Below are 144,179 nucleotides of genomic sequence, written 5' to 3'. Positions count from 1 at the left end.
TGACAAATTACATGTTATACTTGCTTTTGTGCAGTGTATTGCATAAAATTTGCCTGTACCATTTTTATGGAACTCAGTAGCACCACCTAAGGGTCACTGTTTGACAACAGAAATTTACATGGGAGTAATGCAGTGTTTATATAAAATCTCTTTTGACAAACATAAAATACACTATAGTGTTATTTGAAGTTTATTAAGCAATCTAAATCAATTAGCTATTGTGACTAAAAACATAGCAAAGCAAACTTTAGAATTTACATTCTCAAACAACACCCTTGTATTTTTGGAATGTTTCACTAAGTGGGTACCCTTGATATCCACCACAGCTGACCCAAAGCTCCTGACCTGAGAATCTATAGATTAACAAGTAACGCATCAAATAACAGGTGCTTTAAAAATTTGTTAGGATTCCATACTACATCAAGCTTTTCAATTTTTCTCTGTTTTAATGAATATACTGTTTTGATAACTATATTAAACATACAGCTTTGATCTTATGCTTGAAGTGTGTGCTTGTCATTCAGAATAATGGCTGGGGAAGCTTTTCTCTATGGAAATGAAAATACCCGAAGTCCTTGAATAGTCCCTTCAACAGCAGAGAGAATACCTTATAGTCTGATCTGCTGAAGTAAGAGTGTGATGGTGGAGTGGTTCTCTGTTCCTGTCTGAATTAGGCTATTCCTGAGCTGCTGTAAAGAAATACTGAGACTGGGAAATTCATAAAGAAAAGAGGTTTAATTGGTTCATAGTTCTGCAGGCTGTACAGGAAGCATGACAGCATCTGCTTCTGGAGAGGTCTCTGGAAGCTTACAATCACGGCAGAAGGTGAAACAAAAACTTTCATGTCACATACCAAGAGAAAGAGCAAGAGAGAAAAGGTGCCACATATTTTTAAACAGCCAGTTCTCATAAGAACTCACTCACTATTATGAGAACAGCACCAAGAGAATGATAATAAGCCACTGATGAGAAATGCATCCCCACCCATGATCCAATCACCTCCCACCAGGCTATAACTCCAACACTGGGGATTACGTCTCAACATGAGATTTGGGTGGGGTACAAATTCAAACTACATCATTCCCTAATATAGACTTTGGAACACCTGCCCTTTTACACACTGCATATTGATACTCTATTGCGTTTTGTCAAAATTCAAACTTTGGTCCTTAACTGATAAGCATTTTGAGCTATCACATGTCTGGGCATGTTTATTTAGCAGTGTTTGTGTAATCATCTGGATATTTCAATGACTTTTGCTCTGAATATTTTACAAAAATAAGTAGATTGTATAATAGGAGCTATAAAAGTGCTGGCCTCCACATTTAACAACACAGTTCCTATAAACTCAACTTAATTGAGATCATCATTAGATAAGCTGAAGCAGTGACTTTTTAGTCTTAATTAGATGCTTAATGAATTAAACAGGCTAACTATATTAATTATGAAGAAAAGGAACAAAATTAAAATTTAGAAATAAGTCACATTCTGGAAATATGTGTTGAAGATCATTTTCAAAAGGCAAGATGTTATTAAAACTTTTTAATGTTTTTGTTTCATGGGAATACCTCCTCAGACACACGTGTGCACACACTGACACAAAGTTCTTTGACTTTCAGCCACTTCTTGTATACATTTTAAGGACACATGATATAATAAAAATGAGAATCATTGCATACCTTCCTCTTTAAAAGGGAGTCTAAGAGTTACTACTTATTGGTGTGGTTGGTATAGGGCATTATTTGCATGACACCTTATAAATGAATAATGTCCCCACTAGTGTTTTTCCACATGCCAAGAGTGATATTCAATGTATTTAACCACTGATATAGGCATACCGGTGCTATTGGTCCTATTGAATTAGAGGAAAGAAATTCCTTGATAAATAAAATGATGATGTGTTAATATCTTAAAAATCTCCTTAAAGCAACAATATAATTTTTTACATTAAGCAAGTCCTCAATAAAGGGTGTAAGAGGATGCCAAGTTTCTTGTGGTTTGGTCTTCACCAGATGAGGATATTTCAAGTCAATTCTATACCACAGGAATTTGTAATCCTTAATCTTGTCTCTGTCAATGTAATTGTGGCTATAGACCTTGAAAAGATTCTCTTTCCTTAGTATAATTTGGCTTATTTGAAGCGTTAATGATACTGCAATTATTTCCTCTTTCTCTGGGGTCCTGAACTCTACCTCTTCTGCTTGTCTCTCCATTGACATAGACTTTTGCATATCTCAAAGTCCTGGGCTCTTAGTTCTTCCTAATTACAGTATTAATGCTGTTTGCTACACCAATTCTAATCATGAATCAGATTTACAGAGGGCTTTGCAATAGAAAAATTGTAACCATGGCATTGACTAGACTGAAGAGCTTAGTTACAAGAAGTCACTTATCAAATGCGAAGGCTAGCTGGGATAGTTAATTTTATGTGTCAATTTGACTGAGCCGTGGGGTGTCTGGATAGCTGGTCAAACATTATTCTAGGTATGTCCATGAGGGTGTTTGTGGATGAATTTAACATTTGAATATGTAGACTGAGTAAAGCAGATTGTCCTCTCTAATGTGCATGGGCCTCATCCAATCAGTGAAAGCCTGAATGGAACAAAAAAGCAGATCCACCCCTGAATAAGAGGGAATTTCCTCCTGACTGACTTTTATAAGCTGGAACACTGGTTGGTTTTTTACTTCCTTCGGACTGCAACTGAAATACCAGCTCTCTTGGGATTCCAGCTTACCCACTGCAAATCTTTGGACTTGCTAACGTTCATAATCACATGAGCCAATTCCTTATAATACATCTGCCACACCCAGTGTCAGGTTCTAGCCCAAGCTGAGGTCCAAGGGGAGTGGGTGGATAAGTGGCAGGTAGCTGGAAAAACACTCGAGGAATCATAGGCAGCTTTGACATGGCTTTACTTTCTCTCTCTGGGAGCAAGCCTGGGCATGAGCTGTGTGTACAATGTTAGCAGGGTAAGTATACCTTTCACAGACAATAGTGGTACCAAGCCAAGCATGAGCTCATGTGAGGGGTTACCTAATGTGTCTCATATGGCATGGTTACATAATGTGTGGATTGTGCACCTGTGCTCCAAACCTGCTGAGTCATGCTGTGCCAAAAGGCCACCTCGGCCTCCTCCTGACTAAAGTGCAGCTGTTTCCTTTACACTCCACCCCCTAGGCTGAGGGTGTCTTTTGGGTAGGAACCTGTGCCCATAGGGCAGAGCCCTGAATCCATAACCCACAACAACAATACAGAGAGCAACAGCTCACTGCTAGGATCTCAGCTATGCTACTTATGACTGTTAGGGCCCAGCATACTCAGAGCCCAGGGATGCTCACCATCTTTGCTGGGGATTGTCAGTAAGGCTTTTGACCTCCTTAATCTCCCATGAGACTCCTTGAAGGGCTGCTGTTATGTTTTGCCAATTGTCAGGAACAAAGGTTTTATGTTCTTAAAAGGCATAGATGCCTCCTTGGGCAGCAGTTACTAATGACTAAGGCCATCCGGTTTTGCAACACCACCTTTCTGATGTGATCAGTGGCATCTGTTAACAGGACGAGGGCCACTTGGGTATAATTCAGAGCCCAGACGGTGTGCTCTGCATGAGCAGTAACTTATGCTTCTACAGTTATGACACCCGCTCCAGGGATAGTCACTGCCAAGGGTTAGAACTGCCAGGGGGCTCATAACACTTGCACAAACTGAGAGCATAGCATCTCCCAGTTATGCATGCATCTGGGTAACATGGGGAGAACAATGGCCAGTACATAAGGCCACCCTCAGGTATAACGTCCAGTCCACTTTGCTGGTAGGTAAAGCTACTCTGTGTGCCCCCGCAGATCCATAAACTCCCAGGGGCACAAAGTCCATCAGGGCCTGACCTCGGCAGTGACATGTGTTATGTTTACACAGACTGTGATGGGTACCCATTTTACAGTGGTGTTATCCCAATGTTGCTCTATGCACTGGGCCGGGGGTACTACATGTTCCTCCACTGGCTAGCCAGCCCCATCATAAATGCTATGGGCCAGCCAGGAGATGGGTACACCATGGGTCTTGCAGCATCCTTTGCCCAAAGCTACCATGTTGCATTCCAGACATCAGCCATGGGACCCCCAAGTCTCCAAACATGTCCAGTTCTCTGCACAGGTGAGATGTATGTGCCAAGGCAAGCCATCCACAGCTGCTGCTGGCAGGCTGGTACAGATCCAACAGTTGGAAACATTGGTCACCCAGTGTAAGTGTGGGCCCAGTCCACAATGCAGTTGGAGTATGTTAAACTATGGTCAAAATGACAGAGCAGGCATGGGTACTAACAGAAGTAAATCACGTCACTCAGGAAAATATATAAGCTAACTTTTTATCCCTAGATAACAATGCACTTGCCAAGGGCTTCTGCTCTGGGCAATGGTACCACATCTTCTCAGCTCCCCATGGTTCCTTTGGGTACTGCCAAGGTCACAGGGGAGCTCATAATAGGCCACATAGATAGTATATATGTGCCCCAGAGGAGGATTCCTTCCCTGGTCATTCCCCTACCATCAACTATAGGGGCCATGTGTTGAACACCCAACATGCAAGTCATATTGTAGGCCCTCTCCCCAGGGAGCTACGATGGCCAACCACCAGCAGTGGGGGGTCTGGGAGGTTCATGGCCACAGCCAGGTTTTCTGTTCCCCTGTCTTCAGGGGCATTGGGACACACAACAACAGGTTAACATTTGTCCTCATACCTGGTCAAAGGAGGTCATCCTTGGCGTGTATCTGCAACTGAATGGGGATGGCAGCCCAGTGTAACAAAGCCTTCACTGGGGCCAGGCTGCCTTTCTGTGGCCATTCATTCAAGGTTTGGAGTACCAGGTCCAGCCTTGAACTCCAGCCTCACAAAGACAGGGGTGTGACATGCAAGCATAACCCATTTTTCAAAAGTCCATTATATTGCTCAGTCATATTTGTAGCTTGTGAGTTGAAGGCACATGGAATCCCCACTTTGTGTCCATTTCTGATGCCCATTGTTGTACCTGTTATCCAGTGAAATGTGTTCCCCTATCATTCAGTGGCCAGAGGGCAACCATATGGGGTACATAAATGTTGCTGGGCCCAGATGGTATATTGTTGGTTGGCCACCCTGCAAGGGTAGGCAAACAACAGGCCTGTGGCCATGTCCACAGCTTAGTGCGTGTATATTCCCTTGTGACTTTGGCAGTGACCTGATATAGTCTACTTGCTACCTGGTCAAGGGCACTCACCCTATTGTCACTTGTGTAACACTGGGCAGCTGCCTCCATTTGGCGTATGCTTAAACACATGCTGGGCATTTCTGACAAGCCTTGCAAATATCTTGTGTGTGCAGGGACAGACCCCGAATGCTTATTGACCTGCATGTCCCAGTTTCCTGTATAGCCACAAGCCATCTCGTGTAGGTGCCAACTCTAAGCATTGGATGTTGGCTATGGCATCTGCCTCATGGTTACCAGGGGTAGCCAAAGATATATGGCCTGAAACATGATAAACAGTTACAACTTTCCAATGACCCATTTTTTAGAGGTCTTGCCACATGGTTTGGCCTCAAATGGGTTGGTGCTGACTAGTCAATTCTGTATTTTCCAAGTAGTTAACCGTAAGGTTAAGCCTTGATAGGCTGCACAGCTATCAGTACAGATTACCATAGGTGTCTTCTTGGTAATCACCATCCATACTGCTTTAAGTTCAGCCTATTGGTTACTTTGCCCACATCCAGTTTCAAACCATATGGTTTCAGTACTAGGATGAACTGCAACAACCATCCAGGCAGTAGCAGCACCTTAGCTAGACCCATCTGTGTACCATGCCTCATTGGGAATGGAGGGACACTGTTCCTTAAACAGTGATGGCTCGGGGTCTAGGGGTGCATCAGACCCCATGTCCTTCTCTTGGATTAGGACTACAAGTCCCAAGACCTCTTGCAGTTCTGCTGTTAAGGGGCTTGTACTCAGAGTACTCCACTGCTCTAAGTAGGTGCCCCACTTTGCTAAAGTAGATGTCTGTGCCATTCCTGTCCAGGGGGTCATTACCCATGAATGCACCCATACTGCTATTGCACAATGACTGTAGCCCATCCTATCATACTCTCACAAACCTGAAGGGTGGCATTTACAGCTGCTAGCTGTTTTCTATCAAGGAATACTGAAACTCAGCGCTCTTCTATATTCGGGACCAAAAGCCTACTGTCCTTCTCAAGTGCTCTGTGTACAGATGCACATCTGTGGTCAGACACACATCCAGCTCAAATGGGTGTCCCTGGTCAACATAGGGCTTGTGCCTGCTGAAGAACCTGCTTGGCTGCCAGGAAAGTGGTCTCAGTGCATCATCCCAATCCCATGTAGCTTCCTTCTTTGTTAACCGATACAATGGTTTTATCATTTGAGCTAAATGGGGCACAAAGGCCCACCAGCATCCCAGGAGACCCACAAAAGTTTGCAGCTGCTTCACCGTGGTGGTGTGGTGGGCTGGGGATATGCCTGAATTTTGTCAGTGCTAGCCTCTGGGATGGCTTTTGTCTCACCTGACCAGATAACTCCCAAGAATTTGGCAGATAATCCAGGCCCTTAGACCTTCTATTTGTTGCCAGCCCAACCACATGTTGCCAAATGTTGCTTCAGGAATGCACCATCACTTCTACATTTGCAAGAGAATCAGAGGTTAACATAATATCATCAATATAATTGAATAGGCAGACCCCTTCTGGACATTAGTAGGTGGCTAAATCCATGGCAGTGAGACCATGACATATGGTGGGGCTATGCACATAGCCCTGCGACAACACTGTAAATCTCCATTGTCGCCTGTCCCAAGAGAAGGCGAACTGTTCCTGGCTCTCTGGAGCAATATCAACGGAGAAAAATGCACTGGCCAAGTCCGCTACATAGTGATATTAACCCAGTTCCATCGTCAAATGATCCATCAAATCCATGATTGACAGTATAGCTCCATACAAAGGGAGTGTTACTTTATTCATTTCCTGATAGTCAACCATCATCCACTAAGTTTCATCAGGCTTTCTAACTGGCCATAGTGGAGAATTGTAGGGGCTGTGGGCGCCATGCACCATCTGCACTTTATCCAGCTTTTTAATTGTCTCAGTTACTGCCATATGCCCGCCTGGCAAATGGTCATGATCATGGCAGGACCTGAGGCTGGTAATGCATATGTCCACGCAGCACCAGCTTCACCACACGTACTCGGAGTCTCAATTCCCCAGTATGGGAGAGACAGACACAGCATATAAATGGGAAGCCAAGCAGCTAACGCCGAGGTACAGAGATACAGGTTTCACTTTCACTGACCAGCCTTTATAACTGTCAATGTAGGCAGGTTTTCCTGGAAACTTGTCCAGATTCCCATAAACAAGGCTGCAATCTGTGCTAGTATCCACCAGCAGCAGCACCCACTGTACATTGTATCAGTAGACTGCCAACTACAGATGTTGCCTCCGGTCATCTCATGTCCCCCCAGGCTGGGCACTCCAGTCAATTCCCTAATCAAACAGAAAAGACTCTGCATTTCCACCTGGCTGCAGCAAGTAGTCTTTGAGCTGAAGCACCCAGGTGGGACCAGGTCACACGGCAACGTCTTCCTCCCCCTTGGGCATTTTCTGGATTGCTCTACAATGAGCATGAGCTCATGTGAGTGGTTACCTAACGTGCCTTATGTGGCATGATTACATAATATGCAGGGTTGTGCACCTGCCCTCCAAACCTGCTGAGTCATGCTGTACTGGAAGGCCACCTCAGCCTACTCCTGACTGAAGTGCAGCCATTTCCCTTACAACATCTTTCTTTCTCTCTCTCTCCTCTCCTTCTTTTTTTCCTCTCTCGTTTCTTTCTCTTTTTTCTCTCTCTCTCCTCTCCCTCTCCTCTCTGTGTTTCTTATTTGTATTGGTTCTATTTCTCTAGAGAATCCTAATACCCTAACATTGAGATTTTTTTTTTGGTCAGAAACTGTCCACAAATCCACAGGGCAGACAACTTGAAAATGATGGCAATCATTTTATTTGCATTAAAGGTTATTTTATTTTATTTTATTTTTGAGACATAGTTTCATTCTTGTTGCCTAGGCTGTAGTGCAAAGGCGTGATCTCTGCCTCCCAGGTTCAAGCGATTCTCCTGCCTCAGCCTCCCATGCCTGGCTGATTTTGTATTTTTAGTAGAGACAGGGTTTTCCTGTGTTGGTCAGGCTGGTCTCCAACTCCCGATCTCAGGTGATCCACCCTCCTCAGCCTCCAAAAGTGCTGGGAACACGGATGTGAGTAAAGATTACTTTTAAAGGGCTGATTGCACCTGTTATGCCAGCTACTAAGGAGGCCAAGGAGGGGACAATCACTTGAGGCCAGGATTTCAAGACCAGCCTGGGCAACATCTCTAAAAATACAATTTATTTTAAAAAGGTGTGTTTAGGCCAGGCACAGTGGTGGCTCACGCCCGTAAGCACAGCACTTTGGGAGGCTAAGGTGGGTGGATCATGAGGTCAGGAGTTCAAGACCAGCCTGGCCAATATGGTGAAACCCCATCTCTACTAAAAATACAAACATTAGCTGGGCATGGTGGCATGTGCCTATAATCCCAGCTACTCAGGTGGCTGAGGCTTGCTTGAACCAGGACCCAGAAGGTGGAGGCTGCAGTGAGTTGAAATCATGCCACTGCACTCCAGCATGGGCTACAGAGCAAGACTCTGTCTCCAAAAAAAAAAAAAAATTAGTTTCCCAGCCACTACAGACACTGCTCTGGGTTTGGCTACATGCCTCAATGTTTTATGCCACAAAAAGTAACTTATAAGCTTTCTACACATGCAGAAGTTCCATGCTTGTTTTATCATGATGTCACAGAGGGCAATGCAATACAGAAGGGTAGCTAAATTTAGTTGCTCTCATCTTTAAATCAGAAAGCCACATTCCTTGTCCTGATGGGTGAGTCTGCTGGGACTCACCTGGTTGGAGCTATCCTGGGAGTGATGATGAAATCCATCATGAATTTCTTTCTCTATACCTTGTAACCCTCAGCTGGTTGTCGTGACATTACTGCTACAGTTTTAGCAGAAAAGGAAGTTGGAAACATATGAGAGAGTCAAAGGTAGACTGCTGGAATTTTCAATGGGGAAAGATTGAATAGATCAAATTTTAAGGTTCTAAGATGAAGTTCACATTCTTCAAATGTGTTGGCCCTACTATTTATATTTCCAGCTGACCAACTTATACATTTGTGTAACTATTGTGAGAGAATATGTTACAGATTCACAAAACATATGATGCTGTATTCTTCTCTAGCTTTTTAGATCACAGTCATAAATACCTGCCCCCGTGTTTAAGCTCAGTTTGGAAATTTCAGCTTCATCTTTCATTCATCCTTTTAATCAATCCCTCGGATTATCAGTTCAATTATTTTGTGTTTTCTTCTAAACAACTCATGCAGGTATCCTCTACTCTATTTGACTAATGAGTAATGATGGTGAAGTGGCTTAAAAACATATCTGTATCAGCAGATCCTGAGGTTAGAGTGGTGAGGACAAAGACAATGTGTGTGTGTGTGTGCGTGTGTGTATGTCTGTGTGTGTGTGTGTTTCCTTGGTATCTCTCATACCACATCGATGGTTAATTATGCAATAAATACTTTCAAAAAATTATTTTAGGGACTTATTGAAATATCTAATAGACTCCTAATTATCTTAATGCTTTATGTAAGCATTAAACTCGGATATAACAGATCTGAAGTGAGGCCAGACTGATTCTGAAGCAGGTGGCCTAAAAGCTACATGAAGAAACACCTGGTACACCCTCTAATTTGTACAAATTAGGTACAATCGGGCTAAATATTTTACATCTATAGGTTAATGATAATAAGCAATGGTCACTTAAGGTCACAAAACACCTCTTAAGTAATTAAAAATGGATAGATTGTATTTAATAGAGTTTTAGATTTAATTTTATGTTTTATGAATTATAACTCTTAGGAAATTAGAAAACTACAGTTAGCTTGCATGGAATCACTCTAAAAAAGGAATATTCATGAATATCCCATTCTTAAAACTCTGGACACAAAGAGGTTTATTGCAATTGTTAAGTTTTTATGCTTATCTGGATCATCTAGATTCTTATTTATTAGTAAATAATAACAAAACTTAAAAAATTCTTATTTATTAGTAAATAAACAAAGTTCTGTTTTGCCTACACCATCAGGGGCAGGTGTTGTATCTCAGAGCTCATGGCTGGTCCCAGAGAGGTAAGACCGTCAGGCAGAGCAATTCACCTTCTGTGTGAGGGTGATGGGTGCTGGGAAAGCTGCCCTAGCATCCCAGGCTGCCAATAGAGGTAGCAGGTGACATTTACAAGTTGTCAGGCAGATTACATGAGAAGCATATCAGGAAGACAGAGACTGTCAAGAAAAGACAGGGTCTTATCTTGGAGTTGGGGAATCAAGCATATATTTGAAGAGGAAATAACTTGAGATTGGATGAAGAAACCCAATTATAGAACCAAGGCACACTGATGGGGGCCAGTGACATCCTCAACTGAGGCTCAGGTATGACTAGGGAGCTGCTAAAAACAGTTACCATCTGATGTGCAGTTACCATGTACTAGGTACAGTGCTAAGCATTTTATGCATATTAACCTCTCTAAACCTTGCAAAAAGCCTATTATGAAGATAAGTAAACTGAACTTCTGCATTCTTAGCCTACCTGCCTAACTGAGATCACATTAAGTAGATAACTTGAAGTTGAATCAAGAAGCTTATGCTTCCAGAGCTTTGCAGGAGAGTGAGATGTGAGTACACACGTGTTTGCAGGTGTGTGTAATTGCATGAGTGTGTGTGTTGGAGTGTGTGAGAATGTGTGTGAATGTGTGGACAGGGCAGAATGGGAAAGGAGCCCAGTATTGCCCCTCTGGTTGCTGTGGCACTGAAATTCAGGAACAGAGTGAGGATCCATTGGCTTCTTCTGCTCAGATCAGACTAAGGGCAAGAGTGGTCCAGTGCCCAGTGGATTGGTGTGATGAGGGGGAGCAGAGGACACAATTATGCTTTACATCCTGTTTTATGTCAGATGGAGGTGGGAAGTGAAGGATAGTGGACCTAGCTGGCAATAGCTACATCCAATCACATAGGCAGTTTCTCATTCTAGAATAACATAAATAGGAAGATTAAAAGATTATAGCTTTTAGACTAATAATCAATGCTGATTTTGTGTTTTACCAAGTCACCTTCATCTCTCAGGGTTTTCTGAAATCGTAAAAATAGAAATCTAAAAGTGAAATAAAATCAAACATAAAAATGCCATAATCTTATTTAAACACAAAGATTTCTAGGGACTGAAATCACATATGTCCAGTACAACATCAAGCACAGGGTGGGACACATTTAAGACTCGCTATAAACTCTCTTTGTGTGTGAAGGCTTATATTTACCCTGTTTTCAATTAAGAGTGATGTAGGTCTGAGATTTGGTGCTCATGATTTTATAGAACCCACTTCCAGGATTGATTTGTATTTTTTATGGAACTAAACTAAAAACATGAATATTCAACTGATTACAAAAAGAGACTGCTCACAAACAGTCCTTTGATGTAAATTAAAAATTTATTCTTAAATCATAAAAATGCCACTTGAGCTCTACATATGATTGCAATGAAGTCCAAAGCTCTAAGGCACTCAAAGGTAACTTATTAATATCTGAAACTGATAATGTGCCAAATATGCTGATTAATTAACCTGATTTTGCAAGCCAGGCATGGACTATGAGTGATTCTCTTTCACAATCTCTGTAAAGATTGCAAACGGAAGCCTAGCTTTGTGAGCTGCCCTGGGTCAGAAGAGATCCAGGTGAAACTTGTTTTAATTGTGGTAGTGTCCACTGTCCCCCTCCCACTGAATTCTTCAAATTTACTCAGACAGAAATGGAATTTAGAAATGTTCAGGATCTATACATTCTTTATTCTTATTCTTTCTCCTCTTGTTTGTACTTCAGATAATTCAAAACACTAAATTTAATTAAAAGTTTGACACAGGCTTGGTCATCATTAGACAATGCAAATATCAATCATATGGAAATGAAATCTTCTCTGATGAATAAATAAGGCTAATATTTAAGCACTTGATGATTTTACAAATTTCAGGGCTGGAGTTTTGCAGTGATCCATTCCCAAGTGGTACAAATTCAATATCTTCAATTAAATACTAAGATAATGTGTATGAAAACAAACAGAAGAACTAGAAATGGCTGATGGAATCATTTCTTTTGTCACCTATGTACTTTGAGAGACTTGTGGAAGCTACGGAGACCAGAGTGCTTTCTAAGCTGGTCGGAAGGAATTGCATACTTCATCTTAGCATAGAATCTGGCTATATTCCTGGAGTCTTCGAGGTGGAAGCATTACGTAATTAAAATACAGGATTTTACTTAGGTGGTGGTGATCCAAAAAGCAATTACATTAGCATTTTTCCTATCATTGCTCTCAATGGGACTCTGTTCATCAGTAATTACACCAGCATTATCAACTGCTCCATGAGTCCTGGGTTCCAGTGAATCTCTCTCTGAGAAGTTATATTAAACAACACTTATTTCTCCATAATAGCTATACATAAGGGCATACTAGGAAGCATTAAGCCCTCTGTTCTTCAATATCCCTCTGAGGTGAATTTTATGTTCTGCAGCTTTACTTACACTAAAAATGTGTGCACTTTTCAAGTTATCCAGAAAATGTACATAAACCATTCCATCTTCTTTGCCGTCTTTATTTCACAAATATAAGAGGAAGACTCTGATTGCAAAATACAAGGCAATGCATATTAGGTGAAGCATTCTTTTATGTTTTGCTACAAAAGAAACTGGAAAGATGATGTCAGGGGAAGCAGAAAACAGAATAGCAGAAAGTATCTTGGGGAGGGACAGTGGTGCTGGTTGGGTAGTTGTTAGAAACATGACTCCCTTAGGAATATAGAATTGTCCTTTATGGAAAGTAGGATATTTGCTAGCCGTGGTTCATGTCATCATGGATAGATGACTTGTCCTTTCTCTGAGTCATTGCTTTCACTAGGAGACTTGAGAAATGAGGGTGAAAGGAGGAGGAAGTAAGTGAATGCTCACTGGTAGCAAAGTTTGATGGTGAGTGCTCCACTCCTTCTCCTCCTCCATGTGATCTGGGATGCAGGATCCTGACAATTGAACTCATGGAAAGGAGGTAAACCTGTGATTCTTTTTTTTTAAGAAGAGGGTCATGGGTTAGAAAGAAAATAAGCAGGTTAATTATTAAGGTATAAACTCCCTATCTGGTTCATGGTGACTTAGGATAGAGAGAAAAAGGATTCTCTCCTCTTTGGGGATTATTTCTTGTCTGTTTCTGCCCTAGGAACGCTACCACCAGCCAACTGCATCATTGTTGATCCCACCCACCCCTTCTGGTGATGGAGAGAATTCGGTCTCCCAAGCCCACTAATTTCTAAAGTTTATTTTATAGTCATGTTATAGGATCACATAAAAGTCACTCCCCAAATCAGATTTTCAAAAAAGAACATAATTAAATCACTTGCCTCTTTGCAGTCTATGCATCAATAGAAGGCACAGGTTGTGGGAGGGTTGGCTGTGGCTGAGAATAACAAATGACATTAGAAAATTGGTACCACATACTAATGACCAGGAGGCAACATGCAAGTGGAGAGTAAAGCTGTGGGGTGTTCAAGGATTTCCATCTGTGCACTGTTCTCTGGAAATATCCAGGAGTTTAAAAATGAGAATAAGGTGTTTTCTCTAGTCTGCTAATTTCAAAATAAGAACTTAGAAAAAGGAAGGAAGGAAGGAGAGAAAAAAGAAAGGAAAAAAGAAGAGAGAGAACAGGAAAGATAGACAAAAGCAAATAAACAAAAGCTATTCTTTCTTTAGCTGGTATATATCATAGTCTCCAACCTTACACCTTTAGACAAAACCCCAAAGGGAAGTTAGAAACCACAGCTCCTCTGATGATAATCATTTCTCCATCTAAAATAAGAAGTAGTATTTCTCTATTTCCTACCAAACTCAACATATATTTGTACCATGCTGGTAGTGAGGATTACCCCCGCATCCCCAGCATCACACAGCAGGACCCATAATTCTGATGTGATGAGCAAGATCAGCTCATGGGAAGACTTTCTGGGGAGACATTTTTATATGCAAAAAAATCTTTCACAGTAGGGGCATGGGGCTTCTGGCCCAACAGCTATTTATGTAACAATCTTTAGTCAATCAACATTTATTTTGAGGCAGCATGACAGATTTAGGGGAAAACAATATTTTTGTGTGGTTGACCTTCATGGACGAGGAAGGTAGACAAGAGATGAGATTGTCAAGGGAGAAAAGGCAGGTAGTGCAGGCTCGTACATGCTGTGGTATGGAGGTTGGATATAATCTATAATCTTTCTTTCCACCTACCCATCCACACTTACTTCCATAAATTGCTTTCTGATACCCCATTACTGTGCCACCAAGATAACCTGGCTCACAGGTGGAGCTACTAAGGATTAAATCATGGAGTTGACAGGATCCTGTAGTGATTCACAAAATAATATTCTGGAAACAGTACAGTGATGAATAAGAGGAGGCAAAAATAGAATCAGCAATACTAAACAGCCAGCGGTGACAATGGCCAGATGGTCAAGAAGGGCCTGAAGGGAGTGGATAAAGTTTGCGTGGGGGTGGGGGAGAAGGGAGAGAGAGAGTTGGACATTTAGACTGAAGAAAAGAAAAAGTCAATAATAGTTCTGAAGTTTCTAATCTGAGAATGTTCTCTCAGAGTATTCCGTTTTCACCAAACATCTTCCTCAATATCACCCATCTACTGGCAAATAAAAGCAAATTTGAAGGCCATTTAAGACACCTTTGGACTCTCCTCACTCTTCCCCAACCTACTCTGGATCTAACCCCCTTCTTTCTGAACAGAAGGTCCTCTTGAGTGTGTGCCTTCATTCAGATGCTCCCTCCGGCCATCTGGACTAGGCCTTAAGACCTGGCAGACTGAGAACTGTCTCTCAGTCCTCCCTAAGGGCTGCAACTCCAGTATGCTTCCCATCCCACTCCACTTTAGGTGAATTCCTTGCTCCAGCTTGAGCTTCTTGGAACCCAATTAATACTCCAAGAGGGAGTTTGGTGCCCTCTCCCCAAAAAGGAGTTTGTGTAGAGAAAAGAGAAAGAACACTTGAAGGAAAGGTAACCACAAGTTTTGTTTAGGTCAGTTGGGTTTGACATGGTTTCTGGGCTACCTCACAGGAGAAAGAGTTGAACCAGGGACACCGACTTGGGAATAGTTGATACCTTGGGAGTAGATGAGGTCAGTCTGGAAGAATATGTGGCCTGAGAGGGGAAGCAGGCCCAGAAGGGAAGCTGGGGATGCAGACAGAAGAGGGAATAGTAAAGAGAGACAGGAGCAGCAACTGGAACACGAAAGGAAGCCAAGGGAGAAGGAAATTGTGAGAAGAGAGTAACAATAAAATCCTAAGCCCCCCACTGACTAAATGTACCCTGTCTTGACCAAGGGGACCCCAGAAAAACCTTAAAAACTGAATTCCCAGCTATGACAGGAAGGGGGCTTGGACACACCTTATTACACCTCCTCTTTTTTGGAGTTTAGGCACAACTGATCAGTATTAATGTTAAAATAGGGATCGTAAGACTAACAACATGGAATTTTTCTCACAGTAAAATACCAAATTATAAATAAACCCTAGGCCATGCCTGACAAGGGTTAAGTCACATACCCTTGCAGGTCACTCCGACCAGTGTGTTGCTTCACAGATTTCCTTATCTTAAAACCTTTTCTTCTGCTGACTCCAGATTTTTAGACAGAGCTTTACTTCTTTAACCAATTGCAAACTAAAGAATCTCTGAATCCACCTGTAACCTGTAAGTCCCTGCTTGAACATATCCCACCTTTTTGGGCCAAACAAAGGTATACCTTTGATGCATTGATTATATTGATTTATGTCTTTGCCTGTAATTTTTGTCTCCCCAAAATATATAAAACTAAACTTTGACTGCTATGGACACGTTTTCTCAGGAGCTCTTGAGACTGTTCCCTAGGCCATGTGGACTCACTGGCTCAGCATAAACCACTTTAAAATATTTTACTGAATCTGGTTTTTCCATTAACAGATCATTTGTGTTAAGTATCAAAGGAGTTCAGTGGGAAAAGACCAGATAAAGCCTTGTATTGGGTGTTTCACTCTAAAACAGATAAGCAGTGGTCCCTAGAGGAAATTTTAATATTCCTCCTTCTAAATCCAAATTCTGAATTGTCTCACCTTCCACAGCAAGCTCAAGCCAAAGATCAAATTAAATTGAAACAGAGGGATAGTGATGATGAACATGGCTTAGAGAAGCTGCCAGATGAATCTTAAACAAGACCACATGGTCCTCTCAGCTTTAAGGACAGGGTTTAAGAGCCAAAGGGAATTTTACTAAATGGCAGTATGACTGCAATTAAGCCAAGATCCAGCTACCAATTAGTATATTAACAGTCAACTTTCAGGTATTAACTTACTTTTAAATTCACCATTTATTAGAATTAATATGATATAAATATAACCCCCAACTAGGAAAAAGTAGTTTTAAGTAATCCATGAATTTTCATTCTTTTTGTGAGCATAACCAATCATAATTCCAAGGCTCATTCTGTAGCTGAACACAGGCTCAGGTGCTCACTGCTTACAAAATCAAATGAACTAAGATGAGATACAGTGAAAGGAGAGTGACTTTAATGGCAAAAGCTAGCAATTGAAAAAATGGCCAGGTTCATACCTTGAATAAACCATTTTGAATTTTGGGCTGAGTGTAGAGGTTTAGACAGGGAAACTTGGTGTGAGGGGCATGCAGGAGTGTCAAGGAGGTGCTGGTCTATGTGACTTGTTCTGATGACCATCTTAAGTTTTTGTTCCACCTGGTGAATAGGCTGGCAAAGTCTTGATTACAGCTGGGTTGTAAATTAACTCTAGCCTTGAGGTAATTTCTAGATAGGGGAGAAATCCATAATCATCTGGTATGTTTCAAGATTTAGTCCCTGGAGCTTCTAAGCTGTCACATAATCAGATAAAAAAGAAATAGGGTGAAAGGGAGTAACTGGTGGAAAGATAGGAGCAAAGGTTATTATGTTATTAAGAACAAAACAGGAAAGAAAAGAAAAGGACTTTAAATGGGGTGCTCAGTTGCAATTCTATCTACTAGCCTCTAAGGGTTTGATTGTGAGCATTTATTGTTTCGCTACCGTATGTTCAGATATAGGTTAATTTTTATTTTTTTCTGCTCAAGCCTTTACATGTTCCTTTAGTTTAAGTATTCATGTTTTCCCCTTAATTTTACATTTTTTGAAATAAACTGATTATGTCTTCGAATATCACCCTTGTTTCATTTTCTCTATTTTTTAACTTCTATTTTAAGTTCAGGGGTACATGCACAGGTTTGTTACATAGGTAAACTTGTGTCATGGGGGTTTGTTGTACAGATTATTTCATCACCCATTAGTTATTTTTCTTGAATCTCTCTCTCCTCCCATTCTTCACCTTCCAATATGCCCCAGTGTGTGTTGTTTCTATGTGTCCTTGTGTTCTCATCATTTAACTCCCACTTATAAGTGAGAATATGCCGTATTTGGTTTTCTGTTCTTATGTTAGTTTGCTAAGGATAATGGCTCCTAGCTCCATCTATGTTTTTGCAAAAGACATGGTCTCGGTTTTGTTTTGTTTTGTTTTGTTTTTTAATGGCTGCATAGTTTTCCATGGTGTATATGTACCACATTTTCTTTATTCAGTCTACCATTGATGGACATTTAGGAATGATTCCATGTCTTTGCTATTGTGAATAATGCTGCAGTGAACATATGGGTGCATGTGCCTTTACAGTAAGATGATTTATATTCGTTTGGGTATATGCCCAGTAATGGAATTGCTTGGTCGAATAGTATTTCTGTCTTTAGATCTTTGAGGAATCATCACCCTGTCTTTCACAATTGTTGCTCTTTTGAACAGTGTATAAGTGTTCCTTTTTTTCTGCAAACTCATCAGCATCTGTTTTTTGACTTTTTAATAACAACCACCCTGACTAGTGTGAGATGGTATCTCATTGTGGTTTTGATTTGCATTTCTCTAATAATCAGTGATCTTGAACTTATTTTCATGTGATTGTTGGCTGTATGTCATGTATGTTTTCTTTTGAAAAGTATCTGTTCATGTCTGATGCCCACTTTTAAAATGGGTTTCTTTTTCTTTTAAATTTGTTTAAGTTCTTTGTATTAGGTTGGTGCAAAAGTAGTTGCAGTTTTTTTAAAAAAAGTAATTACTTCTAATGGCAAAAATTACAATCATATTTGCACCAACCTAATAGACGCTGAATATTGGACCTTTATTACATGCATTGTTTGCAAAAATTTTCTCTCATTCTATAGGTCATCCATTTACTCTGTTGATAGTTTCTTTGGCTGTGCAGAAGCTCTTTAGTTTAATTAGGTGCCATTTGTCAATTTTTGCTTTTGTTGCCATTGCTTTTGACGTCTTTGTCATGAAATCTTTGCCCATGCCTACATCCTAAATAGTATCACCTAGGTCTCATTTTCTCTATTTTCTTCTTCAGTTACTCCAATATATACATGTGTGTGCTTTGTGTGTGCATGGTGGGAGTTGTACATGTGTGCATCTGAATAAAATTCAGATACACACACATACCTTATTATATTTTCTCAATTTTTAAACTCCTCTTTCATCTTTTCCATCTTTATCTTATGTTGGACTCATATTCTTCTTTAATTACTTCTCTGAATGGCATCACTGTAATTACCACTTGAGGGTTGTACTTTTTTATTTAAAAAACTTCTATTTTGTTATTTTTTTAATACTGCCTTCTCCTTTCATAGTACTTTTATTTCTTCCTTTGCCTGCTAGGACATTTCAAGTATTTGTATTTTAGTTTCTTTCACATAGTTTTACTATTTTCAGGTCTTGTGATATTGCAATATAATAAGAACTATATATTTAGTCTTCGTCTCTAGTTCCTGGCATAGAGCTCCTAAAACTCTTGGAATTTCCTGAGTGATTGAGGTGAGAGCAGCATTTTTTGTTATTTATAATAAGTCCCTTTCAAACACACTTGAGTTTATGCTGTGACTCTTGGAGGATGGGAACTGAGGTACCAACCATGTGATTAGAGGGTTGGAAATTTAAGCCCCATACTCTGACCTCTAGGGAAAGGAGAGGTGATAATGATGGAACTAATTATCAATGACTATTGATGTAATCAATCATGACTACATAATGAAATCTTCATAAAAATTATAAGGTATGGAGGATCCACCCTCTTATGCCTTGACTTATTCTTCTCTTCCATGTGGCTTTTCCTGAGTCATATCCTTGATAATAAACTGGTAAACGTGATTTTCTGAGTTCTGTGAGCTGTTCTAGCAAATTATTAAATCTGAGAAGGGGGTTGAGGAAACCCCTGAATTATAGGCAGTCATTCAAAGTACAAGTGGAATCCTGGGAGTTGGAATTGGCATCTGAAGTGAGGGAAGTCTTTTGGGACTGAGTCTTTAACACAAAGGGTCTTCCCTAACTCTGGGCAGTCAGTATCTGATTTGAGTTCAATCATGGTTGTCATCTGGAGAGCTGGACAATTGCTTAATGTGAGGGGAAAACCCACATATTTGTGTCAGAAATGTTCTGTTGAGAGTGTAGAGGAATAGTGGTTTTCTTGCATATGAGGTACAAATTCTGTATTACGATAGTTTATTTTTGTGCTTCATAACTTTTTAGTTTAATCTGTAATCTTCTGTTTAGACTGACTAACTTCTTTGGAGTTCTGGATTTGTAGGAGTGTGCTCAAAAAATGTTTTGGGTTTGCTTCAAACCCAGAGCCTATAGACTGTACCTGGCCTGGATCATGCTTTGATTTTGTATCATAAAAGGCATGTTAATTCATATTTCCTATTAATATATACTGATGCTATGAGTCAGGCCTAAGCAGAATGCATAAATTCATAAGCTTGCCTTTCAAAAGATATATTTTACAGTATCTTAGGGGTCATTATTTTTTCTAGCAGGACCCTGATCTGATAGCAAGTGTCTGAGCTCCTTTCTAGGCTGGCAAATAGCAGTCTTCTAAAATCCATTTCACGTATGAACCAGCCCTATAAAATTGCTGGACACGGATATTTCAGTTCCATGGCCCCACAAGCAAGGGATGCATGGCCCTCCTTGAGTAAGCATTAGAGTTGTTTAAGCCAAAATCCTTTGTTAGTGTTTCAGATTTTATGCTACTTACTTTTCTGGCTCTGAGTTTCTTCTTCATTTTGGGTACTTGCAAATTCTCCTTTTTTTTTTTTTGGTTATGACTTCAGTACTATATTTAAGTAGGGAATGGGTTACATTGTATTTAGAATTATTATATGTTTCCATATTGCTTCAGCTTCCCAAATTGACCAAAGTGTCCTCTAATGATAGAATCCTTAGATACTAAAACATTGAAAATAAAATTGATGGCTGCTTTTATTTACCCAAGAGGCCATCCACAATGTAGGTAGACTGATTTAGCATCTGAACCCTCATGGACCCTTCCTCCAATAATGTGCTTCCACTTGTCATCAGGGAAAAAATAACAGAAAGTACCTGCATATGAATAAAGAATCTGTGTTCCTTACATGATAGTCCATAAATTTCTTTACTTAATTTGAGTTACTTTCAAAACCATTATTTATTTGATTCTTAGAACAATCTGATCATGGAGATTGAGGGAGTAGTTTTACTCCCACCTGAATGGAAATTAAAATGAGACGGGTTTGGGGGGGCAGTGTGCAGAGTGAGAAAATATGGGTGGTGGAAATGAGGTACTGCCAACATTTACAGGATAAGAGAAGGACATCATGAGGATATTGAAGGAAGGCATGAACAGAACTGTCAGAGAACGGCTGCTTAGAATAACAGGGAGGAGAGTAGTCAATGAGGCCAATGACTGAAAGGGTAAAAAAAAAAAAGATAAAATATTAATTTTAGCCACTCTAAAGCCATTGGTGACTTTGGAAGAACAATTGTAGCAGAATATTGGGGTCTTTTCGAACAAAGTATGTTTAAGGATGAATGAAAATAAGAATGTATATCTAGTAAACACAGACAAAGACTATCATGGTAGGGATCATTTTGATAGTTCTTCACTACCTGGTGGCTCATGCCTATAATCCCAGCACCTTGGGTGGCTGAGGCAAGAGAATTGCTTGAGGCCAGGAGTTTGAGACCAGTATGGGCAACATAGGGAGACTCCTGTCCACACACACACAAAATTATCTGGGTGTGGTGGTGCACAACTGTAGTCTCACCTACTCAGGAAGCATGAAGATTGCTTGAACAAAAGCCTGTCTCAAATAAATGAAAGAAAAAAATAAAGAAAGACAGAAGAGACCTTGGTGTCGGTGTTTGTGGACAAAATAAAATTGTACTCTTTATTCTGTATTAGAGTTTTGAATTCATACTTGTGAATTGGACAAATGGAGGTCAGATTTCAGCTTCAGAATTGATAGTGCTGTTGTGGAATGTGCCTTTGATGAGTGACAATCATAGGCTTCATATTACTGAACACCTGATAAAACGACTTTACCACCATTTTCTGGGCAAGCCCTGTGTGTGCTCCGGGGCAGTTGCTTCCCAAATAAAGAAAGCACAGCTGAATGTCCTATTACTTTGTAATTTCAAAAATTAATTTGGTTGGAGAAAATAACCATACCATATTCAAAGCATATGTAATGTCTTATACTTTAAATATATTTGAAATATTTAGTTACTTTGTATTTCAATACATTAATATTTCTGAAAACATATTTGACTTTTAAAACCTCCACTTCTAAGCAGAGTAAACACACTTAAAACCACTTCTTTCTTCACATTCTCAATTTGAGTGCCAACAACAAGCAGATTACATTTGGAGAGGCTTTCTTTCTCTGCTTTAATTGAGGTTTTTTTTGTCCTGTTCACATAATTGAAAGAGAAGACTGATGAATCATGCCTTCTAATTAAGACCCATGTTGGAGATTGTTGCCCTAACCTTGCGAAAGTCTGTGTCTGTGTAAATTCAGAACTTAATAAAATAAAAATAAATGTAAAGCACTTTCTACAAAACAGAAAAGTTTAATGAAATTCTGCTTAATGAAATCTAGGATATCAGTCATCAAAAAGACAACTTCCAAATGCTTGATTTACAAACTTTTCTGCAAAGAATTTTAAGTACATTTTTCTTGTGGTAAGTAAAGAACATTAAAAATTCCCAGCTCTTTCTGGTGACACCAAGTATATAGAAAGCATATAACATTTCCTGATAAATGCTGATGTGAATGCGCTTTGAGACCATCTGCATCTCTCCCATGGAACCTAATGACATTAGCGCTTATAGCTTGAGAGTAAACAGAAAGGTCAATTTTCTTTTTTATAAAGCTCCCAGCTTCAGGTACATGGGATGGAGATTGATGGTAGGACTTGGCACCAGAATACCAACTGAACAGTGCTCAATGCTCATTTGGGAATCAGGTCTCCATAAGAAAAGCTGGGTTCTGATTTCACTTCTGACACCTTGTTAAGAAAAAACCATTTGGTTCAGTCCAAGCCCCAAATTCCCACTGCCAGCCTGAGTTAACAATTTAATATATATAGAAGATTCTATAATTAAAGAGTGATAAAGTTAATAATAAACATGTACTCAGTGACTATTATGTGCAAGCCACTGTTCTAGTGCTTTCCATTTATGAACTCAATTACTTCTCACAATGACCAAAGCCATGATTTAAAAACTACATAGCCACTAGAAAAACCATAGAATCCTAATACTTACAGTACACTGAATGCCTACCTTGTGGTTAGCTTACACTTTAGGTAACATGCTTTATACACACTATACCATTTAATCTTCACTGTATCAATCTAGTGTTTAGTTGCGAACTAAAGTATGTTAATTGCTAACTCTAATTGATTTATCAGAAAAGAAGGTAAATAAAAGGAGATCTACCTCTTTGGATAGAGCACAGAGGCATTTGGAAGGCTGGAGAATCAGGCCCAAGACTGTGCTACCTAGAATAATACCTATACTACATAAACTGGTCTGATGAGAAAAATGAACACTGCTGCCCCAAACTAGATTTTAGTGCATCACTGGCAACTTCTATGTTAAAAAATTAACTTTAAAGCAGCCATTTGCATCATTAATGTGACTGCCATTTCTGCTCCAAGAAATTTCATCCATTGCTACTACTGCTGCATTACTAGGTCCTGAGAGAATGGTGAAGTATTGGAGAGCTGATGTCTTTTGGCTCTACCTTCACATGTTTAGAGAAATAACTAGCATTTTCAGTTCTGACCTGGGAGAGAATTTTTTTCCCTACTAATTTCTTAAATCTGGAAAGGAGTTCAGAGGAATGACAAATTTCTCATCTGTGATTTTGTAAGAAAGGTTTCATTATTTCTATTGCAATGGTTGATGGGACTAAGATCCAGAGAGGCTAAATGTCTTAGACTGGGTTCCTGCAAACAAACTGTAAGATGGAAAATACTGTGCAGGTTTATTAAAGAGTGCTCTCAGGACATACATCTTTAGGAAATGACGAGAAAAGAACTGGGCAGAGGAAGAATCTAACCTTCAATGCCATCAGAACTGAGGCCTGAGACAATCCTATAAGGAGGCTCTCCTGACAAACTGACAACAGAATTGTCCCAAATTAAAGTAAGGGGACTAAGCCATTTTTGATCACAAGATGCCCTTTGAGTGTGCAAAACTTAGGATGAGGCAGTTTTCTGTAGTTGAAAGAGAATGAGTTCCTGTTGTTCTGCTTTGGTAATGGCAATGAATTAATCAATTTAATATAGATGAATTCCTACAGAAATGTTGATAGAATAGCAGTGGTATCCATCTCTCTTCCCATGATAGAATCTATATGAACCATATTTAAGTATTTTAAAAACATGACATTCAAAACTAAAGATGTACAACATCAAATGTTACTAAAGATTCAGTGAAATTGGAACCCTCACACATTGCTGGTGGGAATGTGCAATGATGCTGCTGCTTTGGAAAACAGTGTGGTAGTTTCTCCAGCTTGAATCCCGGTGGTGTCTCTGTCACCCTTTCTTTCTCATCTCCAATGATTTTGTATTATGTAAGTTCCTTTCTACCTAAAATATCTAGGGTGATTTTGGTTTCATGCACTGATACATGACTGATGTTACCTGTAATAACTAGAAGAAGGGTATTATTCCTTCTTCGCCTAGATCACTTCATTTAGTCCTGGGTTGAGGACTAAATTCCCACCAGCAATGTATGAGGGTTCTAATTTCACCAAATCCTTAGCAGCACTTAATGTTGTTCACCTTTAGTTTTAATGTCATATTTTAAAAATATTTAAATATGGTTTGTATAGATTCTACCATGGGAAGAAAGATGGATACCACTGCTAGTCTATCAACATTTCTGTGGGAATTAGTCTATATTAAATTGATGAATTCATTGCCATTACCAAAACAGAACTAAATGAAGTTATACATTGAGGAAAATAGATTACTGATCTACCCTGATAAGAGTGTAATCAAGGAGGTGAGAAACCTGAAACCATGAGAGTTGTGCAAAGATCAACATACCAGACAAAATTTATGAGGAACATAATGCTGCTTTTAAATATCTTAAGCACCCTATGTGAAAGGATGCAAGTACATAGGAGGAAGTAGGACAATTTTTAGGGACAAGTATGTGAAGAAAAGTTTTAGTGGTCAACTTGCCTTGTCAGGCATTAAGGTTCCCATCACAGGAGAAGCAGAATGTAGGTGGCCACCTAGTGAAAAAGTCACAGGAGAGATCCAAGGATTCTGAAGAGGGAAGTGTGCAAAAGTCGAGGGAGATGATCTTAAAATGGAAGTAGCAAATCAGCAGCTCATGGCCAAATATGGTCTACAAGATGCCATAACACAGATGGATTTAGTTATCAATATTTATGCACAAATACATTCACATAAACATCTGAAATTCCTTTTTTTCTCAGGGAAAAATATGAAAATATGGTAGCACTGCATTCCCTTTTGGCAACAATTGGTGATGCTAAAAGTAGATTGTCTCTTTTAAACAGATCAAGTAGACTACAGTTTACCAGTCCCAATATTCCCACCCATTTGGGCTGTACCTCACAGTTTTTATCTATGCTGTGAATCATGCCTTCTGATGAAGACCGATATTGGAGATTGTTGCCCTAACCTCAGGAAAGTCTGTGTCTGTGTAAATTCAGATCTTAATGAAACAAAAATAAATGTAAATCACTTTCTAGGAAACAGAAAAGTTTTGCTTAATTAAATATAGGATACTAAACATCTAAAAGATAACTTCCACAAACCACAGCTTTTATCTATGCTGTGAGATAGAGCCCAAATGCTACCTGTCTGGCATCTCAGTTTGCTACCTCTGATATCCCAAACCTAAGATTTTCTGATTCTTTGATGTTATGACTAGAAGTCCAGCTCAAATATTATCTCTCCTGGGAAGCTTTTCTTACTCATTCCAGCTAACTGTCCTTATTCTACTTCCTGAATACCTTTGGCACATAACACATTTACCACAACTTCTTTGAGCTTATTCTTGGAACTTTCCAATAAAATAGATGTTTGAGGTCTGGGGTCTCATACGGAATAGATGTCCTTTGATATTTCTGCAACAAATATTCCACATTGACTTTTAATGATCCTCTTTAACAAGCTGATTAATTTCACTGTAACTTAGAAATAGCTTTTTCTACATAAGGGAAAGGTTTACCTCATTTCACTTTGACTGCACAGTTTATTTTTGAAATTGAGTTCTATTTCCCCCTTGGAATTCAGGAATCTTAAAATAAGTATGAAGGAATAATTTAACTTTTAGACTATGCAACTTCCTAGTTTTCAGTCATTGTACTAGGCACCAGTCAGAATGCACATCTCTCATGTGAACCTATAAATTTCCTTCTTTCCTTCACTGAGAAATTAAGATGTAAGACTTACTCATTCCATGATGTCTAGAGTTTACATTTCAGTTGATAATTGCAAATTACTTTCATTATTATTGTTCTAGACATTATTTCTTCAAACCACAATAAATTTTATTTCAGACAGTCTGACTCTGTTGCCCAGGCTTGAGTATAGTGGCATGATCTTAGTTCACTGCAAACTCTCCTAGGTTCAAGTGATTCTCATGCCTCAGCCTCCAGAGCAGCTGAGATTGCAGGACCATTTCACCATGTCCAGCTAATTTTTGTATTTTTAGTAGACATTTCACCATGTCAAGCTAATTTTTGTATTTACCATGTTGACCAGGCTGGTCTCAAATTCCTGGCCTCAAGTGATCTACCCGCAAAGTGCTGGAATTACAGGTGTGAGGCACCATGTCCAGCCTGAAATCACAACCATTTTTGTTAGGGGTGGGCAGGTGAACAGTTTGCTACATTTGATCTAATCTGGACTATTGAGAATAATAGTATAATTTCATGCTTGGTAATTGTTTTTACATATAATTAATATAATAATTACATATTGCATATATCAGCTTTTTCTAAAATATATTCTATACAGCACTGTTCAAAATGGTTCCCCAATACCATATTTAATAAATAGGTTACAAACTTATTAGATATTATACCCAATATAGACTGAATCATGATATTTTGAAGATATAGATAGTTTCAAAAAAAGTTACAAGAACTTTGCTTCCAATATAGACTATCTCATTTACTCTGGAATAAATAAAACAATACATCATACCAATGCTTTCACAAACTGTTCCAGAAAATTGAAGAATAAAGATTTCCCAACTCATTCTCCAAGGCCAGCATTAGCCTGATAACAAAGCCAAACAAGGCATCACAAGAGACCCATATCACTGATTAATATAGGTTAAAAATATTTAACAAAATATTAGTAAGTTGAATACAGAAACATAATGAAAACATTATACTTGGGCTGGGCAAGGTGGCTTATGCCTGCAATCCCAGCACTTTGAAATGCTGAGGAGGGCAGATTGCTTGGGCCCAGGAGTTCCAAATGAATGTGGGTAACATGGCAAAACCCTATCTCTACTAAAAATACAAAAATTAGCTGGGCATTGTGGTGCATGCCTGTAGACCCAGCTATTTAGGAGGCTGAGGTGGGAGGATTGATTGAGCCTGGGAGGCAAAGGTTGCAATGAGCCAAGATTGCAATACTGCACTCCAACCTGGGCAACAGAGTGAGACCCTGCCTCAAAAAAAAAAAAAAAAAGAGAGAGAGGGATTATACTCCATGATTAATTATGATTTATTTCAAGAATGTGGGATTGGTTATTAGATATCTAATGCTGTATAGTAGTATTATTACAAATTTAGCAACTTAAAACAATATACAGTTATTATCCCACAGATTTTGTAGGTCAGGAATCAAGGCATAGCTTAATTGGGTCTTCAGTTTAGTATTGTACAAGGTTGCAATCAAGATGTCATTTGAGGCTGCACATTCATGTGAGGCTCAACTGAGGCTGGATCTTCCTGTAAACTGACTCAGGTTTTTGGCAGTTTCTTATGATTATAGGGCTAGAGTTTCACTTACTGGTTTTTGGCTAGAGGCTACCTTTACCTCCTAGAGGTTACCTGTATTTCCTTGCCACTTGAAATTCCTCAGCATGGGCAGTTGCTTCTTCAATGCCAGCAAGGGATAGAGAGACTCCAGCAAAACATCCTGCCAACATTTTTTCTTTTTAGATGGAGTTTTGCTGTGTTGCACAGGCTAGAGTGCAATGGCACCATCTCAGCTTGCTGCAACCTCTGCCTCCCGGGTTTAAGTGATTCCCCTACCTCAGCCTCCCGAGTAGCTGGGATTACAGGCACCCGCCACCATGGACCATGCCCAGAAAATTTTTGTATTTTTAGCAGAGGTGAGGTTTTACCATGTTGGCCAGGATGGTCTTGAAATCCTGACCTCAGGTGATCCACCTGCCTTGACCTCCAAAAGTGCTAGGATTACAGGTGAGTCACTGTGACCAGCCCAAAACATCCCTTTCAATCTTATATAGTGTAGTTGGGTAATCTTAGACATTGAGTCATATTTGCTGTGTTCATTTTATTAGAGCAAGTCACAGGTTCTGACCATTCTAAAAGGAAATCACACAATGGTATGATTGTGATATTGTTGAACATCAGGTTGTGGGGATCGTTAGGGTCACATTAAGATTTTGTCTACCAAAATTGGTTTAACATCTAAAAATCAATTAATGTAATACTCCATATTTATAGATCAATATGCCAGAATCAATTGTGTTTCTATTGATGAGAAATCCAAAATTGAAATTAAATATTCCATTCATTTTATCATCAAAAGAATACTTAGAAGTCAATTTAAACAAATATAAGTGTAACCCATGTACACCGTAAGCTATAAAATATCACTGATAGAAAAATAAACAGAGATATTCTGTGTTCATTCATTAGAAGACTCAATATTGTTAAGATGACAATTCTTCTTAAACTGATCCTTGGATACTGGATAACATAAGCTTGAAAAACAGAGGCTGAAATAAATTAGTTGTTTTGTTTGTCTCATATAATGAGAACAGAAGTGAGGAATCCAGTACTGGTATGGCAGCTCCATGACATCATCAGAACCAGCCTCATTCTGTCTTGGCTTTTAAGCAAACTTAATATCTGATTTAATTTCAAGGACACAAGATAGTTTATCTATAATCATTATCATGTTACAAGCCATGAAGGAAGAAGGGAAAAGGTCAAGGGCAAATATGTAGGCCACCTAAATCAGCCTACTCTTTAAGTAGGTTTCCCAGAAGTCCTGTCCAGTGACTACCACTTATTTCCCTTGGACAAAACTGGGCTACATGGTTATTCTAGCAACAAAGGAAGCTGGGAAATGTAGTTTCTAGATAGGATTATTGTCAACTAGAGTGTAATTGGGTTCTGTAAGAAAAGTGGAGAATAACTGTTGGGTGGGCAAATAGCAGTATTTCATTCAGGTTAAACAAATGTCAACTAGTGAGTCATACTGCAAATATTGAAAGCCAAAACGATTTTTTTTAGGACAAAATGAATCCACTGGTATTTCATTAATGGGACATGAAAATTATTGTTCTCTTTGTTTCTATTTGTTTAAATGAAATACTTGGCTTCAATTACAGTTTTAGAATGTGGGGCTTGAAATGCTTCAAATTAGCCAATTTAAAATTAATTCTGCTTTAGTAAAATTTCATAAAAATGATTATAAATCAGAACAAAAACCTGTAGGGTATAGCACAATTTCTTTACAAAATCAGAAATGCACCAGTAACCACAGAGCAATAAAGAAAAATTAGAGGGGTATATCACAAGGGAAGAAATAATGGAAACCATTAGAGACTCAAAGAGCGGAAAGGCACCAAGAGAAGATGGATGGCTCCATAAACTTTATCACAGTTTTCCAGAAAGATACAACAAACTGCCAGGTAGCGAAACCATTAAGTGAAATTATTGATATAGACCAATTATGTCCCCCAAGAAATGAGATAGATAGTCATTTCCCTCTTACTGAATAAAAAAAAAAAGCAGTGGGAACAGAGCCATATCCTGCCAATGAAAACTTTAAATGGTGATTATAAAATATTCTCCAGAATGGATTAATGAGTATAATGAAGGTTGTACACAACAAAATGAAACTGTATTGAGATTGCAGCTTTAGAAAATCACTACAGTCACTGTGACTATGGACATTCTCTGTACTTTGATTCAGTAAAAGTAGTCGATAGAGTGATGAATTGTTTCTTCAGATTCTCATAGGTAGATTTAGGGAGAGAAAATGACAATTAGTGCCAAGATTACAGAGATATTATTGGACAAATCTATAGGCTATCATCAGAAGCCCTCATGGTAAAGAGTGGAAGGCAGACTGAGTTATATTCTTTCTGTGTTTATAGACAAATATCCCAAACAGAATTCTGTGTTTATAGACAAATATCCCAAACAAAGAAATCCTAATCAGCAGATCCAATCTTGGGGTGAGGAGTATCATCAATGACCTTAGAGAAGTGCCGGTGAAGGGTAAGATGCAGAACTCTCCAGTTGCAAGACAGAGGATGTATTTCTGTGTCTCCATCAGACCAACCCATTTTCCTACTCACATTTCCTCTGCCTGGAACACATCTCCTCAGCCCATAGCTGACTAATGTGAAGTGTGGGCAGATGTTGTATGTGTTGGCATATTGCTTCTGGGTGGAAGTATTTACTTGCCAGTGTGAGAACTGTGACACTCTTTTTTCTTGCCAAGGTAATTGTGGAGTATGGAGGTACATCTCTCCCAGCCTGTTGTGGGTAACCACATGAGCAGAACTCCCAAGCTCACCCACAATGCCCAAGTAACATGAGAAACAAATCTTTTTTGGGTAGGGGGAGGGGGGCATTTGTTACTGCAGTATAACCTCCTAGCCTATTCAGACTGATATTTCATATCAAATTACCTTAATTACTTATTTATAGCACTGTTCATGATCCATACTGGCTTTATGTGTTTATATTTGTTTATTCTTTTTGTCTATTCTTGAAATATAAACTGTATGTGGGCAGGGAATTTGCCTCTCTTGTTCCCTGACATATTACCCAGAACTTAATGCAGAATCTGGAAAATAATAAATGGTCAGTAATATTTATTCAATAAATAGTCTTTAAGTAAGAATTACAATTCTCTTTAACCAAAAAACTAACCAATATTTCTTAAATGCCTTTCCTAGGTACATACCTGCTTCCAAATTTCTAACATTTATCAGCTGTGAGATCTTAGGGACATTACTTAATCTTTTTGTGTCTGATGCCTAAATTTCTTCACCTGCAAAAATGGAGACAATCATATAGAGTAAGGTTGTTGTGAGCATTGAATGAGTGATACAAATAACATAATAACACATAATAATATATATTTACTACTGACAGTGATACAAAACAGATATCCAGGACAATGTGCCTGAATGACAAACTATATTTTCTATCTTTCCTTGTGGCTACATAGGGTTATCATATTCTAACTAATGAGATATAAATTGAAATGTTGAGTAGGATATTTGGGAAGATGCCTTTCAAAGAAAGAAGCAAACCCTCTTCTTCCTGCTGGTTAGAGTGTGGATCTAATGGAGGATGTACTAGCCCCTATCACATGAGATGAAGTAGAGACTAGAAAACCATGCACGGTGGAATAAAAAATAGAAAAAGCCTAGGCTGCTGATGACTTGATGGAACTGCTATACTACCCATGAACAATTTGTCTTCAAACTGTATGTTCTTGGAAGAATAAACTTTAACTTGCTTATGCCACGAATTACTTGTAGGAAGCACAAACTGAGTTTCTAACTGATATGCTCCCATCACATGTCGATCATCTATTTGATTTGTTTCTCCCAATTAAGAGTCTATTTGTAGAGGTGTGTGTGTGTGTGCGTGTGTGTGTGTGCCTGCAAAAATGTGTGTGTGTGTGTGTGTGTATATATATGTGTGTGTGTGTGTGTGTGTGTGTGTGTGTCTACCTTCATGGTGACACTTTTACAATAACACCCTTTTTTTTACTATTGTGCCAAGTTATCTGGTGAATGAAATGACAATATGTCAGATGACTATGAGTAATGTAAACCTGGACATCTTCTTATTGTGTTCTTTAAATTTTCTCTATTTCAATAGGTTTTTGAGGAACAGGTGGTGTTTGCTTACATGAGTGAGTTCTTTAGTGGTGATTTCTCAGATTTTAGTGCACCCATCACCTGAGAAGTATACACTGTATGCAATGTGTTGTCTTTTATCTATCGCCACCTCCTACCCTTTCCCCTGAGTCCCCAAAATCCAATATATTATTCTTATGCCTCTGTGTCCTCATAGCTTAGCTCCCACATATGAGTAAGAATATATGATGCTTGATTTTCCATTCTGTGTTACTTAGAATAATACTCTTCAATTCCATCCAGGTTGCTGTGAATGCCATTACTTCATTCCTTTTTATGGCTGAGTAGTATCCCACGGTGTCTGTATATATATATATATATATATATATATATATATGCCACATTTTTTTATCCAACTTGTTGATTGATCAGCATTCAGACTTGTTCTATATTTTTGCAATTGCAATTTGTGCTGCTATAAACGTGTGTGTAAGTATCTTTTTCATATAATGACTTTTTCCTCTGGGTAGCTACCTAGTAGTGGGTTTCCTGGATCAAATGGTAAATCTAGTTTTCATTCGTTAAAGAATCTCTACATTGTTTTCCATTGTGGTTGACTAGTTTACATTCCATCCAACAGTGTAAAAATGTTTCCTTTTCATCACACCCAAGCCAACATCTATTATTTTTATATTTTTTTCATTATGGCCATTGTTGCAGGTGGTATAACATTGTGATTTTGCTTTGCATTTCCCTTATCATCGGTGATGTTGAGCAGTTTTCCATATGATTGTTGGCCATTTGCATATCTTCTTTTGAGAACTGTCTTTTCATGTCCTTAGCCCACTTTTTTGATGGGATTGTTTGTTTTGTTATGCTGATTTGTTTCAGTTCCTTGTAGATTCTGGACACTAGTCCTTTGTCAGATGTACAGGTTGTGAAGATTTCCTCCCACTCTGTGGGTTGCCTGCTAACTCTGCTGATTATTTCTTTTGCTGTGCAGAGCTTTTTAGTTCAATCAGATGCCATCTATTTATTTTTTTTGCATTTGCTTTTGGGTTCTTGGTCATGAAATCTTTACCTAAGCCAATGTCTAGAAGGGATTTTTCAATCATATCTTCTAGAATCTTTATGGTTTCAGGTAGCACTGGCATAAAAATAGGCACATAAACCAATGGAATAGAATAGATAATCCAAAAATAAACTCAGATACTTACAGTCGAACTAAACTTCGACAAAGCAAACAAAAACATAAAGTGAGGAAAGGATACCCTATTCAACAAATTGTGCTGGGATGATTAGCAAATCATATATGGAAGAATAAAACTGCATCCTCATCTCCCACTTTATTCAAAACTCAACTCAAGATGGATCAAAGACTTAAATCTAAGACCTCAAACCTCCCTATTTATTTATCATTCCTTATGTTTGTATTAGTGACTTAAATGAAAAACTCAGGCAAATCCAGGGATAGGTTAATATCCACTAGAGGGAACAACAATAAACACATTCATGAACTAACTGTTATGTACAAGTCAAACAAATAAGTTAGTTGTTTGTTAGCAAAAGAGATTATGAGTTTATTTTAGGCCATTAGCGTATATTACTCAGTTAAATTGTCTTTGTATTCTATAAATCTTTAAAATTTCACCAGAGGAAACAAATTCAGCCCATATTTGTACTGGAAACTCCCACAGAAATTTTTAATTTAAAATTAAGCATAAGCAGTAGATCAGTTAATGAATTATTTGACATTTAAAGCTTTGGTTGTTAGAATTAAGTCTTTAGTGATATAATGGGCTGGTTGGTTTGTTGGACTTTACAACTGTTTTTAAATAAAGAAGGTTTCCTTCCTCATCTTTTGGGTACTGTTTCTAGAGTCATAAGTAGGGTCCTATTCATTATACAAATATGAGATAAATAGGCTCTTCTTTCTAATACTCTTACTAAATTCTTGGGTAGGGAATAGGCAAACTGATATAGGTCCTTGAAACTTCCAGGAAGTTTTCTGAGAAATGCATTTTTTTTACTTTGGAAATATTTGAAATTTAATGTTAAAACAAACTCTCTGTAAAGTGTAGAAGCTGCTGATGAGGTTCAACAGCAGAAAAAGGTATCCTACAAAAAAAATTCTTCAGGGTGCTAGGGCTAAATTTGGCCTTGGTGTCTTGACTGATATTGCGATCACAGGAGACTTGGTTTTGACATTTGGTGACTGTACCTAACAGCCCTTCAGGCCTAGCCATTCTAGTACAGTGGCTGCCTTTGAGAAATGGATCGGAACATGTAAATGTAAACTAAAGAGTTAAAGTGGAGAGAGCCAATAAGAGCCCAGCTGTGGACAGGTATGGAATTACTAAAGTTTCATGACTAAGTTTTATGAGCAGCAACATCTGAAAGTGGTAGAAGTAAAAGCAACTGGAAATAGTAGACTGGTTAGATTATTTCCCTGAAGCATTTGGAAGGTGAAATAAAGATTAAGAAACTGTATTTTTCAGGATTCTCTAGCGGAATAGAATAGGATATATAGATAGATAGATGAAAGATAGACATATAGATAGGTAGATAGATAAGAGGAAATTGATTATGAATATGGCTCATGAAACACTGAAGGCCAAGAAGTCCCACTGTAGGCCATCTGCAATCTGGAGACCCTGGAAAGCTGGTGGTGTAATTCAGTCTGAGATCAAAGGACTGAGGACTGGGAGAGCCTATAGGATAAGTCCTTTTCAGAGGCCAAAGGCCCAAGAACCTGGAGTGAATGCTGGTATAAGTCCTGGAGTCTGAAAGACCAAGAACCAGGAGCTCTAATATTTGAGTGCAAGGAGTAGATGAATGTTCCAGCTCAAGAAGAGAATTTGCCCTTCTTCTGCCTTTTTGTTCTTCCTGGGTTCCCAAAAGATTGAATGACATCCACCTCCAATGGTGAAGGCATATCTTTTTTACTCAGTTTACTGATTTACATGGCAGTCTCTTCCAGGAACACCATCACAGACATATCTAGAAATGTTTTGCCAGCTATCTGAGCATCCCTTAGTTTTGTCAAGTTGACATGTAAAATTAATCATCACAGAGACCAAAGATTATGCACTGAATAGAAGGGTTTTTATTGTCGGGAGGGAGTCCAATCTAAGTGAATGGAAGATGAAGTTAGGGGAGGAATAATTGAGTAGATCTTTGAAAGACAAAAGATCATCAATCATCTTCCATATGGTTGGGTTCCCCAGAAAACAGACTCTGGATGAAGGTTTGTTTTCTAGTAGTTTACTGGGGAATGTACTCAGGGATAATGCCCATTAAGAAGTAAAGTTAACAGGAAGAGAGTGACCACCATAACTCTACTGCCTTTGGATCCATGGCTCCACTGGTCAGACACCCAAACATTTGATATATCTCTTTCTTACTATTTGGGAATGCTGGGAGACTTAATGTCATGCAGTGTCAAGATAATTCAGAAAGACTCAATGAATTGAGGAGATGCCTGTAAATTAGCTTTTGAGTCTTAAAGAATAGCCCTAAGCAGATCATAATTAATGTATAATATTTGATGTGACTGTTAATTTCCCAAGATACTCTTTCCTCATCAGTTCCATTATCTTGCCAGGCACTGAAGTCTAATTTACATGTTAGTAGTTTTATCTAATCAGTATCTCATAGCAACTTTTAAATATGTGTTCTGGGTTCCAATTTCATGACATTTCTTGGGTTTGCCTAGATATCTCTACTCTTCTATATTTCTCAGGCTACTTCATAGTTGACAAGATGCTTTTCTCAGATTGTAAATTTACTTACCACTTTCAAATATCCAAAGGAAGTATAGATTGTGTATTTTTCATAATTCACCTAATTATCTTAAGAAGTCTCCTCCTTATTGGGTAGCATAGGGGAGAGAACGCTAAATTTAGTCAAATTCAGTAAACTAGATTGAATCCTACAATTTAAATACCATCTGATGTGTAATTTAGTCTCTTGGATAAGCCTTTGTTTTTATGTTTCTTCCATTTCTGATTCTCTCCAATATCAATATGAGAATATGGGGAGGAGGCTTATGCGACCTCATGGTAGCAGGGAAGCGTAGCAGCCCCTGAGCTATGTGTCTATGTCTTTTGAGCATCTTATTGTCTCTTCTAGACCCAGGCAATGCCAATTTTCTTACAAATATACTCGGCTGTAACTGAGGTGTAAGAGGACATAGTTTGTTAGATGTAGGCCCAAATTTCGGGGAAAGAACTGGGAGGTAATTACACTACCAATAAGGTTAAAAGCCACTATTTATTATGTGTTGACTTTATGCCAAAAACTTTATGTAACTACCTTCACAGCAGCCCTAGAAAACAGATATTGCTACTTGTGGTTTACATATGAGAAAACAAGAGCCTGTCATTAACAATTTGATCCAAAGTCCTGAGTTTAATATGGGGCTGAGCTAGAGTTGTTGACTGCAAATTCTTTCCACTATACTATACTGCATTCATAGTAGTCTCCAAAAAGATACTGGCAGCCTACTTGTTTTTGAAAACTCTTTGCTGTGCTGTTTTAAAATGATCTTAGATGCCTTTTAAAGAAACATAGCAGGATATCTTCTTAAATTGTAAACTAACCAAGCCCACAATTTTTGTGACTATGCATGTCATCAGGCTTATTTGTTTAAGATTACATGCTGGCTAATGATTATATTGCTTTGCCAGTTTCCATTATTACAGAGAGATCTTTCATCTGGAACAGTGGAAGTGGCCTTTGATAGTGCAGAGGAGCAGAATAGACAACACAGTACATCACAATGCTAAGTGTGTGACCTGCCTCCACCCTGAGCTTCTGCAGAAGCAGCAGGACAATGAAAGGAGAGGAAAGGTAATTACCTATGTATGAGTGATGACTGCTGAAAACCATCCTCCCCACAGTGGTTAGACCCTGGGTTTTATGGCCTTAACATTAGCACAGCAGGACCTAATGCTGATAGCCTGGAGAAAGGAAAGCTACATCTTTCACTTTGGTGCTCTGCCTCTATGGTGTTTCTCATTGTCCTGCTGTGTTTCTTAAAGGTCTCAGGGCAGTCATCTATCAGGGGTGACATTGATCGTGCCCACTCATAACTTAGGCCTGTTACCTTAGTCACATTGCATTGCTTTTCTGAAAGCACATAAATCTTTTATCCCTTTTTCAGGAATTCTGTTCGCCTACTTCTGTGATTTCATATATGACAACACTTTGGTAAATGGTAGGATGCTCTTTCCTAAGGCTGAAGGTTCATGCCTGCCAAACCTGGGCTAGAAAGAAATTATGCCCTGTAAATCAAATCACTCTGTGCAGTGATTTGAAAATAATGATGTGACTCATTGGTATTCACAGGTAGAAAATGGAACCTGTTGTTTGTATTCAGTTATTAAAGCAGTGTCGATGTCTTCCTGCAAAAGAGGTGGAAGTGGCCTCTACAATGATCATTTTCAGGTGTAAAATTCCTGCACACTACATCCTTTCCTAATTAATGCCAGTTGTACATTCTGTAGTATGTTCCCCCAGCACTTCTGGGCCGTGGATGTATTTATTATCTTGAGAAGGAGGGCAGTGATTGACAACGATTCTCTTTACAAATCCCAAATGCTGCATAATTTGATTTTCTAATTGTCTGTGTTTGCGCAATCTGCTTCCTACTTCAGCTAGATTACTATGAGTTGAAAATGCTCATGAGTGTGGAATTACATTCCTCAATAAGATCTTGGGTCTGCTGTATGATTTGAATGAGGACAAAATTTGAACATTCTAAGTATTATGGGGCTCCCACATGTAACAACAGGTGATCAGAATGCATTATCATAGCTGCTACAGTAGATATGCCAACAGAGGGCAGTGGAGCACAGGTGCAAGCCAATAGAAGCTTCACTGAGAAAAGTTACAGTTGAGTTGGGTCCTGAAGGATGGATAGGAGATTGACAAGCAACAGGAATGAGAGAGAAAGATATTTTCAGCATCATAAATAGGAAAAACCTTGGAACAGCAAGGCCTACTTGAGAAATGGCGGTTACAGCAATTAAGTTATCTTTGTTATGCTATTCCCTCCCTACTTGAAGCCTTTTGTTTCTTGAGTTATATGGAATTTAATGTGTCTACTTAAACTGCAATGATAGATTCGTGGTACTTATGGTAGGGCGAGTACTAGGACAGAGGGAGACATGAGGCTTACAAAGAGCAAGAGGTTTGAGTTTTGGGAAGGCTTCTCTCCTTGCTCTGTGACTCAATTTCCTCATTTACAAAACAAAGACATCAACTGCCTCGGTCTAAAGGTACCTGATGCATGAAATATGACTGGTGTCCACAGTCAGTAGATGAATTCTCCTCCTTGGAGGCTCATGAAAGTTCCTGGTGGATAGGGAGGCAGACAGAAGTGACAATGGAGTTATCACCATGGCCCTTCTGAGATGTACAAGTTCAACATCACCAAATGTGCACTTTGGAGTTACACTCTCATGAATACCTCAATGCTTTGGGAAACTAAAATGTACCTCTCACAAAAATGTTGGGCATCCGCCCACATATGGAAAATGCTTCAAGTCTCTTGTTAGTCTAGGATATGATATTACCCTTTACATATACTATCAGAGGATTCCCTAACGTAAACTATCAGAAGATTTGGGGTGACTAATTTTAGGAAAAAACTATCAGGAAAATATACTCATAAGTCTTGAGAGCATCTTTCAAATTGATAATCCATAAGCTATTATAAGCCAATGTTATGTTCAAAAATAAAAGCGGTTCTCCAGAGGGGAAGAATAAATCCTCGCTGCAGTGGCAGAAGAGGAAGCTGAGCAGAAAGAACAAAACTGTGAAAACTTCTTTCCTGGGATCCAGCTGTGAGTTTAGATTTTCCCTGGATTTTCAATGACACTGGCATAGAGATTGACATTTTCCACCATGTTTTCCCTGCTGTAAGTAATTTAGGTATTCCAAAAGTTCTAACACGGTAACTCGTGGAGACCCATGGGTTCTCAACAATGCTCCTGGACATAGACTATAAGGAAGCAAGGAGCCTGAAGCCTCTTTATTAAAGCAGGCAGATAGGACAGAAAAGAATGCTTCCTTCTTCCCTTTTCCTTAAACACCACAAAATGCTGAGCTTTGCATGTCACACAAGAAGACAGCCTAAGACTCACTCTCAAAGGAAAGATTCATTTCTTTCTCTGGCTCCTGTGGTGCTGTGGACCATTCTCAACCTGGACAGAGGGAGGAATTGGGTGGGTTGAGCTTTTTGCCTTCCTCTCCTTTGCGCAGAGAAGGCAAGGCCTTTACTTTCGTCCTTGGATGAGAGGCAACATAAATTGATCATAAAACTATTGAAGGAGAAAAATAGTAAGAAAAAATAACTAATTTACCTGATTTATGAAGGTCATTAACAACCTACGAGGATGTTCTGATTCAGTTGAAACAGTAAATTTTATGTGACAAAGACGACAATTGAGAAAAAGTAACTGAGAGAATGCAAAGGAACAAACATTTTGTTTTCCCCTTGCCCTCACATTCCATCTTCCTTACTGCTTACTGTGAAAATTCTTGCTCTTTTCTATCACATATACCTGGGCTTGTTTCCAGATTGAACTGAAGTCATGCTATCTTGCCCTTCCTTTGGACTGATGGGCCTAACTCAGTGCTCTTGGTAGTCTTGTGGTTTGACTTTTCAATTTTCTCACTGTAGCTAATAGTCTTTTTTATAGGCTGGCCAAAGCATTGACTTTGAGATTCGATGGAAACTTCCAAATTGGAAGACAACTATCTACTTGGCATTGGCTCCTTTAACTGAAAATGAGAAAAATCGTGCAGATATTGAAAGACTAAAGGTTGTTCATCTCCATACTATAATTTATTTCTATTTATTTTTAGATACAGGATGATTAAGCCTGCAAATTGTAGGGGACCTCAGTGATCATCTATTTTAATGTTTCACATAGAGTACACAGTATGATTCTAGATTGTACATAAAAGAATTATTTTTAAATTTTAAAAATTAAAAATAAGCAAACATTTTCATATGCACTACAGAAAATGTTAAAGAGTATAAGAAAACTATTATTTCAAGGATATTATTGTACAGGGCGAATATACACACGGATATGGCAATAGTTATGAGTTTTATGGGTGACTAGCTGGGACAACTGAGACCCAGGAGACATGTGATTAGGTCAAGGTCACTCTGTGAATTCCTTGTAAACCTGGGGCTTAAACCAGGATTTGGGACTCTTAATTCATTCATCATTTTCTCTTTATTCACAAATGTGTAACATTGTTCTTTGATTACTCACATATTAACAATTTTTTACATTGCTAAATCATGTACCTAATTTCTATGTATTAGATATAAAAATTTAATTTGGGAAAAAGCATTTAACAGGATAGCTAATGAATACAGAAAAGTGGTTTGAAAGGTAGTACCTGTTGGGCTTGTCTGTAGAATCTGAGACTGTATATCAACTGTCAGACTTTCATGTCTGCAGCATGCAAAACATGCGCTAGCATGCCCGCCATTCTCTTTGGATTACATTCCATAGTTATGAAAGAGCAGGAAACTTTAAAGACCTAATTGAGATACCACAACGGGACCTGTGTTCTATAAAATCATATCTGTCATCCACTTTTCTGACTATTCTGTCTTTTTCTTCCATAACTGTTAAACTTATGTCCCTGCTACAATGGACCACTATATTAGTTCATTCTCACATTGCTACAAAGAACTACCTGAGAAAGGATAATTTATTAAGAAAAGAGATTTAAGTGACTCACAGTTCCATAGGCTGTATGGGAAGCATGTTTGGGAGGCTTCAGGAAACTTACAATCATGGCAGAAGGGTGAAGGGGAAGCAAATACCTTCTCTACATGGTGGAGCAGGTAGAAGGGAGACTGTGAAGGGGTAAGTGCTACATACTTGTAATCAACCAGATCTCATGAGAACTAGCTCACTATCATGAGAACAGCAAGGGGAAAATCCACCCCATGATCCAATCACCTCCTATCAAGTCCCTCTCCCAACACTGGGGATTAAAGTTCAACATGAGATTTGAGAAGGCACACAGAGCCAACCACATCAACCACTAACAACAGTAATCATAGCTACCACTCATTAAGTTCTCACCATTTGTAAAACACTATTCTAAGTACTTATTACTTATCTAAGCCTCATAACATTCCTATAAGGTAGGTGCTGTTATTATATCCAATTTAAAGATCAGAAAACTGAGGCACACAGAGGTTAAGGAAATTGTGCAATGTTAGATAATTAGTCAGAGTTTTATCCCAGGGAGTCTGTTCTAAGGTTGTCACAGCAATCTTGTCTCAAGTATTTTTAAGATTTCTCTATAAATTTTTATTAGCTTGTAGACTGTGATAGCATTGAAAACTCAATGTTGTGTGTGTATAATTGGATGATAAAACTTGTTTAAAAACAGCTTTATTTTTCTAATCTTCATGTTGTGTATAAAAATACTGTCACATATAATTTGACAAAGTCCCTTAAAGAGGATTATAGAGGGCTGGAAATTGGTAGGGTAATTAAAATGACTTTTGTGCAAATTAATTTGAAAATTAGAGAAAGCAGAATAGATGAGGTAAGGAAGTGCAATAAAAATGGTGATTCAGAATGACAATAACAATACTAGCATCAACACTGGTAATAATAATAATAGTATCAGCTACAATGTGTTGAGAACTTAATATATGCCTAATACTGTGTTACATACTTATTTGTATATTGTCTAAATTCTTATAACAACCTTTTGAGGTATTTATCATCATTCAAATTTTACAGGCGAAGAAACAGACTCAAAGAGGTTACATAATGTGTGGCTGTCATCGAGCAAGTGATAGCAGAGCTGTGGTTTAAACCCAGGCCCAGCTGAGACTTTCTACCCCTTTCCATTCCTGGGAGCTCTCAGAACTCATAGACCTGATATGTAATGCAATATTTTTTGTTCTATTTTTAGCTTGAGTCATGAATGAAGAACACACTGAATATTTTTCCTGCTTGGATGACCCTCCATTCTCCAAGTTAGTTAGCAGGGTTAAGGAGAACTTTGGGGGCCTCTCATCAAGAACGGCTTTCAGAAACCTCTTAAGTGGCTCCATCTCAAAATTTATAGTAACACTAAACTTTTTATTTTGACTTTCTGATCCCTCAGAAGTATTAATTTACCTCTATTAATCATATTATTCAAGAGAGAGATATGGGTCTGGATACCTGTTGGCCTATTCAAGAATCTAATATTGTGGATTTGCCATTGCAGAGGAGAAAATGGTCCATAGCCTGCTGCAAAGGCTCTTCTCAAAAGGGGTGTTCTAAAACCATCAAGGGCAGCCTCTATGGAATGAGTTATAACCTTCTAGGGTGACAATTTTGAAAGCAACTTACTAATTTGGATATCTGACTCATTTGATCAAAAAAAAATCCACAAATTTAATGTATGAAAACTTCATACACACAAACAGTAAAAAAAAAAAAAAAAAAAAGTTCAACTTTCCAAAAATAGCACCCCCGTTGGTTAAAAAAATTCCACCTTAGATTGAGTTGAGAGCTGTCTCTGTAATTCTGAAATTCCAGCCCACATATTCCAACATGTCCTTTCAGATCAATAAAGATCAAGTGTTTTTTCTTCCGCATGACAACCCCACACGTATTTGAAGACAGTTTTCTGGGGTTTTCCTTGAATTGGGTCTTCATGAAGTTAATCAGTTCCCTTAAAACTTCCCTCCTCCACGAAAGACTAATAAGAGGATCCTTCCTCTAGAGAGTTTTAGTGCCACAGATAAGCATAGCCTAGTTCATTTCTAGTTGGAAAAATGGGATACGTGCGATGAGAAAATGCCACTTGGCCTGTTTTCTTTTTGAAAGGAAGGCTTTAGGGTGATGATAAATATTTGTCTAAATTGTGCAGCTGAGCCATATGTAAATTTGCATAATGGCACTCCAGGTGATGTGCTGCATGGTAATTACTTGTTACTTGTAACTTGATAAAGCTGGATTTTAGAAACACACTTATGACTGAATGCACTGTCAACAACCCAAGAGTCCTCAGCTTGTCTCCTTGTCACCTTAAATGGTGTTAAGGAAGAGGGAAGAGGTGGTAAGAGCCAGTGGAAGACTGATTTGTTGGACTTCTCCAAGGTCACAAACAATTTCTAAGAATGGTACAAGATGTTTGTTAATAGTGCAAATGTTCTGATTTGATTGGTCTAAAATTTCAGTCTTTATCAAGACGGATTCAGCCAGATGGATGAGTGAATTAGAGAAACAATGGGTATTAAACACACATTATGTTTCATATCCTGCAGTGGTTGCATGAAAGAGGAATCCAGGCCACAGCAGTCATACCTCTTGCTCTTCTCAAGAGCATTTATCTCCCTGGATAAACACTTCCTCTTAGGCAAAGATCCTGCACTGTCCTATAAAGATGTAAGGAAGTCAATCAAGTCAAATCAACAGATTCAACAATTCAAGTAAAAAACACTGTATTAGGTGCTTGAAAAAAAGGAAATGAGTAATATATTCCTTGCTTTGCTTTTTTTAATAACTTTTTTTTGAGTTTGAAATGATTGCATTGCTATGATATAAATAAAAATTACTTAAAGCTAGGTGCTATGGCAATTGTTGATGACGCAGTGTCAAATATAACAAGAACAGATTACAAAGATTACTTTGTGAAGATGTGTGGTGCAGTGGGTGATAAAGCACAGCTTTAGAATCTGAATTCCTACCCCTCCTTGATACATTATATACCTTACCTGGTCTCAGGTCTCTTATCTTGGACATAGAAATGATGATGTATAGCTCTTACCTTATTACTAATGAGATAATAACTGTAACATGCTTTGGAGAATGCCTGGCCCATAGTTCAAGTTCAATAAATATCAGCTATTAATATATCTGTACTGTGCTAGAACATTGTGAAATTATGTAAACAGAGTGAAGTTAGAAAGGCCAATGGAGAATACATAGTGGATTAATCAATATGAGGGGATTTATGGACATGTCTTTTGATTTATCTTGAAAGAATCTTTGTATGACAAGAACAGATTCTAAAATAAAAACTAAAACTATTAAATGGAAGCAATCTTAAGCAGAAACAGAAGACTCAGTCTCTGCTATCAGACCTCATAGTCTAGTGGGAGACATAATTGTGGGAACAGACTTTAAGTGTTAACTAGTAAACGCTAGAATAAAGGAGGGGAAGACGAACCCTGTGAAGGTAAAAGCAAATGTTTAGAGATACTTCGTGGAGTCAGTAATACCCGAGAAGATGTTGAAAGAGGGTGCAACAATGGTAGCATAGTCAGTAGGACAGGAAAAGAGGGCAACTATTTGGTACAAATCTGCATGCCAGGTCCCAAAAAGGATAGTAGATACAGATTAGTATGATACATGTTGATGATGAATCACAGAGGGTCTTAAATACCAAGTAAAGAAGTTAGGCTTTGCTATTTATTCTGAGTTCATTGCCTAAACACTTTTCTTTTTATATGGCATGCGAATGCATTAGATCCTGCCATTTTCTTCCAATGATTAACTTTTCAGCAGATTAAAAAACTGAGAATGATAATGATATGGACAGGAGGCAGGAGGGCAGGGTCCCTGTCGAGGGCTCCAACCTCAAGCCTGGACCCAGAGCCCTAACTGAGAACAGGCATTCCTGTTTTTACACACAAATGCTGCCTTTTTAGTCCACTACACCCCTCTATCCTATGCCCATATAAGCGCCAAGTCCCAGGTTCCACAAGCAGAAGAATGGAAGAGTAGCAGAGCAGCAGGGCAGAAAAGGAGAGAAGAGAGGAAGTGTCTGAATGTTGAAAGGAGTCTGGCTGGAGGCAGTTGTGGTAGAGATTGGCCATGGGACGGACACACTCCAGGGGAAGATTATCTTCCTACTCCATCCCCTCTCCAGCTCCTCATCCCACTGAGAGCCACCTCCGTCACTCAATTAAATCCCTGCATTCACCATCCTTCAAGTCTGTATGACCTGATTCTTCCTGGATGCTCGACAAGAATTTGGACACACCAAAAAGGCTGTCACACATGCTATTCACTGAGCTGTTTAACACTTAAGCCATCCCTGGACAGCAGGGCTAAAAGAGCATCATAGCACCTCTAGACACTGCTGTGGAGCTGGAGCTGAACAGTGCTCATCCCAGCACACCTGCTCACCTGCATACTTTCCTTCTCTTAAGGGATTTGAGCACATGGTGGCCAAATAAATGAGCCACACCCTTGTTACATGTCTCACAAGGGGGTGGGGTCAGGAAACTCTCCTGTTTCAATAATGTTTTAACTGAGATGATTTGGGGATAAAAAGATAATAAAAAATATGCCACCCAGGAATGGTAGTGTCTGAGCCACTAAAAGACATGCTTTTTACCCATTTTATATGAATTATGGGAGTGAAAACAAGGAGCCATAATCTTCCTCAGCATCCCTTTCTACAGCATCCTCATGTTAAAATTGGCATAACTAGACAACTTTCAAGCTTCTGGATAAAGTTGAGAATAAATGTATGACATCTGAAAACAGAGTGAAGCTTCTGCCCCTGAAACAAATCAATCTACCTGTACTTATTGGTATAAAAATGGATTCAGGAGCCAAGTATAAGGAACCCTTGCTTTTTGAAATGATTGACCTGGCTATGAATCCTGGTTCTGCCATCACAGTTCTATGTTACATCAGGTGGAGTCGCTGAACTCCTTGAGCCTCAGCTTCACAGACATAAAAGAGGACTGAAATAATGCCTCCTCAACAAGGAAATTCTAGGAGACTGATGGAAAATTCCCCTGCTCCACACTTTTAGAGATGAAGCTGGGGTCATGCAGCGGGCCTGGACCCAATCTGCCTCTTCCAGAATCATGAATATTGTTTACACAGTGAACATCACATGAGAAGATTCTTCAGTTTTCCAAAGTAATATGCTTTCTTCTCCATGAAGCACACATAGGTTTCTCTTGGTTCATCTTTTATTTTACCATCAGAAGTGCATGATACTTACTCCATGCCAGATATTGCTTCAATCACTTTACATATATTAACCCATTTAATAAATCACAAAAAATTTTGAGTGGATTTTATCATTACTCCCATTTATAGAATGAGGTAACTAAGGCATAGAGAGATTAAGTATCTTCTTATGGTCATAAAACCAGTAAATGTTTGATTTGGAGTTTAAATTTAAGCAGTCACCTCCTGAATCAATGGGCATAACCACTGTATTATATTGACTCTCTTAGACAGTGATGGGGGTTCTTTCATTTACTATAATCAAAGCAATAGTATAAGCTTTAGTGTAAGTGTTGGAAAGTAATAGAGAGTAAGGGAAACTGGCAAACAAAAGAACACATGACTCATCTGAAGGTGACAGCTCTACTCACACCCAGCTATCATCTGCCATGGATGTCCCTGGACTGGTACTGCCAGCATAAATATTCTGATTTTTCAATAAAGGCTACAGTTCAGAATTTTAAAATGTATTCTGATTGCTAGTTGCTCCAGACTAATTACAAAATTTTAAGAACTCAACACAAGCCATCTGTGGTTCACAGGACAATAGTTTCTGGTATCAATTGAGCACATTAATAGCTTCATAGTTATAACAAAAGTCTCTGAAGCCAGACTTCTAATTCAAATGCCCATCCCATTAACAATGAGAAAGTCATTAACCTTTTTTGCCTTAGTTACCTTGTCTATAAAATGGGGCTCATGACATAAATGAGGATGCATCCTTCAAATTATTGGCGTAAGGATTAAATGAGTTAATATAAACAAGATTCCTGCACAGTGTCTAGCACATGGTAAGCATTATATTAGCACTTATTATAACTTCTTATAATTCTGCTCCCTGACGTGAAATCAATCATTCACAATGGATATAGAACTTGCATAGCTCTGGATGATAAGTGAAGTAGCTTTTCTTGGAAAAAAAAATCTTCTATACAGATATCAAATGATTGACATTGACAAATTGCTGATTTTATGGTAATATTTTCTCCATTTCATCCCCAGTCTAGATTCTACCTAAATTTCCATCAAGGGAGACCCAGAGAAAATTATTGCTTCATTAAAATAAGAAATGATTTCTCACTTTTATTTTTCCATCTTATTTGTAGTTGTTGTTTTTAGTAATATTTCCTATTATTCCTTTTTCTGGAAATAATATTAGCAGAAGAGGAAATAACACAACCCTATAACAACATTTATTGGGTTCCTACAGTGCACAAAGAGAAGTGCTTAATCCTATAGGGAGCAATAAAGAAACTAGAGGACTTTTGCTAAAAAGAAAAATAAAAAAAGGAAAAGAGAAAAAAAATTGATCAGTTTTTGAATATAGCAGTAATTAAACAACTCCTTTAAACATCTGCCAATAAAAATATTCTCTATAGATGGCATAATTATATGAATTTGAATCAGATGAGGTTCCAAGGATTTGTGCAATGTGATTAAGAATCACTTGGGGAGATTGTTAAAATGCAAGTTCCTGGATATTACTGTAGGGGGTCTGTTAATTTAGGTCTGAGGAGGGTCCAGGTATAAGTTTATGTTAATCAGAATAGTGGCACTATACATGGACGGTACTTGAGAAACAAGAGTTCAAAAGTAAGAGTTTAAAAGTAAGAGTTTAGAGGATTAGAAAATGGGATTACCTATTCAATAACCTCCTCTCCCCAACTGACTTTTTGACTAAAAGATTCTTAAATATTATGTATCATGGTTCTTCCCCAGTTCAAGGGAATGAATGTTGATTTGATCAAATCATTAACTGTAATGCCAATCACTTGACAGGCATTGGCAGGTGAAATTACACAGGCCAGTAAGAGAACATGATGAGTCTTTAAGGAAACTTTTTCACTCTGACTGAAAAAAGCAATGCACCAAACCATTGCTAATTTTTTTTCTTTGCCCCTTGATGCAGCTCTATGGGGAGACAGTGTCTAGAGCTAGAAAGCCATATCTTAGCATAAGCAGAGTAGTCAATACATTGAGGATGACAAAGAAGAACGAGGGAAGAAATATAGCTTCTTAATGACATTGCTAATGATTAAAATAACCTTTGAAATACCTTGCCACTAGACTTAAATACAGAAATAAGCCCTATATAATTTAAACTACTTTAAGTTAGATATTCTGCTATTTAAGCTTATAGCATCTTATGATACAGTTTTGTTACAGAATGCTGTAAGGAACAGACCATAAAAAGTTGAACTTGTAAAGGCAGTAGATAGAATGGAAGACAGTGGCAACTGGACCACTCCAGGCTGAGAAGCTGGAGATACTGTTATGCAGGTATTTGGTTCAATTGCCATTCATTTCTTGTGATGCGGATTACATTCTGATTTGGCTCTGGCTTAGAGGAAATGAGAGGAAAAATTCAGTGTATAAGGGATTTGTTGCTGTTTATAGATTCCTTCATAAGATTCTGCAAGAGACACATCCTCTGAATGTGGCCCGGGTGAGAACAAAGTGAAAGAAAACAAACTGCTAAGAGGGGTATTTTATACCCAGAGGCTGAAAACTCTGTTGACTGAGAATCTTTTAATTTGAAGACTTGCAGTGTTGAAAAAGCCTTGGGGTGTTAACTGCCTCCCAAGCTAAAGCTAGTTTATGAAGCAGCAGGGAAACAGAGACTTATCAGAAGATAAAATTAAGTAGTTTGGTGCCTCCGGCCTCTTGCAAATACCCCATTATTAATTACTTCTAAATGAAAGAGAGGCAAGTCTGTCTGTGAAGACTGAATAAAAATGGGCACTTTCTCAACAAAGGGCACACTTTTCAAAAGTCTTAAGGAAGAGGCCATTAAACCAATGTAGAGGGAGAAGGTCAAGATTCCAAGGTCAAAGGACAGACAGTGGGTAGGAAACAAGAATTTTGGAATTAGTGACCATGTCCAATCAAAAATTTTTGCTGTGTTTAGTAACCCATGAAATCGACTGGAAGTAAGTAGACTGGGTGTCTGCCAAGTTTGTGTGATTACTGTGTTGAAAAGAAACATGGATCCTGGCCCAGAACAGCTTATGAATGATAACCCCTGAAGCAAATTGCAGGCCTCTACACCTGAACCAATATGCAGAGGGTAGCTACTGCTGTGCCTCCTACAGGAATGCAGTCTCACATTGCTCATCTCAGAGGCAGCCAGAGAGGATCAGTGAACCAGAGAGCAGAACCAGGTTTATGGAGGACAGGACACAAAGGGAGATCTCCCTAGAGTGCAGAACCAGGTATTCCGAGGACTGTGGATAAAGGCAGTCTCCACCCAATGGCAAAACCAGGTCTCTACTGAGGAAAGGGGACAAGAGCCATCTTCTTCGAGGGCAGAACCTAGACTTCCAGGCTGGTTGTCCTGAGGGTTACTGCACTGCCTGGGCTTACAGTCCTCACGATTTCTGTCTAGCTGGGTAGGGATGAGTATGCACCAGAGCCTCTGCATTGTTTCTTATTCTATTGCTGTCCAAATGTAAGTTTTCCTGGCGGTGAAAACTGCCTTGTGGTTTTAACTGCCCCCAAGCTAAAGCTAGTTTATGAAGCAGCAGGGAAACAGAGACTTATCAGAAGATAAAATGAAGCAGTTTGGTGCCCAGAGCCTCCCACAGATACCCCACTGTTAATTGCTTCTGAATGAAAGAGGGGCAGGTCTGTCTGTGAAGACTGAATAAAGATGGGCACTTTCTCAACAAAGACCACACATTTTAAAGGGCTTAAGGAAGAGGACATTAAACCAATGGTGGGTTAGAAGGTCAGGATTCCAAGGTCAAAGGGCAAACACTGAGTGGGAAACAAAAATTTTGGTTTTAGCTTCTTCTGTTTCTCTCAGTATATATTTGTGTGTAATGGGTAGATTATTTGTCATTTATCCACAGGGTTGTATGTAGGGTATAAATGAAGAAAACTCTATATCACCCAGATGTCCAGAACTTGGAGGCAGATGCTCCCTTCAGGAAAGGAAAAAAATGAGTGTCATGTAAAATATAGACATGAATGGCCTGTCTGAGTATCATGCAGCCAAAGAAGTAGAAGGTGATAAATTATTGCTGAATACCCTAAGTCTCTTTCTGCCTCCTACCACTGTGGACTGCCATCTTAAAAGGTTTCCATTTTCTTCTGGTATTAGGAAATCATGTGCTTCATGGGGCCTCTCCCTAGCCTAGGGGTGAGAAAATTTGATAAGTCTAAGACAATCAAGGCAAAGTCATGATCAGCAACGTTCATTGTCTTAAGTATGGGCTGTGACTACACCTTGGCCATTTAGCAAAAGAACTTTCTGAGAGATTTTTGGAACAGGTGTTCCTTTCTGTAAAAAAGAGGTACGTGGGAAAACCCTCCCCATACCTCTGTCAGACGCTGTTAAAGGAAAGTCTCAGCTGCAGCAGTCATCTGGCAACTTCCTTGGAAATTGACCCATAATGACAGAGCAGAATGATGGCTGGAACCTGGGTCCCTGCTGACATGGTGCAGCCTCTGAATGAGCTTGGATCTGCTCGGCACCCGATTCCTTGTGAGATAATTGGATCCTGTTACTTGCAGCATCCTAAATGAGTGATATAGACAAGTCTCTCTTATATACTACATATAGGGTCTGTATAACATATTTTTTTAGCACTCAGGTTCTTGAGTCCAATGGTCATCTGTATTTGAAGTCAGACTCTGTCACTTAGCTGCTTAAGCAAGTTACTTCACCTTCTTAAGCTTCAGTTTCTAGGTCTATAAAAATGAAAATAATAGAAACCTACTTGATAAGATTACTGTGAGGCATGAGATAATGTACATGCAGTAAGCATTAAATAAATGTTAACTGCTTGTCATGATTACCATATTGATAAACAATATTTAATTTTTTACCCTGCAGTAGAAGCTATTGTTAGTGTAGCACGACAGTACTCTGATTTGAAGAGTGTTCTCCTTCATTTTAAGTAAAACAAAAATGTCACTTATTCCTGGCTTCACTGCGTCAGATTTAGGCTGCTAAAGAAAAACAGGAGCAAGTTTATTTTGCTGCAGTGGAACATTTCAGCCCTTTCTCTCTGAGTAGATTCACTGGGTTAAACAAGCATAGATGTATTCTACAATTATCCAGGTGTCTCAGTTGGAATGTGTGATTCTTGCTGATCTGGTAATTGATGGCAAGCAGGAGATGTCTGAACAGGTATACTAAATTACTTTCACCATGGGAATAGATTGTGTTGGCACTACTGTTGCTATATTTATTTAAACCACATAATCATTGTTGCCATTCTCTCTGCTCCTGGAAATTGGATGTGGCTATTTACCCAGGATGGTAATTCATATATTCATGGACCACACTGGAGATTCAAGTCTGATCCAGGACCAGTGATGAGATGAACATTACAGAATGGCCCAAGCTGAGATAAAAGGGAAGGGGTAACATTCTCACATAGTACACAATTTCTTAAAAATTAGATTATAAAATCACACAGTATATTTTTATGAGGAAGTTTCACATGAATTCAGTAGAAGTTAATTTGTTCAACATAGCTCTTTGAAACTTTCCTGTACCAGATCATGATGACATTTTATTTTAACCAGTACTTCCAGCCATGTTGCAAAGGTCAGCCTTCAACTAGCTTAGAATTACCAGCTTCTTATCATAGACCTATATTTAACACTGGAAACTACAAACCCAATTTCTGCTTCAACTTCCATTTCAACTATGACCTTAAGCTTAGAGGATGCATTTGTGGGGGTATTGGTGGTGGGAGAAGAGATAGAAAACTGATTTTAATCACAAAAATCTCAGGGGATTACTTTGGACAAGTTGTTTAATCTTGCTGAAATATTGTTTCTTCCTTGGTAAAATGGGGATATAGGTTCCCTTACCATGAGATTGTTGTTAGAATCAAAACTGCATATAGAAAATGAAGCTCTTGTCAACTGGTTTATTACCATATCATGTGTAACCAGTTAGGCAGATTATATTCAAAGATGAAGGGTATATTCAGAAAATGTGTCTTCCATGCATAAACTATATGGAATGTGTAAAATTCACATTGGAGAATCCAAGGAGTTGACTTCAAAGATATAGTTTTCTTTCAGAGTAGTTAAAACAGGTACACTGAAAGGCATTATACACAGACACACACACACACACACACACATATATATATAGGGAGAAAGCAGCCTAATCACTTCTTTCTGTCTACTCTGCTTAAACATATATTTTTAACAGAAGAAAAACAGGTGACAGAGGAAACAAGTGATTTCAAATAGGAATCCACATTGCATATCTCAAGGACAGATATTCTATTTCTGAGGTTCTATTTCTGGAACACCTATTCACTTAAAAAAACCTACTGTGAAACTTTCAAACATACACTAAAGAAGAATGTAATGAAACACCATATATCCATAATCCAAATTCAACAATGATAAAGATAAAAATTGTGCCGTATTTGCTTCATCTTTCCTCTTCTCTTTTTAATTTTTTTGCAAAGCCAAAATTTTATATTTTTTTACACTTAAACATTTTGAATGCATTTCTAAAAACAGGCCATATTCTTGTTTAACCATGGTGCCCTTGTCACATCTAACAAAACATAATCAACAAATTTTTTGTGTGTAATTATTACCTAGTCATCCAAATTTACCTGATTTTCTCAAATGTGAGCTTTTACAATTAATTTATTCCAATTAGGGGGAAAATATCCCACATATAATTTGGTTGTTATGGTTTTAATTTCCTCCCATCACCTCTTTTGTTTTATGTTGTCGTCTTATTGAATAACTAGGCTTATTTTCCTGGATATTGTCCCATAATTTGGACTTGTCTGTTTCCTTGCAGTGTCATTTAATTTGTTCCTTTAGCCCATATTTCTTAGAATTGGAAGTTAGCTCTAATAAGGTTCAGATTCAACTACATTTGGCAATAATATTTCACAGGTGGTTGTGTGTACTTCATGTTATATCATATCGGGAAGCACACCATGTCTGAATGTCCCACAGCAGCATTTTGTGCAGATACCATGCTTATTCAACTAGTTCTCTGTCGATAGATGTTTATGGGTTTCTTCCAATTGTTTATCACAAATAATGCCGCAATGAATAGACTTGTGCATAAGATATATTTTGCTGGCAGTGTATCTTTCATATGATTTCTGAGGAATGCGATTGTTACTTCTTTGATGGTCAACTGTATTTTTTTCATGGCTACTTAAAAGTTTTTTCTATTTTTGTTTCAGCAGTTTTACCATGATATGCTTTGATGTGTTTAATTTGCTTGTGTTGATACTGCTTGGGGATAGAAATGCTTCTTGAATTTGTGATTTGGTGGCTTTTGTTGGTTTGGAAAATTGTCAACATCACAATATTCAAATACTGCTTGCTTCTTCTCTCCTCTCTATCTGGGTCTCTAATTACCTTTATGTTTGACCTCACTATATCCCCTATATTTCTTATGCTTTTTTTTTTGCATTTTTATTCATCAATTTCTCTGTGGTTCATTCAGGATATTTACATCTGACCCATATTCTAGTTCATTAAATCTCTATTCAGCCATGTCTAATATCCTTTTAAATCCACCAATTGTGTTTTTAATTTTAGTTACTGCATTTTTTTAGTTTAAAAATTTCCAATGAATATTTTCTAATCATCTCTGGTTTGCTGTCCCAATTCTCAATTTTTCTCTCTCATTTCCTTGAATAGATTAAGGACAGTTGTTTTAAAATGATGCTCAGTAACTCTAAAATTTGGAGTTTCTGACGTGTTACTGTTATTTATCATTTCTCCTAGATTTTATTTACTATATCTTATCTCTGTGTGATTTTATATTTGATAAAGTACTATTCATTTTCCATGAAAACATAAAGACATATTTGAGGTTCTGGGTGACACCATTATATCAGTCCGTTTTCAGTCCGCTATAAAGATACTATCTGAGATGGGGTAATTTATAAACAAAAGAGGTTTAATTGACTCATAGTTCTGCATGTCTGGGGAGGCCTTAGGAAACTTACAATCATGGCGGAAGGGGAAGGGGAAGAAGGCACCTTCTTCACATGGCGGTAGGGGAGAGAGAGAGTGAGCAAGCAGAAAAGGAACTGCCAAACACTTTTAAAATCATCAGCTCTCATGAGAACTCACTGGTTCTCACAAGAACAGCATGGGGGAAACCCAATGATCCAGTCAACTCTCACCAGGCTCCTCCCTTGACACGTGAGGATTACAATTTGAGATGAGATTTGGGTGGGAATACAGATACAAACCACATCAATCATCTTTCTCTCTATAGGATATACATTTTCTTTGGTCAGGTAACTAGGGGTAGGTGTAAACTTGGATCACCTTAATATAATCTCAGGGCTTTGAGATGATTCAAAACCAGGTTTCAGTCACAACAGAAAATTATCTTTTTTTCTTACTCTGAGATAAAGCCCTTCTGGTCTAAATCTAAATCCTGAAAAATTTACTAGGATCCTTTCTACCTGCTGGACCGGTACTCCAAATTTACTGCATGCCACCTTTGACCATTATAAGTACTGCTTTGTTTTTCAGTCTCTCTGCTACTTCCCATAGAGCTGACAGCACCCTCAATTGTAGGTTTTCCTTCTCTATATTTCCTTATTTTCCTTAACCTTGCTACTGTCATTTTTGTCTACTTTGCTATTCTCATTTTGCCAATAATTTAAAAATCTTTTCACCATGTATTTCAGTTGTTCTTGGTGATATGGTTGGTTTAGACTGCCACTAAGGAGAACAGAAGTGCTCTCACTGACTTTTAAAAAAAGAAAATATTCTAATTTGTGAAATTCTAACTATAATTTTTATACCCATTTCTTAAATTTAAATTTTTGATTTTTTATATCTGCCATCCCTATAGTGAAACTGTCCACCTCTCATAGAAGTCTCGTGGAAGACCTTCTCATCACATCTTTCTAAATGGCTGTGTGAGTTAAAAGCATTGCTGTTTTCCTGAGGAGATGTTGGTTGGAAATCCTTTCTAGGTCTGTATTTGAAGACATATTTTAAGAATCGAGTGCCAAGCTACACAGGTAAAATTTTTCTACCACTGTAAATGAAGCTTCTCATAAGTATCTTACTGAAATTTTCTTATTTTAAACAAATGCAGATGAACCTCTCACTGTGACATTATACTTGATTAATAGCTTTATGAAGTTTTAGACATTCTCATACATACCAAAGTTACCCCAAAGAACGTACTCATTACACTACCTGTACATCTGTGAGTGGAACCATGCCCTACTTTATCAGGTATTCTATTATCATGTAGGTAGCCATTTTTTTCTATTTTTGTGTTATGCCTAAGCTAATTATTGTTTTTATGCTTGAGAAATATTGTTTGGGGCCATGCATTCTTTCAACACAAGAGAATGAAATTGCTCAAGGCAAAGGGTAGAGAAATGCCAAGCCCCTCAGACTGTATCCTGGCAAGGCTGTGGCTGGAGTTGGCTTCCAAGGTCGGACTGCTATCCTAAGCATTTCTGCTCTCTCTCTTCTGTCTCTTCCAAGGTTGGATTGCTAACCTAAGCATCCCTGCTTTCTCCATTCTCTCTCTCTCTCTCTCTTTTAATGTCCATTAATGTCTAGTGAAGATTTTATGGCTTGGAATGAGAATGGCATAAACTCCCAACTCCACTTCCAGCCAACTGAAGATGGCATTGACTAAATCAGTTGTAAAGGCTGTGGTGCTCCAAAGGCAGAGCATGATATCTCATCAATGGTTCATCTGCTTATGCAGAGCTCTGCTGATATGCCCGTTTCCATTTGAACAGAAAAAAACGACTTGGAGAAAGTTGGCAAGCAGGGAGAAAGAGTATCACCGGGGCAATCTGCTCACTCACCATTTGTGTGTATATAGGGTACCTAGAAAAGAGCCTTTTTGTCAATAGCCTATCCAAGAGAGCTGACCTTGGGGCAAGAAGTCCCCAACAGCCAAAGGCTGATGATTTCACTCTAGTGGTATCAAGAGAGAAAATTAGGAGTTTTGGAAGAGGTTAGGTTGGAGTTAACTCTTCCACTTCTCTCTATATAGCGGAGAGGTCTGCTGAAGGGACTCTTTTTCCACATACACGCCTTCCCTAGTCATGCCATTGGGTTGTCTGCCACCTACAGGACATCAATAGCCAGTGCAGGAGAGGAAAGATTCCTTTTCTCACTTGTCACTAGGTTCATGGCAAGAGAAACAAGAGCAAAACATAAAAAATTCATTTCATGTAAGTTTTATGTGATATGGAAGCCTTCAGAATTGAAGACCCAAAAAAAAAAAAACAAGGAAGGCTATGGATTTTTTATAGTCATGCAGAGTATGATTGGAAGGCAGAAGATTATGACTTAATGATAAACTGGGAAGAACTTGGTAATGTGTATTTTTGTTTTCAGATGCTTTTTAGCATTTCTGTACATTAATTCCTTTCCTCAGGTATAGGGAGGATCCCTCTGGAATGGAAGTTTCACGATGTACTTTAGAGGAAGATCAGATAATTCTTTTATGGTCTATAACAGGGGAGAACATCAGGAAATGGTCAGTGGGATCTTCTTGTTTCTGCTGTTTTCTCATACACCAAGGTGCCAAATTGTAGGGCAGTGTACCTGAACCCTATCACCAGTCAGTGTGGACATAGAGGACAATATCAGTAGCTTGTGAAATAATGGACACATGCTCTATTATTTCCTCATCTTTAAAATTTTGCATGAGACCAGAAAGGAGCCCTGGTATGGATATTTTTTTAAAGATCTCTGCTGGTGCTAATGAGCAGCTAGAGTTGAAAACTCCAAAATCCTATAAAAAGGGGTGAAAGAGGTATTGCAGAAGCAGACCAAAATATTTTCAGTACTTCAAGAGGTGAACAGGGAGGAATATAGAACTAGGCCATGTCCCTTCACCCGGTCAGGTCCCTCAAACCACAGGTCTGGCCAAGTCAGGGAATATTTGAATCAGTCAAGTTTTAAGTTGAACCTAAAATGTATAAGATATTATTGGGAACTCTACCACCAAGCCAGGAAGAGGGATTCAACACAGTAATAGTGGGGACACTGATTAGAGAAAAATAAAATAGCTTCATGTTTGAATACCTGTGAGAACAAACCAGATACAGTAACCTAACCTCTAGCAGAGAGGAAAATTTCATAATAAAATGCTGACAAATTTTAATAGCGCAACTTGAAGAACTTATATGTCGTTCCCTCTGGAGTACCTTTCTCTCACCCTTGAAATATAAACTAATGAGTAACAGGAAAAACAACTCAGGGATCTTCTTACATTTTGCTTTGGGTATAATCTCTGTAATGAGATTTAGTTAAGATCTAATGATGTCAGATACCTCCTACGAATGGGGTTCATTAACTTTGCTGGAAGCCTTCCTTCACCTCCCAATGCCTCCTTTTACATTTGTAAAATATTTTCTACGTCACCTGCCTTCCCTGTTTCACTACCATTTTTCTTTGTTTTTTGCAGTCAGGTGAGGTCCTTACAGTTCACGAATGTCTTTCTTATGATAGGATAAGAACAAAACATTGGCCCCCAGAGATACTTTCATCAGCAGAAAACTTGGTACCCTTTGTCTAAAGAAAGCCTATCTTCTAAATGAGAAATGTGTAATTATTCTTGCTCTAAATCCTTCACTCATCTAAGATTACTTCTTAAACTTCAACTGTTTCAGCATGGTTATTCATATTCACAATGGACTTTATAACCTCTTGAGAATTTAAATTTCCTCTGCTAAACCTCAATTTTTGTAAGCAGGTCCTCAGCTTTTACATCATTGCCAGGTTCTGTCTAAGGGTAATACTTCATTTTAATAAACTTTAATTGCTACATTAATCCAGTTCATTATCCATGTGAATTGCCATTTACTGCTCTTTTAAAAATCTTTCCATCGGACTTTGTGTACACAGCCTGTAAACAAAGGCAGCTGCTGAATTTGTTCAGACTATTACCATTTGGGATGTGTCATCTACATTTTGTTCCCAAATTAATTAGGGAAGATGAAACTGCTTACTTCACAACTGACAGAACTGGCATCTTTAAAGGAGATGCCTTACAGAAAGCAGACCATTTACTCTCAGAATCACCAGTCTAACGCAACTTCCTGTGTTTTCCAGGCCTGGCCATGATCAATTTTTCAGAGCCAGTTGTTTCTAGGGGATGACAGATCAACTCTTGATGATATTGCTCACACTATAAATTCTCTTTCCCTTCCATATAGTAACTTTAATCAGACACTGGGGATGGGGAATGCCAGGCAATTCTACCTGATTTGAAACATCCAAACCGAAAGCAGCCACATATCTGCTTACTGAAGGGGATGGCAAATTTGTCCATTGAAAGTCATTAAGGACAACCAGCTCTCTGAAAGGGATTGTAAATTGTATTTTGGACAGTGATCCTTATGAGAATGAAAATATTCTGTTTAATGAAATTGATTAAAGATATACAGAAATAAAATCATGGAGAATAATAAAAGCTTCATAGGAACTTTTTTTTTCTTGAGACATATTTAAGGAATAGCCTTAATCAGAAATAATCAGAATCAATATTCAGAGAGCATTTTTCTTTTTAAAGACCAATAAACTCCTTAACCATCACAGTACTCTATTGTCACCCAGGTTTTGATAAGATGCCAGAGGATTCTAACCATGGTTCCTTAAGTTACAATGGTTAGCTCTTAAAATGTGTATGAAAATGTCATTTTACTGGCTTATAGCTTAGTTATAGAGATGAAATGCTAATCTCCTTTCTCTCTCTCCTATATTTTAAAAAAATCAGATCCAACCATGGCAGCTTGATGGACTGTAATAGAAGGAGGGCTCCAAGCACGTGGAGGGCCAGAAACAATAAAAAAAGCAGGATAAGGCTATTGAAAAGAAATAACTATTTTCCTATTTTTATGAGGTTGGCTGTATCATTCCAAAATCGAAACCTCTCTTGATGGAGAAGCACTAATGCATGATGATTCTAAAATTCTTTCACCCAGCCCCTGAAGAGGCAGCCTAATGCTCAACTGGTAATGTATAATCCTCTTGTTTTTTCTTTACGTTTTATTATCACAATTGACTTTCTTTCTCCCTTTCTCTTTCTGGTTGTAATATATTGTGCAATATCATCACCTAGCAATAAAGAACACCAAAGAAATCTAAGTGTTATATAACTGGCTGCTTGGCATTATGTTGTCAGAATTCAGCTTATTGTTACATATGGTAGAAGTTACACAGATTTTATCTGCAAAAAACATGAAGGAGGGATATTCAGTTTTTAATAAGTGCCAGGAATCCTGGGAAACCCATCAGCACTTGAAAACTGGGTAATAGCAAGAACAGACCTTGGACGAAAAAAGCAAAAACTCTTCACGGTAGCCCCATCCCAGGAGAAATGACTAATAGCTTGTTAGTTACTACCTATTTGGAATGTCAAAAAGGTTTTTCCCTCTCTTCTCTGTCCAGGTAGTTGGTCATGGCTGCCTGAGTGCTGTTTTAAGAAAAGTGCTTGGGGAAGTCAGGGCTTAGCAAGAAATACTACCATAATTGGTTAGTGGTGTTTGTGATTGGCATCTGAAGAGAAGTAAGGAGTGTGTGTCAAGTGACTACTATTAGTAGATATCATGGCCTTAGCTTTCTTTTGTTTACCCATTAATCAACTTTATAATTCTTAGTCCTAGTCCCTCCCGAGAGAAAAATGAATCCCTTATGTGTCTTAAGTCTCCCTGAAGCTCTACAAAGCATAAACATCCCACATACTGCAAAGGGAATATTCTACAACACTGGTAAGACTTGGAAGGCAGACCTAGGTTGAAAATCTTTTGGACATATGTAAACAGCTCACGGGAACAGTATAATTGCAAAACTTGGGAGATGCACTAAAATGTAAAGAACAGAACCAAGAAGGATAGGGTGTAGAAAAATGAAGTATAGATGTTGGAGAGAGGTGAAGAATTTTGCTTATGGTTGATGCTATGAAACATGGAAAGAAAGAGAAAAAATAAGGAAAAAATTCCATATTAAGTCTATTCTTTTTATGAGAACAAACAAGTGGACATATGTGAAAAAGTATTGGTTTATTAAAACTTCGTAGTACAGTGTCGGAAAATAAAATTTTATTGGTTAGGGGCAAAGCACATTTCTAATTGGAATCTGTCCACATCAAGTGTCATCTAAACCTTAAGAATCATTTGTTAAATTCCTGATAGCTTGCATGTATCACATTGTTCTATTATTACTCTAGAAGATGATGAAATTATGAGAGTCTATAATATTAAACAAATCAATTTTCAGTTTTTAAAACCTAATAATCTGAGAATTTGTTTTCCTCCCATATAGTTTTATACTTTTATATCTATATCTATTTGATTATACAAATAATAAGACCATTAAAGAAGAAAATAATGTGTTTCATCACAATCATTTGTCCAAGGTATAATTAAGTGGTTTTGAATAAAAAGTAAACTCTAATGCCTTAAGGTCACCACTGTATGTAGTACAATGCATCTTGAATGACACTCTTTTTGCTTACCTTTGCTATATAACAAACGACTTGAAAACTTAGTGGCTTAAGACATGTATTTCATCCATGAGTTTGCATTTGGCTAGTGCTCAGTAGAAACAGCTTGCTTCTGCTCTACTCAGTCAGGTAGGGTGGCACAAAGGGTGGAGAATGGAATAATCTTAAAGCCTCACATGCCTGGCACTTGATACTGGCTATCGGCGGGGATCTCAGCTGGGGCTGTGGCCAGGTACCTACACATTATCTTTTCACAAGGCTGCTTGGCTCTCTCACAGCATGGTGGTTGAGTTCCAAGGGCAAACTTCCATGAAGACCAAAAAGTGAACTGGAGAATGTTGAAGAATTTTTTAATGACTTAGCCTTGGGAGTCACATAGTGTCACTTCTGTTGTAGACACAGAGCCACCCAGATTCAAATGAAGGGAACATAAACCATCTCTCTCAATGGAGGAATGCCAGTGTCACATTGAAAGAAAAACTAGCTGGGTGGGATATATATATATAGATACCTCTATCTTTAGAAAATAAAATATGCTGTAGTACTAATTACATGCCACCTTTGGAAAGATGGCTAAAATAATCACTCAAAGAATTTTTTTTATTTTATGGCTCATATGAGGAATTCAAAATGAGAAAGGCTAAAACAAGTGATTTGGACATTGGCTAAAAGTGATAGCACAATGCCTAACACTCAGCAGGAACTCAATAGATTCCTCTCCTTCCAGTTAACTAAGTCCTTTCATGTCTATGGTGTTACCAAGAGTTTTGTGAAACAAAAGAACTGAAATTAAATTTTAGTTATGTTTTAGACTTACATTAGTTTCCTCAAAAATCTTTTTTAATGTGCTAACTTTATTATGTCTGGGAAATAGCTCATTTATCATAGAATCTGACCTTATGGAATATAAAGTAACATGTAGACATTAGCTTGTATTTTATAACTGATAAATCAAATGTCTTTTAGTGTATTAAGACATAGGTATTAGTTGGGAGCTAACAGGGAGAAAGAGCTGCATAGTAATTTTTAAAAAACCAAACATTTCCAAGTTCTCATAGTTTATCAAGCTGATAGAACTGAATCTATATGGCGCTTATAGTCAAAATCACCTAGATTCAAAACTTGACTGCCATTTTGTAGTTATGACATTAAAAATAATTACAATAGTAGTAATAATTTATTAGTACTAAATTTTGTTACTTTTATTACTAAAAGTTAACACTTGTAGAATGTTCATTCTTAGCTATTTTGCTAAGAATTTTGCATGTAAAATCTAATTTATTTCTTTTTGTAGTTCTAAGGTAGAAACTATGGTTATTCTCACTTATAGATATTAATAGTAAGTAATAGAACTGGCATTTGAACCTATTCTATTTCATACAAACTCTTACCTACTATGCAAGTTCCTCGAATTTCTTGAGCATCCTTATCTATACAGTAAGGATACCATTCTTAAAGAAATATAAATGAGATCATATATATGAAAATTGCAGTACAAAGTAGGCACTTTGCTGTTAACTTTATTTTCTCTTTAGGGACAAAGGAGTCAGTCATAGCCTGGGTGGCCTAGGTACTAATTCTAGCTACTTAATTTAGGTAATGTTTGTGTTTTATATAGTTAGAGATAGCCAGGGTTGAGAGAGGCTTTGGTATCAATTTTTACCACCTGTTTTGAAGCTGAAGAAACCTGAGGTTTAGAAGGTCAAACGAGTCACAAAGTCACAGAGCTAATACATGGCAGAGCTGAGATCTAACTCTAACATCAGTGCTCTGCTAGTATATTTTGCTGCCCTCTCATTTCTTTGACAAGTAATTGTATTATAAGAACACAAAAAATAAGCTAATAACAAGAGGCATGAAACTTGCCAATACTTTGTTTTATATTGATGCTTTTATAATTAAATTTAGTGTTTTATTAAATGCTTATTAGTAATGCATATTTATAAATATATCCAAATGCCTAAAACTGAAATTTTATGCCATTCTAAATGATTGTTAAGTTACCAGGCAGTAACTCACTCTGCTAGGGTTGATTATTATACCTAATAACACTCATCCTGGAAACTCCTGCTTAGACTAATTACTCTCATAAATCTCTTTAGAGAAGTGTAAAATTCTCATTACTTAAATGATAAAACAACTAATCTACTAATCTTTGCTCCTTGTCCCTTTGAGATAATAAGATTGCCAAGACTGCTACAGTTGAACGATGTTTTAAGGTAATTAAAAATGCTGAAAGAACCAAGGACCTAAAGAGCTCACAATGGTGTCTGGAAACTGAAGGAGGGAAGAAATTATGGAGATAAAAAAAAAAGGAATGTGCAAAGTTCACCTTTAAATTTATAAAGGGATTCGTTTTCATTTTAGCCTGAGTTTTAAACTTTTGTTGCAGAAGGAGGTCTTTGAACATGTGGTTAAATTTGCTGTCATCTAAAACTACACTAAGTGCTTTATGAATTTTTCATTCATTCATTTATCTATTCAACAAGTTCACACTGCAACTGAAGACAAAACTATCAACAGGACATCATCACTCACCTCACAGAGCTTGCAGTCCAGTAGACAGGTAAGTAAACAATTCAAATATTGTATGACTTGACTTGAAAGCCTTCTTTAAGGTAGTGTGACTGAATTTCACAGTGGCATTCTTAAGCCACGGCCACTGCTCGTGACTCACAAGTACCATATGGCTTAGCAGAATCACCCAGCTCAAAAAAATGAGTTACTAACCTTTGGAACATCCCATGTATCTATTTGTTCATTGAAACGACCATTTCAGAGGTACATCAATCTGGGTCCAAGCAGGAGACAGAAACCACACTTGTTATTTGAACAGAGAGAATTTAGTATAAAGAATGGATCTGGGCATCAGAGTAAGACCCTGTCTCTGCAAAAAGTTAAAAAAAACTTTAGCTGCACATGGTGGCATGTACTTTTAGTCCTAGGTACTCTAGAGGCTGAGGTGGGAGGACCTCTTGAGCTTAGGAGTTCCATGTGGCAATAAGCTCTGATTGCACCACTGTATTCTCCAGCCTGTATGTGTGTGTGTGAGAGAGAGAGAGAGAGAGAGAGGGAGGGAGGGAGGGAGGGAGAGAGAGAGAGAGAGAGAGAGAGAGAGAGAGAGAGAGAGGGAGAGAGAGAAAGAGACCCTGTATCAAAAAACAAACAACAAAAAAAGAATGATTAAGTAGGTATAAAGTGGTTAATACGTAACTAAAGTGGTGAAAAGTTGGGTGCTATGGAGATGGCTACTGCAGGAAGCAGCTATGCTACCACCCTTGGGGCTGAAAGAACACACAGGTAAAAGGCTGGAACTATGAAAACTTCTAAACTTGAAGGTGGGACACTGTGGGGTCCCAGATCTCCAAGGAGAGGGTATGGCTTGGTTGGTAATGATGTCTGGAGGTTTTAAGGGGAGGCATAATGAAGCTGGCTCTATAAGTGTTGGAAAAAGCAAACACCAATTCAGCTATTACTAGAAACTGTTGCTGCTGGGATGAAGAACATTCCTGAGGTTGGTACTCACTGTAACAGGAAGACCACAGAAAACTAGGAACACACAGAAAAGAACATGTTCTCTTTCCTTCTCCAGTCTTGTAGTCCTCCCCAATGCCCCTACTGGCAGAGCAGCAGGACCAACTAGCAAAAACAGAAATGGGGGTTTTCTGAGTCCCAGTGCTAGCATTGTGAAGGAGAATAGTAGTCCTGAATGAGTTTGGAACTGAAAGGTGATAATTTAATAACTAGGGCAAATGGGAAGCCAACAGAGTGGCCCTTAGACTCTGCTATCCTCACAACCTCTTATGCAATGCCTGAGAAATACTCCCTAAACTCCCTTCTGCGTAGTTCTGTGAGAATGGGTCCCCCTCCTATATGGAGGAAAAGGCCATTAGGAGGGAATCTATGTGTACATAGATTATCCCTTAGCCTTCATTATTCCCTATTACGGAATAGTACACACAATTATCTTAATATCTACGGAGACATCTAGGATATCCTTCCTTTCTGGCTTCTTGGCCAATATCTCTTCATGGGGAGATAATATTTGGAGGTGTTCCCAGACCCTACTGGCTCCTTTGGTTTTTCCAACAGCGTGGTAAGAGTTATTGCAGCTGATATGGTTTGAGTCTGTGTCCCTGCCTGCCCAAATCTCATGTTTAATTATAATCCCCAGTGTTGGAGGTGGAGCCTGATGGGAAGTGATTGGATCATGGGGGAGAGTTCTCACGAATGGTGTAACACTATCCCCTTGGTGCTGTTCTTGTGATAGTGAGTGAGTGAGTTACCATGAGATCTCACTGTTTTAAAAGTATGTAGCATCTCCCCCTACTTTTCTCCTGCTCCAGCCATGTGATGTGCTTGCTCTCCCTTCATCTTCTGCCATGATTGTAAGTTCCCTGAGGCCTCACCAGAAGCTAATACAGCAAGGCTTCCTGTACAGCCTGTGGAACCATAATCCAATTAAACATCTTTACTTTGTAAATTACCCAGTCTCAGGTATTTATTTATAGCAATGTGAGAATGGGCTAATACAGCAGGGATACATAGTACCTTTGCTTTCTACTAAGGGAGCCTCCAAAATGACTTTTTGCACAGCATGAACTGAGAAATTGGTCAGCCGATGGCTGTTTTCTTTGGGAGAGATACAGTTCGGGGAATTAACTGGGATAGCTAAGAATGTGAATTTTAGAAGGAAGCATGAAAATAATGAGTTAGGCTCAGAAAATGGCATAGAATGACCCTTTAGGAGAAAATACAAACATTATAGAGCAATGGTTTGCATTCATCTTAACTTTTATTTTTACATACTAAAATTTTGGTGTGTATGCTCAAGAGATCAAAATATTAAAGTACTCCAATACCACACATCAATAATCACAACTCTATAACTGCATAGCAGAATTTCAAAATGTTTACAGAAGCACCTGTAGTAAACCTGCTAGTCACGAGTTGGCCCCTCAGCACCATGTAACTGTTTAGGTAAAATTATTTACTGCCTCGAGCACACTCCATTATATTTTCCCGTGTGCTTCTGATAATTCGCTGCCTTCCCTTCGTGCCAGCTGGCGGCTGTGCCACTCCTCTAATCTCCTGGTCACGTTAGGTTGTACCTTGCTTTACCTGCACTGCAGGTAGCATTCAGGCTAATGCTCCCACTCACAGGCCTCACCATAAGAGCTGTTTCCTCAGTTGTAGCAAAAATACATTTTTACATATCAGTAAAAATTATAGTGCATTATTGTGTGCTTTCTCTCCCAATGTGAATATGGATAGGCAAGGCATTTGTTTTAGGATAGTGTCTCATCTTGTAAGTACTATATATGTGTTAGCTTAATAAAATACTGAGACAGTGAGTTATGGTTTAGGAAAAGACAATGGTAGTTGTAGTGTGTCAGGAAATGGAAGACGAGTAAGAATATACAACCCTCTTTCCAATTTGGTCACTTGGGCACAGTGGTTCAAAGATAAGTTGCTCTTATCAGCCAACATTTTCATTCAGAAGTGACTATACTAAAACAATTCTAATAAGTTTGGCTTTGTAATATTCATGACAAATACAACAAAAATGCACAATGATATCCTATTGGGATATTGATGATTAGAAATATGGCAATTGTACTGAATAATAACTATATTTTTTAAACGCTCGACGGCTAGCTACTTGGGAGACCGTTTAATAAATAAAAGTAGAAGCAATATATGGATTCTCTCTCAGTGTCATCTGTATTTGCTTTAGGTTTTCAATCGAATATATGAAAATAAACCAAATTTACATCGCTAACCTACACTGTCTAATACAGTAGACACCAGCCACATGTGACTATATAAATTTAAAAAAATTAAAAATGTAGTTCTTAATTGCACTTGCTACATTTCACGATGTCAACAGTCACATATGGTGGCTACCATGTTGGACAACACAGGTATTAGAACATTCCAACATTGCAAAAAAATCTATTGGATAGTGACAGACTGTACCTACAGTTAGGAACTCTATTTATTAGGGCTCAGTTTGGGGTTTAATTATATCTAGAATTCTTCTAACAGAGGCATGTGAGTGTTAAACCAAAAAAGATAGGAAACAGAGGCAGTAATTATTTATTTTCTTTCTCTATTGCCACATTTAAAAGTGATAAATTCTGCCATGAGCTGTTATCATTCTCCATTATCATTAGTTTTAGGTTGGTGGGGTGAGATGAGAAGGCTTATCCCAAATGCCTTTTGAATACATAGGACAGACTCCAAGAGATCACCCAGAAACATCTTTTCTGACATTTACATAACTTTAAAAAGTGGTATTGAGAGTGAGTTACAAAGGTTTAGCAGGACTGATGACCCCTTTATGTGTAGCATCTACTTGGGTAGCCTTCACTTTGCAGGAGGTTAATGCTTAGCAGGAATGTACTTGTTGGAGACAATAACCAGTGCTGCATCTCCAGGCAATGTGGAAACAGTTAACCTGACCTATAGATAACAGAAGAATTGGCAGTCACTTCTTTTGCCATGTCCACCACAGAAGGTTCTCAGCAGCTGGTTATTTGGTACTGGTGATGCCATTTGTGAGAGGAAGGCAACACTTATCTAACTAACATCTCAAATATCACCACAACATTTAAAACACAGTAAGAAAGGTAAGTAATCTCATTCCTACTTTACAGATGGGAAACTGAGGCTCATAAAGTTTAAGTAACATGGTCAGGGTCTCACAGGTAGAAAGTAATTGCAAAATTTGGGGAAAAAAGGTGGGGATATGTGTTGCAGTGCCTCATGCCTGTAATCCCAGGGCTTTGAGGGGCTGGGGCAGGAGGATTGTTTGAGGACAGGAGTTTAAGACTAGCCTGGGTAACATAGTAAGACCCCCTATCTACAAAATGTTTAAAAACTAGCTAGGCATAGTGATACACACCTGTAGTCCCAGATACAGACTGAGGCAGGAGGATCGCTTGAACCCAGCATGGAGGACACAACTGGACTCAGTCTCAAAAAAAAAAAAAAAGTAGGAAGGAGTAGGGGAGGCTCTTTTTCCCTCATACCATGCTGTCTCCCAGAGGGAGGAAAGGGCAGATCCTGGGCAATTTTTGGATTCAGACCTCCTTGTTCTGCCACCAGTTATGCTATTTTGGGGCATCTTGTGTCAATAGAGTGGGGATAAGCTCCTTCCACACATAAAAATGTTTTACTGCACCATCCTATCCCCTGTGGACGCTTAGCTCTAACTGGAGGAGGGTGCCGACCAAAGCAGCTGTGTCACTGTTGTTTGGCTTGTTCACAGACACCCGTGTTAACAAAAAGAACTTGGAGAAACATTGCTACTTCTCATTCCATCTGCCTTTCCTAGCCTACCTTTTCTTTTATTCATTATTTTCTTACGTTTTTAAAAAATGTTTAATTGACAAAGAATAATTATATATTTTTATGGTGTGCAATGTGATGTTTCAATACACGCACACATTGTGAAAAGATCAAATCAGGCTAGTGAGCATAATCCTCACCTTTTCTTCTCTACATTACAAATGAGTTGTCCAAGGTCAGTGCTCAGAGGCTTTCTGCCCTTCCTCGGAGGTCAAGTATCATATCTATGCCTGAGTTAGAGAAATGGCTAAGTAGGGCTGCACAAATCACAGACATGACAGAGGTGAACACACTGACCTCATTTATGATGCTCACAAGCTCCACAAATGCTCACATAGAGCAACCACTATAGACATCACAGGAACAGAGGCTGCCTCATCTTTGAAGCTTATTTTTTGAATCTCCTGTGGCAAGGATAATTTGACAGGCTTAACAGTAGGCACCAGCTCCTTTGTGTACTGTTCTATGCCTTTGTAGCACACATTCTACCTCCAGATACTGAAGTCATTTTTATCTAAACCAGAATAAGACACCAAACAGTTTTCAGTTACACACAAGGCTGTCATAAATGTAAAAATTATGTAAGATAAAGAGTCTTAGAATTGTTTTTACAAGCTTAATTTTTGTCTCCTAGAGTCTGAGCCCAGAAATCTAGATATGTATTTCATAAAACATGATTTTCCTTTCTGATTTGTGTTTGAAAGTTTGCCTTTAATGAACTCCTGTACAATTGCATGGTTCAGTATTACCCATGTGGCATGTGTTTGAAAAATTTCTATTGAGCTGTAACATGAGAAGATGTTGTATTATTCAGCAGCCACTTGTTATAATTCACGCAGCTTTGTATAGCAAAAAATAGGAAGAGAGAGAAGTAACGAAATGCATAAGTAAAACAATAAATTATAATCTATGCAAAAGCTAATTTGCTAATTTGCTATACAGTAAATGTAATATGTCTTGATCCTATTGAAGCATATTATGCAGTGTCTTGTGAAATCTTATTTGCAAAATTAATTTAAATGGTCTTGGAACAGAGATGACTGAAGGACTGTAAACAAGGGTAGCAATAAATGGCAAATCCATAAATAAGGAGCAGTGTTCAGCCAGTTGAGAGGGAAGGCTGTCAGTCCTGGCAGAGTGGAGAAGGTAGTGGGTAAGGAAATAGGCGGGAAGAGAGGGTTTGTGAGTTAACTGAAGGTCACCAAGAAGCCAAAGGTGAGATAGATTCTCAGCATTTCATTCTTCTCTATTCCCAAACACAACAGCCATCATTTTTGTTTCTTTTTAGAACAGAGAATAAAAACTCCTTCTCTCTCTGCCTTTCTCAAGCCTACTCTATGTAGGCTTTCTCTACCTTTCCTTCAGCCACTGGATCTCAGCCTTATCCAGAACTCAGTGTAGGGGTTTGGTACAGAATTCTTTTGGTAACCACACAGCCCTGCTAAGGACTTTTTTCCCTTAGGATTGGCATTGTGTTGGTTGTGATGTTTAATACTGAGTGTTAACTGGATTGGACTGAGGGATACAAAGTATTGATCCTGGGTATGTTTGTGTGGATGTTGCCAAAAAAGATTAATGTTTGAGTCAGTGGGCTGGGGAAGGCAGATCCACCCTTTATTTGGTGGGCACAATCTAATCAGCTTCTAGTGAATATAAAGCAGGCAAAAAAATGTGAAAAGGAGAGACGGACCTAGCCTTCCAGCTTACATCTTCCTCCCATGCTGGATGCTTCCTGCCCTCGAATATCAGGCTCCAAGTTCTTCAGTTTTGGGACTCTGACTGGCTCTCCTCTCCCCTCAGCTTGCAGACAGCCTACTGTGGGACTTTGTGATCATATAAGTTAATACTTGATAAACTAATAGAAAAAATATATATATATGTTCTGTGATGTATTATATATATATATATATATATATTTATATTATATTTTCTTTCTCTCTATATATATATATCCTATTAGTCCTGTCCCTCTAAGATAACCCTAATACAGGCATTAACTGGGACCTGGTTTTATGCTTTGATTTGACAAATATTTATGAGTACTTTCTATGTATTAGGCTCTGTCAAGAGTCTAGGTTTACAACTGTCAACATAACAGTGTTCCTGTCCCCAGTGTAGGGGGAATACAGCTGTTTACAATATACTCTAGGTTCCCTAGGCAAAGACAATCACTCTGGCCAGCCAGTCATCTTGCAAATTCATGCTTTCAGAATCAAAGGTGAAACTAAAAGTTTCAAGAGTCTTTTTTGTTGTGATTATGCCTCTGAGGGCAACAGGTAGCCCAAGGGTGATACTTGGGGCCACTGCCATCCTGAGTTAGGCATACCCAACATGACAGAATTAAGTAGAATAGAGTCTCTCTATTTAATAAGTGGAGACTTAGAAAATTGAGACATCTTCAAGACATGAAAATTAATAAAAATATTTATTTTGTATCCCAAGAGGTCTAGACCCCAAATGTCTTCTATCTGTCCTGACATGGTGGTCACATGTGTGACCTTCTTTCTCTACTGGATTGTTAAAGGGTGGCTGTGGTGCATTCTAGAGCTCTAGGAAGGGGAATGCACCAGAAATTCCAGACATCTAAGAAGCATGCAAGTTGAGAACACATTTGCATTAACAATTATTTAGCTTCATGAGCAAACACCTGTTTTAAGCACACTCTACTCCAGTCACTTTGTAGCCAGAGCAGGGACTCATGCCTTGTAAAAACATAACCCAAGAGACACAATCGCCTCAGGCAATATTTTGTATTAAATTACTAGAGGTCACACAGCTCTAATTTGTCATAAACCATATGCCCTCTGTGCAGGAATTTTACATGGTAGGATTTATGCCTATCATTTACAAAGAGAGTTTATGGATTTTTTAACCTAATTGACATATAGCTCAGCTGTACTGTATCTACACTTTAAGTTTTTGGAGTCAAAGCTAATGAACAGCTAAAATAGCCAAGGTTCATTCATGAACAATTGATAAATAAATAAATCCATCACTTTCTCAGCAAATGCTTAAATGAACCCAAGCTAAGTAGTGTACCGATGTGCTTCTGGCATCAGGGAGAGATCCCTTCAAAGATCTATCCAAGCAGTAGGACCATATTTTATTTTTTTGATTCATCACTGGTGTCTTAGAAGGTAAAAGGCTTTCATTAAGGTTCATGTAACAAGTTTATTCTCTAGTCTTCATCAGAGACCTTCTCAGCAGCTACTAATGCTTCAGCACTTCTGACTAGGTTCTCCTGAATGGAGAAGGTTGAGGTGGGCACAGACTAAAGCAGAATCTTCATAATTGTTCTCCTCACTTTGGTATCATCTCCTAAATCACCTTGACCTGTAATGACAACCCCAGAGAAACCTACACAAGCTGGATAACAGGCAACTGGATGGCGAATGTGTGGGCCGCTCTGCTCCTGGATTAGGGAAATGGGCAAGGAGGTGAGCTTGAAACTCTTCTATTCCTCACCTAATCTCTGAGGGAATGCTTCAGGTAGATGTATAAGAATTGTGGAGATAAGGGGGCTTTTGTACATAGTTGATGGGAATGTAAATTCATATAGCCATCATGGGAAACACTATGGCAGTTACTAAAAAATTAAAAACAGAACTACTCTATGATCTAGGAATCCTACTTCTGAGTGTTTACACAAAAGACTTAAAACTGATATGTCAAAAAATATCTGTGCTCCATGTTCACTGCAGCACTATGCATAATATCCAAGTTATGAAACAAACCTGTGTCCATCAACAGATGAATAGATAGAGAAAATGTGATATACATACAAGGAAATACTATTCAGCTTTAAAAGTGAAGGAAAATTTGTCATTTGTGACAACATAAACAGAATTGGAGAACATTATGCTAACTAAAATAAGCCAAGTCATAGAAAGACAAATACACTTTCTAATATATGGAATGTAAAACAATCGGACTCAAAGAAGCAGAGAGTAGAATGGTGGTTATAGAAGCTGAGGGGATGAGGGCAATGGGGAGATGATGATCAGAAGGTAAAAAGCCCCAGATAGAAAGGAGGAATCAGGTTTTTTTTTCTTTGTGACATATTACACAGCATGCTGAATGTAGTAAATAATAACGTACATTTCAAAATTACTAAGAAAAAGTTACAAATGCCCTCACCACAAGAAATAAATATTTGAGGGAACAGATATGTTAAGTAGCTTGATTTAATTATTCTACATTCTGTTCATAAATTGTAACACCACTTTATGTATCCCATAAATATATACAACTATAACTTGTCAATTTACAACTAAAAGTGAAAATTTTAAAAATTAAAAATTCCTGTTACTTTTTACAAAGTTTCTGTTACACAGATGAATAAGTTCTAGAGAACTAATGCACAGCATAGTGACTACAGTTAACAATACTGTATTTTATACTTGAAATATGCTAAGAGGGTAGAGCTTAAGAGTTCTCATCCCTACCTCCCCCCCCCACACAGAGAAACAAAGAAGATGGTAACCATGTGAGGTGATGGATACTGTAATTATCTTGACTGTGGTTTTGATTTCACAACGTATACATATACAAAACATTAAGTTGTATACCTTAAATACATACAATTTCTATTTGTCAATTATACCTCAATAAAACTGAAAAAAATATTATTCTTGCTCATGGAGTAAATAAAAAGACTCAGTGACACATCACTTTCATATCTGTTGTCTCCATCTCTAAATTTCTTGTCATTATAAAATAGAAGACTTTTTTAAAAGAAGGGACTGGGTGTGGTGGTTCACGCCTGTAATCCTAGCACTTTGGAAGGCCAAGGCATGTGGATCACTTGAGGTCAGGAGTTCATGACCAGCCTGGCCAGCATGGTGAAGCCCCATCTCTACTACAAATACAAAAATTAGCCAGACTCCTGTGCCTGTAGTCCCAGCTACTCATGACTCTGAGTCAGGAGAATTGCTTGAACCTGGGAGGTGGGGGTTGCAGTTAGCCAAAATCACGCCACTGCATTCCAGCCTGGGCATCAGAGTGAGACTCCACCTCAAAAAAAGATTAAAAGAAGGGAAAATCAGAACAAAATTTCCATCTGCTTAATAAGAAACTTTTTTTTGGGTCAAAAACATTTTCTCTATAGCAAATATTTCCTCTATTATGTCAATCTTATCCAATCTGTGATTATTTAGCATCGATCTTAGTGCTGGAAAGCCCCTACTAAAGACTTTTCAGACAGAAACTATAATACTGAACTATTAATAGGAAACTCAGCCTTACAGTTTTACTTCTAATTTGTAAAAGCCTTGGAAGTTGTATTAAAGAAAAATTATTCAGTGATATTTGTTAAAGCATATTAAAGAAGATTTTATTTAAGACCATTGAGATAGGTACAGGGGACACTGCAACAGGGTCTTGTGGTGGAAAGAGACTGGACTGACCTGTGAATACAGCATGGGCAAGTGGAAATTTACAGGCAGGGAGCAGGGTATGGACTAGTGGATGGAAATTACTAATAGGAAACATCTGTGATAAGGGGGACTTTGGCCAAACCAACTGAAAGTGTCCTTACAAGTTTAGCAAGAATTACACACCAGGTTCTGGGCAGAAATATAGTTATAATTAAGCATTAATCAGGCTGCACTTCAGCCCACTTCCTTGTAACTGAGTCATGTAGCACTAGACACTGACCACTTACATCCCCATTGTTTCTACAGATAGGAATTCTGATGTTAGAATCATAGGCTTTCATTTAAGAATTGCTTAAGATGTTCTTCAGATTCAGAATTCCAGTGGAATGGCTGATGTCAGCCAGTTTGAAGATCTCCACAGAGAAACTAAATCAGCATGCGAATGTAGCTTTTTCATCTCTCAACCCTTGACTTTACCCTGCACTCTGCAGCCAGATAATGATTCCCACACTTTGTCCTACCTAAAATTTCTATCCTGAATTTTTTTAGGGAGTTAGTTTTGAGGTTTCCTACTGTATCTTCATTTGGTTGCTTTATGATTTTTAAACTCTTTCTCTGCTGCAGTCTCCTTTGTCTCAGTATATTCACTTGCTGTGTATCAGGAAAATGAGCCTATTATATGAGCCAATAGGATTCTTGCTGAAGATAGCCAGGATGATCAGATATTGGGGTTGGGGAATTCTTGTTAAATTGACTTAGCAAGGATTGCTAAAAACTGGATTTTTACCAGGAAGTACACAGATGGGCAAAGGTCCAGGTGGCTGAGTAGAGTTTGGCCATCCAGGATTAAAGAATCTCTGTCAGTTGTTAATTCATCCTTACTACAAGAAAAAGCTAAACAAATTAAAAACAAATGAGTTTGCTTGGATGCATTAGAGAATTGAAGTTGCAAAGAAGACAGCCACCTTGAAATCTGTTGAGACAGGCATATTCAGAACATTACACGAGAGGTCTACTTACCTGGAGCAGAAGCAACTAGAAGTGAAAACAGGTGGATGCACATTAAATGGTAATTTTGGTGAATTGCTAAAGGCTGAGTGTGGATTGCCTTGAGAGTAAGAAACATTTAGAGGCTTCAGTCTCACTTTTATAGGCTTGCCCTTCAGGAAACCCACCAGGTTCTCCTAATAATGCAGAGTGAGGGGAAGAGTAACCTTTATGAAACAAGCCCAGAGTGTTCTTATAACAAAGTCCTACCCTCCAGGAGAAAGGACTTCAGTCAGATCTGTTTCTCTGTGATGATTCTCTGAGCTCTGCTCTTCTCAGTATATTGGCTTCAATCTCAAACCAGGTCTTCTCATAATGGCAAAGTAGCAGCTGCAGTTCCAGAATTCACATCCACATCCTGTGCAGACTAGAGGAAGAGTGTCTTCTCTACTAGCTTTCTCATTTTCTCCCTAATTAGCCCCCTGAAATGCTCCCTTATGTTTTATTGCAACAAATTGGGTCATAGTGCCATTTGAAACTAATCCTACTGCCTGAGGGAATGTCATACATTGAATGTCTTAGTTTGGGCTTCTGGGAGTTAGGCAAGAGTTGGGGGAATTACTTTCAAGGTGAGAGAAATAGTTTGAGCAAATGTTCAGAAGCTTGCTCAAACTATTTCCCTCATCTTGAAAGTAATTCCCCAACTCTTGCTGGGTACGGTGGCTCATGCCTGTAATCCTAGCACTTTGGGAGGCCGAGGCGGGTGGAATCACCTGATTTAAGTAGTTCAAGACCAGCCTGGCCAACATGGTGAAACTCCATCTCTACTAATAATACAAAAAAATTAGCCAGGCATGGTGGCAGGCACTTGCAATCTCAGCTACTGGGGAGGCTGAGGCAGGAGATTCGCTTGAACTAAGGAGGTGAAGGTTGCAATGAGATCACACTACTGCACTCCAACCTGGGCAAAAGAGGGAGATTCAGTGTCAAAAAAAAAAAAAAGAAAAATTCCCCAACTCTTTCACTCACCTCTTCTCTCCATCATCACATTCTTTTTCTTTTTTTTTTAGGTTTTTTTAAAAAATATGTAAAATGAGATTTGGAGTTTAATTAAAATCAGAACAGGGATACATTAAATCAACAAACAAATATTTTTCTGATTATCAATTTTTAAGACTCAAAGCATCCCCAAAACATTGGAGATCCAGCTTATTCCTGAGAGACACCAACTACCACAAAAGGTTTTCACTGTAAACTATTCATATTTTTGTAGTGGAACCAGAACAAAGTTCTGCAGACATCCTCTCTTCTTTCTAAAATGTGTTCACAATCCGGGTCTTTTCATAGCTTGAAAGAGAACCAGGTTTCTTTCTTGGCCAAATGGCCTGTTAATCTCACCCTGGAATCTGATTTCTTAATAAGAAAGTTCAGGGCACCAAATCCAACCAGAGATTTCCAGGACAGCGGTGGCTACTTAACTCTGAGGGGATGGATGCTTTAGTCTTTCTATGAGGGGGTCATGTGCCTGGGATTATTATGCCGGCCAATAGTCCCAGGAGAAGTAGGTGGGAAGGAGGGTGAATACAAAAACTAAAGGGTCAGAGAAAAGAATGAGGCCTTCATGAGCAATCCATAGCAAGGCAGAATGGTCCAGTTTTACAAACCATCCACTACAAACTCCAAACATGCATACCCCAAAACTAGAGGGGAAAGGGAAGAACCTCGGGGGTCTAGGGGAGACAAAAGTTTGTGACATAGAACAGCAGACTTGCCTATGAACTTTTCTCACCTTCCTAACACTGGAAGATGTTTAATTAAAAAGTTGCTGTTAAAAATTGTACTGAAAACATATCTAAAAATAGGTCTGCAGTCATCTTAAAAATAAAAGGTCACAGCTGTGTGTGGTGGCTCAAGCCTGTAGTCCCAGCACAGTGGGAGGCTAAGGTGGGTGGATTGCTCGAGGTCAGGAGTTCGAGACCAGCCTGGCCAACACGGTGAAACCCCATATCTACTAAAAACACAAAAATTAGCTGGGCATGATGGCAGGCGCCTGTAATCCCAGCTACTCGGGAGGCTGAGGCAGGAGAATGGTTTGAATCTGGGAGGTAGAGATTGCAGTGAGCTGACATTGCACCACTGTACTCCAGCCTGGGCAATAGGAATGAAACTCTGTTTCAAAAAACTAAAATGTCACTTCTCAGATAGGAGTGACAGATATTCTCAGATACCAACACTTGAGGTATCTTTGACGTAAATTGGAAAAATGGCCTGGTAGAGAAAAAGTAAGGTGAGAGGAAGACACTGAGAGGGGTAGGGAGGGAAATTCAGAGTATAATGGGAAAGGCAAGAAAACTGGGAGGAACACATTTTTTTAGGCCCATGCTTATCTATCCCAGCAGCCAAACAAAGCAGACCCACAAAGGAAAAACATGCAGTTCTTGTCTAAGAACATTCTGAAAATCAACTTCAAACTTAAAACATAAGGAACTACAATCTGAGAACAACTATCACAATGCTCACTGGACTTAAACACGTTACTGAGACCGGGTACACAAATGGGTCAATGTTCTTCAGAGGTCATTCTTAGGCATCACCTGACAGAATACCATGATCAGGCCTTACCATCAAGTGGAGGCTAAAGTGCCTCTATTACTTGGTATGGACTTGCTTTAAAAGCAGACAAAATCACTTCGTTTTCCTGAAGTGCATGAGGACTCTGCCCGCAATAAGATGCAAGCAGAGAGGAGTGGAAGAAGAGCAAAACTGGTCACCATGGGCTCTCTTCTGGTGTACAGAGTTAGAAATATCTCTACAAACGCTTTAAGTAAAAGAATGGGAAGATGCACTATAATACCAAAGGCAGAAGACATTCCTCCCAGAGGAAAGAAGGGAAGTGAACCTCAAAACAGTGTCACAGGGTAATGCTACCAGAGTTGCACAAACTGTGCCCCGGCCCCTGGGGACAAATACTTCAAGGTAAAAGGGAAAGCTGCTTTCTTTTTATCATGTCCCCCTGCTAGTTTTAAAGACTGCAAGCCCGGACTCTTGCAACATTGAACCATAGGTGGGATACGGTGGGGGGAGAGAAGGAGGGTAAGAAACATGAATGGTGTTAGGCCCACCTCAAGGTAAGGGAAAGCAGCTCTCTTTGCCCTTCCCCAGACTTCCCAGTCAGGCAGTTGTTGGTAGGCTATTTGATTTGGGACAAAATTGCAGAGTATGAGGGTGGCTCTCAAAAAAACAACTAGGAAAGCCAAAGTTTAACTGTTTTCCTCTAAGGGTTGCTTAGCTTTACAGAAATATACCAAGAGCCTTAAATCTAACCTGTTTAACTGGGAAGAGGAACAGGAGACAGTTAAAGGCTTAGCTCTAGAATCACCTCCTTCAGGAACATTTCCCCTAGACACAGATTGCTGTAGGTGCTCTTCTCCTTCCTGTTCCTCCATCACAGCACTTGGCAGAGTGTTACATGGTTGGTGGTTTGTGTGTCTCTTTTTCTCCTAGTTGCTGAGATTGTTTATGCTACTAAATCAGCAGCGTGTAGTGCAGCCACACTTAAGAAATGCTCCACATGTATGTGTTGAAGAGAATTGGTGAAATGAAATAACTTTAGCTTTAATGGTTGCAGCCTTGCTTGAGGCTTACTGTGGAATTACTGTGTCTGATTGGAAGCAGCCATTGACTCAGAATTGTTTTATATAAATCCTTCCCATTCCTCTCTTTTTCTTGCCTTCCACCTCCCCTTCCTCCTCTATTACACACAATGCATATTGAAAAATTCTAAGCACATCTGACTACTGACATTCAAGAGATTTAACCATAGAATTTTGGAAGTAAGTTGCTTCATTTTGGAGTCACATTGAATGTGAAAGCCTGAGAATGCTTATTTTTGGCCTGGCGCCTAATCATTAATAGTTGTGCCTTTTCTCAAGCAGTTGAGATTTCTGAATGAATACATGATTTATATATATTTGAATTGTAACTAGTGTAAAAGAACCTTATCTGCTTTGGTTCAGATTGCAGCTTTGACTCTCATCAGTTGTCTGAATTTGAGCTATTTACTTAACTTCTTAATGCTGTTTCTTCATCTGTAACAGAGTTGTAAAGATTTAATGAGATAATAAAAATAGAGCATTGGGAATGATGCTATGTGTAATAAGTGCTCAATAAACCTGAACTTTTAATTCTATTATTATAAAGTAAAATAACGAATTCCACGCTATACTCAAGGTGTCATGATTTTGAAGTGATGTTTGTATATTAATTTGTTATGTATCCTGAAACTTGAATCATTTATGCCTCAGGCTTTTTCAAATTCAGATCATTTTCATCGTGTTCTTGTCTTCATACATTCACCTATTAGATATTTTTAAATTTCATTCTTTCATTATTTATTCATCCATGGTAAGGCTGTATGCCAAAATATTCACTCTTAAATTTTCTGTAAGTCTCTCTCGCTCTCTGCTCTCTCACTGGTATCCTGGGGGCTGTTGGTCACTAGCACCTTCCCAGCTCCCACAAAAGAGAAAAAAAAAAAAAAGATTCAAAGAAGCCCTGGTTAAAAGAATAAGACAGAAAGATTTGGAGGCTTGCCAACAAAATTGGATACATATTAGCTCATTTGATCCATTCCATAGTCCTATGAATTAGACATTATTATTATCCTGAGTCAAAGAGCATTTAGGTAGTTTGACCAAAGCCAAACAGAAAGTGGAGGAGAGAGAAATGAAATTTAGGTTGTCTAGCTCCTCAGTTGTACAAAAATCACATCATCCTTGTCCTGAAATAACTCATTATTCAGTTCAAGAGAGAGGCAGAAAAATAGATATAGCATAGGTAAGTATTAAAAATATGGACTAATGAAAAATACTCAGAAAGCAGAGAGGAGGGAATGGCCAACTGTCAAGGACATCCAGTCTTATTCTGAAGGATAAATGGATTTTCCAGGTGGAGAGGGGTATGCAGACACTGTGGGCTACAGAAACAGAATGTGCGAAGACCAGGGGTAGAAGAGCCTGATTCAGTTTAAGGAATGCCAGCTGTTTGGATGTCTACACAGAAGGAGACATTGCAGACATGACAGTGGATACACACCCCAAATGATGGCACACTGGCATTTAAGAAAACAGCAGAATCAGGAAGGTCATCTCCACTTCCTCCTCACCCTTCTTTTCTGAAGTAGATCAGAAGACCATTATAGAGGTGCCCTCCTTAAACTTAGAATAAAGAAAGATTCTTATCTCCGAAGACACAGGGACGAAGAGAGGCTGAACTTGTCTTGCTAATGAAGAAGTCTTGCTAATGTTGGGACTCAGAATATAATATCTGAAAAGCTTGGTGCTTTGACATGCTGAATATTTTATTTATGTATTTATATATTTATTTTTGGGACAGAGTCTCACTCTGTTGCCCAGGCTGGAGAGCAGTGGCATGATATCAGCTCACCACAACCTCTGCCTCCTGGGTTCAAACAATTCTCATGTCTCAGCCTCCCAAATATCTGGGATTACAGGTGTGTGCCACCACACCTGGCTAATTTCTTGTATTTTTAGGAGAGATAGGGTTTCACCATGTTGGCCAGGCTAGTCTCGAACTCCTGACCTCAGGTGATCCACCTGCCTTGGTCTGCCAAAGTGTGGGATTACAGCTGTGAGCTACCATGCCCAGCCAACACGCTAAATATTTTAAGGTAAAATAGGAAGGCCATAAAAGTGGCCTTAGAGCCAAAAACTTTCTTTTATTTATTTATTTTTTTTGAGACGGAGTTTCCCTCTTGTTACCCAGGCTGGAGTGCAATGGCACGATCTCGGCTCACCGCAACCTCCACCTCCTGGGTTCAGGCAATTCTCCTGCCTCAGCCTCCTGAGTAGCTGGGATTACAGGCACGTGCCACCATGCCCAGCTAATTTTTGTATTTTTAGTAGAGACAGGGTTTCACCATGTTGACCAGGATGGTCTTGATCTCTTGACCTCGTGATCCACCGGCCTCGGCCTCCCAAAGTGCTGGGATTACAGGCGTGAGCCACCACGCCCAGCCGAGAACCAAAAACTTTCTAATCTTCTCTTGTTCTTCACCACTTCAGGCACAGAAAGGAAATTCCTCTGGAATTTCCTTATCTGACAATGGAAATTTCTTTCTAAAACAAAACAAACAAACAAAAAACAAAACAAAACAAAAAAGTAATTGTTTTAAGATTCCTTTCCTAGGAATTTTAATAAATAATCAGGAAAAGTTCAGCAGCAGAGAAAGATAAATGGATTTTCCTTCCATTTACAAAATAAAAGTCTGTCACCAAACCCAAGTAAAGATTTCTTCTATTCTTCTAAGGGTGGTTCTGAGAGAGATTACCTGGGAGACTTTTATCTGCATCATAAAACAACCTTTGTTCACAGTGAAGTTCTGCCCCTCACCTTATCATCCCCTTTCCCAGAGATCAGAGGAACTTTGTCCCAGGCCATTATTCCTTAGGCTTATTCATTTCCACTGAAAACCATTTGCTACCCCTTTCAATTGCCTACATCCCCATTTCCCTCTGCTTTATAGCGTATTTAAGCCTCAATAATCTGGCCTTTTCTTGAGTCTCATATTTTAAGTTCTCCTGTATACCTATGCACATTAATGCATTTATTATAGCTTTTTCCCTATTAAGTCATCAATTGTCAGTCATTTCAGTGAAACTTCATTGGGCAGAGTGAAAGCTTTTTACACTGTTACTCCCAGTTATTAACATTAGGTCATAGTTTCTTATCCAATCATTTTTCTTCATGACAATCCACTTTTTCATCAAACCCAGCACAACCATACACAGGTTTCTCGTATTTCTTCAGGTGTCCATTTTCAGAGGTTCCCCTGACACATAAAATGTATAAAATAAATTTTTATACTTTTCTCTTGTTAATCTGCCTTTTGTTACAAGGGCTTCAGCCTAATGATGGGTGATGAAAATATATTTCTTTTCCCTTACATCACCATGCTAAGGGCTTGAGATTTTATCATATAGGGAATGATGGCACAGTGGAAGAGCATGGGTGAATCATAATTATGTTTGTATTTTATAAAGAACTTTCTGGCACTACAGAAGGGTAAGGCATAAAAATTTAGATCATAGAAAGTGTGGAGAGAGATTAGTGATTATTGCAGTCATACAAATGAGGGATCTTGAGAATATGATTTAGGGATTGAGGGCAGTGGGAAATGGATTTGAAATGTCGTCTTGTTAATTGGGCCCCTAATACTGACTTAGCTTGAATCCTGATTTTGTCCTCTGAGATGCTGATAGAGGTCAACCACCTGCCATCTACAAACTTGATATGTACATCTCTCATAACTTCACCCAGGTTAATGATTAAAATATTTAACAAAAATGACAAGGTGATCTGTGCCTGGAAATAATCTTTTTTTTTTCTTTTTTTGTTACAGGGTCTTGTTCTGTTGCCCAGACTGGAGTACAGTGGTGTGATTTCGGCTCACTGCAAACTGTGCCTCCCAGGCTCAACTGATCTTCCTGCCTTAGCCTCCTGAGTAGTTGAGACTAAAGGCATGCACCATTATGCCTAGCTAAATTTTGTGTTTTGGAGATGGGGTTTTGTCACATTACCTCAGCTGGTCTTGAACTCCTGGACTCATGCCATCTGTCCATCTTGGCTTTGCAAAGTGCTGGAATTACAGGTGTGAGCCACTGGGCCCACCTAGAAATTATCTTTTAGTTTAACATCAAACTCTCTTCTTCTCTCCATCGAAATATTTTGAATGTAGACACAGAATTGATCAATCTTAGAGTTTCTAATCTTTCCTGAGATGTAGCTGCTTTTAGAAAGGGTTTAGAGTTTCTGACCATACAAACATGCCCAGTTTTTCTCTGAAATGTCTATAATCTCGCTCCCCACAGCCAAGTGTAAGAGTTGAGTGATGGCCAAGTTTCTTCTTCCTGATCTGGGATTCTTCAAAGAATGCTTCTGGTGATGGCACAGAGCAGGTCTACTATTACTCAGAGTCCTGATGTGCATTCTAAAGCAAGTAAATGTTGTCCCATTTTCACCTACTTTGGGTGTTAAAGACATCAGTAGGGACAAGAAAAAGTAATATATTTTCTTCACCCAGTGCAAGGTTTATGGTTGATACCACTATACCAAAAAGATTAATAAGAGAAAAGTGTAACACTTTTATTTAATAAAGTTTTATGTTCTTTAGAGATTTAACCCCCAAGGCCCAGGGGGAGCTGTGTACTTTTAAGCAAAGTCTGATGAAAGAAGTGATTAGTTGTGGAGAAATATGATTAAACAAAATGCCACCAAAACACCAGGGATTGGTCTAGGTCCCATTGCTTGATGTACAGAAACCTGATCACTGAGACAACACATATTGCCAGGGAATAATGTTTATTCAGATGTCATCAGCTGGAGAGATGAAACATCAGTTTCACATCTTGTCTTCCAACTAACTAAAATTAAGGATTTATATAGTGGGAAAAAAATGTAACAAAGTGTGGGAAAATGGAAATTATAGAGTGGTAAGGAAGCAATTGTGAGGGATGGGGAGTCTGTAGTCTCATTGCCTGGATGAGGTGATGTGATGAGTTTCAGTTCCTTGACTAAAGGTCAGTTTCCTGGGAAAGGAACTCATATAAGACAAATGTAAGTTTCAACTTTTAATACCAGGGAGGGTCAGTTTCTATCTTTATTTTAAAAAAGACTGTATACATCAGTTCTATGGAACAATTGGATTGAGCTTCAAAAAAAGAAATACGAGTAAGATCTGATAGTAATAAACATGGAGAATTACTCAAGGCCTGTGTTTTCAGATTTTTCCTTGCAACTCTGTATGGCATTTCATCCCCTTGGGTACAGAATAGGACACTGTTCACATGAGGACCTTCAGAGGGAAGAAGAGGAGGTCAGGGAGTGACTTTCCCAGATTCTGTGGCTTGTTTTTCAGGAGAAGAGTTCTATCTTCTACGATGGAAGTCCTTCAAAGAAAGAAATATGGGGGAAGACGAAAGAAGAGATGGAAAAGGTTGGAGAGAGCTTCTCGCCTCTAAGACCCTTCCAATCTCTTTCAGTTCAAAGTACTTAGCACACACACCAAGACACCATGCTTTAGAGTATAGTATGTGACAGCCCCACACGTCCGAGCTTTGTAAATTTGAAGATCATTTTTTCGGGAGGTAATACAAAAGTAAAATTGTAGTGAGTAATTCCCTTTGATCATTGAAAAAAAAAAAAACCAAGATAATTTTCTAACCATTTATTTCTTTCAAGACTTCCTGTTATCTTCTGAATTAGTCAAAGACTGTGTTGATTTGCAAGTGATAGAAACTCAACTTGACCTAGCTTAAGCTATTAGGGACATGGCTTACATCAGTGGTCCCTAATCTTTTTGGCATCAGGGACAGGTTTCATGCAAGACAATTTTTCCACAGACTTGGGGTGCGAGAGTGGTGGTTTCAAGATAAAACTGTTCATCAGACATTATATTCTCATAAGGAGCTCGAAAACTAAATCCTTTGATTGAACCATTCACAATAGGGTTTGTGCACACTTGAACAGATCCTTTTACAAGTGTAATGACTGTCTCCAAGGATTATTTAAATCCTGAAACAAACTATTTACAAGTTAATCTCTTTTTCTGGATCCATTCATTCTTCCTAGTAACTATTTATTGCTTTGTCCCTTAATAGAATTTCTCTTCTCCCTCCCATAACTTGTTTTACCAGAATCCAAGCCCTCATTTTTTTCTGTAACCTTGATATGGTGTATAATTTTATGTAACTCTCTAGGAAGTTGAAACTTCTTTCTGAAGGCTCCTATGTTTACATATTTAATAATTCATATGCCTTTTCTCCTATTAATCAATCTACTTCATGTCAGTGATTTTCAGTGAACGTTTAGCAGGCCAAGAGCCTATAGCTCCCATACTACTCATGTTTCTTCTAGGTTGAAAACAAATTTAAGCGTTCTCACAATCCTCCCTCAGACTTGATAATGTTAAAACCCAATGGATTCTTCTTGCCTGCTCTATATAGAAAGCCAATACGCCAATGGTGGTGTCACAGCAGAGAAAGAGTTTAATTATTGCAAGGTGATAGTGGGAGAATGGGAAATATTTCTCAAATCTGCCTCCTGAGAATTTGGATGCAAGGGGTTTTAAGGATAATTTGGCAGGCAGGAGGCTAGAGAATGGGTACTGAAGGCTGGTTGGGGAATGAAATCACAGGCATGTGGGAACTGTTATTGTGCACTGAATTCATTTTTGGGTGAAGCTTGCTGGTACAGGCAGTGCCAGTTGTTCCACTAGAATGCAAAGTCTGAAAAATATTTCAAACACTAGTCAGGTTTTATAATAGTGATATTATCTATAAGGACAATAAGGGAAGTTACAAATATTGTGACCACTAGCCAAGTGTCTCCTTAGCAGTAAGCAAGTCAGGAAACAATGATTAGTTATAATTTAACCAGGCACGGTGTCTCATGTCAGTAATCCTAGCACTTTGGGAAGCTGAGGCAGGAGGATTATTTGAGCTCAGGTCTTTGAGACCAGCCTGGGCAACACAGCAAGAACTTGTCTCTACTAAAAATTTAAAAACTTAGCCAGGTGTGGTGGCATGCACCTGCAGCACCAGCTACTCAGGAGGCTGAGATGGAAAGATCATTTGAGCCTAGGAGATCAAAGCTGCAATCAGCTGTGATTGTGCTACTACACTCCAGCCTGGGCAACAGAGTGAGACTTTGTGACCAACAAATAAAAATTACCATTAAAAATAAAAATGAAAAAATAGTTGTCATTTAACTATGTACAGGTACTAGCAGAATTCAGTCCCCTCCCGTAATTCTAATCCTGTGGCCTTTCAGTATTTTTACAAAGCTGGTTTTAATCCCCCAAATAGAGGGAGGTAGTTCTGGGAAACTATTATCATCCCTACTTTAAGTTTAAACTCTAAATTCCTCCCATAGTTAGCTTGGTCTATGCCCAGGAATTAGCAAGTTTAGCTTGTGAGATTAAGAGCCAGACAGAGGCAACTATGTTAGATTTCTCTCATTGTCATATATATACATATTTTTTTTTTTTTGCAAAAGTCGTTTCAATAATTTGCTAAGAGTGACTCTTAGAACTCAAAAAAAAGTGCTATACTTATGATTATTGGCTTATAATGATGGACACAGTGAACATCTGATGGAAAAATACTGAGGGCAAGGTCTGCGGGTAGGAAGTACAGAGCTTTTGTGCCCTCTCTGGATATATCACCCTCTCAGCATGTAATCACCTGATGAGTTCTTTTGCTCACTGTACAGACAAAATCAATTCACTGAGACTGCAGCACTACAGTAGAGAAAGAATTTAATGAGATGGCAGCCCACATGGGAAAATGGGAATTATCACTAAAATCAATCTCCCTGAAGGATTGGAGGTTAGGGATTTCATGCATAATTTGGTGGGCAAGGGATTAGGGAATGGGTACTGCTGAATGGTTTGGGATGAAATCATAGGGATATGGAAAAAGTCCTCATGAACTGACGCTGCCTCTGGGTGGGGCCACATGATCAGTTGAGTCATGAGTCATGAGTGTGGGTGGGGTTAGTCTGAAATATATCAATCTTAGGTCCTACAATAGTAATATTATCTGTGGGAAGTAAAAGTTCCTCTTCAAAATTTCCTTTCTTGTTAAAGAATAAATCATAAGTGTGTTAATAACTCTTTGTTAAGCCCTATCCTATGTAGCTGTTAATCATGCCATGCTTACAGGCACATAGTATATTCTATATCTTTGTGCTTTAACCCAAATATCTGTGCTAGACATGCTCACAGGCATGTCCCAGCTCACAGCATATGCCCTTTACCTGTTTAGAAAAGTTTTAAGTTGTTAGCCAATCAGGTTTTAAAGTGTGAGGTCTGGATCCAACCAATGGAGGCGATCAGACACAGCAGTAAGGACAACCCCAAATGCATAAGGGATAAATATGTCTGTTTTCTCTTTGTTCATTGTACTTTCATGGAAAGACGGCTAGTTAGAGTACCCTTCCTGCAGTCCAGGAAGTAAAAATTACTTGCTGAGAGATCCTTTGTCTCAGTGATAATTTTTCTTTGCGGCATTGAGCATCTGTTTCCAACATTATCTATGGGAACAATTGGGAAATTCACAAATGTTTTAGCCTCTGGCCCCATGACTCCTGAGCAGCAAAGGATTATAGAAACCACACCTATCTTATCAGAATTCAGGCCCCTCTCATAATTCTAACCTTGTCGCCTTTCATTAGTCTTACTAAGGTGGTTTAATTTGGGGAAGAGCTATTATCATCTTTGCTTTAAGGTTAAACTGTAAACTAAATTCATTCCAAACTTAGCTTGGTCAGCACTGAGGAATAACCAAGGACAGCTTGGAGGTCAGAAATGAGATGGAGTCAACTATGTCAGGTTTATTTTACTATAATAATTTTGAAAAAGTGGTTTTAAGCACATTGATGTGTTCACCAAACAGGAAATTCTCTAAGCCTCACTGTTCCAGGATTTTCATATGGGGTTTCATTACACTGGCATGATTGACTGAAGTCATTGGCCAGTCCCCTTCCCCTCCAAGTAGGTCTGGGAGTGGGGCTGGACATTCCAACTCTCTAATCATGTGATTGGTTGCTCTGGTGTCCAGCTTTCATGTTTAAGTTACCCAAGGCTTCTCTTTCCTCACCTCATGAGCATAGGCTCAGCAATGGTTAAAGGGGGTGCATTATGTGTAACAAAAGATGCTTCTATCACTCTGGAAATTTCAATAGTTTCAGGAGACCTGTGCCAAAAACCAGGTATAAACCCAAAATAAAATTTTAACCCCCACCAACTGACTGAATGGATTCCCTCTTGGCCAAGGGAATTCCAAAGAAGCCTAAAAAACTAGTTGGGGCCATGATGGGAAGGGGAGAATTGGACATGTCTCATTTTACCCTCTCTCTTTTGGAGTGTTGATACAACTGACCAGCATTAACATTAAAATAGGGATACTCAGGCTCACAGAATAAACTCTTTTTAGCAATAAGATACCAACTCCAACCTGACTCTGGTATAACATCACATAACAGATAACAGGCCCTAAAAGAAATCAAAGTATTTTACCCCAAAACATATTTCTGTGACACATTTTGGAATGGCTCTGCAAAACCATCACTTGTGGGAAAAACTTATATTCTGTAGAGAATCCCCTTTCCTTTCCAGGTCTTTTCCTGATCTAGGAGAGAGTTAAGTAAGAATCTGACACCTTTTAAGGTCTGATAAAAGACATTTATCAGGCTGGGCATGGTGGATCACACCTGTAATCCCAGCACTTTGGGAGGCTGAGGCAGTTGAATTCTTGAGATCGGAGTTGAGACCATTCTGGCCAACATGGTGAAACCCCATCTTTACTAAAAATGCAGAAATTAGTTGGCTGTGGTGGCCCCCGCCTGTAGTTCTAGCTACTTGGGAGACTGAGGCAGGAAAATCGCTTGAACCTGGGAGGCGGAGGTTGCAGCGAGCCAGTCATGCTACTGTACTGTAGCCTGGGCAACAGAGAGAGATTCCATTGCAAAAAAAAAAAAAAAAAAAAAGACATTTACTCTCTACTCTCTGAAGCCTAGAGACTTCATCTATATAACAAGAACTTTGGCTTCCCTCTATCTTAACCCCAAGCATTTCTTTTTGCTGATTTTAACTCTTTAGGCAAAACTTAACTCTTTCAAGCAACTGCAAATCAGGAAATATTTAAATCCACCTATGACCTGGAAGCTCCTGCTTTGAGATGTTCCAGCTTTCTGGGCCAAACCAATGTATTACTTACATTTATTGATGTATGTCTTTGCCTGTAACTTCTGTTTCCATAAAATGTATAAAATCAAGCCATAACCCAACCACCGCGGGTACATGTTCTCAGTACCTCCTGTGGCTGTGTCACAGGTCATGGCTGTTACATTTGGCTCAGAATAAACCTTTTCAAATATTTTACAGAGTTTGCCTTTTTTCATTGACAGCGGGGCAAAGACTAAATATACTTTATATTGTACCATGAGGCTATCAATCCTAATGAGTAATCTATTGTCTGAAGAGGGAGCTGGTCATGCAGTCTGTTGTTCAGATAAATGTATTTTAGGAAGTTTCTTTATCAGTCAATAACATTATTTGTAACTTAACCTCACTGGGTGAGAATTTCCTAAAATAGTAAAGTATGTTACTATAGATGTTTCTAATTCTTAATTCTATTAAGCTGTGTGGTTGATACAGGTTACTACGGGTAGAGTCCTTCCTACCAACAGATTTTTTTTTTTAACTAAGAAAATATATTTAAAGCATTAGCAAAAAGTAAAAATTTTAAAACAACAATGTAAATCTATATACGTTTTAAATAGGGAAAGGCAGAAATTAAGAAACAATTTAGTCCAGGTAAAATTTAGTACATTCAAGAACAAGGTTCATGGCAATGGGAATGGATAGCAAAGGCGTAGTCAAGTGTTGTTCAGAATATAAAACTTAAGGGACTTTATAGATTGAATGGGGAAAGTGAGGAGAGAGAAAGTGTGACCACCACAGCCAATTGGATGAATGATAAAGCTATTTACCAGGTACAGAATGGAGAAGATGAAGCAGATTTTGAGGAATGAACTTAATTTGGATACACTGCTGTTGTTTGAAGGGACAGAAATGAAAAGGTACTTTATGTTTTTTAAATTATAAAAAATTAAACATAGTCCTCGTTGTGAGGCATTTAATTGAGGGGGCAGTTGGAAACACATGTCTGGAGCTCAGGCAGTAGCAAAGCCTGGCAGTCAAAGCCAACTAAAGACCAATGCTATGGGCTCTGTGGATGGTAGCATCTGTCCTTGCCCTGACCTTGTAGTGTCTGTGTATTAAAGTTGCTAAAGCATTGAGACTTGTTCATTTTATTAATTCAATGAAACTAATCAGGCTTCACCATGGTTAATAACCCTCCTTGTAAACCGCAGCAGGAAAATTTCTGATTCCAGGCAGAACACAATGGCCATAAATTTGCACCATGAATTATAGAAGAATGCAGAAATCCTATGCCAGTCCTTAACTGAGCAACTGCAGGAGGCCTAATTGTCTGCAATCCTCTTACTTCCTCATGCTCAAGGTCTGGGAACTAATTTCAATTGCTGATTAAAATGGTCATTTCCTCCCCCCGTATTTTACTGTTCATAACCACATCCTTAGAATTCCACAAATTCCATCAAGTGTTAGGAGTGATGGAGCTGCATAGTCAGGATAAGGCTTTCACCCAGTACTAAGGACACACAGCTAAAAATGAATAGGAAAGGATGCAAGGGGCATGCTGAAAAGTTAGAGGTTTCGGTGGCTAGGCCAGTTTCACCATGTTGTAGTAACTGTTGGAGTTCAGAAAGTAATACCCCAAAGTATGATGCTATGGCATGCTGAACCCTTTGAACAACAGTGAATTATAAGAACTTAGAAGCAGCCCCAGAACCGAGGACTTTTCAACCTTCTCTATTTCCCCCCAAGTAGAAGGTGGGAATCTCTCTTTGAAGCTCCAATATCTGAAGTTTAGAATACAGTTGCCTTTAGTTCCCTCCCTGAAATTGTATTAACCAGAGAATATTAGATTCATAGAAAGGAAGATTGAGTAATGTCACCACACCTAGACACTTTGACACGGGCTATTGTTTTCCAGTCCCATTCAATTTCCAAAGAGAATCACTTACAAACTATCATTTACTATTTGGGCTCATCAACTCTCCTGAAAATAATTACTGCCATTCAAAATTGCTTATATTCCCCCATTGCCCTATCCCCTGTGAAGGGAGTATTTAAGCAACAACCATTTGGCCCTTCTTTGAGTATCATACTGTTACCTGGCCACGGGAGGACAGGGGCTCAGCTCCCTCCCCGTCCTCGCCAAAGATGTAACCTCACGCAGGGTCTCAGCTTACTGTTCAAGTAAATATTGGACCCAAAGAATTTAGTAGAAAGCAATTTATTAGGCAGAGAGAGAGAGCGAGAGCGAAAGAGAGAGTTCCCACGCTGTCATGGGAGGGGAATCCGAAGGGGATCTCCACACAGGTAGAGAGAGAGGGAGAGACAGCTCCCACCCTGTTGTGGGACGGGATCCCAGAGAGAGAAATCTGCACAGGTAAAGAGCAAGGGGTTTTAACCCCGGAGTTATTCCCTCTTCATTCATGTTCCTGTCCAATGAGAGGAGTTCTTGCAAACTTCCTCTGGAGTGATTGCTCTTTGACTCTGAACCCAGATTGGTTGCTTGGGCCCACACAGAGCCCATCCATGCAGGGCTTTTGGCGGGCTTTCTGAACAAAGAAGCTCACCTGGAATTTCTACTTACCCCGCGTGGGAAATCAGACAAATAACTTTACATTTGAAACCCCTGTGGTCCCCGGATGGGGTCATGGATGGAGGTACTGTGCTGGGAAATTCCTGCCTTTGAAACACAGGGAATTTTCCTTAATACAGTCCCTCACTACCTTGCTTGGCTCTTGCGCACACTTGCACATTCATACATTTATGTGTCCTTTCTCAGTTAATCTAATGTGAGTCTATTGCAGCAGACTTGAATGATAGGAAAATATTTTCCTTGCCTCTATATAACCAATATTCTAGTGAAGGCAAAAAAAAAAAATCTTCATTTTTCTTTAATGCTTACCTTAAGATAAAAGCCAGAAAGCTCCTAATACTTTTATAAACCTTTAGAATCAAGTAAAAGATCTTAAAGACTTTTGAAAAACTGAGGTTAAGTCCAGATGACTTACTTGACTCAGAGTCTTGAATAAAGCAGCTAGTGGCAACCTCCAAAATTCAGACTCTTCCTGAATACTCTTACACATCCAAGGTCAAAGCAAAGGGCTTTAGTATGGATTTTCATTTCTTTTTTTCTATAAAACTGGATTTGTTACCTGTGATCAAAGTTAAAGAGGTATTTACACTTGAAGGCCTAGAGGCCTTCTAAAAATATTGTCTGCAAAATTTTTATTTAACTCATTTTTAAACTTATTCATTATTGTTAAAATAGTAGAAAATGAATTAGAGTTGAAGGCAGATAAACTGAGTTCTAATTTTAGCATTTATTGATTCATCTAAGCAACATGTTTGCAGATCTGAGTGACATTGGGCAAGTGATAGAACTTCCATGTGTCTCAACTCTTCCTTCACAAATTAGTCAGTGAGATTAGATGATGTCTCAATTCATTCCAGCATCCATATTCTTTTATAAAATTAAAGATGAGTTCTATTGGGAAAAGAATAGTTCTACTCAATTGTATTTACCTCTTTAAAAAAACAAATGTCACATACATAAATAAAAAATGGTGTAATGATGAAACATTAATAAAGATACCAAGTCAGAAAGAACTGAGCTTGTCATTAAAACCTAAAAAGTGGCAGACACCATCCCTGTAATCCCTGCATTTTCAGAGGCTGAGATGGGTGGATCATCGGAAGACAGGAGTTCAAGACAAGCTTGGCCAACATGATGAAACCCCCTCTCTACTAAAAATAAAAAAAATCAGCCCAGCATGGCGGTGCTTATTTGTAATCCCAGCTACTTGGGAAGCTGAGGCAGGAGAATCACTTGAACCCAGGAGATGGAGGTTGCAGTGAGCTGAGATTGGACCACTGCACTCTAGTCTGGGGAACAGAGCAAGACTCTGTCTCAAAAAAAAAAAAAAAAAAAAGTATCAGATGCAAGGTAGTGCCATGAGAATTCCAAAGCTTTCAGTTTGAAAGATATTTAATTTATATGTCTTACAGTTGGAATTCTATTAGAAAAATAGTCAGGATTTTTGTATAGACTTTCTCACCCTACCAAATTCTTAATTCTTTGTAATAAAACAGAGGGGAAAATTAAAATAGAGCCAGAGCTGAATCGAACATCAGAAATATTGTTTTGCTTAATCATGTATTTCCTTTTCTCAATCATATTTCTACTCCACTGCACGTTGTATGATCATCTAGGTTATGACAATAACAAAAATTACAAACACTGTTTTAGCACAGCTATGTGCCAAACATATGTTATATGCTTTACACAGTTTCACACTGGATCTTCACAGAAATTCAATAAAATAACCATTACAATTACCCCCACTTAACAGAGGAGGAAATGGAGACTTTGAAGTCTTTATAAGTAACTTGCCTAGGTACACACTACTTAGCTACTAAGCATCAGAGTTAGAATTCAAATCCAAGCCTCTCTGTGCTTAAAGTCAGAGTTCTTGGTCTCTATGTCACATTTCCTACTTTCTTTCCCTTGTCTCTACACAACAGTAGATGTCATAAGGATTAGTGCTGACTCAAAGGGAAAAGAGAGCTGTTCTAGGTTTGACTTATAGGCACACGGCATCCTTAAGAGAACGTCGTAAATAGTTGTTGGCTGGTCCGTGTACGTTGACTTCACCACAGAACAACTCTGGAGATAAATTTACTGACTAAAATTTTACCAGTTATTTAATCCAATGTAAAATATAACATCATTTCACATAAAGAACAACACATGGGTAATGAGGTTCAGAACATACCACCCCAACATATGACTATAGGAGACCAGAATACACCACTCTAAAATATGCCTCTTTGGCATATTGATTATTTTGAGCTGGTTGTTTTGGAAAACTGCAGACACATAAGCTATGAAAGGCTATCCCTTTGTAAAGAAATGTACATTCATAGGGGAAATTTTCATTAGGAAGTTATCTGTGTCGGGAAGAGAGCTACTCTGAGACAACTTTTATCACTTGAGAGATTTTTAGCTGAATAACAAGGCAACTTTTATTCATGATACATTTCCCTCCTTTACCCTCCCCTAATTTGTCTCTATCAGTCCCTAGAAGCCACAAAATCCTTTTTTGCAGCTCAGAATGATATCTAAAAGTCATCTGGCTGCTTCTTTGAGTCTCATATTTTTGTGGAACTCCTGTGTGTACCTTTGCAATTAAAATTGTTTTTCTCCTGTTAATCTGTCTTTTGTCAACTTAATTTGTAGACCAGCCAAAGAACATCAAGGTCACATAGTGAGTCATTTGCAGAAACAAGGCAGAATCTGGTCCATCATTTGGCCTTATGGTCTTTTAAACCTATCATTGTTCTGGGAAAGTTAAAGGCGATTCATTTCTCACCATTATTTTTTTCTGTGTGATCCAGCCTTTCATGTGGAAATTAGGGGCTCCTTCTGCATGGCAAATAGGAGAGGGAAACAAACTGTTAAGATGTAAAGGATTAACTTCATGTGTGTCTCGCATGTTAGCTGTGTCTCCTGATCTGTAAGATTTGGATAACTTAAGCCACCATTTGAGAATATAATTCCATGCTTACCACTACTGAAAATTCTTGAGATACTCGTAGCCTCATGATCACCTGTAGCCCTGAATCTCAGCTTCCGGTGGCTCAGGGATGTTTATGGGTTTATCCCAACATTATGCTTCTCTGGCTTTGTTTTACACCTCATTGAACAAAAACATCAACTTCAGGCCTTTCTTCATGTTCAATTTAAAAAAGATCTTCTCACAAGGGCTTTATGTAAAGCAGATTATGCTCAAGTTTTGGACTGGGGCTGATGAGAGAGGAAGAAATTACATCTCAGCAACATAAGCAACCAAAAGTTAAACATTAGACATTCATGTCCATAAAATTTCATCAGTCACTTTGCTGCAGGGGATGTGAATTCACTGTTTTAAAATGCATAGTTCCTGCTTGGGTGGTTTCTCCATTTCTCCATTCCAGCTTTTTATCCTTCTCTCTTTTGATCCTGAAATCCCTATTCTTTTCTCATTTAAATACCATTGCAGTACATACAGTCCTGAACTCAACCATCGCACTTGTGTCTCTTTGCCTGAGCATTTTGTCTGGTCACCACGGTCAGCCCTAAGCATGTGATTTTGCATGTCTTAGGCCCAAATTACTGGATAATATCCCATCCTCAGATAATTCTCAACCAATGATTGATGGATACCCACACATAGATACCCCAGGTTCCTCATCCTTGGCTTAGGTGACTCTGAGCCTACATTCTAAAAGGAGTCTTACAATCCTTTGGCATGTTTAAGTTCTCAGTGCTAATACATGTTTGATTGGCTTTTTTCTCTTCTCAGTCCCTCACTCCTCTACCAGTGTTTTACAAGTTCACCTCCCAAATAAGGCAGTTTTCTCAGATCTTTGTTTCAGGGTCTGCTTCTAAGGGAATCAAAAATAAGACATGCTCACCTGAAAGATTTATGAGTTATTTCCCCAAACATCATTTGCTCCCTAAAAGGAATTATGATGAAAATTGTTAAGATAAAATATTTATTTTTCCCTTCTGCTATATGTATACTTTTCAGAAAGGTTTACTAATATAATCAACTTGCTATCTGGAGGGATAAGACAGCAATGACTCTGAAAGTGTGAGGTAACCAAGGCATACTAATTTATCCTGATCTTCCCATAAAAATGGCATTTTATTTAGAGCATCGGTACTTTTACGCTGGAGAATCACATGTCTGGCAAGAGGTATCAAGGCTTAAGTTGAAAATGCCAGTAGGAGTATACCTCATATGTGCTTCCCAAGGAAATTAATTTTAATTCCAAGGTGAAGTTTGAGAGTCATGATTCTTCTCAGCTTTATGATAATTTAGGAAATAGTAATTCAGCATTTACTATGTGTTCAACACCATGCTAGACCTAGGAAATATAGAGATGAAAGTACCTATTAGGTGCCCTGCAGGTGTTCATATTCTAATGGAGCAGACAGGTTTTAATAAGTTATGTTAATTCAGGATGGTAAGAGCTCTACTAGAAGGATGCATAAACACTATGTTAGCAGGGTATTATTCTTTGCATGAAACAAATACTTAACAATGGCTTGCTAGATAAATGGAAGAACAAAATGAAGTCTTTCTGGGTGAAGAATGGAATTTCTGTACTCTCTTACTTCTGAAATTGTCCTGGAAACTTTGTGTCAATGATCTTTGTGTACAGATATCAAAATTCAGGTTTCAACTTTAATCAAGGATGTTTTAGAGTGTCAGAACCAGGAATAACTTAGAGGTCATTTAATTCATTTAGTGAAAAAAATATAAAGGTTAATGGAATATTCCAAGGTCAAATAGAAAAACCATCCAGTTTCATCCTATTACATTTTACATAAAAGACTTCTTCATAACACACACATACACACACACACACACACACACACACACACAGACAGGCACACACAGAAAGTCATACTCCTCTACTCAAACAAGTGAAAATTTGAATTAGAAAAAATAAAGCACCACATTTAGCTAAAGTTTTCTCAATGTTTCCCAGGGAAAGGGAACATTAGTACAACTGAACCATTTCAAATATGGTAAGACCGGTATATGACACAATGGAATTGGATTTAGAATAATAGCCTAGGTTGCTTACAAAAGTCCATAGATGACTCTTTTGAGAACAACCTCAAGCTTGCCTTTATGTTGAAGAAGATCCTGGTTTATATCTTCAGTTTTTCAGGAAATGTACTGTTTATCTATTTTTCAGGGAATTTCCCATCATTGAATCTCTAAAAGAGAAAACAAACTCTTTTGGAATTTTATTTTGCTGTTAAAAGTGAGAGAAAGAGAATGCAGTAAAAATTTCAATTAAAACTGTAGCATTTGGAAGTGCATGGGTTAAGGTTACACTGCATTTATAGGAAATCTCTTTCTGGCTTTGAGGAAGGAGAAATAATTGCATTGCCAGATCCTTGTGAAGACATGTATTGACAGTAGTGGGTAATGCTCTTGATATAAATTGTCATCTACTTGAATAACTGGCATTTTGCTTAAAAAATGTGATGGAGAATTGACCAGAGAAATGCAGGAAGAAAAATGGAGCTAGAGAAATGATTTAATCGTGCTTTAAAACATGATTAGCCGGTTGAAGATGAAGCAAAAGTTTTTCTTCATTTATGCAGGAAGAAGACAAGAGTTAGAGCTCCTTAAGATGGCCCAAAAGTTTTTGTATTAAATTATTTGAATGATATTTGAATGATATACATAGTTCTAAAAAAGAATGCTCTTTTCAGAAGATTTACAAATGAAATCCAAATGAAATGGAAGTGACTGACCTGACGAGCATTAGGTGAAAGATGAATGTGTGAGTCTGACAGAAGAGAAGCCAGAGGGTTCATATACTAATGAAGTATTTGATTTTAGCAGAGAGGAGTGAGCATTTTTTTTTCTTTTTTGTCTAGAAGTAGTTGTCATTGATGGCTTAAAAGGTTTTGCTAGCTAGTTTGAGGTGATAGCAGTTTACTAAATTACACCTTGCCAAATCAGAATTATATTGAGCAATCAAATAGCAAATCTTGAGTTTGAAAGTTCATGCAACCAAGTAGAGGTCAATACATAGATGGAGAATGCAAATACCCAGAAAGTCAGAATCAGACCTTATTTATCCTTTTATTTTCACTGAGCTGGGCCTGTATAAGTAGACAATAGCCATTTTGCTAAATCTGTATCAAGTGCCAACCATGTGCTAGACTTTGTGCTGGGCTGAGAACACAAATGAGTTTATATTCTGGTAAAGGAAAACATTTAAGATGAACTAATAAATTAGATGCAGTGAAAAACTGCAGTATTGAGGTGCTGTGACTGGAGCAACTAGAAAGAATATTAGTAAAAGAATAATCTGAACAGGTGGATCAGAGAAGCCTACACAGGAAAGAAAATGATGGATTAATTCCTTGAAGAAACAGTAGGCAATCACAAGGTGAATGAGTAGTGTCAGGGCCAGCCAGGGAAGAAAACAGACTATGTAAAGACACAGAGGCATTATGTAGTATCTTATATTTGGAGAATTACAAGAAATTCTATATTGTTGAAGAGAAAGATACAAGGGCAGGAGAGTGGGTAGGGGAGTAATTTTGACAAGAGATATGGCTGGAAAGTTAGGCAGGAGGCTAGATCATGGAATTTTCTTGCTAGACAAAGTTTGTTGCTAATGTTTAACAAACTAACTTGCTTTGCTGCACTGTGAAAGTCTCAATACAATTTCTATGTCTGGCTGTGTTTTGATGAATAATTTTAAGAATTTGGAGCTATCAGTTTGTCTAGAAAACAATATTCAGACGGTGGAAATAAAGGAGTGATGAGATCTGGGCTACAGAGCTCTTGAAGGAGTTCTTCACACATAGTGAACTTATCTGAAGTCAAAAAATTGACCGTGAACTGTGCTTGACAGTATAAAACAGTGGGAAGTGATGTTAGGGCAGTAAGCATGTTTTGGTATGACACAATGTATATTTGTTTCTCTGGGTTACATGGGAGCTTTATCTTCAGAAGAAACTTCAAGGTGGTTGTAAAAGATTGAATGGTGTTCCCCCAAAATTCATGTCCATCTGGAAGCTCAGAATGTGACATCTGGAAATAGTTTTTGCTGGTATATTTAGTTAAGTTAAAATGAGTTCATTTTTGGGTTAGATAAATAGAAAAAAAAAAGATGAGATCACACAGGATTAGGGTGGACTTTAAATCCAATGATTGGTTTCTTTATAAAAAGTGGAGAGGACACACAGAGACATACAGGACTATATAAAGACAAAGGCGAAGATTGCAGTGAAGTAACACCAAGGAACACCAAATATTGCCAGAGTCACCATAAGCTAGAGGAGAGACATGGGACCAATTTTTCCCTTGGTATTTCTAGAAGGAACCAACCCTGCTGATGGCTTGATTTTTGATTTCTAGCCTCCTATTGGGATATAAATTTCTGTTGTTTTAAGCTAAGTTCATGAAAATTTATGACTAAAACTCTAGGAAACTAATACAATAGCAAAATATTTTGATAAATTGAGAAGTTAATAATTAGTTATCAGGCACTCTAACAGATTTGGCGTTTCATGAATTCTGCCCGAGATTTTGTCATGAAATCTAAACTATAATTAAAATTCCAGGCAATGATTTTGGGAAACAGACGGGCTTAGAAAAATGTTTAAAGTTTGAACCTGTCATGTTTAGGTTTCCTTGATATCTGTTTCTAGTGTATCACAGTCTGATATGCTAAACAACATACTCACTGACAACAACTAAAAATGAGTAACCTGTTAAAACTATGCATTAGTAAGCTAACAAGATGGTAAGGCATCCTGAGATTCCACTGCCGTGAACATGGGGCTCCAGAAAGGTGAGCCAGTTCTGATGTCAGCTTTGGCCCATCTACTGGTCCTTCATGACCTTCACTTCCTAGTTTGAAGGCTATGCGGAAACAGGGGAGCAAGAGACAACATATAGAGCCCAACCAAGGTGATGAATCTAAATACGACCCCCTCTTAACACTGGGACTCTGAAGGACCACAATTACCGTGCAAGGGTGAAAAATAAATTACTCACAGAAGGAAATATCAAAAAAACGTATCTGTCACCATCTTGGTCTTCTGTTACCACGTTGGTCTTGAGTAAAAGTGGGAAAAAAAATCTCCCTGAAATGTCTTAGCTATGAGCCTATTTTCTAGCCACTTTGTAGCCTAAGTTTATATTAATTGTGGAGGTTCAAAAAACTCAAGCCAAGGTTTAATTTTAAAGTGGCTCCAGGTTGAGACAAAGGCAAGTCCTCTCTTAATAAATTCACCTTCAATCAGGCCTTGAATAAATGGAACTGATAAGGTTTATCAGCATAACAAAGCCTGACAAACACACACAATACCAGAGAATAGGAGCAGATGTGAAGTATCTGCAGATACTGGAATTATCAACTGAAACATATAAACTTTCTATGTTTAACTTGTTACAATAAATACAATACAGTACTAACATAAGTCTAGATGAAAATAAAATATGATAAAAATGCTTGAAAATGAATCAAACAGAACTTCTAGATATAAGTAAGTACAGTAAATCGAATTTAAAACCATAATAAATGGTTAAAGAGCAAATAATATACAGATGAAAAAAATGAACTAAAAAACAGATATGAAAAAATTACCCAAAAGCTATCCAAAGTGATACAAAGGTAGACAATTTCAAAGAGAAGAGTTTTAACATGTTACAGTGAAAAGGTCTAACACGCAGCTAATTAAGATTATTAGAAATTATTTAGAATTACAAAATAAAATAATGGAATGTGTGAGAGGCAAAATGAGAAGGAATTATGCCTGAGCATTAAAAATAATTAAATAATTTGAAATAATATAAATAATTTAAAAATTAAAAAAAACTTAAAGGCTTAATGAATCCTTAATTTCAGGAAGCCTAAAAAGTTCTAAGCAGCTTAAATAAAAATAAATTTACTTCTAGATATTTGCCAGTGGAATGGCAGAAAACCAAAGAAAAAAAGATGACCATAAATGTAGTCAGATAGAAAAGGCAGTTTATCTGAAAAAGAATAACAAGTAGACTAATAGCAAACTTCTCAAGAGAAGTAAAGGAAGGGAGAAGACAATGGAATATATTTTAAAGTAACTGAGAGGAAATAGCTGCCAACCTAGAAGTTTATATCCAAATAAACCTATATTTCAAGGATAAATGTAAAACTATTTTTAAAGTAAAAACAAAGGCATATTGTCAACAACAGATCTTTACCAAAGGAACTAGATCAAGTAGAAAGAAAAAAATCCATGATGAAAGTTCTCAAGTGAAAGATGGGTTTATGAGTAAGGAAAAGTTTAATATGATGCTACATTTGAACAAACACTATATAAAAACAATCAGAGTGTGCTGTAGGCTTAAAAGAAGATAGAATTAAAATACACAGAAATAATAAGGTGTATTTTGGGAGGAGGTGACTAGAGTTAAATTTGATTAATTTTTAAAAATTATGTCTATTAGTATTGCTGGCATAACCACTAAAAGACTAGAAAATCACTTACATAAGCTACATGCTATCTGAGGGCAAAAGAGAATTCATATAAAAATTCAATTAATAGAAGTCAAAGAAAAGAAGTTAGTAAAAAAACAGCACACAGAGCATAAGATACAGTGGTGACAATAGCTTTAAAAGTATTACAAATCACAATAAATGCAAAGGGCTAAACTCTTTAAAGAGACAATGATAGCGAATGCAATGTAGTATCCTGAATTAGATGCTAGAGCAGAATAAGAGCATTAGTGAAAAAACTAATGAAATACAAAAAAGTCTGTAGTTTACTTAGTTGCACTCTATTGAAGTTGATTTTTCAGTTTTGACAAATGTATCAAGGTTATGCAATATGTTAATATGAGAGGAAGCTAGGTAAAGGGTATAGAGGAACTTTGTTATACTTGCAACTTTTCTGTAAATTTAAAATTATTTCAAAAAAGTTTACTTAAAAAGTCAAAGGTAGTTCTATTGGATTTAAGAAAAACTACAGCTCTTTCATTTATGAGAGATATAACTAAAATGAAGAATCAGACTACTTGAAAGTGAGAATAAAAGCTATATGTCATCAAACCCCAATAAACATAAATATGGGTGCTGGGCATGGTGGCTCACAACTGTAATCCTAGCACTTTGGAAGTCCAAAATGTGAAGACCATTTGAGGCCAAGAGAGCAAGACTAGTCCAGGCAACATAGTGAGACCCTGCCTCTACAATAATAATAATAAAAAAAAAATTAGCCAGTTGTGATGGTGGTGGTGCACAGCTAAACTCTCAGCTACTTGGGAGGCTGAGATGGGAGGATTTTTTGAGCCCAGGACCTCGAGGCTGCAGTGGGCTGTAATCACGCCACTGCACACCAGCCTGGATGACAGAGTAACACCATGTCTCAGAAAAATGAAACAAAACATAAATATGGTATTGCTGTTATAACGCATCAGACTTTAAAGCAGAAAGCTGGGTACACATAAACATAAAGACTGAAAAATGTCTGGTGTCTAATGGCTCATGACTGTAATCCCAGTACTTTGGGAGCCTGAGGCAGGTGGATCACTTGAGGCCAGGAGTTCGAGACCAGCTTGGCAAATGGTGAAACTCTGTCTCTACCAAAATTATAAAAATTATCCCAGTGTGGTGGTGCACACCTGTAATCTCAGCTACTCGGGAGGCTGAGGCAGGGGAATTGCTCGAACCTGGGAGGAGGAGGTGGCAATGACTTGAGATTGCACCACTGCATTCCAGCCTGGGAGACAGAGCAAGACTCCATCTTAAATTTAAAAAAGATGAAAAGAATAGACAATGGGGACTGTAAAACAGGGAAGGTGGGAGAGGTGCAGGAGTTGAAAATTGCCTGTCAGGTACAATGTTCATTATTTGGGAGATGAGTACACAAAAAACCCAGTCCCCACCAAAAAGCAATACATCCATGTAATAAATAAGCACATGTACCCCTTGAATCTAAAATTTAAAAAAGTGGTACTACAGCAGCTTTCTGTGGTGGTGGCGGGGGGAAAGTGGTGGTAAGCATGTCATGGCTTGTGTGACCTAATGTTTAGTTTCTGGGGAGGTTTCTCACCCTATCCCTACCTCACAATCCAAAGGATCACATTATATGCTCTCATCAACTAAAAATACCATGTTTGATGTAGAAATAAAAGTGTTTGCTCATCTTAGATGAATGAGTTTTCTTTATTAAAAGCAATATTTGACAGGTGAAGAGAGAGCAATTTCTCTTCAACATCCCTGGCTACATGAAGGGGCTATGAAGGTTCTGAATAAAGAGACTGGGAATTCCTAAACCAAAATTCACTGGCATAAGACAACATTTTTCAGAGTGTGTATTTGGAAGATATTTGGTCCAATACACATTTATCAAAAAGAAAAAGGTTTATAATCAATTGAGTTTAGAAAATAAACTAGCATTACTAGAAATAAAGAGGGTTACTTCATATTTATAAAACAATCAACTCTCAATGTTGATAAAACAATTAAAAATATAGGGATGTTTTATTAGTCCATTCTCACATTGCTGTAAAGAACTACCTGAGAATGGAGGATTTATAAAGAAAATAGGTTTGACACAGTTCTGCAGGCTGTACAGGAACCATGGCAGGGGAGGCCTCAGGAAATGTACAGTCATGGCAGAAGTGTAAAGGAGAAGCAAGCACCTCTTACCATGGTGAGCAGGAGAGAGACAGTGAAGCAGTAAGTGCTATACACTTTGAGACAAACGTATCTTGTGTTAACTCACTCACTATCACAAGAATAGTATGGGGAAGTCTACCCTCATGATCCAATCACTTCCCACAAGATCCCTCCCCCAACATTGGGAATTAGAATTCGACATGAGATTTGAACACAGAGCCAAACCGTATCATATGTAGTAACATACCCTCAAAGTATATCAATAAAAGATTGACAAAACTATTAGGAGGAAGAATGACATATTCATTCTCACAGTTAAAAATTTTAATATTTCTCTCTCAGTACTTAATGGATGAAGCAGACAACAGTCAGAACAAATATTGATTATTTGGTCAATTCAACAGCAACCTTGATAAAATGATCTGTTCTATATAGGACATTATGCTTAGCAATTGGAGAATACACATGAGTATTTTAGAAATTTTGAAATATTGGAGGTTCTAATGACCTATTATTGATTTCTACCTTAATTGCATTGTGGTTCAAAATGAATTCTTTCTACTAAACCATAAGTAACTCAGTGAATTTCAAAATCAATTTTCATGTCCTGGGTAAACTTGGAAAGAAGGTCAGTATAGAATATTTATAGCCAGCTTTGAGAGAAATGCAGTTATAAACTTTTATACTAGAAACAAAGGATGAATGTTACTATGCTAACATCCATTTTAAGGGGCTAGAAAAAGAAGAGCAGAATAAAAAATTGGGCATTTTTCTACCCCTTAATATCAGTGATTAGAGAATGACTGTAATTCTTTGTTGAAATGTCATAAGATAAAAGACCCTGAAAGTATGATGTGATAATATGACCCGTTCCAAAAAAAGTCTGCCAGTGAGCTATGGTAGCTCAATAATACTGCTTATTCTTTCAGACGGCTGTGGGAATGTAAGCGTGGGCAGGACTAAGCTAGGCTAGAGGTTGGGGCAAAGACTTCTTTGAAGAAAAAGGATTAAAACTGAACTCTCAAGGGCAAGCAGGATTAATTTATCAAAGAACCCTTACTGTACAACCCTGAAGAAGGCTATCTTTTGGATGAGAAGTTTGGTTCCTCTTTCCTGGCTTCAATGAAATCTGACACAGAGCTCAGAGAAAACCTTGCCTATCAGGGACATGGAAGAGCTGGCCAGCACTAAACTTCTCTTTCTCAGGAACAAGGCCTTTGCTGTCTCTTACTGCTGAGAATTCATGAGTCAAAGATGTTTGTCTCATTAACCTCATGTTAGGGAGAAGAGGATGAAAATGAGTCGATCAATCAGGACTTTGTTTCCTAGTAGCTGATTATAATCATCCAGATACATATGCCTGATTGAAATTGTTCATGATTGAAGATTGGATAGCTGAAGGCTGTTGGTCTCATGGAAGTTTAATCAAATGTTTGATGCAGTGAAAAATGTACTGGACTAGGAGGCAGGGGACCCCAGTTCTTGTCTCTACTTCTTCTATAACCAGCTATGCGACTTGGAGAATTTCCTGTTACCTCTGTATTGCCAGTTTACTAATTTGAAATGAAGGAGTGGGGTTTCATAATCTATGAGACCCTGTTGAGCTGACTAACATCTCTACTTATCTTCACTAGAGTGTGAACAAGACCGCCTGTGCTTTGGGTATTGGGTTGTTGGGCAATCTAATGGCAGTGGTGATAATGATAGCTCTAAAAATACCTAACTGCATTCTAGGGACTACACATTTCACATGCCTGACTTTATTTAGCACTCACAATAACCCTATGAGATGAAGAATACTCGGCCCTATCTTACAGTCAGGAACCTGAAACAAAAAGAAGTAAAGTAACTTGCCCAAGGTCATGTGCTCATAAAGTATGGGGTCAGAGGTAGACCAATCACACAGGCTGACTGCACGTACCAACCACATACATACTACCTTGCCATATGAGAAGGTGCTTGGGGAGAAAAGAGCGGGGATATGAGAGAGACCACCACCATGGGAAAGAAGGAAATGGAGTAAAAGGCAGGTTGGGGCTATGAAAAACTTCATCTGTTTTCCAATTTGGTTTAAGACAGGCCATGCATAGCAAGGCAGCCACACTGCACATCTCCAAGAGTGTTAGCCACATCCACAGAGTGTGTTCTGCAGCGGGCAGGTATGTGCAAACCTACCCCCAGAGCTGAGAGGCTGAAGAAAAAGACTGGCATATTTCGTGTCTCAAAAAGAAACATTTAATAGGGACTTACAAACAGAAACTGTCTGTGTCTTAGGTGTAGGTGAGACAAGATGGTGGATCCCACACCATTACTCTCCAGACCCAGGGCTGATATACCACAGAGGACTCAGAATGGGTGTGTAGGAGGATTGAAATACAAAAACATCAAGATAGTTTGACCTAAGGGCAGAATTTATGGTAAGAACCTGCTCTTACATAAGGAACAACAGATAAACTGGAAGTATTAGAGGCCTTCCCAAAACAGGTGTTAACTGAAGTCAGCATGGTAGATTAGCACCCAAGATGGAGTTGCTTTGGCCTCCACAGGGTGCAGTGTGAATGGTGCACTCTGGAGTTGTCCAACATGGATCCCTGGACCCAGGCAAAGTAGAATAAGAGGGGCAGCATGTAGCTCCCCCTCTCAAAATTCCTTCACCCCTTTCCTCTCACTGCTTGGATGAGACCCAACCTATTCTAAATTTATGTGAGGTGGATGTAGGAGGTGGGAGGCAGAAATCAGCATTTACAAAGATAAAATTTTAATGTGCTTAATATAGACCAGAAAGGTTTCAAAATGTAAAGTTCATTTATTCAAGAAAAGATTTTCATATCAACACACAAAGACACATATGAATCTGATTGTTTCAGATATCCTAGCAGAGAGAATCTTCTTTCTTTCTTTTTTTCTGTAGGTCAAGGTATTTGGAAGATGTATACAAACTCTTGGCTTTATTTGGCTTACTTACCCAAGAAAATGTTTTCTTGGGGTCTTGCTTGCAAAGTAAACTCTTACAAGACCATAGACATTTCCCTTTAGTCCTGTAAAACTTGCAAGACCAAAGGGAAAGCTCTATGGTCTTAGAAGAGTTTAGGCAGTGTGCTCTCTGAGTAGATGATAGAAATGGACACAGAAATTCTAAATTACTATATAAAGGGGATTTGAGTTGAAGGACAGGTGATTAATAACAGGAGCCTGGAATTCTGAGATGATTGTGTCCTTGTGAAAAGGAGTATTTATTTCTTGCTTCTGCTCAAAAACAGGAGGGACCTATTACCTAGAATCTTTGAGGCCCTTTAGAAACCAGTGGCCTTTGATAAGTTTTCCTGCTTTAATCGGAGTTATTTTCTTGAGGTTATGTTGATTTGATTATATTATCATGCCTGCTACATTATGATCCTGTTGAAGGAACAGCCTTAGGCAGTTAACTTTGTAACAGCAAAAATAAATATGATTTACAAATTTGGACTTTCATAAGAATCATGTCATTAAAAAAAGAGAATCAATCATGTCAGAATTTTTCATTCATTCGTTCACAAAATGACGGATAGGAGGCAGGACTAACTTGCTGCTCCCGCTCAGATGGCCGGAGCAGTGCGTGATGACTCACATTGTAAACTTTTGCTCTGAGAACTACTGCAGGAACATACCAGGAAAACCGAGAGAATCCACGGATCCTTTGAAAGCAGATGGCTGTTGCAGGCCTCTGGAAACAGCCAAAAAACTGCCCAAAGTGTGAAAGTGTGAAAGGGGGATTATCTGCCCTCAAACACAGCCTCACTGAGGAAACTGAAGGTACAGATCACGAAAGAAGGATTTGATCTTACCTGAGCTGAGACAAATTTAGTGAGCTGAGCAAAATACAGGGGTAGAAGAAGCAGAGGGATGAGCCCTGTGGGGTCTTTATGTCCCAAGGAAAGCTATGTCTGACTTTGTCTCACAGAGGTCCTTGGGGAGGGCTGCCAGAGGAACCAGGAAGAAATCACGAGGAGAAGGAAACTTCTAGCTGAACTATGCAACAATTTTGACTAAACACAAAATTCCCTGGACAGAACCTGGGGGAGGAGGTGAATCAGGAGTGCAGACACAGCACAGAACCTGTAGCAGGTGGGGAGATGCAAAACCTGAAAACCCTGCTGGCTTTCTCAGCTGTGAGACTGGTATCCTGGGACAAATTCTCAGCCCTGATCACCTGCAGCCTGGAAATAAACTTTTTGCTGTTGGGGGTGGGGCACAATGGGAGTGAGACTGGCCTTTTGGGCTGTGTGGGAGCTGGGTGAGCCCTGTAACTGCTGGCTTTCCCCTACTTCCCTGGTGACCTGCATGATGCAGCATATGCAGCCATAATCCTCCTGGGAACATAATCCCAGTGGCCTGAGAACCACACCCCATCCCCCACAGTGGCTGCAACAAGCCCCACTCAAGAAGAGTCCAAGCTCATGTGTTTATTTATTCATTTTGTTGATAGTTCTACTAGCAGAGTGCATTGATTAAAGGTATTAAATTTGAAATTAAACAGCAGAACTTAAATCCCAGGCTGCAACTTTCTAGCTGTGTGATCTTGGGCAAATTATTTAATTTCTTGAGTCCAGATTTCTTATCTGTTAATGGGATTAATAACAGTACCTATCTGAAACTGCCTTTGCAAAGACATAACAGAGAAATCTAACATGGCTGACTCCATCTTTCTTCTAGCTTCACAGGCTAGCTGTCTTCACTTATTCCTGGGCATAGACCAAGCTATCCATGGGAGGAATTTAGTTTATAGTTTAACTTGGAAGAAGGGTGATAATAGTCCCTCTCTAAAACTCACCCCCTCCTTGCTCAGGGACCAAGAACTAATGAAAAGCCATGAGATTAGGATTATGGGAAGAGCCTGAACTCTGCTAAAATATAGACATAATTTCTATAATCCTTTACTGCTCAGGAGTCATATGGCCAGAGGTTACAAGATTTGTGACTTCCCCCAACTGCTTCTATAGATAACATCACTATTGTAGAGCCTAAGATGGGTCATTTGAGATGCTTTTAAAATTTTTGCATTCTGGCAACAGAATGAAAAAATGTGACTCATGACTCACAACCAGTCGTGTGGCCCATACCCAGAGGTGGACTTAGTGTCTGAGAATCATTTTCCACGCTCCTATGATTTCATCCTCAACCAATCAGCAGTACTCATTCCCTAGCCCCCTGCCCACCAATTATCCCTACAGACCCTAGCCTCTGAGTTCTTAGGGAGACTGATTTGAGTGACAACTTCAGTCATTCTGCTTGGCTGCCCTGCATTAATTAAATTCTTTCTTTACTGCAATATCATCGTTTCATTGAAATTTTTTTTTTTTTTTTCTGTGCAACAGCCAGGGAGAACTTATTGGGTAATTACATATCTTCTAGACCCATTATGAGGATCAAGTCAGATAATGATATAGTAAAAACTCAGTAAGTGTAATCAATTCATATTAATAAAATAATGTCTTTATATAACCCAGAGAAAAAAGCTCAGTGAATAATATAGAATTTCAAAAATAAAATAAATATATTTTATTTCTATCAAGGTTTATGTCTTACTTGTGTGAGATTCTGACAGGATTAGGGCTTTGAAGCTTAAAAGTAAACATAAACACACGCAAACACATACATATGTATAATACACCCCTAAATAAAATTTACTTTTTCACCACAAATGATGTATTTTCCACTTCTGCCTAAAAGAATACTGAATTATCCACTTTGTTCTACAGAAGAGAGAATACGTAGTTTTCAACCACCTTCACTATTGAATATTCTTCTAGAAGAACCTAGGTATAGTATGTCAAGAGGTCAGAGGACAGCTGGTGTCTGGCCCCTTTTTTGATTTTCCACTCATGCTGAAAAGATATACAAAAAGCAGCAGCTTCCAAAGTTGTAGAGATTGCAAGAGAGATTAAAGGATACTCTCATTGATTCATACAGAGGTTTCCACATTGGTTTCAATTTTGAGTGTGATTTTTTTTCAGTTCTTATCAGTTTATCCTGCCTTAAACACAAGCATGTGCACCAATATTAACAATAAGCACTAGCTTAGATAAATTGAGTTCTTATTGTGTTCTGTGCACTATTCCAATACCTCTATGGGAATTTCCTTATTTAATCCTCATAGAGACACCAAGAAAATACTATTATTATCCCTATTTAATGAATAGAAACAGACTTAGTGGAGCTATCGACTTGTTTATATCATACTACACATTGCTCTTTTCATCAAATTTATTGAGCGCCTAACCTGCGAAGTGCTCTGGGAATAAGAAGATGGGAGAGGTGGGACTTTTGTCCCCTGGGAACTTGTAGTCTAGTGACAAGAAGTGAGGCACACACAGTATACACCCTATGTGACAAATGGATCCCATGGAAAAAAGCTTATTCTTTGTTATTCTTTTTCTCTTTCCATAACTTTTAAGTCTCCAAATAAAACATTGTCTGTCATGTGCATGTGCCTTTATATATGTCATTGCCTCCACTTAGACTGTATCTTCTGCTAGGCCTCTTCTCCCTTTCCCCAGTTGTCTCCTTCAGTAACCTCTACATGTGCTTTGAGACTCAGCTCAGAGGTTATGTCTTTCAACGAGTCACTCTTCAATCTGGACTGGTTGCTCCCTTCGACATTCTTATAATGGTTTTGGAAACTCTACAAAGTAAAAGTGCTTGGCGTTCATCCAGGGTGATACAAGTACCGAGACCTTTCAGGGTTAGACAGTCATCTTGTACATGGGCTTTGAGTGGCTTTGAGGTATGATAGAGCACGCTATTAGAAGAAGTGAGGGTTAAACACTAAACCCAGTTCTACCACTAGAACCAGCTTTGTAACCCTGAACTAATCATTTAACTTCTTTGGACGTTATAAAATAGGTACAAAAATGGTAACCTTATCTTTAGCTATTTTACAATACAGCCATAGTTTTTCAAACGAGATAATATGTAAATGGCTTGTCAGTATAACTTTTAAGAAAAGTTTGATAATTGGGAGCCATTCCCAATTGCCATGACTATTATTTTCAGATCTTGACTTTGAAGGGATGAATCTAAATTGTAAAGTAGGCAGCCACAAATCAACAAAAGAACAAATAGAATACTCTGTACATTCTGCTCTAACTGTCTGGTCTTCTTGTATTATAAATTATTTCAGAAGTGCTCTGTGCAATCTTGTTTCAAATATCTCAGAAATAATCCCCCATCACTTATGTGTGAGGGTCATCTCAGAGGTATAGTAACTGCATGGAGGAGAACCTCATTTTATATTTTTGTTTTATGAAGAAATCTAATGAAGTTAACAAAATCCTCCCCTTTTCCTTTTATATGTTAGTGAAGGACAGTGCACAGGAGACATGAGAGTTTTGGAAGCACAGAGTTTTTGAGGCACAGATTCCAAAATGAATCATCATCTCTTAGCCCTCTGTGAAGACTGCTGCATTAGGAGCCTGTGTCAACAGATGTACTTGGGGAAACACTGCCTTTTCTCTGCCAGTTAATAGCATTGTTACTGACTTAACTGGCATCCAAGTTTTTTCTTTGTTGTTCATTGAACCATTTTTATTCTGTAAGACTTCCTAGAGAGAATGAAATGGAAAATAGTAAGGTAAGATTCCTAAGTGATAATGACATTAACTTTAATATTATTTTCATATTATAAATCAGTGCACGTGAAGAAATAAAATCATCAGTCTTTTATATAAAAGTGCTTTCTGTAGTGATCACCTGAGATGCCAAAATTGTTAAACTCTCAAAGTGTGCAAATAGCCACTACAATGCTCTATATTTGAAAATTTGGGGATCTTTGAACCATCCAACCAACATTCTCTGCTTGGCTACTACCATATGAATAAAAATAACACATTGCGTGGATCATAAGTTGGTGTTTAAAACCTTTGCCTTCACAGATTTCATGAGGTGAATGAATTTGCCTAAAATGTTCTGTGTTTATCACAGAGAACATGCAGTGTTGCTGCCATGTACACATCTAAAGTGAATCCCACATTTTTTATAAGAGAAAACGACAAAATCTTTCACAGGACAGAATACAAATGAAGAAGAAAATGATACGAAAGTGTGTCAGCAGGTAACCTCCTTCTCCTGGGAAACTACTGTGGTTCTCTCATATTTATAAGCCATCTCTTAGGAGGAGATATGCAGGATGAAATAGATATCAATTCCTATGGTCTAACAAAAGGAGGAAAAATTCTTATAGGGCTTGGAAGAAATATCCTAGTAACTTACTAAGGATTTGGATTTGAGATAAGGTGAGTATGTGTCAGATCCCATGCACAGGTATTATTATATATATGTATTTTTTGGCTGAACTACTAAAATAGCTTTTTATAAGTTGGTCTTGAAGCACAGAGTCCAAGGAGAGCATTAGATTTAACCCCTGTGTATAAAGAAGGGGTTATGCCAAAGACATTGTGATGGCTTTAAAAAAAATACACAAAAATATCATTTTATCTCCCTTGTCTTTAACCAGACAAGGTTATATTTCTCAATCTTGTCTGTCCACATCCAACTACATGACTTACATGACATGCTAATGAGATCCTGAAAGAAATAAACAGTACAATTTCATATTCAGTGCTGAAAACTGGTGAATTTTAAATTCTCTGCTTATTGTATTGAACAACGACCTTGCATAAATTGCTCACTCCATCTCATGGTTCATTTTTGAAACACAATATAACATGGAGCCGAGATTTCAAAGGTGCATGCCTCATTCTGCTCCATGGCATGGCTCTCTTCAAAGAGAGAAAAGTGGAAACATTTTCTTATCAACAAAATGCACTGAAGTTGGCACAGGCATCAGGCCTTGTTTTCCATTTGTGATATACAGTAAATAAAATTTGCTTTGAAGACAGAGTTTTAGGTTCAAATTGCTATAGTTTACTGGCTGTTTACTCCAGGCAAGATGCCCAACTTCTTTGAGTATCGGTTTCCTATTTAGGAAATAATAATTCCTAATCTGCAGAGTTGTTATAATATGAAACAGTGTACATAAAATGCCAATGATTGGAGTCACTCAAAAAAAATGAGAGCCATTCTTATTTCTGCCTGTGAAGTGATTTGGTCTAACAAATATTCATTGCATGCCTACCCTATACAAGGCACTGGGGTAGGCACTGAAGCTAGTAACATTAAGATAAAGCACAATCACCATCCATCACCTAGGAAAAGAAAAGTTTCATAGAGTACATCTCCTTTTGTCTTATGATATGTGCAACAATGGTTAATATTATGTGTCAACTTGGCTATGCCACAGTAATAAGATGTTTCATCAAACATTCTTCTACATGTTTCTGTGAAGGTATTTTTAGATGAGATTAACATCTAAATCAGTAGACTGGGTGTAAAGCAGATTATTCTCCATACTGTGGGTGGGCCTTATATAATCAGTTGAAGGTCTTAACACAAAGAGGGCTGACTGTCTTTGGGCAAGAAGAAATTTGCCAGAAGACTGAAACATCAACTCTTCCCCAAGTCCGTGGCCTATCCTGCAAATTTTGGACTTGTCAGCCTCCATAGTCACATGAGCCAGTTGCTTAAAATGAATCTCTGTCCATTCATCTAGAGATAGATACATATTTTCATATATCCATATCTATGTATGTGTAACTTATATATGTACTTAGATTTTTTCTATTCCAATTTATTAGATTAAATTTTTTTTATTTTGAAAAATAATTGCTGATTGAGATCCACTAAATTTGGGTTTTATGATCCACTGATAGGTTGTGACTTGCAGTGTGGAAAAACACTTTGACAAATGATGCCTTTCCATTTAAATATTGCATCTACTTCCCACCCCAATTTTGTTGCATTTTACTCTTAGTGTCATAAAATACAGTTTTAATCTACTACTTTTGAATAATTCTAGAAAAATGTGCAACTTATCCTCTGAAGTTTTATAATTTTGTCCAATTTGAATAATTATCACAGATAAAATATCTAAGGGTTAATTTGACCCTTCGTATTAATTATGGAAACATAAAGCTAAACAATAAACTACTCTGGTTTTATCTGTCGGTCAGAATGATTCCATGAAGTTGCATTTCCAATAAAGAAAACATTTTCCATTTTTTGTTACTTCTAAAAATGAAACATTGGTACTTTTCTAGACTTCAAAAGTATTTATTAACAGAAATATAAATTTGAAAAGTACAAATGAGTACAATTAGCTTTCAGTCTCTATGAATTCCACATACGTAGATTCAATAAACCATGGAGCAAAAATTTTCAGGAAAAAAAACGGATAGTTGCATCTGTACTGAGTATGTATATAGAAGTTTTTTTGGTCATTATTCCCTAGACAATGCAGTAGAACAATTATTTACATAGCATTTACATTGTAGTAGGTATTGTAAGTAATCTAAAGGTGATTTAGATTATATGGGAGAATGTGTGTAAGTTATATAGAAATATCATATCATTTTATATAAGGGATTTGAGCATTCATGGATTTTGATAACAGAAGTGATCTAGAACCAATTCCTTGTGGATATTGAGGGGTGACTGTACTTCCAATGGCCAAAGCTGAAACAATTTTAGCAACAAAGTAAGTATATTGGACTATAATTTAAAGCACAAAATAAATACCCACGAGTCCATGATGTTATAATGTTATAAAAATGATTGCATAAACACATAAATGAGAGAGAAGAGATTAATCATCTTTACAAATGAATTTCAAATAATTTATGTAGGTATATCTCACCTCAGAAAGTAGAGCTTTGTTTCTCATCACCTCTTCTTACTCCTCACTCCAGACCCCACTGAGTGTGGGCTATACTTACTAACTGGCTTTCAAATAAAGAGTAGAATGTGGGAAGAGCTAGGGCATAGGGTAAAATCACAGTAGGGAGACCTGACAAATACTGTCTCATCAAGGTGATCAAAGTTATCATCAGCAATAAGTCATATTGATAGTGTGCATCCTTAACATGCTACACTGAGAATGACACTTCATTTCTGTTTTTTTCTCCCAAAACTCATGAGTCCAGGATAGCCATGAGAAAGATATTGACCAAACCCAAACTGAGCGACATTCTGCAAAAACGTTGATCAGTGCTCCTTAAAACTCTCAGGTCATCAATAACAAGGAAACTTGTTGTTTCTGAGAAGCTGTCACAGATCAGAGGAGACTAGGGAGTTACTGACTCATTGTAACCTGGTACCCTGGATGAAATCCTGGAGTGTAAAAAAGATCATTGAGGAAAAAATTGATGACATCTGAATAAACCGTTCAGTTCAGTTAATAGTATGATGACACCTGAATAAGCTGTTAATAGTAATGTACCAACACTGGTTTCTTACTTGTGATTAAGGGGTCATGGTGGCATAGAACAATGACAGTAGGGAAACTGTGCAGAGCTACATATAAATACTTTGTCCAAACATTGCCACTTTTCTGTAAATTTAAAATACTTCTAAGATAAAAAAGTGTTCTTAAAATACAGTTACTTGAGTCACAGAGAAATGTACTAAATGCAAATAAAAGAATGTAATTTGGAAGTGTCAGAAAGTAGTGGCTGAACATATTTGGATTTCTCTTGTTCTCCTTGTGCTTCTAGGGGAGCAATTCTTTGAGGTCTAATTGCCTTTAAACACTTACAAATTATATATTTAAAGACTATTGCATATCAGATTTTATGCCACAGAAACATTTTATTGAGAGAAATTGCTTATTCTATTAAAATTAAATCACTTTATGGGTGATATTTTTCAAAATCTTTTTTGAGATAAAATGAAAATTCAACAAGCAACGATGATGTGTTATTCCAAAAAAGTACCTGCGATTTTCGATTCAAAATAACAGGTGCTAATTTTCATCATATTTTAAATTTCATTTGAATGATACTCTTCTATTGTAAACTTCTAATTTCTGTTGCATTTTTTTTTTCTAGGAGAGGGAAAGAGAAGAGTTAGCTGTGGGATAGGAGATCAACACTGTCTTAGTATACTTAAAAACTCTGCTTAATGACATCCTAAGAGTCATCAAGAACGCTTGATAGGGATAACCAAGATTTATATATTTGATTTAGTTATATTCAATGTAAAATTATCTTCCTTTTCTGAGGCATTGAGTCTAGACACTTTTCATAATGGAAAAATTTTTATTATGGTAGACATTAATTACCTTAGACAGTTTTTTCTAAAGTTCCATTTTCAGTATTTTTGCTAACTGGCTGCATTAGTCCAAGGATGCTAATTTCTATAATGTAATCTCCAAGCTTTTATGGCAAAATATACTAATGATTTATATCTCATTCGGGTCACAGCCAGCACAGGTCATTGGGAGTAGAAGGTTTGCTCCATGTAGCTTTTAAGAGTGAGGCTTCTCCCGCCTAATGGTTCTGCCCACTATTACATAAGACACATGGGAGGGACCCAGAGGCAATAGGAATGGGGTTCTCTTGCAACAGAACTGCAAAGCAGATGGAATGGTCTTATGGCAAGCTTGGCTGGCTGTGTATTTGAATTAGGAGACAGAGCCCTCTCTTTGATTGAATGAGGGGGACACCAGGCCACGTGGACTTCTAGACTTGTGGTAGTATAATAATATAAAAGAATTAGGTTGCTGGGCTTGCTGTTATCCTTTAATTTTTTATACACAGAAGGAGGAGCCTATATAATTTCTATAATCAATCACATATCTTGAATACTACTCATTTCTTCAGTGAAAAATTACTTTTACTGCCACTTGTGTTAATCGATATAACTATGCTCGTGTTGATTACATAATAGGGGAAGTACTTGTGGTAGCTTTTTCTAGAGCATAGATTAAGATTTTTCAAATCTTAACTAAGCATGCCTAAAGCGTAGACTTCTGATTAGGTTATTTCAGATATTAACTCATCATTCCTAGGTGGGAATTACAGTTACATAGGTTATATTTATCATAATTTATGTCAAAGTATCTGAAAATACATTAGGCTATATTAAGTATTCATAATTACTCTGATTACATATTGAAGAATGTGTGAATTTTTGACACTTTGTACCTCTGAAGCTCTCTGCTTATATCTGATTGCTATTCTCTACTTATATTTGATAGCTATTCTCTTTCAGCTTCCATGACTAATCAGTAATTCTGGCAGATGGGGTCCCATGAGATTAGAGAGGACACTGGGATATGATACTAGAAAACAGAGGGCAGCTCTAGTCAATATGGACTATTATGGTGAAAATTGAAAATCTGGAATTTCATTCATGGAGTTTCCATATCCAGAGCATTTTTTTAGTAAAAGAACTAAAATGTGTCTATGCCAGGGACTGAGAGGATTATGTACTTTTATTGTTTTCTTTTTTCCGAGGCCATCAGATACCTTCCTCATGAGGGCTTTCTGAGTGCTCCAGGTGCTGTGTCTTTCCCCATCATTGGCTCCCTGATTGAGCACAAGGTAGGTAAGTGAGTCTTCGACATCTTTCCTTTGGTGAGTCAATCTGTCTGTCAGGTAGATAACTAGGAACAGCATTCAAATCTTTTCCAGGAAAATGGTGTGAACCCACATTTTTAGTTGAAATTTCCCAATACGGCCTAGAAAGCCTGTTTGTCCGGGCCTCCGTTGCAGAGTTCAGGGGTATGGAGGTAAGTGTTTACTGATCAGCAAGGGAGGAAAAATTTTAAAAGCCTTGATTTGTAGCAATTGTTAATTTCCATGGTGCACATATGTCTTCCATGGCCTATCAGAAGCTATTCACAAAATATCACGGAACATGAAGCTGGGAAAAGAAGCACATATTCCAGTTTGAGTTGGCTCCGACATACCACCAAATAGTCCCTCCCTTCTGCAAATGGACACTGAGGAGCAATTTGGATTAAAGCTTCTCACATTACACAATGTATTGTTGATGAAGAGGGTTGGCTGCCACAATCAGTTTTGAAGATAGCACTTAGCATAACTTTAGACCAAGGTGCCATTTATTTCATATCTGTGTGACTCGTGTCCCAATTTGCACAGCCGTCTGCGGCAGACCTACTATGGAACAATGCTGCTTGATCAAATATCAAAAGAGCAAAGGGAGGAAAAAAGACAGAGAAAAAATGTTTCCTTTCCTCATGAAGTAATAACATCTAAAATGAAGAGGAACGCTGCTCAAATTTAGGTGCCATTTTTGCACATTTTGATGGCAGTTTAATTTATATGGCTACTAGAATGGTCATTAAAGCACATTGCAAATTGTATCACTGTATATAAATGCTCCATAAAATAAATTTCTATGGATCAAATCCAAAATTTCAGTCATTTGCTTGCAAAAATGGTCACTCAGTTGAAAATACCATACAAATGTTGTTCAGGCATTAGGAGCAAGCAATTACAGCAGGCCTGCTATTAAGCCTGCCCACGACTTTATAACTCAATTTGCATGCTGTATTATACCTTGTTTATAGATTAACTTCCTGGTAAAAATTGTAGACTTTAGGATGACCTTAAAATGTATATACTGATTAGGAAATCATTGCATACCATATGTTGCAAGGAATACATGAAAATGAAAGAAATCACAAGTAAGCTTAAGTTAGGACAAGTTCTAGAATATTTGATATTGTTCTTTTTGTTCACAGCTGAGGAGTTGATCATTCACCTTAAAAGCAGAAATGACTCTTTTGACACCCTACATACCTCCTTTCCAATCCAGTCATTTTAGAATATCAGGAATAAGGGATTAGAATAGGTTGGCTCATGTTTGACAGGCAAGTTGAGAAAATAATTACTAGAAGCTACATGTAATACTTTCTTCTCTAGAATTCCTTGACTCTAAAAAGTCTGAATACCAATAAAGCAAATTAAAAGGTGTAAATTATTCCTATAGTTCAATGTTTATGTAAGTAAATCTCTTAATATTATTCTTTACAGTATTTTGTATTTATCTAAACTTAAAGGGCCTAAGAATACCAAGAAAGAGAGGAATATTCATCTATATTAATTTTTTTGTGTTTTACTTTCCTTTTTACTTTCAGATCTTTAATTAATCTGGAATTCATGTTGAAAACTATGATGATTAATTTTATGTGTCAACTTGACTGACTACAAAATGCCCAAATATTTGGTCAAATATTATCTTAGGTATGTATATGAGGGTGTTTTGGATGAGATTAACATTTGAATCTGTTCACTGAGTAAAGCAGACTGCCCTTCCTAATGTGAGTAGGCCTCATCCAATCAGTGGAGGGCCTGAAGAGAACAAAAAGTCTGCACCTCCCCTACATGAGAGGGAATTTCCTCCTATCTGATTGCCTTATGGCTGGGACATTGGTGTATCCTACCTTTGGACTCCAACCGAAACATTAACTTTTCCTGGGTCCACTGGCTTTGGACTGAAACTGCACTATTGGCTCTCATAGGTCTTCAGCTTGCCAACTACAGATCTTGAGACTTGTCAGCCTCCATAATTGTGTGAGCCAATTCCTTATAATCGCTATCTCACACTCTGTGTATGTGTGTGTGTGTAATAATTAATAGAGATCTAATTGTGCACTCTACCCTATGATTTAGTCAATTCTTTCAACATTATGAAGTTTTTTTTTTTTGAGACAATGTGTCACTCTGCCACCCAGGCTAGAGTGCAGTAGCACGATCTTGGCTCACTGCAACCTTTGCCTCTCAGGTTCAAGCAATTCTTGTGCCTCAGCCTCCTGAGTAGTTGGGATTACAGGTGCATGCCCCCACTCCCAGCTAATTTTTGTAAATTTAGTAGAGACGGGATTTCACCATGTTGACCAGGTTGGTCTTGAACTCCTGACCTCAGGTGATCTGCCTGCCTCAGCCTCCCAAAGTGCTGGGATTACAGGCATGAGCCACCACACCTGGCCTAAAATCCTATTTTAATATTGCCTAAATACTCACATGTATTTTGAGTTGATTAACAGATTCACATTCTCTTCCATTAATATGTGCCTATCTAGAACTTTATCAGTAATACATTATTTAATTATGGTCACTTGATAGATATTTAGGATCTAGTAGTGCTTGTCCAAATAAGTTTGAAAATTTTTATGCTACTACAACGAAATAAAGATGAGAACTGGGGTGAAGTTAGACAGTATGCTTTTCTACCTGAAAGACAAAGATAAAGACATAACTTTTCAACCTTTTCCTTTCTTTTTCCTTTTCTTCCTGCTTGCCTACTTGCCTGCCTTGGAGCCCTTTCTTCAGAAGAAATCTATAGGATTCAAACACAAAATGCAGACATCCCAAATGGAGCTGCTCTGGCTGCATAGGCATCTGGTCAAGATACTCACAACAACACTCCCCCAACTAACGCCTTAGATGTTTATGCTCCAGGAAGCCCTGTTGGAAAACCATCCTCTTAGACTTTTATTTGCAGTCCCAAGGTATGTTTTTATTCTTTGTGTTTCACAAATCATGGCAATAATTTAAATGGCATTGTTAATATCCCAATTTGCCTAATGCATTTCAATGTCCCCTTTACTTCTCCCAAACCAGTGGAAAGATAAGATGGAAAGAGATTTATAAAATTGCTGTGTATTATGTTACTTCCTAACTGAGTGGTTTATTTGCTTACTAAATGGTCCTACATTTATAGTCAATCGTCATCATCAGATAACACATCAAAAATAAACTTCAATTTCACATTACAGAGGAGGTGATTCCAATTTAAATGTTGTTTATCATAGAGAATATGTTACTAAATCCAGTTTATGGAAAGATTATGCCATTTAATTTACTTTTAGAGAGAGGAATATGCTTTCAAAAGAAATTGCATTAGCTATTGGAAAAGTAATGTAGCTCTCTGTCTGCACGATTTCCAGCAAGCCTGGGTACACTGCGTTGGCAAAAACAGCTGGATTTTTTTCTAGTGTGCTCTGATAGAAAGAGCACTGGGCTGGTAGTCAGGGTTAGGTCAAAGCAAGGTTCTAACTAACTAGCTGGGTAAAGAGATAGTTACCTCTCAGGGCCTCAGGTATCTCATTTATCATGTAAGGTGTCCAGATGAAATCTGGGCTACTAATAAGACCCTATGATCAAGAGGAGATGCTTTTATTGTCCCAGCTTTCCTAATATCACCAGGGAAAGTGAAAGTGGCTACAGTAAAGTCATTATATAGAATAGGAGACAGTAGAGCTTTCCCTGGGCCAACCGCTGAGATGTGAGTATATGTGTGTGTGGTTGGGTGTAGGAAGTGAGATGGTGGTGCCAGTTTGAAGACTTACCAGCTGAGACTTTATGATATTTAGAGTAGATGGTAACATAGTTAAAGCTCAATTCAGTTTACAGAATGTTACATTATTCAGTTTACTTTAGAATGAGAATTATCCTGCGGCTGTAAATTCCTTGGGGGCAGGGACTGTGCTTTGACCACTCTTGAATAATGACTTCATGGCTGAACTTGCAAATTTTGATGGACTATGGCTCACAGATTATCCTAAGCAGTCTTGATTTTAACCATTTTATCTTATTAACAATTATAAAAAACTATATTTGGTATAAGTAACAGAGATATGAAGAGAGGCTTTTGCTTTTATGTTTGAATCATTTCCACTGTTCAAATTTCCTCAACTTGAATGTGTAAACCTTTAATGTCTTGTTAGCGGGATTATGAGCCATTTTAGCTTTTCTCTTTCTAGGACTCAGAAAATGATACTCCAAAGTATCACACTTTGGCACACTGAGTACTTTGAACAAAAGGAGATAGGAAGGCCCAGAACCAGCCTCAGAAACAAAGTCTCTCTCTGACCTTCCCCTGCCCTCCAGTTTCCCATCCCTCCATCTCCCCTAAAGTGAGTCACAGAAACCAGAATTCCTCTCCTCCAAGGCAGGTCATAGATACTAGAACCCCTCTCCCCTAAAGCAAGACAGAAAACCTAGCAAGGTCACTCTCTCCCTTCTCCCTTGAAGACCCTCATTCCATAGGAGTTTTGCCCTATACCTGGGCGGAAGGAATGCTATGCAGAGAGGCCAAGAAGAATCTGGACGTACAGGCCTTGCTGGGTTTCCCACTCTAATACCATTCGAGCAGACCCTTTTGTCCAACTGCCTTGCTACATGGTTGTGCATTCTTCATTGAAACTAAGCATAAAAACAGACAGTTTTCTCTAGGTCTTTGGGTTTTTATTTCTGAAGGTTCCGGTGTCACACAAAACGTTGTTTAAATACATTTGTTACACTTCTCTCTTGTTAACCTGTCTTTTACTATAGGAGTGCCAGCTGTGACCCTCATGGTGCACCCATGAAAAGGTCACATACTTTCTACCTATACAGTCTGTCTCTTTATATTCAAAATAATAACTATTAATATTATATTATAAACATTTCATTCTGTTGCCAGACCATGGGTCAACACTAAGTCTTGATTTTTAGTTCTGAGAACTTGATTGCCATTTTAAGTTCTTTACTGAATATAAAGTTCTATGCATTGAATTAATGGGTACCCCTGGAAGCAGCAAATACTACATTAAACAGGTTTTGGGAGATTTAGGAGGGACAATGCCAATTACAACTGATTAATTCTGGTCTAGAGGAAAGTTTACTTTTTTATCCAAGAATAATTCAAGCCCTCCTTATTGCTCATTAATCATGAGCCAAGTATTATATCAGGTACTATATATACAGAAACTAAGATAAATATTGTCAAGAACTTCTTTCTCAGGAAAGTCTGATCCTATCCTTCACTCTTTTTCCAAATTGTGGGGAGGCAAAATGTGTGCATCTTCATGTATCTGCTTGCCATTTCAAGCTGGATCAATTTGAAAGTGGGTTTTAAGGAGCCTTTCATACTTCAATTCCCTTTCTTCATCTACAGGCACCCCATTCAGGCCTGCTCTCTGAAAAATGATCTACCTCTAAAGGTCTCTTCATTATCTTCTGATATGGTTTGGATCTGTGTCTCCACCCAAACCTCATGCTCACTTGTAATCCTGAATGTTGGAGGTGCTGCCTGGTGGAGGTGATTGGCTGGTAGGTGGTTTCTCACGAACGGTTTAGCATCATCCCCTTGAAGCTGGCCTCAGGATGGTGAGTGAGTTTTTATGAGTTCTGGTCATTTAAAAGCACATTTCTTTTTTTCTGCTAGCTTTGGGGTTGCCTTCCGTTTTTTTCTAGTTCCTCTAAGTGTGATGCTTTAATAGTTCAGTAAGTTGAGATCTTTCTTCTTGATGTAGGCATTCAGCACTATAAACTTTTCTCTTACCACTGCTTTAGCTGTGTCCCAGAGATTCTGGTATGTTGTATCTTTGTTTTCATTAGTTTCAAGTAATTTTTTGATTTCTGCCTTAATTTCATTGTTTACCCAAAAGTCATTCAGTAGTAGATTTTTTTCTTTTTTTTTTTTTTTCTGAGACAAAGTTCTGCTCTGTCACTCAGGCTGGAATGCAGTGGAACAATCTCAGCCCACTGCAACCTCCATCTCCTGGGCTTAAGTGATTCTCCTGCCTCAGCCTCCTGAGTAGTTAGGATCATAGGCGCCACCACACCAAGTTAATTTTTGTATTTTTTAGTAGAGATGGGGTTTCACCATGTTGGCCAAGCTGGTCTTGAACTCCTGACCTCAGGTGATCCACCCTCCTGAGCCCCCCAAAGTGCTGGGATTACAGGTGTGAGCCACTGTGTCTGGCCTGGAGTAGGTGGTTTAATGTCCTTGTAATTGCATGGTTTTGAGCAGTCTTATCATTGATTTCTATTTTTATTGTGCTGTAGTCCAAGACTGTGGTTGATATATCCCCAGTTTGTTTTTTTTAAATTTGATTTTGCCGAGAAGTACTTTACAATTGAATGTGCAGTCAATATTAGAGTATGTGTCGTGTGTACATGAGAAGAATGTATATTCTGTTGTTGCTGGGTGGAGTGTCCTGTAAATGTATTTTAGGTCCATTTGGTCAAGTGTCAATTTTAGGTACAGAATATCTTTGTTGGTTTTCTGCCTTGATAATCTGTCTAATACCATCAGTGTGGTGTTAAGTCTACCACTATTATTGTAGTTATCTAAGTTACTTCATAAGTCTCTGAGAACTTGTTTTACAAATTTGGATGCTCTAACGCTAGATGCCTATAGATTTAGGATAGCTAGGTCTTCTTGTTGAATTGCACCCTTTATCGTTATGCAATGTATTTTTTTGTTTTTTGTTTATCAGTAAGGAATTTAAGGACAAAAGGAAACTAGTGGCTATGATGGCAGTTCTGACTCCCTTTAAAAGATTCTTGGAGTGTCACAACTTGGAGATACATTGGTCTATATCTTTTCCTTTGACAGGTGCAAAATCTGAGTCTCATTGTGTAAAATCACCTGCCCAGAGTTCTCAGGGGAGATCCTTTGTTCCCTCTGGCACTCTTGCAGAATTCTGCCTCTCTCCTTTGCGCTCCTGCAGCACCTTTTACACCAGATGCTAGACCTGGCATCCCTCCGTGGCTTAACATTACACTTAGGTATTTGTGTTACCCACCCAACTGTAGACTCTCTGCTCACAGAAACCGCAGCAGAAATCCTGTGTTTGCCATGGCACATGAATCTGCATATTTCTATAGCCAAGAAAGTTTATTTTGTGGTTATTTAGGAAGTCTTTAGAAAGTCTAAAATAATGCTACTTTAATTTTAGAGAATTGCTTGGAAAAGTAGCATAGGCAGTTTCTAGGAAGAGAATTGTATGTAATCCTTTATGAAGCAGGTGACTCCAGAAGAAGACATCTGTTACCCTCTATCATCTGTCCTTGTGCTGTTTTTTTCTCACTTGCAGATTTTCTCCCTCAAGGAACTATTCAGGTAATGATAATGTGAATAATACCTCATAATTGAACAGACAATTTTCATAAAGAAAGAGACAAAAAACCTGCAATGGTTATTGAGAATTGGATGAAATAAGCTATCCCATCATGTATGCTGCTTTACAATTTCAATAGCTCTGAGCAAGCAGAGCTCTTTGTTGAAATATAATAAAAATTGCAAACAAGCAGCAGCAGCAGCACAAAAGTCCCCACAATGTCAGAGGGACATTGGCACTGCCAGAAAAAAAATCATCCAAGTTTCTCGAGCTATTAATCTAAGTGACAACTACAAACTCCCTTGAAAATCCTTACCCAAATACGGATTGTTTTAATGCTTAAAACATTAAGCAAAGCACTCTTCATATTTATATGTGTTCTGAATCCCTGTAGGTCTATTCTCAATGGAAATTCCATTGAAAGAATAAAATCAGTTTTAAGGTTATATATAGCATGTTTATACAATTAGCATTAGTAGTGATAATAGTTAATTAACCTTTATTGAGAAATTACCATGTGCCAGGCACTGACTGATAACCATTACAACTCATTACATATGTACTGATATTATGCCCCATTTTATAGGCTTAGAAATAGAGGCAAAAATAGGTAAAACTTGCCATAACTTGTCAAGGCACATGACTTACATGTGATTAAAGTTAGGAGTTGAATTTAAGCCAATATTAGCAAATCATGTTACTTTAAATTTTACAGTATCCACATTAGATGAAAAAGAAATGTGAGTTGATATTAATTGTAATATTTTATTTAAGTCAATATAACCAAAATATTCTTAATTTAACATATAAACAATAAAAAATTAATAAGATATTTTATTTTCCTTTTTTTTGAGACAAAGTCTCACTCTGTCACCCAGGATGGAGTCCAGGGGCGTGATATCGGCTCACTGCAACCTCCACATCCTGGTTCAAGCAATTCTCCTGCCTCAGCCCCCTGAGTAGCGAGGATTACAGGTGCGAGCCACCATGTAGGGCTAATTTTTGTATTTTTAGTAGAGACAGGGATTCACCATGTTGACCAGGCTGGTCTCAAACTCTTGACCACAGGTGATCTGTCCGCCTTGGTCTCCCAAAGTTCTGGGATTACAGGCATGAGCCACTGCACCCAGCCTTACATTTCTTTTTCTGTAATAAGTCTTTGAAATCAGGTATGTACTTTACACTTATTGAATATCTCAATGTTGGCACTCAAATTTCACTTGAAATACTTGATATATTTTGATTTTGTAAAAGTTATTATTGAAGATGTAGATTCACATACACCAATTTTTTCAAACATACTTGAGTGTTTCTAATAATTGAATTGAAAATCTTTAAAAATTTATATGTAATTAAATGAAATAAACTTAAAAATTTATTTCCTCAGTTATACTAGCTATAATTTAAGTATTCAACAGTCTTATTTGGTAGTGGCTCCCATATTAGACAGCACAGATATAGGTGGTCCTCATCAAGAACCCCTGCTCCTCCAGCTTGGGCAACATAAGACTCCTGGGGTCTGTGGTGGGGGAACTAAGGGAGGGACAGTGCGGGGTGGGGAGTTGGGGAGGGATAACATGGGGAGAAATGCCAGATATAGGTGATGGGGAAGAAGGCAGCAAACCACACTGCCATGTGTGTACCTGTGCAACAATCTTACATGTTCTTCACATGTACCCCAAAACCTAAAATGCAATTATATATATATATATATATATATATATATATATGACTCCATCTCTACAAAAAATTAAAAAAATTAATTGAGCATGATGGAACATACCTGTTGTCCTATTTACTCAGAAACCTGAGGCAGAAAGATCTCTTGAGCCAAGGAGATTGAGGCTGCAGTGAGCTGCAATTGTGCAACTGCACTCCAGCCTGAGCAACAGAGTTAGAGCTTATCTCAAAAACAGAATCCTTGCTCTTATCTAATAAATAGTCAATAAATAGTTATTGAATTAATATTGAACCACTATGCTATGCTGTCTCAAAGAAGACAATTAGAAGGCACCATTTAATTGCATTAAGTGTCATTTAACATTGATTTGTCAGGACATTAACATAAGTTGACATTAATGGTTAAAAGCATGGGTTCTACAGTCAGACTGGGCTGGGCTCAAGTTGTGGTTTTATTACTTATTAGTTAAGGAGTCTTAGTCCAGATAAAGAAGAAGGCTTGTATCTTGTTAACCAAAATGAATAGTCAAGTGAGCCTTCCAGAAAAAGTTCTGATCAAGGTGACATTTCACAAAATGTATAAATAAAACCAGAGGATGGATGACTCTTTAAATAATACCATCTCTTTCCTCAAATCTCATGACCTTATCATTTGCTACCCTGCTGTATATTTATCAGCAGGCCTTATAGGTCCACCACTATCATTGGCAGAATGGTCTTAGAGTAGGCATATGAAATGGAAAAGCAGGTGGACACGGCTCCTTGCTTAGCTCTGCTATTGAGACATAAACCTGTACAACTTCTCAGAGTCCTTGACCTGCTTCCTCCTTTCTGTCTCTTCACTATATGCATATTATGTGACTATACAAATGACTCTCAGTCCCAATTCTAGCCACAGCCTTTATCAGCCCTTCCTATGTAGACTGCCCAGGTCTCAGAAAAATCCACCACATCCTGTGAGCACCAATAATTTAGAATTGCTTAATTTCTCCTAAAACCTACAGAAAGATGGATGGAATAGCAAAGCTCTCATGTGCATGAATCATACATGGGCTGAACATATGGGAGCTGACTTACTGGCATATAGACTATCCTAGCAAGGGGGTGAGTCAAATACCTCTAAGGATACCAATCTAGAAAAGGAGTTTCCCCTATGGAGAACAAGAATGCTGAATGTTCATAGCTCAATGATATTGGCTTCCACTGCAGTGGTGCATGCTGTCTCTTGGCTCTTCTCATATTTGAAGGTAAAATCTTTGGCTTGGTTGCTTGGATCTTGTGGTAATAAGATCCTTATACTAGTTCTAGGCTACAGAGACAGCCTAGATAGCCTGCAAGAAGAGAGAGATGAAGAGAGAGAGAGAGAGAGAGAGAGAGAGAGAGAGAGAGAGAGAGAGATTGAGAAAGAGAGAGAGAGACAGAGAGAGACAGAGACAGATTGATTCTGTACCTACCGGATAATAAACATACCATCATAAGTACCCACCTAGAGGTACAGTAGTCCTTTACTCTAAGGAATGCATTTTGAGGGGGGATGTGTGTGTGTGTGACAAATGCGGCATATGGAAAGTATGATGTGGTATTAATAGAAAGGTTTAGTCTATATGTGCCTATATAATTATTTCTTATGTATATTAGAAATATAGACAATTTGAAAGGGTACTTGTGATAGGTTTTCAAGCCAGTAGAAAGAATGTAAAATGATACACTGTTAGTCTTTGACCCTTCCTTACTTTTGGTTATATCTCATCAATGCCAAGTAATTTTTGGACTTGAATAAAATGCCATAGTGGGGCCACCATACACTGACTATGAAACCCTGGGGCCAGATGATGCAACTCAGGAGCTCAGGCAAGTTAATTCCTGCTGTGGGGAATCTTGGCCAAGGGGGAACAAGAGATGAGAGGAGTTCAAAAAGATAAACTCCCTTCCTTCCTCTCTTTCATGGACCAATACAATGTATATTTCTTCCCTGCACATCCTGCATGCCAAGAAGACACATCTGCAGAGTGGCCAGCTATGTTAGCAACTTGTTGTAAAGTGGCAGCCAGTGTTGTCATGTGACACATTATATTGCTTTGCATCTTTGCTTCCCTCACTTCTGATTTTTCCTCATCTTCACTGTCCTTGGCTTGGTTTTCCCACATAAAGAGTTATTGCCTTAATCCCACTGCAGGCTCTGTCTTCTAGAGGACCTGAGCTAAGAACTAATATAACATTCTGCTCACAGTAGCGACGGCATTTGGAGTTTTCTCTCTATACTAAGAGCCATTCCAAACATGCCGTCTGTTTTCTGGGACCCTGCAGTGGTTATGGGGAAAGAGTGGACATGCTGATTTTTCAGTTCATTCATTCCATTTAACTTCAATCTAATCTGGCTGCAGCAACATTAGGGAAAAACAAGATGGAAAGGAAACATCCATAACAAGGTACAAAGAAGATGAGGCACACCGTGTCCCGGAATAGCCTCATACCACACATCAGAGCTGCTAGGTTCAGCTTTTCCTATAAAAGTGCAAAGCGAATGCCTAAAGTCATATTTTTGTGCTCTGTTATGAAAGCTTCCCTAGAGGTGTCACAATCAGCCTGTGATTATCTTAGCCATGTGAGAGACCTTAACCACTATGAGTGACCTATGATTTTGTTAACCACTATGAGTTATCATGATCCAAGTGCTATGCTTTTTGTTTTTATTTATTATATTTTAGGTTCTGGAGTACATGTGCAGATCATGCAGGATTGTTGCAAAGGTACTTACATGGCAAGGTGGTTTGCTGCCTCCATCCCCCCGTCACCTATTTCTGGCATTTCTCTTCATGTTATCCCTCCCCAACCTCCCCACCCTCTGCTATCCCTCCCCTAGTCCCCCACAACAGACCCCGGTGTGTGATGCTCCCCTTCCCATGTCCACGTGTTCTCATTGTTTAACACCCGCCTATGAGTGAGAACATGAGGTGTTTGATTTTCTGTTCTGTGTCAGTTTGCTGAGAATGATGGATTCCAGGTTCATCCATGTCCCTACAAAGGATATGAACCTATCTTTTTTTATGGCTGCATAGTATTCCATGATGTATATGTGCCACATTTTCCTTGTCCAGCCTATCATTGATGGGCATTTGTGTCGGTTCCAGGTCTTTGCTATTGTAAACAGTGCCACAATAAACATACACGTGCATGAGTCTTTATAATAGAACAATTTATAATCCTTTGAGTATATGCCCATTAATAGGATTGCTGGGTTCAATGGAATTTCTATTTCTAGATCCCTGAGGAATCACCACACTGTCTTCCACAATGGTACTATGCTAACTTTTAAAGTATATTGCCACAATTATTCTTCCCAACAATACTACAAGGTAGACTCTACCATTGTTCTATTTTCCAGAGAAGGAAAGGAAGGCAGAGTGAACTTAGGTAACTTACCTAAGTTTATGCAGCTAGCACAACTGATGTAGCCAGGATTTGAACCTGATCTTCAGATTAACAGAGTGGGAGTCATTAACCACTAAGCTGCACCCTCTATATTGCTATGAAAGTCTTGTTCCAAAACTGGTGCAGCTGCTTTGTGTTTCCCTAACTTATTTAAACTGATATTCTCTTTCTCTGAAACACTTCTTTTTGAAGACCTGGCACAGGTAACATCTGCTCTGGGAAGGCTGATGTACCTCCCAGTGTCCGGCCTTTGCTCCATTGTATGAAGCCCCCATCCCTACACTCTCCTGAGTATCGCCAACTCCAGTCTGTGTGTATAGAAATATTTATAGATGATTTGAGACCATGAAGGAATTTGTGTATTTGTAGAGGTATGACAGGTATTGCAGCATAGCCAGAAACTTGGATATTAGCCACACCTGTCCTTAAAAGTGTCTTGGCCATTCCACATTTGATGCTCCCTTTGCCTAGAGCTCAAACAATACTCTGTGGTATTTCCCCACTCCAGCAACCACCTGGTAAATGCTGTTTCCTTCTTCCATATGGAAATGTCATGTGGAGGCTCAAAATTTGTCCTTCATTGTGCAAAGCATTGTGGTTCTTGGGGCTAACATGAGGCCCATATCAGGACCATTTAATGGCCCAACATACTGTATTTTTCTAAACTAAGTTCACTTGCTCTTCCTTTAAAAGAAAATCTGTTGCTGATTTTTTAAAGCAACTTTTATTTTTCTCCATGCTACAGATGAAGGAATGAAGCATACATGAATGATCAAATGTGTAACCAGGTACACATTATTATTTATTGAAAATCCTCCACGAGCATTTCTGGTAGAAAAGTGGTCAGCTTGAGAGAAGTAGACTGCCAAGCCTCTTCAGAGGTCTTCTATCTGTGAGGAGTGAGTGGGGACCCGGCTTGGAGCTTCCAGAGGGTCCCAACATGGCTGGTGAGTAAGCTTCCAGTGGGAAGGTGGCTATAGACGTGGGAAGATGGCTATAGACCAGGGAAGGTGAAAAAGCCATGTCTGTGGTGCACAGTGTGAGAACTGAGGAAGAGGAAAGTAAGGTAGCAAACTGGTGTGTAAGAGAATTGGTTAGAAGGAAAGAGCTTTAAATTTTAGTAGTGTCTCCATGAGTCATAAATTAGATTTCCTCTAATATTATCCAAGTGAACAGAGGCTGGAATTTTATTTAATTTCTTTATTTGCTGTAGTGTGTATGCATGTGTTTTAAGGCAACACAGGCTTGAAATAGAATCCCCTTGGGCTAAGTGATTTATTTCATTTACAGAGGAAATGATACCCAGAAAAGCTGGGTATATCATTTATAACCTTACAATTTTGGGCAAATTGTATAACTTCTCTGTCGCATCTGTAAAGTATACTAGTGCCCACTTTACAGAATTACATGAGGATTAAGTGGAACACTGTGAAAAATATAGATTGTCAAAAATGTCCCTGACACTGATATGTTTGGGAAAAAACCTATCTCAGACTGCACAGAAGTATCAGGCACTTTAATATGTGTGTATATATTTATATGTATGCATATGTATGTTTGTATGTGTTTACAGGTATTTGTGTATAGTGTGTGTGTTTTATGTGTGTATATATACACACGCATATACATAAATACACACACAAAACACACATATACATATACATTCACATACATATATATATACACATATATACATATATATATATTCGTATATATATGTATGCAATATGTGACTTTCCCAAACCCCAAAGTTTTGTTCCTTGACCCTGAACTCTGTAAATGTAGCTAATGGATTATGTCAATGCTCTGGGGTACAATGTACCATCCCATGGGGGCAAATCTCATACTCATCCAGGTCATAGCGTATGGACATATAAATAAAAATGACAATTAGTTAATTCATAACGCCAATGGTAGAAAATCCTGTCTTACTCTGAGAACAGTATTGTCTTCTGCAGATAAATTGACAAGAGATGCTGATTTATGATGGGATTTATGATGCATTTACTGAGTACAGAGTATGGCTCAAGTCTTTAATGATGTCAAGCTAAGATGGCTAAATGTTCAGCCCTGCCTTAGGGATATACCAGCTATCAGGGCTGGATGGCTGGATTCCTTGGTCCCATTATGGAACAAACACTAATATTTATCCATTGACTTCCATTATTCTATGCCCCAGAGACAGTAACCCTCTATTTGATGATCACATACTTCTCTTTTTTTTTGAAAAAAAAAAAAAAAAAAAAAAAAAGTATTTCATTTTTAATTGACCTCCATTACATGCTAATAGAATGAGTGTGTCTGTGGGACACTGTGGACTTTCTCAAACCTCAGAATCAGATTGGACACTGCCACTCTCACTTTCTGTCCCACAGTGACTTTCACAGAGTAATTGCTTTTTATCAGAGCCACTGCCTACAAACCAACTTTGCAAAGATATGACATCATTGAAAGGAATGTAGCACAGTTTAATTTTGAAAGTGTGGATTTCCCACAACTAGCAGTTCACATTGTTTCTGACAAACTGCTGGGTACCTCTAAAATTTAAAATATCCCACTGTGCCCATATGAGTTTGTTGTGCCTACCCAGGGTATCATGGCACACACAGTCTGAAAATTGTATCACATTCTTTATTTGAAATAATGGTGAAATTACTAATTAGGTTTTAGCCAAGTTCTTCTTTTCTCTTCTGAAATCTTGCCTTTAAATTGTTTTTATCATATCTCTCTTATCAATTCTGTCATTTCAGGATTTTCTCTATTTCCAAGTTGGGAATAGAGGCACCTACTGTATACTGTCACATCAGTGGAAATGAAAAGGTCATAAAATGGGCTGGACTTGGGAGACCCGATACCCATAGCCTAGGAGCCTACACAGGGAGAGCAGAGCCATGTGTGGTGGTGGTGGTTTGGGCTTGGGGTTAGATATATGATGATTTGTTAGAGGAGGCAGCTGTTAAAAATGTGTGACCAATTATTGCTTCATTGATTTCTCATTTATGAGCCTTCACTTTGTTTTTGTTTTGAGAGAAAATGAGCAGGCACAGCAGAAGTAGGTAAGGTCTTACATAGCCACTAGTTCATACTGAGGTTTGGATAAGGCAAGGATATTGCAGAGTTCAAACTCGGTTGATCAAGGAGAACTAATGGGCAGCCCTTTCTCAAGTTTGAGAGATGAAGACGGTATCTGTGGGCTTCATTCCTTAACTTGCTTCCCATATTCTATCGGCAGAGACTGACAACTCCCCATATACAGTAAGTCCTCACTTAACGTCATCAGCAGGTTCTTGGGAACTGTGATTGTTAAGTGAAATGATGTAAAAGTAAATCAGTTTAACATAGAGTAATTGAAATAAATTAGAGTTAAGTACCTACAGCATATGTCTGGCCACAAAATCATCACCAAATCTCCAAAACACTTCCAATATTAAACAATGAAATAAATCTGAGCTATACCTTTAAGAAAGATTAATACAAGAAGATAATTATTTGCCCAATTATTCCAGTTCAAGGTTGTAGGTCATGACCTATTGCGAAGCCTATCCTGGTGGTTCAAGTGAGAAACAGCCACAGGATGCCATCCCATTGCCAAGAACACTCACACACACCGACACCACTCATACTGGGACAATTCAGACATGCCAATTAACCTAACGGGGCACAGCTTTGGGATGTGGGAGGAAACCGATGCAGACATGGAGAGAACACACAAACTTCACACAGATAATGGCCATGGCTAGGAACTGACTTTTTTTTTCTCATCAAAGTTATAGCAAAACATCATTGAACAGAACAATCATATATACCTGCTGTATAAATGTTTTTGTTTAGCTATATTTTTTGCATTAATTTTCTCTATTGGATCACTTCCATCAGCAGGCAAACATTCTAGTTTCCTATTTTAAAACTAACTTCTCCCATGAGTTCACTTTTTCCTTTAGTTATGGAACTTTTAGTTATGGACAAAGAAAATGTGGCACACTCCATGGAATACTATGCAGCCATAAAAAAGGAATGAGTTCATGTCCTTTGCAGGGACATGGATGAAGCTGGAAACCATCATCCTCAGCAAACTAACACAGGAACAGAAAACCAAACACCGCATGTTCTCACTCATAAGTGGGAGTTGAACCGTGAGAACACAGCATGGATACAGGGAGGGGAACATCACACACCAGGGCCTGTCAGAGAGTGAGGGGCAAGGGAAGGAGAGAACATCAGGACAAATAGCTAATCCATGGTGGGCTTAAAACCTAGATGATGGGTTTATAGGTGCCACAAATCACCGTGGCACATGTATACCTATGTACCAAACCTACACATTCTGCACACGTATCCCAGGACTTAAAGTAAAAAAAAAATTAATTTCCCAAACTTTTCACAAAATTCATCTTGACCTTTCCCTGAATAACCATCATACTGCCAATCCAATGTGAATTACATCTTTTTTCTTAATCTCTCAGTGTCATTTGGTCCAGTTGGTCACTCCATTCTTGAAATGCTTTCTTGACTTAGATGCGAGTTTATAATAATCTCTTGGCCTACCTTCTCCCTTAGCAGCCACTTGTGGATCCAGACTCATTCTGTTCCCCAGGACACCATGGTTGGGGCAATAAAATCTAAGGACTTATTGAAATAAAGAAGAAAATTTAAAGAGCCATGTTTCTCATGTGCTTTGTTTGCTTATTTCTCCAAATTAAATATAAGTTCCAGTCATGCAGAGGCCTTGGTTTACCTGTTCTTCTCAAGTCACTCCACCCTCTAAGCACTACGCTCAGCACACTCTAGGTATTTGAGAAATCTGGTTGAGTTAATGAATGTGTAGCTCTCTCAAGAAATTACTTTCCATCTTTGACTCAAAAGACCAGAAGAGTTTCTTCACCAAAGTCCCTTAAAATCTTTTATCTCTCTTAATTTGGCATATTCATTTGCTGGTCTGGAGATGCTGATCTTGGTCCCTTTGTCTTTTGGTGACTGCTATTGGATTATAATGTAATGCTTTGGGCCAGATGTGCATTTTAAGCAGCCTGAGTAATACATATTTGATGTTAGATTAACTTGTTCTGACTTGTAGTCATCGTGGCAGAAGGTTTTCTGCTGCTGCCTGCCTTCTGAATATGAATAAGGTAACTGCACTTTTATTAACTTATAGCAGAGTTATGTTTAACCACAAGAGGAAAGAAACACACCAATTATTCTCTTGTGCAATTTTAAGGAAGCATGAATAGAAAACAGCTCTGTGGCATGAGTGACTTGAATCCCTGAATCAGCCTCTGCACACAGTGTTTGAAAGAAAGTCGTAATTATGTATTCATTAGGGGGACTCTAAAATAGCAGTGTTAAAATTGCAACCAACAGGCTTTGTTATCAGTGATGTGGGGTTTATTATCTATTATAGCCAGTCTTATTAATTGGGAAGCTTTTTGCAGGAAAAGAAATGGATTCCATTTCTAAAACTTGAAATTATGAATTCTGTTAATGCTTTTAGCTATCCAGATATTTATTTATACATGTCACTCAATGGGGCAATTTGCAATTCTGGGTAGATTTTGTGACTTAAAGCAGAATGCTTGCTTTCTACAGTTCAGTAATTCTCCAATTCTCAAATGGGACAACCTAGGTTTATCCATCTGCTTTTTGTTAAATGAGTCCCAGATAAGGAGACAAGAGCTGTGTGCTTTCGATAAGACGAGCATGGTTCCATTAATAATAACCTTTTGAACTCCTATTGGGTGGAAGATACCTGAAATAGAGCTTTTAGGGTAAGGAGAGGAGGATGAATAAGGTAATTCTTGCCATCAAAATTTGGAGTGACCACAATGACCCAGACAGTAAGTTCTTTGGGGTAATTCTGGAACCGATTTTATGAAGTAAGATTTGTGAACTGATAGCACAGGTCTGGAGTAGACTCTAAGGCCTTCACCGCCATATTGCTGTCTCAGGGTCTGGTTTGATGGGTGGCCCACTCACTGTGCAAACCTGCATCTGCTGCAGCAGTTCTGGTGCCACATAATATAATCCAAGGACAACTCAAGGGATTGTGTCCTCAGCCCTTTCTGCTCTACTGACTAACCTTTAGCATACTGTAGACCTTTAAACAAAAATTGTTATTCATAACATATGTTTAGGTTATACATGTCTTTAATAGAACATTGTAATATTGTTTGAATGGCTACAGGGTCTCATATTATATACTTCTGTTTCATTTCATTTTTCCTTTTATTTTTCCCAGAAAAGGAACAGAACATTGAAGTCTACTTGGAGCCAAAAATTCTGTCCTGGGCATTATGGTTGCAGATTCTGCCTTTATCCAATGGCTCTCTGATATTGGCCTCCTGCTTTCCGACTTGTATGAAGGAACAAACTCCCCAAATTATTTGAAAATAGTCACAATTTCTTTCACAGGCATTTATTGGCAATTGTGCTCTCTCCATGAAAAGGAAATATTGAGAAATGAGCTTCAATACTTCATTTTATTGTTTACTTCAAGGTAAATAACTCCATTTAAAAATTACAATGGTGCAAATATAGTGTAGTTAAGCTATGGGTCTTACCCTGACCAGGCTGACATTGACAAAAAATTATGCTTTTAAAAGCATTGCTGTTGAAAACAAGGCCACAGTAGCAGAGGAGTCTGCTTTTTTATAAAGAAGAAAACATTAGATTTGGAGTCAGATGACCTCAAATCTTGGTACGGAACCTTGAATTAGTAACTTGTTCTTTTCAAGTTTCAGTTTCCAGTGTACAGGATTGGTGTGAAATAAAATTTCAGAAGTATTTGAACATATTCTGCGAAGTTCTATGCCAGTATAGAGTTATATATGGGCTATCTTAATTGGTTTAAATATGTCTCTCTAATATATGGTCTTAAAAACTTCAGCCAACTGAGATTGATATCACATGATTTTTTTTAAACATGTAATTGTATAGTTTTATAGTGTATATTTAAAGTATACAATTTGCTAACTTTCGAGATGCAGACACATCCATTAAATCATTGCACCATCACTACACATCTGTTACCCTCAAACTTTCCCATGCCCATCTATAGCAGGCACCTCCCTTTTACCACTTCCCTCATATTCTTAGATATGGAAAGTTTGTATTGTATGCTGGTTCCAGCATCTTTAATTTTCTAAATTATGTGACTTTATCATGTGTTTTTTAATTTGTCACAAAATAATGATGCTGTTATTCATAATGTCATAATAATTTGTCTCTTTCTGTCACAGAAGTTCCAGACAATGACAATGAGTTTTATCCTTCTTTTCAGTGTTGACAGGGGTCCTATGGTAATTATGCAGGTGACTACTCTCAAAGGACATTTAATAGAATATGGGCTGATGCTGGGCAGGTGAAGATATAATTGACAGAGACCTTGGTACAGCCTCTCATGCCTTACTCTCTAGATGTAAAGATGTTTCTTTAGTTAGAAGCAAAGAATGGTTGGTTGATGAGAATTTCTAAAATCACCCTGCTAATTGTTTTGGGGGGTGTTCAAGGATTTTTATTTTTCATTATGCTTTAAGTTTTGGGGTACATTTGCAGAATGTGCAGGTTTGTTACATAGGTATATATATGCCATGGTGGTTTGCTGCACTGATCAAGCTGTTATCTACATTAGGTATTTCTCTTAATGCTATCCCTCCCCTAGCCCCCCACCCCCCAACAGGTCCTGGTGTGTGATGTTCCCCTCCCTGTGTCCATGTGTTCTCATTGTTCAACTCCCACTTATAAGTGAGAACGTGTGGTGTTTGGTTTTCTATCCTTGTGTTAGTTTGCTGAGAATGATGGTTTCCAGCTTCATCTATGTCCCTGCAAAGGACATAAACTCATCCCTTTTCATGGCTGCATAGTATTCCATGGTGTATATGTGCCACATTTTCTTTATTCAGTCTATCATTGATGAGCATTTGGGTTGGTTCCAAGAGTTTGCAATTGTGAACAGTGCCGCTATAAACATACATGTCCATGTGTCTTTATCATAGAACGATTTATGCAGAATGGGAGAAAATTTTTGCAATCTATCCATCTGACAAAGGGCTAATATCCAAAATCTACAAAGAATTTAAACAAATTTACAAAAAAACCATAAACAACCCCATCAAAAAGTGGGCAAAGCATATGGACAGACATTTCTCAAAAGAAGACATTTATGCAGCCAAGAAACATGAAAAAAAGCTCATCATCACTGGTCATTAGAGAAATGCAAATCAAAACCACAGTGAGATACCATCTCACACCAGTTAGAATGGTGATCATTAAAAAGTCAGGAAACAATAGACGCTGGAGAGGATTTGAAGAAATAGAAATGCTTTTACACTGTTGGCAGGAGTGTAAATTAGTTCAACCATTGTGGAAGACAGTGTGGTGATTCCTCAAGGATCTAGAACTAGAAATACCATTTGACCTAGCACCCTGCTAATTTTAAGAGGGAATATTAACCATTAACTGGAAAAGCCTTATCTTTTAAAGAATGTCAATTTGAGCATTATGAAAGCAAATACAAATTCAGCAATAAGATCATATTTATTAAGTTATGAATCCTAATATTTTGTGTGAGTTTCTTTAATTTGTAGACTATTTACATAAGAGTAGTCAGGAATCTGGGCTTTGGAGTCACATAGATCTGAGTTTTACTAATGCAAGCCTGGGCAAGTCACTTAATTTTTGTGAGCCTCAATCTGCTCACCTGTAAGATGAAGATGCTAATAGCACCTATATCTTAGAACTGTTGTGAAAATTAAATTGGTTGATACCTGTGCAGGCCTAGCTCAGGACATAGAGCAATCATTTCATGCATGTTATGAAGATAAGATGATTATCTCACTGTAAAATTTCTATCAGCATAGAGCAAATATATATAAGATTTTATTCTGAAGGACTTTCATTAATTAATCAAATATTCATTCGTACCTACTATGACCCAGTTCCTTTCTAGTAATATGACTAAAAACACTCAGATTCTTTCATCTCAGGGCTATGCTTAGGTGCTACAAAGACCTCAGCATTTGCCCTTGTTCCCTATAAGACCATAAGTGATTCCCCATGGGGAAGCTTTAGGGCAGTGTATAGATAGCCCAGAGGAAACTGAGAGTCTTCATGCTTTAACCTGAATTTATTTTATCCATCATCCCTTTCCCTGTGTAGTCTACATATGATTTATTCCAAATAGGAATTTCATCGATACCAATCACATTTGGAGGCAATTTTCATACCTAAGATGGGTGATTCTATATGAATGAATAAATGAATATAATTAAAAGTCCAGAGTCAAAACTCACCTAAAAGAGCTGTTGAAGTAGTGTAAGTGTTGTAGCTATTTCAAGCCCCTGCTCCTGGATGGTTTGGGGGACACAGGGAGGAAGAACCAACTGAGCACTTGATCTGACCTTTAGAGAGAAGACAGTGATTGCTTATGGTTAAAAGAGATGATATGAGTATGAAAAGGGACACCAAAAGCTAAACCCACAGCCTGGATAGCTTTAGTCTTATCCCACATTCCCAAGGTCAGGCTGCCCCAGAACTTGGGGCTTTGGAGGACAGTTGTGGCTTATGTATACTGAATCCCAAACAATTAAATAATAATGATCTCACAGCTCCCAGCTAAGGCACTTAAAAATTATTGTTTACTTATTTTTAGAGAAAAGGTTTTGTTCTGTTGTCCAGGCTGAAGTGCAGTGGTGTGATCACAGCTCATTGAACAAACTCCTGGGCTCAAGCAATACTCTTGGCTCAGCCTTCTGAGCAGCTAGGACTACAAGTGCATGCCACCATGCCCTGCTGTGAGTTTTTCCTCCTGAGGTAGCAGCTCTTGAGTTTGGCTGCTGCAGGTTAGAAGGCTGGAAATAACCAGAAAGGAAGAATGTTTGAGTCTAGACCGTGCTCTCTTCTCAGCCTCCAGTTAGACATGTCTTTCCTTCCCCCATTCCTGGCTAAGCAGAGGGCTTTCAGTGAGATTCAGAGATTCATTCAGCTAAAATAACTGACAAGTATTTACTGACCACCTGATAGAGGTTGGGCTCCAGAGATACAGTAATAGGAAAAGACAGAGCTGGCGTTGTAGCGCGATGAGACATCTATGAGACTACAGATCTAAGTTTCAGATTATATCAATGCTTAAAAGAAAGGCAGAAGTCTTCAAAGAATACACAGTAAAGGAATCCAACCTTAGCCGAGGATCAGAGGAGGATTCCTTGAGGAAATGACATGTAACTGATATATAAAGAATAAATAATAATAACTGACAATTTTCAGCTTTACAATACTGTGTGCCCAGTATCATTCTAAGTGGTTTATAGGTATTGCCATGTAATCTTTACACAGCATCTTGAGGTGATATACATATGTATATGTATGTGTATATGTATATGCATACCTATGTATACGTTTATGAGTATGTGTGGATAAATGCATAGATACAGATGACTTCACTAAACCCCAATGTCTGGTCCTCAACTCTGAAGTTGCAGCCAATCAACTATGTTCATGCTCTGAGCTGGGTGGGTCCCATCTCTCAGGGAAAATCTCATAGTTCTAGTTAGGAGTTCCATATTTTGCACTTTCTGGCTGTGTGTGTCTTTGCACAGTTGGAATTAGAAACAGATAAGAGTAACAGTGGAAATCAGAAATTACCCTTTCCACGCTGTTTATTTCATGCTTGAAGCAACTGGAGACTCTTTACAATTTGAGTATTAAGAATCCCAGAAAACAGGCACATTAATGTTAAGAAATAGAGAAATTAAACTTGAATCAAGACATAAAACCAGTATGGCAAAGGCATTCTGGAACAATACCAGGATGAAGACATTACCAAGACATTCCTGGCTAAGGCAACCCCCAGTACTCAAGTGAGGAGAAACTGGTGGTTAAAACCAGGCCTAGGAGCCTGGTACTAATTTTCTACCCCAATCTTTAACTTGACATATAGACAGATGTATGACCTAGTGACACGTAGTAAATGGCCTCAAGTTTATTTTATAGATGGGATTAATTTCTCTCATTCAATCCTTTCAGCAGTGTGAGGCCTGAGAGGCACACACAGTCACTATGACTGTGACCACCCCACCAGTACTGAGAACTGTACAGAACAAGTTTCAGTTCTTCATCTTTAGATTGGTAAATCATGGGAAGTGACTGTAACATGGAAAGAGTCTTTTTAATGGCATTGCACCATACAAATGTTCAGTATGACTATTATAATCTCTACCAACAGAGTTGCTGTTTAACGCTGAAACCATTGCAGAGCATTCCTACAGAAAAACCCTCTTACAGCTGAGCCTCTTTTCACCCCTCCTCCATCCCTGGCAGGCTATTTATGTGGTAGTGTTATCTTTTGAAACCCTTATGCACAGAAGTCCAGGTCGATCAAGCCACCCTTTAGCTTTTGCCGATTTGCTTTGAAGTTGGCACCAGGGTCAGATGTTATTGTTATTGCACAAAATTAACACTAGGGGGCGATCACAGGACATCCCACTAATTACCACTGCCAGACAAAGGTGAGCGCTAATCTCTGGCAGTGCACCCTGAGCAGGGAGCACAGGAGGAGCTGGCCTCACAGAAACTCTGGTCAGCAGAAGGCACGACAAGCAAAGAGCCTTTTTAATGGCATTGTATGGTACAAGCGTTCATTACGATTATTATAACCTCACTGGAGCTGCTGTTTAATGCAAAAGGGAGAGAAAATGTCATCTCATGACTAAATAATTGCATAGGAAACAGAAGGCAGAGAGTTGCCCCACAGTGCTGGGTGATTTAAAGGTGCCATTGGAACCTGATGGATGTTCCTGTCCTGGTAGCATGCAGCCTCACACACCAACGTCTGTGCTCTACTAATGTAGAAATCCCTACAGCTCCTCAAGTGCCAAGAACTCTTCAGGACAATGGTATTTGTAACTATTGTGTCTCTCCAATTCTTGGAAATACTCTCAGGGCAAAGCATCTCTTAAAAGGAATGTGAGAGTAGGAAATTCAGTTCAATTCTCCAGAAACTGCTCAGTGGCTGCATGAAGCACTGTTTGTGATTGCTTTTTAATGTTCCAGATGCAAGTGGCTGCTCCTTTGGGGCTGTATTTTTCCATTAGAAAACACTACTTTCCCTCCTCCCACTCCTCTAAGAGTCTGAAATAAATGTGTTTTGGCTAATTTTCTCTTTCTTCTTCATCTGCAAAACATTGAGAACATCACATGCTCTAGGATCATATAATAGTGTTAGAGGCAAAGACATATGGCTCAATAATTTAAGGTTAAATAAACCTTAACCTAGTAAATAAATCATACATATGTCTCCAAAAGCACTTCATCAAGGGGGCTACTGGGATGGAAATGAACCATACATTCCTTCTTTTTTTTTGTGAGACAGACTCTTGCTCTATCACCCAGGCTGGAATGCAGTGCTGCGATCTCGACTCACTGCAACTTCCACCTCCCAGGTTCAAGCAATTCTCTGCCTCAGCCTCCCAAGTAGCTGGGATTCCAGGTTCCCGCCACCACGCCTGGCTCATTTTTGGATTTTTAGTACAGACAGAGTTTCACCATTTTGGCCAGGCTAGTCTTGAACTCCTGACTTTGTGATCCATCTACCTTGGCCTCCCAAAGTATTGGGATTACAGGCTTGAGCCATCATACCCAGGCTTTTCTTTTCTTTCTTTTTTTTTTAAAGTAAACTTTTGTTCAATTTTGACACATAGTGAAATATATACAAATCATGAGTGTATGTCCCTGAAATTTCACAAAGTGAACACACCCATATAACTACCACCACCAACATTAAGGAACAGACCAGCACCCCAGCAGTCCTGGGCTGCAGTGTAAATTTACAATTCACTTACTATTTAGGAAAAATGTTGCACTCTTTAGTCTATATCATACTATGATTTAAATCCATTTCCTTGGTACAGTCATATGTTATTTCTAGAGGTGTGGGGCTGTGAACAAGAGCATCAGCTTCACTAGAGACTCTATCAAGACTGTGAATTCTCCGATCTTAGCCCTAAGCTACTGAATCAGAAATCTAGTGGCAGGGCTTAGCTACTGGTGTTTTCCCAAGCCCTCCTGGTGATTCAGATATACACTAGAGCTTTAGAAACTTTTTAGTGTCCACTTTTCAGCCTCAAAATTGCAACTGTGTTCTATGTTTCCTGGGTTGTAATGTGTTACATTAGAATAGTGGTGACCTAATTGCTTACCTCCTTTATCCCTAACCTTTAAAAGCTGTACTGAGGTATGATTTACACACAATAAAACACCATTTTTAATTTCAAATTCAATGGGTTGTGATGTTTACTGTTGCTTCCCTTTCTACCCATTTCCATTGGATAGTCTCCCCAAACTTTATCAAAATTGTTGGCCTATTTATGTCTCTCCTATAACCTATGAGCAGAATTCTTGAGGACAAAACTGCCGTATTCATCATTGAGTTTCTATACCTTGACTGGACACAAATAAGGGGCTTGGCAAATATTTGCTGAACAAATGAGTGAATAAAACTATGTACATAAAAAATATCCATCAAGAAGACTAGCTGGGTTGTAGGATGTGGGGAATAAGTGAGTCTACAATAGGTAAATTCTGCATAAATTTGAGGTGTAAAGTGGAGGTAATTAGACAAGCGGTGTAATAACATGCAGACAGCAGTGGGTTTTGCTCTCGGATCACCTGCATGTGTGGCAGACACGCTCGCTGCCCTATCCGCATTCCCTCAGTCCACCCTGGAGGTCACCTCTGGTCAGCTCCCTTTCAGGCTGAAACGATACCTGTGCCTTTCTGCTTCACGGAATTTTACAGACATCTGAGTGTCTTAGTCCACAAGTGGGACAGGTCAGAAGCGCAGAAAAGTTAAAACTCCAGAAGCAATTCCTGATCGAGGGCAGTTTTTGGTGTATAACTGCCTCGCTTCCTCATCCATCAGGGGGACAGTTATGAGGTATTCTCCACACACTTTCTCCGCAGTTCCTAGTGGGTTGAAGCCCCAGTTGCCTACTCCTTAAATTCCCTGCTTTGGCTTTCCTTTCTTCCTAGCCTCTCCTCTCTGCTTCTTCATAGTACTGCCTGGGTTCTCCTCAAAATCTGCTTGTACTCAAATCTTTGATGCAGGGTGTGCTTTTGAGAGAACCTAAACTAAGGTCTGCTTTTGAGAGAATTTAAACCTAAACCTTTAAATTTACCTCTTTCTTGCTTTGTGACCTTGAGTAATTTAGTTCCATTTCTGACATTGTCTATTTGTTCATTTATGAGATAGGGATCATACTACTTACATTTTAGGATTGTTATATAAAATCCTATTCAGTACCTGTAATATTATAGGTATTTAGAAGATAACAGCTATTTTAGATATTAGACACATCTGAACTTCCCTAAGATTTTCCAAAAGAGATAACCCCACAGAGGTGAACCTATACCAGTGCAATCCTTAAAGCATTAGAGGGTTAGGTGGATGAAAGAATGTCTGAGAGCCAGCTCCTCCACTTTCTCTGATAGCACTCTGGGCCCTGAATGCTCTGAAATTCCTATTTCTCTTCTGGGAAAACCTAGGATTCCACAGAGACAGAGAGAGGCTTTTGTGGACTTATGTAGACTCTCAGGGAGTTAGTTCAACAAATACTTACTGAGTGCCATTATAGGGGAAGCACTGGTTTAAGTAGTAAGAAACAGCAGTGAGTAAATCAAAGTCCCTGCTTTCAGGGAGCTTATATTCCAGGGGTGAGAATTTGGATCATTAAGAAATAATTAAACATTTATATGATAATGAGAAAAAAAAACCCCAGCAAATGCAGAATAAGGAGGATAACCATGAAGCAAGTATCATCCTAATACCAAAACTAGCAAAGGACATAAACAAAAAAGAAAACTACAGACCAATATCCCTGATGAGCATAGGTGCAAAAATCCTAAAACTAACTAATTTCAAGAGCATATCAAAAACATAATCCACCACAATCAAGTGGGTTTCATACCAAGCATGGAGGGATGGTTTAACATATGCAAGTCAACAAATGTGATACACCACATAAACAGAATTGGAAACAAAAATTACACAATTATCTCAATCGATGCCAAAAAAGCATTTGGCAAAATCCAACATCTCTCTATGATTAAAACCCTCAGTAAAATCAGCATAGAAGGGACATACCTTAAGATAATAAACGCCATCTATGACAAACTCACAGCCAACTTTATACTAAATGGGGAAAAGTTGAAAGTATTCCCCCTGAGAACTGGAACGATATAAGGATATCCATGTTCACCACTTCTGTTCAACATATACTGGAAGTCCTAGCCAGAGCAATCAGACAAGAGAAAGAGGGCATCCAAATCAGTAAAGAGGAAGTCAAACTGTCACTCTTTGCTGATCACATTGTCTTATACCTAGAGAACCCAAAAACTCATCCAAAAAGCTCCTAGAACTGATAAATGAATACAGTAATAAGTTTCAGGATACAAAATTAATGGGCACAGATCAGTAGCACTGCTATACAACTGCTTTTACAATAGCTGCAAAAAAATAATAAAATACTTGGGAATATACCTAACCAAAGAAGTGGAAGACCCCTACAAGGAAAACTACAAAATACTGCTGAATGAAATTGCAGACAACACAAACAGATGGAAACACATCCCATGCTCATGGATGGGTAGAATCAATATTGTGAACATGATCACACTACCAAAGCAATCTACCAATTCAATACAATTCCCATCAAAACACCACCAAAATTATTTACAGAACTAGAGAAAACAATTTTAAAATTTATATGAAACAAACAAACAAAAAGCCTGCATAGCAAAAGCAAGATTAAGCAAAAAGAACAAATCTGGAGGCATCACATTACCTGATTTCAAACTATACTATAAGGCCACAGCCACCAAAACAGTATAGTAGTGACATAAAAATAGGCCACTACATAGACCAATGGAATGGAATAGACAACCTAGAAATAAAGCCAAATAATTATAGCCAACTGAACTTCAACAAAGCAAACAAAAAACAGAAAGTGGGGAAAGGACACTCTATTGGACAAATGGTATTGGGAAAATTGGCGAGCTACATGTAGGGGAATGAAACTGGATATTTATCTCTCATCTTATAGAAAAATCAACTCAAGATGCTCAAGGACTTTAAATCCAAGACCTGAAGCCATAAAAATTATACAAGATAACATCAGGAAAACCTTTCTAGACACTGGCTTAGGTAAAGACTTCATGACCAAGAACCCAAAAGCAAACACAACAAAAACAAAGATAAATAAATGAGGCAATTAAACTAAAAAGCTACTCCACAACAAAAGAAACAATCAGCAGAGTAAATGGGCAACACACAGAGTGGGAGATAATTTTTGTAATCTATACATCTGACAAAGGACTAATATCCAGAATCTACTAGGAGCTCAAACAAATTAGCAAAAGAAAAACAATCAATCACATCAAAAAAAGTGGGCTAAGGAACTGAATAGACAATTCTCAAAAGAATATACACAAATGGTTAACAAACATATGAAAAAAAATTCAACATCACTAATTATCAGGAAACGCAAATCAAAACCACG

Source organism: Sapajus apella, unplaced genomic scaffold, assembly GCF_009761245.1.
Source record: "Sapajus apella isolate SASKATOON/1434 unplaced genomic scaffold, GSC_monkey_1.0 scaffold16, whole genome shotgun sequence".
Lineage (NCBI taxonomy): Eukaryota > Metazoa > Chordata > Mammalia > Primates > Cebidae > Sapajus > Sapajus apella.
Note: the sequence above shows the minus strand (reverse complement) of the source record.